This window comes from Oncorhynchus clarkii, chromosome 3 (genome assembly GCF_045791955.1).
Source record: "Oncorhynchus clarkii lewisi isolate Uvic-CL-2024 chromosome 3, UVic_Ocla_1.0, whole genome shotgun sequence".
NCBI lineage: Eukaryota > Metazoa > Chordata > Actinopteri > Salmoniformes > Salmonidae > Oncorhynchus > Oncorhynchus clarkii.
In genome coordinates, this window is record NC_092149.1 from 31,047,079 (window position 1) to 31,176,925 (window position 129,847).

Genomic DNA, 129,847 nt, shown 5'->3' on the forward strand with positions numbered 1-129,847 from the left:
GCACAATCAAAGCAGCATATGGAGAGTGTTTATGGAGCCATGTCTCTGAGAGGCAGAGAAAGTCAAGGTTGGAGTCTGTGAGTAGATGTTGAATTTGATCACTTTTTGGAATGACACTACGAATGTTCAAGTGCCCCCCTAATAGTCCCTTGGGCTTAGCTCGTGGGTCCCAGATGACTCGAGAGTGATTGACACATTGAAAAAAGTTAAATTTTCTGTGTTTTCTGACGGCTGGGTTTAGGCCGTTTTGTTTAGTTTTGATTAGGGGCAGTTCGGTAGCGCAATTAACAATCCCTCCCGCCTGCACTGGATGCGGGGAACTAATTAAAATAGCTTGCGTACCAGAAACAGAGTCAGAGATCGCATATAACGACTCTGGTATGTTTGAAGAGTCAAAATCTATCCTGGAGCCGGGTGAGTCGAGAGAAACCATAGTACCATAGCACTCACCCACCTCCACAGCAGCGACGACCAGTGGACGAGGCCATCCACCGCTCTCCACTCCGGTGCGTATCACTGGCTCGGTGATATTGGGCCCAGGATTGAGTTGTACATCCCCGGAGAGCAGGAGGGTAGTGAACAGGTAGTTTAACAGTTTCCGATAAATGTTGGACTTGTGTTTGTTACGCCTAAGCGGTTCAGTAGAATAAGGAGCGAGGTAGACTTGGCCATTATTCAGAACATTATAGTATGCTGTGTACTGTCCGCTCCCGTGGAACGGTGAACCAATGTGTTTGGTGTTGATATTCTCTGGTAGTAGACTGATTGTGTCATCCCAGCAAGGACGCACTGAGATTATCAGTAGAGCAGCTACATAACTGACAATCATGGCAGAGTACTGGAGATAAAAAACATAATTGCGCTTTAACTCTTTGCATGAGTTACTTAGCTGGGATCGGCGTACACCTGATGGTTTAGATAAAATTACAGCATTCGAATGAGAAGCGGCACCTGCCGCACCACCCTGTCTTCCGTCCGCCATTTTTTCCTCTTCCTCTCAAATGGTCATTTACCATGACCCTTTGCAGCTGGCTGTTGTGTAACATATATGTCTGCCTTTCACTTTCAGCTCATATTACGATCTCAATCTTTGAGTTCATATTGCCTTCTGATAAGAAATGACACCAATACCCATTGGTTAATAGGGTATTCAATTATGAAGTGGAAGCAGATTGTACGGGACTGAAATGACTTTTGATCCTGGGAGGGCTATCGTTCAATATGAATGTAGATTCTAGATGAATAAACAACAGAATCCCTTGGGTGTCATTAACTGATGGTGACATCTAGTGGTTAAAACAGCTGTGTGGTGTGTGACATGCTTGTCCCTTTGGACATGGTTATGATACCACATATTGTCTGTCATAAAATGCCCATTCAACCTATAATGAAGTGTTTTGTCACATTTCAGGGTTGATGAGGGTGTTTAAATTCAATTCTGTTCCTTATTAGTCCAATTGACACAACACGATACACATAAATTCAGTGAAAAACAATGGGTTTATTTAACTATGATTATCCATGTATTTGAATGCATATAATCTGATATTGTATCAACATTTAAAATTGTAAATATAGTGTATACAAATATCTTCAAATCCAGTTATATACACTGCATTTGCAAAACATTAGGAACACCTGCTCTTTCCATGACATAGACTGAACAAGTGAATCCAGGTGAAAGCTATGATTCCTTATTGATGCCACCTGTTAAATCCACTTCAATCAGTGTTGATGAAGGTGAGGAGAAAGGTTAAAGAATGATTTTTAAGCCTTGAGACAACTGAGACATGGACTGTGTATGTGAGCCAGTCAGAAGACAAAAGACTTCAGAGCCTTTGAACAGGGTATGGTAGTAGGTGCCAGGCGCACCGGTTTGAGTGTGTCAAGAACTGCAACGCTCTGGATTTTTCACCACAGTTTCCCGTGTGTATCAAGAATTGTCCGCCACCCAAAGGACATCCAGCCAACTTGACACAACTGTGAGAAGCACTGGCGTCAAAATGGGCCAGCATCCCTGTGGAAAGCTTTCAACACCTTGTACGGCCATTTCCCGGCCAATTGAGGCTGTTCTGAGGGTAAAAAAAGGGGCTGCAATTCAATATTAGGAAGGTGTTCCTAATGTGTTGTACACTCAGTGTATATTCATACATGTGCAAGAGTATATTTCTCTAAATAATCTTCGGCATACATATATTACAATATTACCCAATGTCCTCCATGTACAGTTAATACATATGGACTATTTCATCCAATAACTTCCTATGGAGAAGTTGTGTATCTCACTTTCCTATACCCTGAGCTACAGTATGTCATTAGAACGGCAACAAAATCCCGACCTGAAACTTTGTTTGGAACTATAGTGCAACATGAGATCGATCACGCTATTTGGAAAAGTAACGTCTCGTACGTTACTTACCGACAAAGCTGTGTTATATCATTGCTTCATACATTTTGACAAATTGCTAATGAATGGGATTGCACATATATATTAACTGTCGTATACGCATGTCAGAATCCTTTACAAAACCGTTACATATATTCTTCGCCGTCACATTCACAGACGTGATTGTACAAAGCTAAAATCGGAGGGGAACTTCGGAAGAAACGTCAAATATAAGACCAACGGGTGGCAGGCATGTACACTCACATTTACATTTATATTCAGATTGTCTTTAAGGAAAAACAGTTATTGACAAAGAAAATATGCCACTTCAAGTCTCCAGCAGGGTGGGCTTCCATTCAATATCTATGAGGTGTCCAAGAAAATGTGAAATGTCGGGAACATATCCATTCAAGTCCAATTGAAAACGTTCAAAAGGATGGTACATAGAAAACGGATTAGGTTACACATCACATGACACCGTTTTCTTATCAAATGGGTTTCATCTATTCAAGCGGATACAACAGCAAACATGTGATTGAAGATACAAAGCTGTACCTGAATATGTATACAGCAAAACATCCACAAAAATCTTGCTATTGTCCCAAAAGGAGGGTTTGTCCATTCCAAAACCCTCTACTGTATATGGCAATGATGTTGGTAATTCACCCCCAGTTAGGATGACTTTACACTTTGAGTTTCGATGGCGTTTTGATATGAAATCCAGTCAATTGAATCCACTGGGAAACTCTGCTGTTTTTTCCCCACTCTCATTGCATCTGAACAATTTCCACCCCCACAAAAATATATATATATATATTGAACTAAATATAGGGCACAACATTGAATCCATGACATAACATATCATACATTATGTAATAACAATATTAATCAATTACCAGGTGCTTCGCTATTTCAACAAACAGAAGACAAATAGGCAGAGATGGGAGTCAAAAAAGAGCAAACACACACACAGTACACAAAGTCCTCCCGGAGATCCTAGATACATCTGCACAACAGAACGAGAAAACAAACAGAGGGAAGGAGGAAAGAAGAGGAATGAAAAAGGGAGATCCGTCCATTTTTTGTCTCCACAAGTAGACTGAGGGTTACTCTGGGATGTGCTTGTCTCTTATTCAATAACTCATATTACTAGTCACAAGTGCTTCAGGTCCCCACAGTGAGATAGACTGTGAGAAAGACTGGTGTTACCCCGGGTGACTCGCCTCACAGCAGCCTGTAGTGAATGGAAAAGCCCTCTGTCGTCGTGTGCCTCCACTCACTCTGTCAATATCAGTAGCTTGTGCTCTTTTTCCATAACAAGTGAAAGTCACCGTGCCTCCATGTGTGTTCGTTCCTCCGTGTGCTCTGGGCTCTTCTAGCACCCCACCCCCTTCACTTGTAGAGCAGGGGGATCTGGCTGTTGTGACAGTGGTTGTGACTTATCTTGCTGTCCGCCTGGTACAGGTTGGAGGAGTTGGAGAAGGAGGGGGGTAAGGAGGAGTGATTGTCCGACGCAGGGTTGGGGTAACCGGGTGGGGGCAGGAGAGACTTGGGGTCTGGCTGGGAAGAGGGCGGGGACGAGTTGCTGTGGTTCTGGTTGGTGCCGGATGAGGGCCGTCGTCGGTTGCGCAGGGCCTGTCTCTCAACCAGCTGGTTGCGGAGCTCCGATACCCTCTGCTCTTTCTGAGAGCACGGAAGAGGAAGAGGTCTTATTAATACTGGACACTCATGGGTAAAGAGGAATCCTTCATTACGCATTAATTGAGCATGAATTAGACATGTATTCATCAAGTATTAATCAAACCAAATGCATATCTTAGTAAAATATAATAAAAATGAATGATTGGAAAGATTGATTGGTTGTTTGCTAGGTCAAATAATTCAGACGTATTAGATGTATTTTAATAAATACATTTTGATTATATTTTGATATCTAAGGTATCACAAAGTGATTGTGTATTATAGTACCACCTGTATGATAAAGATTGGCTGAATGATTGATTACTAGTTCCAATAATTCAGATGTATATTATACGTATTAGACATATTTCAATCTAGATGTATTGTGATTCTATGTTGACAGCTAAGGTGCATCATAAAGTGTGTACTGTACCTCCTGTATGATCTTCTGAAGTTCACGGTTCTCTCTCTCCAGCTGGCGAGACTTCTCCTCATCGTTGTTGTTGGTGGACGAGCCGGTCTTCAGCGTGTCCTGCTGCTCTGACTGCCACTCACCACGTGTAATCAGCCTGCGCATCTAGAATAGAATAGAGTTTTACTCTACACAGCCAGAGAGACAGAGACGAACCATATACTATATGTGAATTTGGAAATGTTAACATTGAAGAAAGTATTGAAACTTTGTTTCGAGTGCTGATGCAAGTGTACATTAAACACGGCTGCTAAATGACTCAGTCCTAGGCTACGTCCCAAATGGCACCCTATTCCCTATACAGTGCACTATTTTCGAGCAGAGCCCTGGTCCAAAGTAACGTACTATAAAGGGAATAGGGTGCCGTTTGGGACACAACCCTGTTCTATACAGTATACTGTACCTTGGGCACAAAGAGCACCACCAGGGTGATGTAGACAGAGAACACTATGGCCAACGCGGCAAAGGCAAAGGAAGCGTCCTGCTGTGATGTGAGGATCATAGTGACGGGAGCCGTGATCATGCACAACACCTGCAGAGACGGGGGGATTGAGAGAGAGAGAGAGAGAGAGAGAGAGAGAGATTGAGAGAGAGAGAGAGAGAGAGAGAGAGAGAGAGAGAGAGAGAGATTGAGAGAAACAAAGAGGTAAATATTAAGAGAGGTGAGAGAGGAAAATAAGATCTAAAAAAGCAGTCGGCAGCTGCTTATCATTCCAACGAGATTCCTCATATGAAAACATCATTATAAAGTCATAGTGGTCATACTGGCACATCATCACAATATCAAGCCTTCCAAAAGCTCTCTGCTTCCCAACAAGGAGGCCTTTGCAGATACAATAAAATGACATTTTAAAGGATTCGCCCTCATATGGGGTACCATTGTTGTAGAGAATTGTATAATTTATCTATGTGTATTACACCACGAAATATACACAATTAAATAAAATGGTGAAATCAACATCTAAGCTTTCCATTTGTCCGGACCTGCAGCTGTGTTTAACGATTTCATCAAGCTATATGAATGATTGATCAATTAAATGTTCTTTCCTCTGCTTTGCAAATTTATTTTTGACTGTATGTACTTCATAATTGCATAACCGCCCCACAGCAAATGCGCAGTCAAAAGAAGTAAAACTGTGGGTGGTTTTCAGTCATAAGTGTTTCGGTTCCTCATTAAGCTGTTTTGAGATGGGAATCTGGGCAAGTTCTGGCAATTATGTAATTCCTTGTTCAGAGAGTACTATAATGTTTGCACATTGTTGAGCCGAAATAGAAACCCAGCCTAAAGCTAAAGTTATTTTAAAAAATGTTGCCTGTGTAAGAGCAGTGGTCTGTTCCAGCAAAAGTCTACATTACCAGACATTTAATGGATTTGCTCACCTGTGTGAGGGTTACCGAATGGCTATGGCTACTTGTTTGCAAAACTTACATGGTGGAACGGTACTGTATGTTATCGCTGCTATATCAGTTAAAGTGAAGCTTAAATACCTCTACTGGTGATGATCCTTCACCGATTCAAATCAAATTCAAATTATTGTTTAAGTATAGCACTAACATTTTGCTTTAGCGCCAAAAATATGTCTTCCAAAAATACATTTATGAGCACATGCTTACCACCAGAAATAACAAGCCTTAGCCGTATGTTATCACTATGCACTAATAAATCATTGAATCTCATGTCCACACTGAGACAATGCCTAGCCCCTGCTACCTTTCTACCAGTAGTTAATTGTTGCTTTGAGTTCCTTTGCTCGATGGACTGCCTAAAATGCAGAGCGGAAACCAGAGCACTCCCCCTGTGATGGTTGAGACTCACAGCCACGTTGTAAATAGCCATCCCCACGGCTCGGTGGTCATTGATCTTCTCCGTGGAAACAGACTTGGTCTCGTAGGCCAGAAATATCCCCAGCAACAGCAGCAGTCCCTTGTAGCCATACACTACACCTGGTGGAGAGAGAGAGAGACAAAGTAGGAGAGAGAGAGAGAATGAGAGAGAGAGACAGAATGAGAGAGAGAGAGAGAGAGAGAGAGAGAGAGAGAGAGAGAGAGATGGAAAGCGAAGACGATGGAGTGATGTTAGGCAGTTGACTAAAGGTAATGCATATTCCCCTTTATTTCTTCTGTCCAAGTGTCCATTGTTCTTTCATTACGTCGCTCAGTGGGGTGACAATATATTTGCATAGCACAGAGAGGGAATGCTATGGGGCAATGGCACAGTTTGTGACTCATATTAATTGAATTTGACAGTATTATGCATTCAGAAGAGCTGCCACTGTCCGGACGAGAGGCAGTATGGCAATAGTGAGAGAAAGACAAATGAAAGGAGAAGATAAAAAGCATATGAGGGAAAGATAAAGGCAGGGAATGACTGACTTGAGTGAGTGAGAGGAGGGGAGAGGAGAGGAGTGAGAGGAATGAGAGGAGGGGAGGAAAAAGTGGGATCAGACAAAAAAAGAGAGAAAGCTAATGTGGAGGGCTGAGATACGAGGAGTGTTTAATTTACAATGAATGGACTGGGGATTGAGGGAGTGAGAGAGTGGAAAAAAAGAGGGAACAAGGGAGTGAGAGAGAGAAGTACAGATAAGAGAGAAGGAGTAAGGAATAGAGGAGGGATACCGAGCCATGTGTTCATCTTCTCTGAAGTGCAGTGCTCCAGGAGGGGCTGAATCAGGACATCCAAGTCTCCTTTAGGGGCCTCCCTAGTGAACTTCTACTCAGAGAGAGAGGGTGGGGGAAGAAGTGTGTGAGAGTGAGAGAGAGAGAGAGAGAGAGAGAGAGAGAGAGAGAGAGAAACAAAGAAACAAAGAAAGAGGGAGAGAGAGACAGGGAGAGTGACAGAGAGAGAGGAAGTAAGAGAGGAAGTGAGAGGGAAAGTGAGAGAGAACAGGAGACAGAGTGAACGACATTCCGTGTGATATCCGCAATTCATTCACTTTAAAACTGACAAGTAGAAAGTAAATGAACAATAAGATGGCTGACATCAAAGCAATAATATTTTGTTGAACACTAGACATGTGACAGTGCTAACATACGAAAGCTAATACCACATAGAGTACAGTGCCTTCAGAAAGTATTCACACCCCTTGACTTCTTACACATTTTGTTACAGCCTGACGAAGGTCGTGTGGCCGGTACGTAAAAGCCAATTAAAGAACAGCGATACTATCAAGAGCGGTGTGCGGGTTTCTTATTTTTTAGCTCAGATGTGCGAGTGCCTTTCGAATAAGTAATTTTGTTGTGTTACAGCCAGAATGTTAAAATGGATTACATTTAGATTTTTGGTCACTGGCCTACACACAATACCCCATAATGTCAAAGTGAAATTATGTTTTTAGAAATGTTTACAAAATAATAACAAATGAAAGGCTGGAATGTCTTGAGTCAATAAATATTCAAAGCCCTTTTTATGGCAAGTCTAAATAAGTTCAGTAGTAAAGTTGCATGGACTCACTGTGTGCAATAATAGTGTTTAACATGATTTCTGAATGACTACCTCATCCCTGTACCTCACATATACAATTATCTGTAAGGTCCCTCAGTCGAGCAGTGAATTTCAAACACAGATTCAACCACAAAGACCAGGGAGGTTTTCCAATGCCTCGCAAAGAAGCCTTTTCGTAAACGGGTCAAAATGAAAAAAAGCAGACATTGAATATCCCTTTTGAGCATGGTGAAGTTATTAACTTACAGTTTGGATGGTGTATCAATACACCGAGTTGCCAGAGAGGAAGGAAACCGCTCAGGGATTTCACCATAAGACCAATGATGACTTTAAACCAGTTACAGTTTAATGGCTGGGATAGGAGAAAACTGAGGATGGATCAACAATGTTATTACACCACAATTTTCATTTAACTAGGCAAGTCAGTTAAGAACAAATACTTATTTACAATGACGGCCTAGGAACAGTGGGTTAACTGCCTTGTTCAGGGGCAGAACGACAGATTTTTACCTTGTCAGCTCGGGGACTTGATTCGACAACCTTTCGGTCACTGGCCCAACGCTCTAACCACTAGGCTACCTTCCACCCCAATACTAACCAGATTGATGGAGTGAAAATAAGGAAGCCTGTGCAGAATAAATAATATTCCAACATATACATCCTGTTTGCAACAAGACACTTAAAGTAATACTGAAAAAAATGTGGCAAAGCAATTATATTTTTTTGTCCTGAATACAAAGTGTTATGTTTAGAGCAAATTCAATACAACACATTACTGAATACCACTCTCCATATTTTCAAGCATAATGGTGTCTGAATCATGTTATGGGTATGCTTGTAATTATTAAGGACTGGGGAGTTTTTCATAATAAAAAAAAAATGGAGCTTAGCACAGGCAAAATCCTAGAGGAAAATCTGTTTCAGTCTTTTTGTCCACCAGACACTGGGAGATGAATTCATCTTTCAGCAGGAGAATAATCCAAAACACAAGGCCAACTCTATACTGGAGTTGCTTACCAAGAAGACAGTGAATGTTCCTGAGTGGCCAAGTTAAATCTGCTTGAAAATCTATGGCAAGACCTGAAAATAGATGTCTAGCAATGATCAACAACCAATTTGATCAATGATCAAATTTTCAATTTGAGTTGAAGAATTTTGAAAAGAACAATGTAGCACAATCCAGGTGTGGAAAGCTCTTAGAGACGTACTCACAAAGACTCACAGTTGTAAACGCTGCCAAAGGTGCTTCTACCAAGTACTGACTCAGGAGTGTGAATACTTATGTAAATGTGATATTTCTGTATAAAATGTTCAAAACATTTGCAGAAAAATCTAAAAACATGTTTTCATTTTTGTCATTTTGGGGTATTGACAAAAAAAACTCTATTTTGAATCCCGTCTGTAACACAACAACATTAGGAAAAAGGTCCAGGGGTGTGACCGATATGACAGTGTCATTGTACCTCTACTGTGATGTGTAATGGATCCACAATCTGCCAAATCATGAGTGACAGGACGTCTATGGCTAGTAGCACTCCAACTGTTGCATAGAGTTTCCATGGCTCCAGGTGCTGCAGGGATAAAGGAGAACCAATCACAATCCAAGGACCATGGGTAATGCAGTGAGTCCACAAGCATCCAGTAGATAAAATGCCAACAGAGTACAGTATTGTATACGTGTATCAGGCACAGCATACATCAGTTATCAGAGCTCCCTTTAAAAAGAGATTCATATGTCAATGGGCTCCCCTGGTTAAATAAATGAAGCACACATAAATTAACTGGCATTTAGACGATAACGTTGAAATATTCTAAGTGTAAATTGAGGAGTTACTAGGCAGTGGATGCAAAATGCACAACAGTGGTTTTTGAATGAGTAACATATCAAGAAGCAATGGGGTCCAACAATGATGTATGCAAAATAATCAACATGCTTCTTCATTTTCCATCACTTCATTCTGACTGGCTTCTAGCCCTGCAACCGTTCACCCCAGACATAACCAAACCGTATGGCATAGACCTTGTCACCTCTTCTCTTCAAGTGCATGAAATTATTTGACTGCCTTCACTAGTCTTGCCATATTCTGACTTGGAAACTTTTTAAAAGTACTTTCCCAGAGCTCTTTAGCAAATTGCCCTTGCATGGCCATTAAAGGGAGTTGAAAGTCAACCTGATTCGTCTTGCATTGGCTCAACTAATAAAGCCCTCGAAGGTTGGATTTCCACATAGAACTTTAATACTCATACATATTCATAAATGCTCCATAAATGGCTTCATCTCTCATTCTTCTGATTAGGACTTAGAAGAATTCCCACAACACATCACACACACACAGTGTTTTCCCAGCTTCAGGACACACTATCTTAGAGAGGACACACACACAGTGTTTTCCCAGCTTCAGGACACACTATCTTAGAGAGGACACACACACAGTGTTTTCCCAGCTACATGACACACTGTCTTAGAGAGGACACACACACAGTGTTTTCCCAGCTACAGGACACACTGTCTTAGAGAGGACACACACACAGTGTTTTCCCAGCTACAGGACACACTGTCTTAGAGAGGACACACACACAGTGTTTTCCCAGCTTCAGGACACACTGTCTTAGAGAGGACGCACACACAGTGTTTTCCCAGCTACAGGACACACTGTCTTAGAGAGGACACACACACAGTGTTTTCCCAGCTACAGGACACACTGTCTTAGAGAGGACACACACACAGTGTTTTCCCAGCTACAGGACACACTGTCTTAGAGAGGACACACACACAGTGTTTTCCCAGCTACAGGACACACTGTCTTAGAGAGGACTGACACACAGTGTTTTCCCAGCTTCAGGACACACTGTCTTAGAGAGGACACACACACAGTGTTTTCCCAGCTTCAGGACACACTGTCTTAGAGAGGACACACACACAGTGTTTTCCCAGCTTCAGGACACACTGTCTTAGAGAGGACACACACACAGTGTTTTCCCAGCTACAGGACACACTATCTTAGAGAGGACACACACACACAGTGTTTTCCCAGCTACAGGACACACTGTCTTAGAGAGGACACACACACAGTGTTTTCCCAGCTTCAGGACACACTATCTTAGAGAGGACACACACACAGTGTTTTCCCAGCTTCAGGACACACTGTCTTAGAGAGGACACACACACAGTGTTTTCCCAGCTACAGGACACACTGTCTTAGAGAGGACACACACAGTGTTTTCCCAGCTACAGGACACACTGTCTTAGAGAGGACACACACACAGTGTTTTCCCAGCTTCAGGACACACTATCTTAGAGAGGACACACACACACAGTGTTTTCCCAGCTACACGACACACTGTCTTAGAGAGGACACACACACAGTGTTTTCCCAGCTACAGGACACACTATCTTAGAGAGGACACACACACACAGTGTTTTCCCAGCTACAGGACACACTATCTTAGAGAGGACACACACACAGTGTTTTCCCAGCTACAGGACACACTATCTTAGAGAGGACACACACACAGTGTTTTCACAGCTTCAGGACACACTGTCTTAGAGAGGACACACACACAGTGTTTTTCCAGCTTCAGGACACACTATCTTAGAGAGGACACACACACAGTGTTTTCCCAGCTACAGGACACACTGTCTTAGAGAGGACACACACACAGTGTTTTCCCAGCTACAGGACACACTGTCTTAGAGAGGACACACACACAGTGTTTTCCCAGCTACAGGACACACTGTCTTAGAGAGGACACACACACAGTGTTTTCCCAGCTACAGGACACACTGTCTTAGAGAGGACACACACACAGTGTTTTCCCAGCTTCAGGACACACTGTCTTAGAGAGGACACACACACAGTGTTTTCCCAGCTACAGGACACACTGTCTTAGAGAGGACACACACACACAGTTTTTTCCCAGCTACAGGACACACTATCTTAGAGAGGACACACACACAGTGTTTTCCCAGCTACAGGACACACTGTCTTAGAGAGGACACACACACAGTGTTTTCCCAGCTACAGGACACACTGTCTTAGAGAGGACACACACACAGTGTTTTCCCAGCTACAGGACACACTGTCTTAGAGAGGACACACACACAGTGTTTTCCCAGCTACAGGACACACTATCTTAGAGAGGACACACACACAGTGTTTTCCCAGCTACAGGACACACTGTCTTAGAGAGGACACACACACAGTGTTTTCCCAGCTACAGGACACACTGTCTTAGAGAGGACACACACACACAGTGTTTTCCCAGCTACAGGACACACTATCTTAGAGAGGACACACACACAGTGTTTTCCCAGCTACAGGACACACTGTCTTAGAGAGGACACACAAACAGTGTTTTCCCAGCTACAGGACACACTGTCTTAGAGAGGACACACACACAGTGTTTTCCCAGCTACAGGACACACTATCTTAGAGAGGACACACACACAGTGTTTTCCCAGCTACAGGACACACTATCTTAGAGAGGACACACACACAGTGTTTTCCCAGCTACATGACACACTATCTTAGAGAGGACACACACACAGTGTTTTCCCAGCTTCAGGACACACTGTCTTAGAGAGGACACACACGTGCATACGTAATCAAGTTGATAGTGGGCACATCACGGGTATGAGTGTGTGTGTAGGTATCTTTCTGTATGCGTGTGAGTGAGTGAGTGAGTGAGTGAGTGTGTGCGTACGTATGTCTGTGTGACTCCCGTCTCTGTCTCTATTCTACTCTACTGTACTGTACTCTACTGTACTCTACTGTATTCTATTCTACTCTACTGTACTCTAATGCACTCTACTGTATTCTGTTCTACTCTACTGTACTCTACTGCACTCTTCTGTATTCTATTCTACTCTACTCTACTGTACTCTACTGTATTCTATTCTACTCTATTCTACTCTACTCTACTGTACTCTACTGTACTCTACAGCACTCTACTGTATTCTATTATACTCTACTGTACTCTACTGTACTCTACTGCACTCTATTGTATTCTATTCTACTCTACTGTACTATAATGTACTCTACTGTATTCTATTCTACTCTACTGTACTCTACTGCACTCTACTGTATTCTATTCTACTCTACTGTACTCTACTGTATTCTATTCTACTCTATTCTACTCTACTCTACTGTACTCTACTGTACTCTACTGTATTCTATTCTGCTCTACTGTACTTTACTTTACTCTATTCTATTGTACTCTACTGCAGTATATCCCAGAGTAGAGAATATACAGAGATACTTTAACATGCAGAGCAAAGCACATCTCCCAGAGGCTTATGTAACCTTACTCTAAAGTTGAAGGGTATTGTTTATCTGCCAGCACCACACATTCAGTACTGTAGACTCTGGAGCTTCCCTGTTCCCTCCTCTGGCCCTCTTAAAAGGCTTACCTTCCTCTTCTCCTTCTTCTCCTCCTTCTTTGTGAAGAGATTGTGTACCCACCAAATCTTGGTGAACATGCTGCCATAGGCCAGACTGAAGCCCAGGCCGAGCAGCCACAGACGGAACTAGACAGAGAGGGAAAGAGAGAAATTTTGATGATTCAATATTTTTTACTTTTGTTGGCAACACAAATGCTATTTTTATTATGCCAATAAAGCAAAATTGTATTGATAATGAGAGGATAGAGAGAGAGAGAGAGAGAGAGAGAGAGAGGGAGAGAGAGAGCTAAGGAATATGAGAAATAGAGAGAGGCAGAGAGAGAAATAATTTCTCCTGACAAGCCATTACAGCACATCCATCAACTGTAGCACTAGAAGATGGCGACAACAACCCATTCCCACGGCTTTAGCTGGGTTACCTGACAGACCACAGGGAACTGGGACCTGTGGATGTGGTGTCCGTCGATCCCCAGGGGAAACACAGCAGCCAGGGCCATCATACAACCCACTGCCGTCATGTTGTTCAGGTAGGGCTGGGAGTTCTGGATGTACCTGGCACAACACACACAAAGAGGGTATGAAGAAAGACCAGAGAATATAGACAAAAACCCACACGTGCACTGTTTCACATGCACTGTTTCACGTGCACTGTCCGCAACACTTTACAGCATCAAGATAATGTCCTAGACATGACATCGTCTGTCACTGAATGTAAAGTGATGAGGCATTTTGTATGGATTGGAGACAGTTACGACAAGTGTTATGACATATGTCCACATAAACGTGAATGTGACTTGCCCACAGCCATCTGGAGACCTACAAGCAGGACCCACCAGGAGGACAATCATACTCGACCCAGCGGGATTGCCATTGAAGTTGTTGATGAATTGCTTGCTGTAGCCAGTGTTTGTTTTTTTTAAATATATTTTTGAATTGAACTTTTATTTAACTATGCAAGTCAGTTAAGAAAAAATTCTTATCTACAATGACGGTGTTGCTTAAATGTGCAAGATGAAGTTCTAATCTCACCGCACGTTGCTGTTGTAGATGTTGAAGGTCAGACAGACGATGCCCAGCAGGATGCCCAGACCAGCGAAGACAGACACGGCAGCAAACAGCTTCTGAGAGAGGTACCTAAACTCCTCAATGACTATTGTCGAGTCAGCCGGGGGCCCGGCACCTGAACAGAGAGAGAGACAGAGAGAGAGAGACAGACAGATAGAAATAAAGAGAGAGAGAGACAGAGAGAGAGAGAGAGAGAGAGGGAGAGAGACAGAGAGAGAAATAAAGATAGAGACAGAGAGAGAGAGAGACAGAGAGAGAAATAAAGAGAGACAGAGAGAGAGAGAGAGACAGAGAGAGAGAGAGAGAGAGAGAGAGAAATAAAGAGAGAGAGAGAGCGAGAGAGAGACAGAGAGAGGGAGAGAGACAGAGAGAAATAAAGAGAGAGAGAGAGCGAGAGAGAGACAGAGAGAGGGAGAGAGACAGAGAGAAATAAAGGGAGAGAGAGCAAGAGAGAGAGAGAGAGAGGAAAGAGAGAGAGAAATAAAGAGAGAGAGAGAGAGAGAGAGAGAGAAACAGAGAGAGAAATAAAGAGAGAGACAGAGAGAGAGAGAGAGTGAGAGAGAAATAAAGAGAGAGAGAGAGCGAGAGAGAGACAGAGAGAGGGAGAGAGACAGAGAGAAATAAAGAGAGAGAGAGAGCGAGAGAGAGACAGAGAGAGGGAGAGAGACAGAGAGAAATAAAGGGAGAGAGAGCAAGAGAGAGAGAGAGAGGGAAATAAAGAGAGAGAGAGAGCGAGAGAGAGACAGAGAGAGAGGGAAAGAGAGAGAGAGAGAGAAATAAAGAGAGAGAGAGAGCGAGAGAGAGACAGAGAGAGAGGGAAAGAGAGAGAGAGAGAAATAAAGAGAGAGAGAGAGAGAGAGAGAGAGAGAGCGAGAGAGAGCGAGAGAGAGAGAGAGAGAGAGAGAGAGAGAGAGAGAGGCAGGACAGAGGTTAGTCCATCCATGCCTTAAAGAGACAGAGTGTTCTAAGGGCAGATTATGCCTGTCTACAGTGCTGTACTTGATGTCACTCAGAACAGAACTGGGCAAAAGGACAATTATGTTTTGAATTAAGATCAAAATCCGAATTTGAAAATCAGGGAGGGCACTAGGCTCAGTAACCTCTACAGATACCTCTACAAATGAAATTGGCACAATCAATTTACACAGTAACCAGTATACATTATTGTGTTGCGCTCACTGATTTAATTCAATGACCAACAAGGTACAGAAATTGAGAATAAAGGAGGATAGATGTGGAAATCAGGATGTGTTCACCCTAATTATCTCAAAACATGTGCATAACTAAAAAGTAACCAAAAAAATTGCCATTGGTTCTTTGAAGGTTGGAGATGGTTGAAAGTGCAGCTGACTGATTTGATCTGTCTCCGATTTCTCCCCTGTCTGTCTAATCCAGCCCTGACTGCAGATCCTGACAGCTGCTCGGGGTGTGGGTGTCACTGTGTCCTTACGTAAGGGTGATGACAGTGACATAGACTTGTGTCAGTGTGTGGGGACGTGTCCATGTCAGGAAGAGGGTGACACAGTGTCGAGCCCCAGGGGGTGTCACAATACCAGGGCACACACATTTGTTTTGGCGGTTTCAGCGATATCACACCACTGACTTGCCTGAAGTGACATCTGAGACATGCTATCTGAGAACAGAGTGACGACTGTTTGAAGACTGTTTGAAGATGTGTGTTTTTCTGTGCATTGAAGAGCGAACGAGCATTGTCCTGTCAGCTGAAGTGTTTGCACTGTTTAAACCTTCCTCCGTCCTTGATCAAGGAATCGGGACAGGGTGTTGCCATGGAGACCAAGCTCTGTAATGGTTGCCACGGCGATTAGGAAGACAGTTGAGCTAAAGTGGTTGTTAGGGGCGACAGTGAAGAGAGCGAGAAAGTGAGGGAGGAATTCGACAAGGGGTAAACAGAATGGAGAACAGGAGAGTTCAGACAACAATCACCTCCACAGCAGACACAACTTGCCTCTGCCACTGTTTATTTAAAAAAACATATATATTTGACCTTTATTTAACCAGGCAAGTCAGTTAAGAACAGGTTCTTATTTTCAATGACGGCCTAGGAACAGTGGGTTAACTGCCTTGTTCAGGAGCAGAAAAACAGATTTTTAACTTGTCAGCTCGGGGATTTCCTTGTCAGCTCTGGGATTTTATCTTCAAACCTTTCGGTTACTAGTCCAACGCTCTAACGTCACAACAAACTAAACTCACTTTTGTTACCTGCAGAACAAACTAAACTCACCTTCGTTACCTATAGAACAAACTAAACTCACCTCTGTTAACTCTAGAACAAACTAAACTCACCTTCGTTACCTATAGAACAAGCTAAACTCACCTTCATTAACCTCTAGAGCAAACTAAACTCACCTTCATTACCTCTAGAACAAACTACACTCACCTCCATTACCTCTAGAACAAACTAAACACCTCTGTTAACTCTATAACAAACTAAACTCACCTTCGTTACCTCTAGAACAAAATAAACTCACCTTCATTACCTATAGAACTAACTAAATTCACCTTCTTTACCTCTAGAACAAACTAAACTCACCTCTGTTAAATCTAGAACAAACTAAACTCACCTCTGTTAACTCTAGAACAAACTAAACTCACCTTCATTACCTCTAGAACAAACTAAACTCACCTCTGTTAACTCTAGAACAAACTAAACTAACCTTCATTAACCTCTAGAACAAACTAAACTCACCTTCATTACCTCTAGAACAAACTAAACTCACCTCTGTTAACTCTAGAACAAACTAAACTCACCTCTGTTAACTCTAGAACAAACTAAACTCACCTCCATTACCTCTAGAACAAACTAAACTCACATTCGTTACCTCTAGAACAAACTAAACTCACATTCATCACCTCTAGAACAAACTAAACTCACCTTCATTACCTGTAGAACAAACTAAACTCACCTCTGTTAACTCTAGAACAAACTAAACTCACCTCTGTTAACTCTAGAACAAACTACTCACCTCTGTTAACTCTAGAACAAACTAAACTCACCTCCATTACCTCTAGAACAAACTAAACTCACCTCTGTTAACTCTAGAACAAATTAAACTCACCTTCGTTACCTATACAACAAACTAAACTCACCTCTGTTAACTCTAGAACAAACTAAACTCACCTCCATTACCTCTAGAACAAACTAAACTTACATTCGTTACCTCTAGAACAAACTAAACTCACCTCTGTTAACTCTAGAACAAACTAAACTCAAATCCGTCATGTCTATAGCAAAAAACTATACTCTGTCACCTCTATAACAAACTAACCTCGTACCTCTCCCACTGGTTACAGATGTCAGTTCAATGTGTAGTTTTTATTTACGTTTGATTGAGTCGTCAACTAACGTGAATTCAACATGGATTTAATCACCATTGGATTTAGGTTAAAAGTTGGGTGAAAAAACGTTGATGACTTTTTGATTCAAGGTCATTTTTGATGTTGTTGTTGAAATTACGTGGAAAATGACATGGCAACCAGTTTTGCCCATTGGGCTGTGACTCTCCAGCAAACTAGACACACCTCTGTTACTATACAAAAAAGGTGCTATTTCAAAACTAAAAGGGTTCTTCGGCTGTTCACAGAGGGTTCTACATGGAACCCAAAATGGTTGAAACCAAAAAGGGTTTTTACATGGAACCTAAATGGGTTCTACTATAAGGACAGCTGAAGAACCCTTTGGCACCCTTTTTCTAAGAGTGTGCAGGGCAACTAAACTTAACACTGTCACCTCTAAACCTCTATCACTGTCACCTCTAAACTTAACACTGTCACCTCTAAACCTCTATCACTGTCACCTCTAAACTTAACACTGTCACCTCTAAACTTAACACTGTCACCTCTAAACCTCTGACTGTCACCTCTAAACTTAACACTGTCACCTCTAAACCTCTATCACTGTCACCTCTAAACTTAACACTGTCACCTCTAAACCTCTATCACTGTCACCTCTAAACTTAACACTGTCACCTCTAAACCTCTATCACTGTCACCTCTAAACTTAACACTGTCACCTCTAAACCTCTATCACTGTCACCTCTAAACTTAACACTGTCACCTCTAAACTTAACACTGTCACCTCTAAACCTCTATGACTGTCACCTCTAAACTTAACACTGTCACCTCTAAACCTCTATCACTGTCACCTCTAAACTTAACACTGTCACCTCTAAACCTCTATCACTGTCACCTCTAAACTTAACACTGTCACCTCTAGCAAAATAACATTTGTCACTCTCCAGAAAACTAGACTCCACTCCATCACCTCTATAACAAACTAACCTCTATCACTCTCCAGAAAACTAGACTCCACTCCATCACCTCTATAACAAACTAACCTCTATCACTCCGGAAAACTAGACTCCATCACCTCTATAACAAACTAACCTCTATCACTCTCCAGAAAACTAGACTCCACTCCATCACCTCTATAACAAACTAACCTCTATCACTCTCCAGAAAACTAGACTCCACTCCATCACCTCTATAACAAACTAACCTCTATCACTCTCCAGAAAACTAGACTCCACTCCATCACCTCTATAACAAACTAACCTCTATCACTCTCCAGAAAACTAGACTCCACTCCATCACCTCTATAACAAACAAACCTCTATCACTCTCCAGAAAACTAGACTCCACTCCATCACCTCTATAACAAACAAACCTCTATCACTCTCCAGAAAACTAGACTCCACTCCATCATCTCTATAACAAACTAACCTCTATCACTCTCCAGAAAACTAGACTCCACTCCATCACCTCTATAACAAACTAACCTCTATCACTCTCCAGAAAACTAGACTCCACTCCATCACCTCTATAACAAACAAACCTCTATCACTCTCCAGAAAACTAGACTCCACTCCATCACCTCTATAACAAACTAACCTCTATCACTCTCCAGAAAACTAGACTCCATCACCTCTGGAACAAACCATCCTCACCTCTGTAAACCTACATCACACCAAGCTCACTCCTGTCACACTACAGAACAGTAAGACCACCAAACTCAGCCCTACAGAGTATCATCTCTGATTGGACCCATTGGCCCTGCTCCCCTCGGAGGCTAAGCTAAGCCTTGGCAACAAATCGTTTCATTAAAAGTCTACAATGGTGCCCTCTCTCTGGCCTCCCAGCATGCACGATTGACTAGCGGTGCAGTAATTCTAAGCCCAGGCACAAGTGTGTCACCTCTCAAGGGAGGGCTGGGCCAGTAAACAACTGAACTACAACATTTGTCTTGGTGTGGCTGAAGCAAATCAACAGTAATAGAATTTCTCTGCAGACTGTGTTGGATGCTTAACTTTCCCAAAGTGAAGAAGTGTGGGTGGGGTCAGGCTTTCCTGACTGCCATTGTCTGGCCACTGAGCTGTGGGTGTAAACTAATTCTGGGTGAAGGAGGATGAGGGCCCAAATGATTGCTTTTAAAGCCAGAAGTGGTGATTTGTCTAACATGGAAATGAAGGATGGAGGCAGCGCGGGTTTAGAGAAAGAGAAGGCGTAACAGTAGGTCTAATGTGAGGGGAACGAGATAGATAGTTACATAGATGACTCACCGTGAGACAGTCACACACACACCCACCCACCTACACACAGAGAGAGACATACACAGGAAGCCTGACAAAGAAAATGTAATCAACTCTGCCGCACCTATCCACACATCGTTGCCGAACCAGGAGAGATTCTTCTGAGAGCTGTCGTAGTATCCAATCTTCTTGTAACTGCCTCCTACACAGCGAGAGGGAGAGAGGGTCCAATTAATATCTTCTCAAATCATCTTCGTTTCCTGCCTACATAATATCCTTGGGTTATGATGGGTTCAAACGACAACAAACAATAGAACACTTTGAAAATGAACGACAGGTCAAAACATCATTATGAAAAGAAGGCTATGGAAGTGCGGGGCAGAACATTTCAAATCCACAAATAGAGAGAAAGAGAAAAGAGGGAAATTGGAACGAAGAGAGAGAGACGATACAGAGAGAGCGACCGATACAGACCTACAACAGGGAAAGAAAGACAGAGGGAGAGAACGAGTACGTGGCATCCTGAACCATGAATGCTAATTGGAATAGAATAATTCACAAATTCAAGTCAAGGCTTTCAATGTATCAACCAAATTAGCCGACCCCGTCACTAGCACTGTAGCACGCAAAATTCTACCCAGTGCAGGGCAACCACATTTGGATTATCATTTTTTTGTATCCATTAGGTGTCCAAAAAGAACAGAGGTACAAAATAATCCGCCACCTTGGCTTTGATCCAATTAGACGGAAGACTTGACTCAACACATTTATAAACCAGCACATCCTGCACATGCAATTGTAGGACAATGAAACAAACTGCACAGCAATCGCCCCTAAAAATGCTTTGCTCTCAAATAAACACGAGTGAGAACGAGGGGGGAAGAAAGAAAAGCGTCAGCAGACAGCCTTGATCTTGACGAATGACTGGACTGACTGACAATCAGTCGCACAGCAATAAAAAAATGCCTGTGGTTTTTTGTTGTCGTTGTTTTTTTTACTACTGTAGAATGTCCAGAACAAGGAAAGGCTGAAATGTGCTTGGAATGGTGATAGATGACTTTACCTTGCAGTTGCTCAATAAGGGTCATCGCCATCCTGGAACCCTGGGCATCAAACACCACATGACCCTGAAGGAGAATTTTTTTTTTTTAAAGTGCTACATCAAGTCAGAAATCTGCTGTCGTCCATGTAGACTTATTGAATGAGGCAATGCATAGATTACACATGTGTAATTTACTGTGCAGTGTTCTTCAATCCTGTCCTGGGACAAATAGGGTATGCAGGCTTTTGATCCAACCCAACACACCATATTCAACTAACCAAGGGCTTGATGATAAGTACAGTAGTTAAATCAGGTGTGTTAACCCTCCAACCAGGGTTGGACTACCTGGACTTGTATAATAAGAAACACTCATTTGCGTTTTCCATTGCAAAAGGTTTTCAAACATTTTGTGCCCTAATGAACATGGCCCTAGTATATTCTACTGGAGGACCCATCCTCCTGTACTCACAGACACGCCTTCAAATGAGCTGGTGTTGAGGGCGCGGTAGATCTCTGCTGTGATGTCATGGTTGTTATAGTTGAAGTCTTCCAGCCTGCGACCTTTGGCCTTCAGAGGGGCCACAGTCTTGTTGAGGGCCAGGGCCAGGGCCCAGACAGCGTCGTAGGCCAGAGGGGCCTCCTGGAAGCCCCCCGTCTCTTCCGGGTTCTTACCCCCCAGCCGGTTCATCAACGCCCCCAGGAACTCCTGAGAGGTCTGATTGGACCAGACATAGGGAAGGGGAGGAGTTGATAAATGAGGGTCACCATTCGTGTGGCTTTCAATCTGAACTATTGCCCATCAAACTCATTAGTATGACATTTATATAATTAAAATCACTATGTTAGTTGCATTAGGGTCAACTTAGATTTAGGCAATACTGGAACCTCAAGCACTGTGTAATGTTTACGTATTACTAGCCTTTGATCTCAAAAAGTAGTGTACTTAGCTCGGAGCCAAGACAGCTTTTACGCCAGCTTTTTGTGGCTAACCAATCACAGAGTTCCATTGTCACCTAAGTTAAATATTTATTAGGGATAGCCCTGGGTCAGGGACATTTATTTCATATACATTTCTAAATATGTGTCTCTGCCCTGGGCTAAGAACAAGCGGTGTGGAAAAGCCTAAAGGGCCCCTAGAGTGTACTATTGCAGACGCATATCAAGCCTCCGCTCTGCAGGTAGAGGAAGGTATATGAAACTAATCAACAGCTAAGCTGGCAGCATGTGAAATTGAAGGGACGACATGACCAGATGGAGAACACATGTTGCTCACCAGGTTGGAATGCGGATCATAATCAATAACATTACATGGACTTGGGGGACCTGATCCTGGATCAGTATGAGATCCGGCCCAGATGTTCTCACCAGGTTAGAGGCTCCGCGGACGGTCTCGGGGTTGAGCATGACGATCTCCGTGGTAACGTGGCCCTCCACCGCCTCTGTCATGTTCTCGATGGTGCAGTTGATGGACGGGTCTTTGATCTTGAACCAGTTATCAGCATACCAGCCAATCAGAAACCAGACATATTTCTTCCCATACAGTTTCTCCTTAAATACCTGGAGGATAGTGGGAGAGAGTTGGAGGAAGAGAGAGAGAGGGGGGAGAGAAAGTGAAAGAGAGATAAAATAGGGAAAAAGAGAAGGGCAGAGAGAGAGAGAGAAACATTTGGAAAATAGACAGAAAAGAAGAAGATGAAACACTTAATTGTCTGTTAAATAATTCTTAATTACACAGAAATATTCTTTGCTTCTCAAGGCTACATCATCACCACAGTACAAATGAGAATTCATTAAATCAAAATTGTAATTTGTTCAGATAGAGGTTCAAGATACAATAGAGGTCAATAGCTATAAATAGCTCGATGATTTAATAGCCCGATGATTTAATGATTTAAAACACTCACCTCGCAAAATACTTTCCTGGCTTCCGTCTCATAGAAGAGCCCCACAATTATTCTGGCATCTTGACGCTATTCAATGACAGCAAGCGCAATGATTTAAGCCGTCGTAATGAAAATACATTCACATAGCTCAATAATAATGATACAAGCCTTTACACTTTGACTATTCCAATTCTATGGTACAACTCTGCTAGCTAGCTATCGCGGCACTTCACAGGCTGGCAGTTGGCTGTGCTAATTAGCCACCTGCATTCATTTCCTGTATTAAATCACCTCACTTCACTAACAGGCGCAACTGTGAGCAGGGGAGAGCAACAGCAGCCCCCCATTGAATATTTAATCAAAGCACCTTGAGGTTCTTGACAGCGACAGCCGGGTCGGTGAGGAAGCTCTGTCTCACACTGATCTCAATCCCAGCCTCCTTCACCCTCTGCTCCAGATCATCCAGAGTCTATATGAGAGAAGAAGAGAAGGGGTAGATAGAAACAGAGAAGGAAGAGAGAACAGAGAAGGAAAGACGAAAGAGAGAAGGGATGGGGAAGATAGAAAGAGAGAAGTGAGGGGTAGAGATTGAAAGAAAGATGGAAGGGGTGAGAAAAGGAGAGAGGAAAGGCACAAGAAATGTGAGTGTAAAATAGGAAAGAGATAATAAAGGACAGTGGGAGAGAAAGAGAAAGATCATTTGAGAGAGAGAGAGAGGTGGGAAAAGAGAGAAAAAGAGAGGCAGAAAGAAGGGGAGAAGATGAAGAGGAAAAGACGTAGGGAAAGAGAGAGGAAAGAGGAGAGATAGAGAAAAGTAAAGATCAAGGAAGAGGGAGATCATTAACTTCTGTTAGAGGATAGAACCCAAGAGTCACATTATCCACCCGGTTGCTCAGAGAGATGTATCGCCTGATCAATATTTCTCACCACCAATATTCCAACAAATTACTTCAGAAATCCACGATCAATCATGGGATTGAATACTTAAAAGACTATCATACCACATATAAGTCACACGTACGCACACACCCACTCCCACACACTCATTTGCTCATTAAGATGTAGGAGAGTCACTGAAGAGGGGGCTGTGTAAGAAAGATCTCTAAGAAAGGGAGACAGAGAGAGATACAGAGACAGAGCGATAGAAAGAGAGCGAGAGAGAGCCATAGAGAGAAGAGATAGACGGAGAGAGTGTACTGACCGAAGTGAAGACCTCTGTGGTCTGCTGGATGGTAGCGATCTTTGTCCACTTCCACTTCTGGAAGAGGCGTACCCTGGTGGGGTTGTGGAGGGTGGCCGAGGGGTGGGTGCGGAAGAAGGTGGGGAAACGGTTCCTGTTGGACAAGGCTGGAGAGCTGGAGCCATAGGACAACTGAGAAAGAGCGCGAGGGAGATAAACATGTATTTTCTTAAATTCTACAACTATCAAAACACTACACAGCTAGGCAATAAACAGTATGAATGCATTCCGTACCAATGCAACTTATTGCACTGATTTCAGTTGAATTAAGAGGCGAAGGGGGTCTCATGTTCTACATCTATCATGACTTTGGTTTCGGTGTCCAGAGCATCGGCACCCTGACATCAGGGAATGAGAGAAGAAGAAAGTAGAGACCCGATGATAAACATCAAACATTATGTACAATATCGAGTCCCAGCGTTAACAAATCTCCTGCTGTATTTAGACGCAGTGGAGCCATCAATACATGGACAGCAGACAATACAGCTAGTGACATGTAGAGTAGAATAGAGTTTGCCAGCTCACAATTGGGTGCAGTCAGGGGGATGATGGTATCAGCCTGTGGAAAACAGCTCCAACATCAGGGGTGACACACACACACGGGAGAATGAAATAGAAGGAAATGGAGCAAAGCAGCGGGGCACAGAGAGGCTCATAAAACACCACTTTGCAGGAAGCAGAAGAGAAGTACTACCATGTGCTTTTTGTTCACGACCTGAAACAAACACTAGCCTCAAAATGAGTTGGTTCAGGGTCGTGTTCATTATGCCCCAAATGGACTAAAACAGGGAGGGATTAACTGGATTTGTCCAATAAGAAAGACACATTTATGTTTTCCGTTGCTAAATGTTTTAAAACGTTTCACAGGATGTGCCGGTATGAACTTTCTTGTATTGGGTCAATAGGATTGGCTTTAAATGTAGACTGAGTTGCTACGCTAGGCTTTGGGAGATGCGAATACAGCCTACAATTGGAGCACCAAGAAGTTCCTTGATTCTGGTCTGTTTGATCCTTGGCTCTCTGATAGGCTTGTTTGACATGCAGAGAGTTACTCCTCCTAAGGGCTGAGCAGGGACAGAAATAAGTGTGTGGAGATTGGTGGTGGTGTTCACACACTCACTAAAGAGCCTGAACCCTTTGTGTGTGTGTGGGGGGGGGGGGGGGGGGGGGGGGGTCGACAGCTAGAGTGGGAACAAGGAGGCTGAGAGGAAAAGAACAGAGGAAATCAAGCAGACAGGCCCAAGGCACTAGTTGCTGGCAAGTGGAGGGAGTAAAGAGGAGATTGGAAAGGCTAAACGAGATAGAGTGTTTAATGAAGGAGAGAGATTGATAGATAGGGAGATTTAATTTGTTCTCAATTAATTAGTTGGCTAAAAAGGTTGACTAAAGTTTAAGGTTGATTATGAGATTACGAGAGAGAGAAAGCGAGAGAGATAGAGAGAGGGAGAGAGGCAGAGAGAGAGAGAGAGGGGGAGAGAGGCAGAGAGAGAGAGGGAGAGAGGCAGAGAGAGAGAGAGACATATAGAGCATGGGACACACACACACAATAGCTACCCACCACTATGAGGTTCCACATGCGAGCAGCCTCTGCTACCAGTGTGGATACGGAGCTGCAGCCGGGCATCAGGACAGTCTTGATGGGCTCTGTGTAGAGCAGATCATAGAGCAACTTGGTGGACTCACCCGGGTCACACTGAGAGAGAGAGAGAGAGAGAGAGAGAGAGAGAGAGAGAGAGAGAGAGAGAGAGAGAGAGAGAGAAGAGAGAGAGAGAGAGAGAGAGAGAGAGAGAGAGGGAGAAAATGGAGGGAGGAGGAGATGGTAGGAGATGGAGGGAAATAAAAGGGGAGATATATGTGAGGAGAGAGGGGGAGATGGAGAGAGGGAGGGAGGAAAAAGAGGAGGAAGATTAGGAGAGAAATAGGGGGAGGAGAAGAAGAGGGGAGGGGTGAGAGATGTGGGAGAGTAAGTGAGGGGGTGGGTAGAGAACAGGGGTAGAGAGAGAGGGAGAGAAGGGAGGGGAGAAGAAAGAAGAATATCAGAAACAGAAAGAGAAGAACAGAACAGTGATCGATATTCACCCTTATTGAGCGTCAGTATAAAAGTGGGAAAAGATGGCCACAGAGAGAGTTAAATCGACCACGCTGTCCAAAAAGAGATGGGAAGAAAATTTAAATGCGCAAGGAGAGAGGGAGATATCACAAACAAAGCACATTCAAAAGCTCAAATGAATGTAAAATAAGCTTGAGGTGGACAAATGATCCACCACAGGCCTGTCAACAAGGTTTTGAATAAGCCATCCCCATTCCAGTCCTCAGTAGGGCCAGATCTAAATCAGCCTGACACGTTTAATGGTGATTTACTGTTGAGGGGGAGAGCGAGGAGACAGAACTCCCATGCATTGCAGTTGAGTGTCACAAGCAATCCGGTTGTGGAAAACTGTGACTTAACAACGGACATTATGGGCCCTGATTTGTGTGTTGGTTTGTCTGTTCCCGAGATGGAAATAGCGCACTCAAGATGCAAATGTGTTGGATGCAAAAATTGCAAATGTCGAGTTCACATGTTAACATGTTCACATGTTAACACCACCTTTTCACATGTGAGGAGAATAACATGTTTTCATGTTATTGTAGTTCGTTTCATGTTATTTCAGGTTTCATGTTATTGTAGTTTGTTGTTTGACATGTGAAAAACATTCCAATGTGAAATTCACATTTGCTGTTTCACAGGTAAGAAAACCACGTGTGAAAAACATGTAAAAATCAAATTAGCATTTTCATATTTGAAAATATTTTAACACGTGACCTTGCAATTCCACATCTAAAGAGACAATCTAATTTGCAGTTTCACATGTAAGAATACTCCACATTTACTCCAATGTTTGTAAACAAAGTAAATGTAAACAAATACTGTATAGCCTAAAAACATAGTTAAAACAATCATTTTGATATAATGGATGGTCAGTACTTGCATCCATAGCATGGTCTATGGATATAAGAGTGGTTGCATTTCTCCAGCTCCATCCCTCAGCTGTTTCCAAAAACAGTGGCAAGGAAAACACATTGTTAATGTTTCAATTAAGGATTGCCACTTTAAACACTTTTAATTGAGTAACAGTATTGTTATATGGTGCAATCCTCTAGTGCAAGGGGTAGGCAACCCTGTTCCTGGAGTGCTGCAGGTGCTGCAGGATTTTGTCCCAACTAGGCACCACACATAACCAACTGAGCTAATTGATCAGCTCAGTGATTGCCTACGTTCAACACACCTCCTCTTCCAGGTTGGTTAAATGAAAAACATGAAGCGCCTGCGGCCCTCCAGGACTGTGGTTTCCTAAACGATGCAACCCTATATTAGCGTCGGAGTTAGCATTACTGCGATACTACTCCAGCATCCAATCTATCCACCCATGAGACTTTGATGAGAAACCAATCTCACAGAAAGAGTAGGAGAAGAAGCCACATATGCTGATCTGCTTTATTCTCTTGAATTGCATTTCACATTGAATAATATAAAAAAAGTGTGAAAATATAAGAGGACCAGTGGGATCTTCTGTCTTATCTCAAGTCACTGTGAATTTCTAAATCTCCTCCGAGTAATTAAATCTGGAGTACCACGTGAGTCATGGCGTTAAATGGTGCATACATGATTTTGATACACACGTGTGTGCGGGCATGCGTGTGGACCATGTGGACATATTAATCATTTTGGTCCCTGATTGAGTCCTATTATGTTCCAGCCGCCAATTAAAGGGGGAAGTGCGAGATTTTTTAAATTTTATTTAAGACTTACTTTACCAGGTAAGTTGACTGAGAACACACTCTCATTTACAGCAACAACCTAGGGGGATAGTTACAGGAGAGAGGAGGGGGGATGAACGAGCCAACAAGAAGCTGGGGATGATTAGGTGGCTATAATGGTGTGAGGGACAGATTGGGTATTTAGCCAGGACACCGAGGTTAACACCCCTACTCTTACGATAAGTGCCATGGGATCTATAGTGACCACAGAGAGTCAGGACACCCGTTTAACGTCCCATCCGAAAGACGGCGCCCCTACACAGAGAGCACCTGAACGCCATTTCTCTACCTCTGTCTCCCTCCACCACAGTAAATAATTGATCAAAGTCATCAATCTCTGCTTTGATATAACCATGGCAACGGACTAGAGAGGGTGAGTGGTGTGTCTGTGTATAGATCTCAATGTGCTGTAAATAGTCTAATGTTCTCTCCCTATACTACCACACAAGAAAACAAGCAGCGATCTACCCATGTAGATAGATAAAGAGATATGCTGCATTACAAATAAACGGTGTAAGTGTTCATCTACAGTAAAGTCTTCTTAATATTTCAGTATTCAGTGTCTAATTATGTCATGGTATATTTGACGAGTCATCTTTTCCCAAGGCAAACAGATCGCACTTTAAAAGCTTCACTTGAACTATTGTGACCTTTAAATGAACACATTCTATTGTTGAACATCATTATACATTCAAGCCAAGACCACTGTGTGAGCATTTCTTCATATTTGATATCCCAACCCCAGCTATTATAAAGCAATTAAGAAGACAAGCAATTGGATGATGTTGATTCTTATTTCTAAATCTCATGCTCAAAACAGAGTGTGAGTTATGATTGCCTGTGTTCTATTTGGTGCTTGACCAAAAAAAATATGCTGATTGGATAACAACTTACAGTAAAAAAAAGTATCCGTATTTAATTCCATCTCCTATAATTTCACTCTTAATGCCATAAACTGTTCATGAATATTTCAGCCAGGTGTGAAGCGTTCACAATCCACTGATCGTCAAAGTGATCATCAAACCCAACTGTGATTAGCAATAACTGTACACTAGCACGCACTTGCAGGCTACTTTCAAGAAAATGTCACTGTCTGACGTGTGACATTGATTTTGTTCTAGTCCTGTATTGGTCTGTCACAAAGGTGTAAATCTATTGGTTTGTCAAAACAAAAAGAGAACCATAAATCAACCAATGGGTGAGATTAATCCCATAAATTCCAGAATTCTAGATTTTAGAATATATTGTATTCTATGGCCAGTACCATTGATTCACAGAGCTGTTTCAAGTTCAATAATATGTATAGTCAGTATATTTGATATGTCCACAGCCTAACTGTATGTTCTGTATATGATTTTCAAACCCTGAATCTCAACACGCACACATCTACCATATCTATTCATCCAAATTCTTATCTAATTGAAAGGAGAAAAATAAGAAGCCTGTTTGTTTCAATGGTAACTGTGTTGCCATGCCAACTTTCCTCTCCTCTCCGCTCTTCCCTCTTCTTTACAATGGGATTCCATTGCAGAGCCTTTTACACCAATCGGAACAAAGTGAGCACCGCTCCCTAACCAGTCACAGCACAGTTAACTGTTTCATGCCTGTGTGCTGTATGCCTGGGTGTAGTGGAGGCATCTGTCCTGTAGTATGATTGATATGGAAACCCAGTGGGAAGGATGGCTTTGTGTTAAAGCTAATGACGAAGTGGGAGGCAAAAACTGGGCCAGAAACAGTGGGAGACATATAGACGCGTAGTGAGTGAAGAGTGCTGACATTTGAAAATGCCTATATGATGAATGATTGATGGGAAACAAGCAGGGGGTGTTTTGTTCATTTAATAACATAAATATTTGGCTCTATCATTTCCAGGTTAGTAACTGGTGCTTCGTGGTCAGCTAGTAGTCAAATGGGACAGTGACGGTCAGCTAGTGGTCAAATGGGAGAGTGACGGTCAGTGACAGTCAGCTAGTGGTCAAATGGGACAGTGACATCTTATATGTGACATCTTATGACGAGGAGACCTCTGCAGTGGTATTCTGTCCACTGAAGAAATGTCCCCTGTGCTTTGACACATAGACATTGGTCTTGACATATAGACATTGGTATTGACACATAGACATTGGTCTTGACACATAGACATTGGTCTTGACACATAGACATTGGTCTTGACACATAGACATTGGTCTTGACACATAGACATTGGTCTTGACACAAAGACATTGGTCTTGACACATAGACATTGGTCTTGACACATAGACATTGGTCTTGACACATAGACATTGGTCTTGACACATAGACATTGGTCTTGACACAAAGACATTGGTCTTGACACATAGACATTGGTCTTGACACAAAGACATTGGTCTTGACACATAGACATTGGTCTTGACACATAGACATTGGTCTTGACATATAGACATTGGTCTTGACACATAGACATTGGTCTTGACACATAGACATTGGTCTTGACATATAGACATTGGTCTTGACACATAGACATTGGTCTTGACACAAAGACATTGGTCTTGACACATAGACATTGGTCTTGACACATAGACCTTGGTCTTGACATATAGACATTGGTCTTGACACATAGACAAGACATTGGTCTTGACACATATACATTGGTCTTGACACATAGACATTGGTCTTGACACATAGACATTGGTCTTGACACATAGACAAGACATTGGTCTTGACACATAGACATTGGTCTTGACACATAGACATTGGTCTTGACACATAGACATTGGTCTTGACACATAGACAAGACATTGGTCTTGACACATAGACATTGGTCTTGACACATAGACATTGGTCTTGACACATAGACATTGGTCTTGACACATAGACAAGACATTGGTCTTGACACATAGACATTGGTCTTGACACATAGACATTGGTCTTGACACATAGACAAGACATTGGTCTTGACACATAGACATTGGTCTTGACACATAGACATTGGTCTTGACACATAGACATTGGTCTTGACACATAGACAAGACATTGGTCTTGACACATAGACATTGGTCTTGACACATAGACATTGGTCTTGACACATAGACATTGGTCTTGACACATAGACATTGGTCTTGACATACAGACATTGGTATTTTTAATTTTTAAGACACATAACCTCCTATCAGCCAACTGATGCTTTGTGGTTGTCCAGTTTCATCGTGAAAGTTCACTTTTTCCTATACCTGCACTGACGCTGAATTGCAGCAAGCCAATATCAGTGTCTGACTTGGCATTAGTTTAGTTTATCGTCCACCACCACTGAAATCGGGGAGGGGACTGTGGATCGGTCTCTGTCCATTCGTACATTAGCCACATGGGATATCTCAGACAGCACTATGCCGATTTTGACGACATTTTGGTCAAGGATGCATCTTGCCATAGAGATCCAGCAATTACAAAATGACACTGATTGGCCTAAAGCTGGAGCTATGGTAATTAACTGAAATGTGTTAGTTGGGAGTGATATCTCAATTGGCCCAAGGGGGGCGCTACATTGTTTGTGGGGGATGACATGTTTACCATTGCCTTGTTTTTAAAAAAAATTATTGGCAACTGTGCAACAATTCTAAAAGGGGTAATATAATATGGCTTTTGGTACATAACTCCCTTGACAATATTAAATAAGTATGCTGCTGAGTTGTGACATTACTGCACCCACCTGCTACAAGGGCAATGCATTCAAAGGAGAAAGCCTATGCCTGTTGGAAATCAATAATCATGTTGGCAAGTTTTAACAATGTATAGACATGTAAAGAAGAAAGGCTGTAACTGAAATAGAAATTAAGTGTTCATGTATTTCATATATCATATATCAATTACATTTCAACTGGTCTAGAGCCGTGTATAAAACCAAGAGAACGTTTTATTATCTTCTGCTTATGTGACTTCCACTTTTTAAACACAACAATGGATCTATTTGATCCAACATCTACTCACCATACTGTCATAGTATATCAACTCCAGTTCGTAATCCGGCAGAATATCCGTCCGGTTGTTCACCAGATCCAAAGCCATCTGCGCAGAGGGGAGACATGCTTGGCCGCCCGGCCAACCGCCGCTCATGGGGAAGAGAGCTCCGATGTAGAGTTTCTTCTTGCCTAAGGATGGGCACGGCCAGGAGAGGAAAAGTAAGGTGAGCGATGCTCGAAGTGCAATATGGCCGGACGCGACACTCGATAATTGCCGCAGACTTTTTCCAATTGCCGCCATGGTCAGGTAAATTGAATTGGAGCAATATCCGAATGTTGCAGTGGAGTTGTGTTCGTATTAGAATAATAGGAGATTGTGTTGTAATTAAAGTTTACAGAGCCTTGAGGTGAATTTGCAATGAATCGCAATAGCATTTCATTGAAGAACTTTGTGCTCTCCAAAAAGTGGATTAACTTGGTCTCCTCGCTAACAGACAGTTTAAGATTGTTAGGCAACAATAAGAAATTGCCTAGCTCGCCTGCTCTTTATATTATTTCAGTTGACTAATCGTTTGGACTGATAATTTGTCAGTGCAGAGGCGGATGATATACAACGCAAATAGTTAATGTTTTTATCGACGTTGAATGTTGGGTTTATAAATAGGGTATAACTTGTTTGGAAACCACGTTTGCCTCTTTTTGTCGTTCAGCAGGCAGAGTTCAATAATTCAATAATAAGTTGAATGGTTTTATTCAAGTGCTGTAAAAGCTAATGAGGCAGGATAGTTTCCCCTTCCGTGGCGATGGAGAATATTAGACAGACATTAAAATAATTCTAGTTCGTTATTTCTAATGATTCATAATCGCCATGATTTTGCACCGAAAGGTATGCGTGCGCGACCAGTCAAGACGGCAGAAAACGAGCTCCGGGTTGCGAATAACGTTTGAATTGTTCTTATTCTCTGGTTAATAAAAGCAAATCGCACTATGCGTAATTTCAGGATTTTAAAATAATCTGTCCGTGCAACGACACGTATTTCCAATTGTAGAGGATTAAACGGAATGAGACGCGAAAGGTACATCATCCACTGCAGCAGAGGCTATGAGTGTGCGTGTGTGTGTGCATGCGTGTATGAGCGAGGACAACACTGATGATATTTGCTAGTCGGTGAATGTGTAGAGACTTCGAGAGAGCAAGTGGGAGAGGGGGGGGGGGGGGGTGAGGGGGCACTATAAACTGCAGTGCCTATTTACCAACTTTTGAAATGTGTGTGTGTGTGTGTGTGTGTGTGCGCGCGCCTATTTACCAACTTTTGAATTGTGTGTGTGTGTGTGTGTGTGTGTGTGTGTGTGTGTGTGTGTGTGTGTGTGTGTGTGTGTGTGTGTGTGTGTGTAACACCTAGATTCTACAATCAAAGAATTTTGCAGCACCTAGTTTCTACAATCAAATAGTATTGGCAACCTCTCGGTATCTGTCACTCTCTAATTTATCTTTTGCGAGAGCAATAGATTATTCAAATCAATATATAATGACTATGTTAACTTTACCTGGGAAAATAGAGGGTAAACTGATAGAAATCAAATATTGGAATATCAAATCAACATAGACTTTAGATGGACAGTGAGCCAAATCGATTCTCAACCACAACAATGCCTCACATGCTTCTCAGCTCTGTCTCAATAACCAATGAAAGGACATTCATTCACACACCCACAAGCCAATAGAAAGAAAGACAATTAAATGCCTCAAGGGCTATTTTGAGAAATCAGCAAAAGCAGTGGACCAGTCATTGCATCAATCTCCCGGCTCTCCTTTTCCCTTCATCTAAGCTGACCTGGAGTCAGTCTGTGTGATGTATAGCCAAGGGCTGCTACTGTACAGGCTACAGCATACCTGCTGTTTGAACCGTCTGTCCACTTTAAAGCCTCCTCTCATTGCCCTTTAATCGGCCAATGCAGCACTGACCGCGTCCCAAATGCCTCCCTATTCCCTATGAAATAGAGCTCTGGTCAAAGGTAGTGTACTATAAATAATAGGGTGCAATTTGGGACGCAGAACACCGTTTCACTGTCAGCTCTGAGACAGGGCTCTCATACCCCCAGTAGGCCAATATCCATAACAGAATTAGAACCATCTATAATAGAATGATAGAATTAGTCAGTAATGCTCCCCTCCCATGACTCCACCTCTTCCACGGCTAAAATGTAACACCTGACTCATTGGCAACAGCTACTGGCACTCTGGGGACAAGAGAGTAAAGCCAATGCTATACATGCATTCCACCTTTGCTGAACAATTAGGCTGGCTTTAGGTTCTCTATGTAATATCACTGTAGAAATACTCGTATTGTGCACATTGGGATAGATTGTGTGATGGAGAAATAGCCACCTTCCTTACTCCACCTCAATACGATTACAGTGGAGTGGACTTACTACTGAATTGCATCTGAATACAGTAATAGTCAATAGCAGACCCAAAGCTACTAACTGTTATTCAGTATACTTGGCACAGGTGGCAATTCAACTCACAGCCCTTGTGTTGCCAGTCAGCACCATGCATGTTCCAACCTCTAACCCGCTGAGCCATCTGTAGCCCACAATGACGTAGTACTCCTCTCTCTCTCTCTCTCTCTCTCTCTCTCTCTCTCTCTCTCTCTCTCTCTCTCCCTCTCCCTCTCCCTCTCCCCCTCCCTCCCTCCCCTCTCTCCTGTCTGAACTTTGCAGCATGCCATGTATTATTCACACCTGATATTTAAATGTGATTCCATTACGCGGCCTTCTATATGCCAGCAAACACTGAACAGCACATAATGGGGTCGACATTTGACATGACAAGAGCACTGTGCAAAAAAAAAAACAGTTTGAATAAACGGTATGGCAAATAATACAATGCTAGTTCCAAATACTGCAACTCTCAATTGGATTGCGTGCATGGTAGAGTTTACTTAAAGGGGCAATCTGCAATTCAAACAAAAACAAAATCAAAGTGGTCACCTCGCCACTGGTTTTGGTAAATATGAGGGATGGGGCTGGAGAAATGTAACCACTTTCAAATTCATAGACAGAGCTATGAATGCAGGGACTGACTATCTATGATAGTACGATCATAGTTTTATGTTTTTAAGCTATACAGTGTTTGTTTACAGTTGTATTGTTTATAAATATTGGAGTAAAACAAGATTATACTGTATTTTGGGTTCTGATGTGGTATGACCTTTATAAGTGATATTCTTCAATAATCAATATAATACACGTACTGTATAAATCCAAAAGTGGATGTAGCAACTACAGATTGCCCCTTTAACTCTGGTTAAATAATCTCCTCCTTATAAGGCACATCGTTGAAGCAAAGCTTCAAATTAAATCACGCTGCAGATTGTAATTTTACGGTGCAGATTTTTTTTGTACAGATCTATGCTCGTATGTGTGACTAAAATGTCGCCCACAGCCTTAGAAGCAAAACACTGTCGCAACACCTCTCCCAGAGCTATCTATTATATCAGCTGTATCAGGGGTGGAATCCAGTGTTGTACAGGCATCCCTATTCTGGTTAACCTATAAGAACACAGGGCTTAAGATCACAGAAGAGAGATTTTTCTGACTTCCTCTGACTGCCGCTAACACCCACACCCACACACACACACCCACCCACCCACACACACACACACACACACACACACACACACACACACACACACACACACACACACACCTCCACACACACACACACACCCCCACAAACACACACACACACACCTCCACACACACCCACCTCCCCACAAAGACACAGACAGGCCTGGGTGTTAACCTTTACCCAGCTAAGAAGACAGTAAGTGGGTGTTGATACCACACTGAGTGAAAAGTAGAATGAAGAGAGAGAGAGAGAATGAGAGAGAGAGTGAATGAGAGAGAAAAGGATTTTGGAAGAAAATGTGCTTTCTATGCACTGATAGGACAGGTTGGCGCAGGAGAAGACTAAGTTGAAATGAGTGCGTCATGTTGTTGTTAATGGTTGATAATAATCATAAAAATATTATTAGTGAAAATGTGAGTTTTACCCCGGTATCTTACGACAGGCATATAACAGGTAGCCTCTTTAAGGAAGCAATAATCTTTAACAAAACCGACAAACAAATAATCATCTTGTCAATGCCACAAGGACAACAATTTAACTATGGCATACTGTGTGTCATTTCTACTCCTAGTGGTTAGAGTGTTGGGCCAGTAACCGGAAGGTTGCTGGATCAAATCCCTGAGCTGACAAGATAAAAATCTGTCTTTCTGCCTCTTGAGCAAGGCAGTTAACCCAATGTTCCCCGGGCGCCGAAGACATGGATGTCGATTAAGGCAGCCCCCCGCACCTCTTTGATTCAGAGGGGTTGGGTTAAATGTGGAAGACACATTTCAGTTGAAAAAATGACTAGGTATCCCCCTTTCCCTAAATCTAATCAGTTTAAATCCTTCACCAGTATAATTACTGGTCAGCATAAGGCACCCTGCTCAGAAATGATGTACTACTGCCCTCTTGTGCTTAACAGAAGCATTACAACTTTTTGCAACATTTGTTTCACTGAGCTTTGACATTGATAGATAACCCAACCAAAACCAATCTCTCTTACCTTTGTAGTTTCTGTCATCTATGGCAAGCAAATAGAAAAGGCAAAATGACATTTGTTAATAGTAAAAATGATTTGGTGACTGGTAGTGTATGTAAATGCAACACTAACACTGTGTGATGTTTGTGAATTGTTTCATTCTTCATGGATTGATGCACTATACGTGTTACTCACTACACATGTACAGTACTCCATGCTCCTTGAATTAACATCAGTATGTGGGCTACTTTTACTGTGTTGTCTGTATACCCTGTGGAAGTGACGGCCACTTCCACTTTTCTTTTCTTTTTTTCTTTTTATTTCACCTTTATTTAACCAGGTAGGCCAGTTGAGAACACCTTTATTTAACCAGGTAGGCCAGTTGAGAACACCTTTATTTAACCAGGTAGGCCAGTTGAGAACACCGTTATTTAACCAGGTAGGCCAGTTGAGAACAAGCTCTCATTTACAACTGTAACCTGGCCAAGATAAAGCAAAGCAGTGCGACAAAAAACAACAACACAGAGTTACACATGGGATAAACAAAGTACAGTCAATAACACAATATACAAATCTATATACAGTGTGTGCAAATGGAGTAAGGAGGTAAGGCAATAAAAAGGCCAATAGTAGCGAAGTAATTCCAATTTAGAAAATGAACACTGGAGTGATAGATGTGCAAGTAGAAGTACTGGTGTGCAAAAGAGCAAAAATAAGTAAATTAAAACAATATGGGGATGAGGTAGGCAGTTGGATGAGCAATTTACGGATGGGCAATTTACAGATGGGCTGTGTACAGCTGCAGCGATCGGTAAGCTGCTTTGACAGCTGACACTTAAAATTAGTGAGGGAGATATGTCTCCAACTTCAGTGATTTTTTAAATTCGTTCCAGTCATTGGCAGACAAGAACTGGAAGGAAAGGCAGGATGACCAGTGAACTATACCTGCTGGAGCACGTGCTACGGGTGGGTGTTGTTATGGTGACCAGTGAGCTGAGATAAGGCTTGGCTTCACCTAGCAAATACTTATAGATGACCTGGAGCCAGTGGGTCGACGAATGTAGAGAAGGCCAGCCGACGAGAGCATACAGGTCGCAGTGGTGGGTGGTATATGGAGCTTTGGTGACAAAACGGATGGCATGGTGATAGACAGCATCTAGTTTGCTGAGTAGAGTATTGGAAGCTATTTTGTAAATGACATCACCAAAGTCGAGGATCGGTAGGATAGTCCGTTTTACAAGGGTATGTTTGGCAGCGTGAGGGAAGGAGGCTTTGTTGCGAAATAGGAAATGTTGCGAAATAGGCCGATTCTAGATTTAATTTTGGATTGGAGATGCTTAATATGAGTCTGGAAGGAGAGTTTACAGTCTAACCAGACACCTATGTATTTTTAGTTGTCCACATATTCTAAGTCAGAACTGTCCAGAGTAGTGATGCTAGTCGGGCAGGCGGGTGCGGGCAGAGATCGGTTGAAGAGCATGCATTTAGTTTAACTAGCGTTTAAGAGCAGTTGGAGGCCACAGAAGGAGTGTTGTATGGCTTTGACGCTCGTTTAGAGGTTTGTTAACACATTTGTCCAAAGAAGGGCCAGATGTATACAGAATGGTGTCGTCTGCGTAGAGGTGGATCAAGGAATCACCCGCAGCACGAGCAACATCGTTGATATATACAGAGAAACGAGACGGCCTGAGAATTGAACACTGTGGTAGCCCCATAGAGACTGCCAGAGGTCCGGACAACAGGCCCGCCGATTTGACACACTGAACTCTATCTGAGAAGTAGTTGGTGAACCAGGCCAGGCAATAATTTGAGAAACCAAGTCTGCCGATAAGAATACAGTGATTGACAGAGTCGAAAGCCTTGGCCAGGTCTAATGAAGACGGCTGCACAGTCCTGTCTTTTATCGATGGCGGTTATGATATCATTTAGTACCTTGAGCGTGGCTGAGGTGCACCCGTGACCAGCTCGGAAACCGGATTGCACAGCGGAGAAGGTACGGTGGGATTAGAAATGGTCGGTAATCTTACTATTAATTTGGCTTTCGAAGACTTTAGAAAAGCAGGGCAGGATGGATATAGGTCTGTAACAGTTAGAGTGTCTAGAGTGTCACCCCCTTTGAAGAGGGGGATGACTGCGGCAGCTTTCTAATCTTTAGGGATCTCAGTCGACACGAAAGAGAGGTTGAACAGACTAGTCATAGGGGTTGCAACAATGGCGGCGGATAATTTTAGAAAGAGAGGGGTCAGATTCTATAGCCGAGCTGATTTGTACGGCTCCACGTTTTGCAGCTCATGTCCCAAAATCTCTTGAATGGGCTTCAAGATTATATCATAAAATTCAGGAAAACGCTGTCATTTAATATATTTACACTACCAGTCAAAAGTTTTGGCACAACGACTCATTCCATTTTCTACAATGTAGAATAATAGTGAAGACATCAAAACTATGAAATAACACATATGGAATCATGTTGTAACCAAAAAAAGTGTTAAACAAATCAAAATATATTTTATATTTGAGATTCTTCAAAGGAGCCACCCTTTGCCTTGATGACAGCTTTGCACACTCTTGGCGATAAGAACCAGTTAGTTACAGGCCGTCTAATGTTTTATATCTCAGATTACAGTTTTTTTTGCCAGCCAGTACTTTTTGAAAATGAAAACAATATATAAAATAAATGGAGACCTGCAAGCTTTCGAAATAGAGAAATATACAGTTGATTGGTGGGAGATGTAGTTCATGTGTGTAGTTCAAATGAGATGGTTGTAAATTCTCGGCTTCGTGCTTCTTATTCGGCGTCAAATACGTTGAAGTAAATTCATACCAAAATACATATACATTTGAACAAAACATTCTTAGCCTACAGAACGAGAACACAGATGTACAATTGATGTCACTTTCATTGGGTATTACACAATCATTCACAATTATTCATAAAATATGGCTTGTGTCCACCAGGTGGCAGTACTATAACTCCCTCTTTAAGACAAGTACACAGAACAGGGGGATGAATGTCAATTGGATTTCTTGGATTTCTCGCATCCTCCCTTCTTGTCTCCTTCTCAGAATGAGGAGAGGAACCGAGGTGAGGAACCTCTGATCTTCTCCGCCGTTGTGTTTTGAGAAGGAGGCAAGGAGAGAGGATGCGAGGAGTCAAGGAAATACAATTGACATTCATCCAAAGAAGCTGAATACTTATAATTTCTACCTATACACACCTATGATTTTCACACAAAACAAAGCATATACACCATTGTAGAATACATGCATGGACACACAACTATAATGACAATATATCAATGTACACTGAGTGTACAAAACACTAGGAGCACCTGCTGTTTCCGTGACATAGACTGACCAGGTGAATCCAGGTGAAAGCTATGATCCCTTATTGATGTCACTTGTTAAATCCACTTCAATCAGTGTAGGTAAAGGGGAGTCAGGTTAAATAAGGATTTTTAAGCCTTGAGACAATTGAGACATGGATTGTGTGTGTGCCATTCAATGGGTGAATGAGCAAGACAAAATATTTAAGTGCCTTTGAACGGGGTATGGTAGTAGGTGCCAGGCGCACCAGTTTAAGTGTGTCAAGAACTTCAACGCTGCTGGGTTTTTCACTCTCAACAGTTTGTATCAACATTGGTCCACCACCCAAAGGACACCCAGCCAACTTGACATAACTGTGGAAAGCATTGGAGCCAAAATGGCCCAGCATCCCTATGGAACACTTTCAACACCTTGTAGAGTCCATGTCACGGCAAAATGAGGCTGTTCTGGGAGAAAAAAGGGTGCAACTCAATATTAGGAAGATGTTCCTAATGTTTTGTACACTCAGCGTATATTGGTTTGTCTATGTATGTTTCCATGGAGTATGTGTGTTGTTTCTCCATTTCAAAGCTAAACCAAAGCATTTAATATCAACACTAATATCACAAATGAATAACAGGAAAAGATTGGGATTCCATTCCGCACTTACAGAGGCAGACAGGTTTGGGTGAGTCCCATTTGCCCAGCTTGGTGCAGTGTGTGATGTTCCTGCCCTCCAGCATGAAGCCAGCATGGCAGCTGTAGTGCAGCATGGTGCCCTCCACCGGTGGCCCAGGGGGCTTCAGCGCCACCCTCCCATTCTCCAGGGACGTCCACACACGAGGGCACAGCAGCACTGGGAGAGAGATGGGCAGAGTAGTGGGAGGAAGGTTAGTGGGAATGACAGCAGTCATATTTACAAGACATGTACTAACTGCCAGTGTGTCTCTTCTCTCTTGCCAACTCCTTATGGAGCATATATGGCATGACAATTCTATAAGGAGTTGGCAAGAGAGCGTAAAACAGATTGGCACCCAGGCTACTACGGTACCAGCGTTCATTTTGGCAGCTTTTTTCTATTTAGTTTTAGTCTTCAAAAATATTTCAGTCACATTTTGGTAATTTCCTTCTTCGTTAGTTTTAGTTATTATCAGTTGACAAAATAAATTGGACAATTTTTGTTTCGTTTTAGTCACATTCATTTTAGTCTGTGCATTTTTTTCCAATTAAATAATTAATACACCACATAGCCAAAAGTATGTGGACACCTGCTCGTCGAACATCTCATTACAAAATCATGGGCATTAATGTGGAGTTGGTACCCCCTTTGACCATTATTGGTACCCCCTTTGACCATTATTCCTCCTGCACCAAACTTTAAAGTTGGCACTATGCATACGGGCAGGTAGTGTTCTCCTGGCATCCGCCAAACCCAGATTAGTCAGTCGGACTGCCAGATGGTAAAGTGTGATTCATCACTCCAGAGAATGCGTTTCCAATGCTCCAAAGTCCAATGGCGGTGAGTTTTACACCACTCCAGCCGACACTTGGCATTGCGCATGGTGATCTCAGGCTTGTGTGCGGCTGCTCGGCACTTACAGCTGACCAGGGCATCTCTAGCAGGGCAGAAATATGACAAACTGAATTGTTGGAAGGTTGGCATCCTATGACTGTGCCATGTTGGAATGTTGCTGAGATCTTCAGCAAGGCCATTCTACCGGCAATGTTTGTCTATGGAGATTGCATGGCTGTGTGCTCAATTTTATTCAAATGTCAGCAACAGGTGTGGCTGAAATAGCCGAATCCACTCATTTGAAGGGGTGTCCACATACTTTTGTATATATCATGTATTTACCTCTTACTTCCATCATGTGCACATTCAGCTAGACTTGTCCAACTAGGCCTACTATCCCTGAATATAGCTGACACATTGCTATTGTCGCCGATTGTAACCAATGTCAGCCATGATTTACCATATACAGTGGGGCAAAAAAAGTATTTAGTCAGCCACCAATTGTGCAAGTTCTCCAACTTAAAAAGGTGAGAGAGGCCTGTAATTTTCATCATAGGTACACTTCAACTATGACAGACAAAATGAGAAAACAAATCCAGAAAAATCACATTGTAGGATTTTTTATGAATTTATTTGCAAATTATGGTGGAAAATAAGTATTTGGTCAATAACAAAAGTTTATCTCAATACTTTGTTATATACCCTTTGTTGGCAATGACAGAGGTCAAACGTTTTCTGTAAGCCTTCACAAGGTTTTCACACACTGTTGCTGGTATTTTGTCCCATTCCTCCATGCAGATCTCCTCTAGAGCAGAGATGTTTTGGGACTGTTGCTGGGCAACACGGACTTTCAACTCCCTCCAAAGATTTTCTATGAGGTTGAGATCTGGAGACTGGCTAGGCCACTCCAGGACCTTGAAATGCTTCTTACGAAGCCACTCCTTCATTGCCCGGGTGGTGTGTTTGAGATCATTGTCATGCTGAAAGACCCAGCCACGTTTCATCTTCAATGCCCTTGCTGATGGAAGGAGGTTTTAACTCAAAATCTCACGATACATGGCCCCATTCATTCTTTCCTTTACACGGATCAGTCGTCCTGGTCCATTTGCAGAAAAACAGCCCCAAAGCATGATGTTTCCACCCCCATGCTTCACAGTAGGTATGGTGTTCTTTGGATGCAACTCAGCATTCTTTGTCCTCCAAACACGACGAGTTGAGTTTTTACCAAAAAGTTATATTTTGGTTTCATCTGACCATATGACATTCTCCCAATCTTCTTCTGGATCATCCAAATGCTCTCTAGCAAACTTCAGATGGGCCTGGACATGTACTGGCTTAAGCAGGGGGACACGTCTGGCACTGCAGGATTTGAGTCCCTGGCGGCGTAGTGTGTTCCTGATGGTAGGCTTTGTTACTTTGGTCCCAGCTCTCTGCAGGTCATTCACTAGGTCCACCTGTGTGGTTCTGGGATTTTTGCTCACCGTTCTTGTGATCATTTTGACCCCACGGGGTGAGGTCTTGCGTGGTGCCCCAGATCGAGGGAGATTATCAGTGGTCTTGTATGTCTTCCATTTCCTAATAATTGCTCCCACAGTTGATTTCTTCAAACCAAGCTGCTTACCTATTGCAGATTCAGTCTTCCCAGCCTGGTGCAGGTCTACAATTTTGTTTCTGGTGTCCTTTGACAGCTCTTTGGTCTTGGCCATAGTGGAGTTTGGAGTGTGACTGTTTGAGGTTGTGGACAGGTGTCTTTTATACTGATAACAATTTCAAACAGGTGCCATTAATACAGGTAACGAGTAGAGGACAGAGGAGCCTCTTAAAGAAGAAGTTACAGGTCTGTGAGAGCCAGAAATCTTGCTTGTTTGTAGGTGACCAAATACTTATTTTCCACCATAATTTGCAAATAAATTAATTAAAAATCCTACAATATGATTTTCTGGATTTTTTTCTTCTCATTTTGTCTGTCATAGTTGAAGTGTACCTATGATTAAAATTATAGGCCTCTCTCATCTTTTTAAGTGGGAGAACTTGCACAATTGGTGGCTGACTAAATACTTTTTTGCCCCACTGTAAGCTACGAAGCCTTGGCTAGAGGTTAAACAATTTAGCTATACAGCTCTTTTCTCCCAATCATAACCATTGGATGGGGTAAATAACAGTGATTCCTTTAAAAGGGGGAGAATCTGAGCTTTCCAACAATGCCAGAATTATTACTGTACTCCTAACCTTGTCTCCAGGCTCCAATTGCTGACGCATAGAGCCTGGTAACAGTGGGGACCGTTTGGGATTTGCTGAGTGACATGATAATCAATTCAAATTCTGAGCAAATCACACGACTATGAGGAGTGGCTCCAAATCGAGGCAGAAAAGTTTTGTTATGGTGCATCACATATTGCCGTTCATGCCAATAGCTAGCCAACGTAACTCTGCTAGCTGTCCTGTAACACGATGTCACTGAATGCTGTTTATACACTTCAGATATAGCAGACTCTGGAATATCCATATTGCATGAGCTAATCGAGTTATCTTTGTTGCCCCCGGATGCAGCACACTTAGAGGGAGGTTCTAAGGGTTGCGCTAGATGGTGATGGGCTGAGAGATCAGCCAATTAAAACCAGTGGTTGTTTCGTCCGCTCCTGCCATAGGCTTCCTGTCAAGTCCCGTTCTGAGGCGTTCGGAAACCAGATGGTTCGACAGAAAGAAAGCCAGGCGGTCGGCTAATACTCCTAATACTCAGCAAATAGCATTAATATTTCCAATCTGAAACACACTGCGCTCACATTTGCTGACAATGAGAGGATCAACACAGATGAAGAAGGCGACATGGGAAAATAGAGCTCCCAATCTGATGTGATCAAAGCAAAAAATAGTCTACATTGAAATAAGAGAGATTAAACATGATTGTTTCTAGTAAAGGTTAGTTACAATTGAAGTGTCCTGGCCTGCTGGCTATGCATCAGTTTTAAAAAAAATGATGGGTGACTGAAGTGACATGTGTGGGAGAGCTGGGCAGATCAGCTCAATCAGACCATGCAACTGAAAGACGTTAATTCTGCCATAGAGAGGATTGCATTACATATTCTGCAAAGGCATGCATATTTATGATTGGAAAAAACAGATGAACAGGAGCTTCATGTCAATTTGAATGTCCATTTGTCTCATGTGGAATTCTCATATCGTTACATTTTCATCAACTGAAATGAAAACTAATTTGTTACCATTTTCAGTTTTTTTTTTTTATGTCTTCTCGTTATCGTCATTCGTTTTCATCAGGTTAAAATAGGTTGTTGACAAATATTTTGTCATAGTTATTGTTGATGAAATGAGCACTAAGTTACAGAGCAGAGTGGCGCACAATAATCAATGATACATCAAAGATATCCTTAAGTGGTAGCAGTCATATAGTCCAGTCAATCCAGGGATTCCCTCTGACAGGCATTGAAGAGGGAATTTACCCTTAGATTTACCCTTAGACTGACACTGAAGTCAAGCGGGTAGGCTGTAAATAAAGTAGAGAGTACTTACAACATCTGCTGTGCAGTGTGATGTCGGTCCATGTGCCGTTGGGAAGGCACTTCCTGACCTTAGGGCCCACTATGACCCTGTTCCCCCTGCAGATGTACTCTATCTCATAGTCCACTGGTAGGATCTGCACATTGCGAATCTACACACATAAATAGATGACATAGATTGATGTTTAGCTATGTCTTTAAATATGTACATCACCTGACTAATGAGTAATTTTTCCTACAGGCTTCAATGCGTTGCTATGATTAGGACAACAACAACAGTAGACACTAAATATGGCCATGCTAGAGAGAACCAAAGGGGCGATTATGTCAGAATTGACAAGAAAATATATGAGCTATTTCTACTTTATCTAGGGTTGGATATGATTAAGGTAGAACTGATAGTACTGTGATAATAGTGATAGTACTGTGGTAGGAGTGATAGCACTGTGATGGTAGTGATAGTACTGTGATAAAAGTGGTAGTACACTCTTAGAAAAAAGGGTTCCAAACAGGTTCCTCGGTTGTCCCCACAGAAGAGCCCTTTTTGGTTCCAGGTATAACTCTTTTGGGTTCCTTGTCGAAACCCCTGTGGAAATAGTTTTACCTGGCACCAAAAAGGGTTCTTCAAAGGGTTCTCCTATAGGGACAGCCGAAGAACCCTTGTAGGTTCTAGATAGCACCTTTTTTTCTAAGAGTGTACTGTGATGGTATTGAGAGTACTGTACCTGTTCTTGTGTCAGGCCTCTGTAGCGGATGCCTCCATCTCTGGGAGGACGGATGATGGCACAGCCTAAACAGGAGACAAGAGAAAGACATGATGAGTGGAAGAATAATAGTAGCAGTAACAGTAGTCTACATTACAGTCATGAGATATATTACATTTCAATTATAATCATCACTTCATCTAATGCCTTCCTCCATTCATTCAACAACATTGTGAGGATGCTCCATTTAGGTCATTTTGCAATCTCCACGGTTTTTCTAACTGCTAACACACTTACACAAACACAAGTTGCACGCACATGTACACACACAAACACAAAAATTACCTCCAGTTGTTGAATTATGCATGGCCACAACAAGAGATGGCAGAGCATACAGAATTATAAGAAACAATAGCTGTGCCATTTCTGAATCTGGAGAGAGAGAGAGAGAGAGAGAGAGAGAGAGAGAGAGAGACTAAAGGATTAAGTAAGAAGATAATGAAATTAAGCGACAGAGAGGGAAGGTAGTTTTAAACAGCCTTTACACAGTAGTACAGTCATTATATTGTAACAAAAACCTCAAGTTCATTGGAGGAACCAACATTCATAATGGGACAGTCTTAACACACACACTACAGGTTAAACATTTTAGAACACCTACTCATTCAGGGGTTTTTCTTTATTTGTACTATTTTCTGCATTGTAGAAAGACATCACAACTATGAAATAACACATATGGAAGGAATCATGTAGTAACCCAAAAAGTGTTGAACAAATCCAAATATATTTTATGTTTGAGATTCTTCAAATAGCCACCCTTTGCCTTCACGTCGGCTGATGTAAAAAGGGCTTTATAAATACATTTGATTGACGACAGCTTTGCACACTCTCAACCAGCTTCACCTGGAATGCTTTTCCAACAGTCTTGAAGGAGTTCCCACATATGCTTGTTGGCTGCTTTTCCTTCATTCTGCTGTCCGACTCATCCCAAACCATCTCAATTTGGTTGATGTCAGGGGATTGTGGTGGCCAGGTCATCTGATGCAGCACTCCATCACTCTCCTTCTCTGTAAAATAGGCCTTACACAGCCTTGAGGTGTGTTGGGTCATTGTCCTGTTGAAAAACAAATGATAGTCCCACTAAACCCAAACCAGATGGGATGGCGTATCGCTGCAGAATGCTGTGGTAGCTATGCTGGTTAAGTGTGCCTTGAATTCTAAATCAATCACAGACAGTGTTATCAGCAAAGCACCCCCACACCATTACACCACCACCTCCATGCTTCACGGTGGGAACCACACATGCGGAGATCATCCGTTCACCCACACCGTGTCTCACAAAGACATGGTGATTGGAACCAAAAATCTACAATTTGGACTCCAGACCAAAGGACAAATTTCCACCAGTCTAATGTCCATTGCTCGTATTTCTTGGCCCAAGCAAGTCTCTTCTTATTATTGGTGTCCTTAAGTAGTGGTTTCTTTGCAGCAATTCAACCATGAAGGCCTGATTCACACAGTCTCCTCTGAACAGTTGATGTTGAGATGTGTCCAGTCATGATGGACTGTTGTTTCTCTTTGCTTATTTGAGCTGTTCTTGCCATAATATCGACTTTGTCTTTTATCAAATAGGGCTATCTTCTGTATACCTGCCCCCCCCCCCCCGCATTCCAGGTGACTCCCTCGTGAAGCTGGTTGAGAGAATGCCAAGAGTGTGCAAATCTGTCATCAAGGAAAATGGTGGCTACTTTGAAGAATCTCAAATATAAAATATATTTTGATTTGTTGAACACTTTTTTGGTTACTACATGATTAAATATGTGTTTTTTTCATAGTTTTGATGTCTTCACTATTACTCTACAATGTAGAAAATAGTTTTTTTTAAATGAATGAGTAGGTGTTCTAAAACTTTTGACCGGTAGTGTAATTCATAACAATTGACAAGGACAACCCAGATGATCATCTAAACTAGTGACCAAACAAAAACATACACCAACCTTCATATGTACACTATTCATCTAGTAACAAAAACCTCACCTACAGCAGTTTAGTGAGTAGTACTCCTACCACTAAAGACCACTGTGTTAGTTGTTACTAATATGTACTCACTCCATACGCTATAATGAGACAGTATGAGAGCAGAACTCACTCTGCCATAACCCTTTACATAATGGAGTGGGGTAGGTCAAGACCGCTCACTCATTCCAACAGTGTGCTTTCAGTGCTAACACAGCCGACACACCAGCCATACGAGTGTATACTAAAGTATAAATACACCTAAATATAGCCACTCGTTTGAAGTGCTGAATAATGAATGCAACTTCATCATGTTGTCACACACAGAGAGAGAGAGAGAGAGAGAAAGAGGGAGAGATAGAGAGAGGAACAAAGCTCCACAGTGAGACAGATGGTGGGAAGGAAGGGAAGGGTAGTGGAGGAAGACAGACAGACACTGTTGGATACTTCATTAGCATTATGGTGAATTTATAGAGCACTAACAAGAGCATGCAGGAGGAGACAGACACGGAGAGAAAGAGAAAGAGAGAAAAGGTGGGAAATGCAATGAAAAGTATGTGTGAGACAGAGACAGAGAGAGAGCGAGCGAGAGAGGGACAACACAGTGGGAGACACTCCTCACATACTGAGATACATAAAAGCAAACTGTGTGAGCGTGGTATGGATCAGACAGCTTAAAATATATCAAGCTAGCCAGCTTCATAAATATTATGGTAATGTCAGTGGCCTATATTAAATCAACAAGCTGTGCTGTAGCTTTAGGTGCAGAAAAATTAATTGCAGCACCATGGACAGCGGATGTATCTGAACAAAAGATTCCAACTGGGACGAGCATAGAGAAACAGATATTTCAGGACCATGGACAGCAACCACGGCATCACAGATACGTATCTAAGCCAGAGACCAAAACGGCGACACACAACATTTCATCCAAGAGATGTAGTTTATTTATTAAGCAAGCCACATCTGATATGCTATTAGAAAAATGCTAAAGCAATTGAAAAATAGCCATATGTTTACAATGGTGTGCAGGTGGATTTAAACATCGAGACACGTTCACTGGACTGATATCGCCTACAAACGCTTTAATGAGGGTCGCTCTTAGGGTGCTACCAACAGTAGGCTACTGGTAATTGCTGGTCCGTGTTGACACGGCCGGGAATCCTTGACGGCCTATCGAAGAAGGCCAGCCCTATATCCGTTTGCAGAATTCAGATTTGAGAAGTTCGGATTTCATGTCAATTCTAGCATGCCATTCATTCCCATAGCCTAAAAACATTCACTGAAAATGTGCAAAATATGTCTAAAGATAAACTCACGTCATTAATAGGTAGGACTGTGTGTTATATTATGCTACGATAAAAAAAATGTAAAGTCGTTCCTGCTTGGCGAAACCTGTCATTTACGAGAATACAATTTACATAGGCTAGAGTAGACCTGTCATCTGAATACAAATATAATACAGTCAAATCTATGCAAGCTTGATTCCTTAGAATTATGCACGATTGTTTAGGTTGCATACTGAGTAAGAGATTATAGCATGTAATCATGTGTACTTACAAATACTTTCAACGCGCTCAATCAAGATGACCGTATGTCCGTCGGTTGCGACTCGTTTGGGAACACCCAAATGTCGAATTATTTGGTCAAATGTGCTTCTTTGCAACGTATTGTATGGCTATGTTTTTATGGCTACAAATGTGCAATCCGGTCCCCATGCATAGGCTATACATTGAATGTCAAAAGCAACCGTATTAATCAGTCTATTGCCATCTACTTCAATTTCGTATGGTGAAAAGTCAGAAACGAATAATGTACATATAAATACACGCACTATATACAATCGCTTCCCCATGTACGACGAAACACCGAATCCTTACACTCCCTCCCTTTTTTCTCTCTCAATACAATCTCCAGCGAATTCACGACGTCATGATGGAGAGACGTACGTAGGTAAGCCTACCGTGCGTAAAAGTACATTTCTCACGCACACTTATCCAAGATGCATGTTGAGGTATTGGCCCACGCCAGAAAATCGTGATCATGGCAAATCTAAGAGCTTTAATTTTATGATAAGCGTTATGGAGTTATCCTAATCGGTAAGTATTTATAGGCAATAAGCAACATGGAAGATTCCCAAAATATGCAATTTGAGCCAGTATTAAGCCTTTGTATAAAGCCTTCAGATCCTATGTCAATAAAGCAGGAATAAGTCGTTTTTACAACATTGACCTCTATTTTCAGCTTTAGTAAAACCAGAGATGTTCTTATAACACAAGCTTTGGTACCCATCTCCCTCACCCTCCTCTCCTGACATCTATTCTGAGAGCACCCGACTCCTTCATATTTATATCCTGATGAATAATTGAAGCAGGGGGATAAAAGATAACTCATCTCTTTTCCTGTCTCCTCCCAACTCTCGCTTTTTCTGCAAAACCCACATTTTTCTCCTCTTCTAAATCTGAAATTTAGTATCACAACCTCATCCCTAGATAGTGTTGAAGTACAGTATGAAGTAGAAGACATATTGCAAAATACAATATATTGGGTCTAAAAATAGCAACAACATAAATCAAGATTCCTCTTATTTTATTGTTTAACTGTTTGATATTGCATACATGTAAATAACAACAGTGAACTGTACTATATAGCTGGGTGACACTACTGCACCACTTTATGAATAAATAAAGAGGAAGACAAATGGACAATGATTGAAGTGTTGAAAGCACAGAAATACAATTACTAGTCATTCTATTTCTATGGTTGAGAGAAATAGGGGAAGAGATGGATATATTGGAAGTATGTAAAGAGCAGGACAGACGGAGGTCAAATCAGGAATACAGCAGATAACCAGCATTAAATAAGATCCCTTTAAAATAAGATCCCTTTAAAATAACTATTCAAGGACATTCAAATACATTTGTACATTTCATTAGTTTCTCTATAATGTTGTAATTATACACAAACTTACATTTAATCTATTGAATACATTTCTTGTACCCTCCACTTTGCCAAAGCAGTACACAGACAACATATTCAAATTAATCAAATAAAAAATAGAACAAGTCTAGACAAAACAGTGTTAGGATGACTCATAGATTATTCAAATTAATCATATTGTCAAAAACATGTCCTTCATGGGAGTATTTCTCAACTGTTGACCACAGTTTAATACTGTATACACAAATTTGAACAGTATGCTGTTGCAGCCAGTGCTATGCTGTCTTTGTTTGCGTCGTACTGTGTCAAAGGCAAGGCACATTTCAGTTTACGACCCAGGTGGCTCTAAATAAACAATATATTGGGAAATATATTGGGAAATTATTTTATTTAAAAAATACTAAACAATAGGATCTTATGTCAGTGTGATCATTTATGAACAATTTACTCCATTTTTTTAGTTAGCCCTGAATACTAGTATACATATAACAAAAGTCCAAATAAATAGTCTGGAGTGCTTTCTGTCATCAAACAAGTTGTCAGAATGGAGTTTGTAACCCTCTTTAGTGTGTTTTGGGGTCCTTTTGATTCGAACCCTGAAACCAGGTTTCCAGAATATGAAAAAAAACATTTTAAAAAATTATTATAATAATATATTAAAAAAAGAATTCTTCTAGCACTTTTTGCAATACACGTTTGAATTTATGTACTAAAATAAACAATATTTACAGTGTGAAACAAAAATGTAGATTCGACGTGCATATGAATTCACACATACTTTTTTGTTCCACAAGAACATTGTTTTTAACTTACACCAGAAATTCAGTTACGTCATTTAGATTGAATAGGGACCCCGTTTGTCACGTTTATTGTAGTCTCTTACTTGGATTGTTCCTTCATGCACTAGGACATACCTGTCTAAGGTTTCCTTATTGCCAGAATAAGGGAAGTAAAGCAGCTAATCTCAGAGGCATGTACGGTTTAGGAGTTTCAGTAGTGTTGTAATACGATGCAAAACCTGTCAGGCTCCTTATAATGTCAGGTCTTACTTGTCAGCGTACCTGTTCTTCATTACTACGTAGTTTCATACACCCGTTTAAATGTGTTACTTTAGATAGAGCAGATCTGATTTTCCTCTTTGCCAGGATAATGAGCTAGCTAGACCGGACACTTATTTTCTTTTCAATTGATAAACTATAAGCGAGAAGGACAGGTCTCACAAGCTGAAGCTCCTGTGATGTTGCTTCAGGAACTGCTGTTGGCGCTGCATTTGTCCTTCCCTTCTTTCTCTTTCCCTCCCTCCCCCGCTCTCCTCCCTCTCAATCTCTCCATCCTCCCCAGGCAGACTGCCCACATCGCTAAATTCCCCGAGGTGTTCAATGGAATCGCATTTCTCCAGGTCGGAAGCGATGGTCTGCAGACTGAAGACGGAGAGGGAATCTGACCCTGCTCTCTCTCCATGTGTCTCGGGCCTCTCTCGCCCGTTCTCCCTGTATTTCTCCACCAGCCCAATTTTCTTATCCACCACTCCGCTTCTGTCCACCCTGTCAGTCTCTATTGCCCCTCCTCCACATGCCCCGCCCTCGGCACCACACACCACACTGTCCGACTCCGCCCCAATAGGGGGACTCCGCCCACCACAGGCCATGGTTTGTCCATCTTCCATATGGTCCCGTCCCCTCTGAGCGTGAATGGCCTCGCTGATTTGCTCCAGTTTGTGCAGGGCAACAGAGTAGCGGTTTTTCACTTTGGTCACATGCTCCTCCAGCTGCATCACTTTGGTTTTGTGCTCCTGAAGTCACAGAAAACCCAATATGATGGAGATAAAGGACAGAGCAACATACAACATTAATTCCTCCTTGGTTTGAGGCCAAAAAGGGAACAATAACCAACAGGAGCGATCATGGATGGACATGACAACTCTGTATCAACCATTTCCATGCTTTTCTTACAATAACAGCTTGAAATTACACACATATATATATATATATATATATATATATATATATATATATGTTGCAATTAATAGCAGGTGGCACCTTGATTGGGGAGGATGGGCTCGTGGTAGTGGCTGGATTGGAATAAGTGGAACGGTATCAAATACACCAAACACATGGTTTCCATGTGTTTGATGGCATTCCATTTCCCCCATTCCAGATATTATTATGAGCCGTACTCCCCTCAGCAGCCTCCACTGTTATATATCAAATACAGTGCATTCAGAAAGTATTCGAACCCCTTGACTTTTTCCACATTTTATATCATTACAGCCTTATTCTAAAACGGATAAAATAGTTCAACAATCAACACACTATACCCCATAATGACAAAGCAAAAACAGGTTTAGACATTTCTGCAAATGTATTACCAATAAAAAAACGTAAATATAACATTTACATAAGTATTCAGACCCTTTACTCAGTACTAAGTTGAAGCACCTTTGGCAGCATTTACAGCCTCGGGTCTTTTTGGGTATGACGCTACAAGCTTGGCACACCTGTATTTGAGAAGTTTCTCCCATTATTCTCTACAGATCCTCTCAAGCTCTGTCAGGTTGGATGGGGAGCGTCACTGCACAGCTATTTTCAGGTCACTACAGAGATGCTCAATCGGGTTCAAGTCCGGGCTCTGGCTGGGCCACTCAAGGACATTCAGAGACTTGTACCGAAGCCACTCCTGCGCTTAAGGTCATTGTCCTGTTGGAAGGTGAACCTTCACCCCAGTCTGAGGTCCTGAGCACTCTGGAGCAGGTTTTCATCAAGGATCTCTGTACTTTGCTACGTACATCTTTCTCTCGATCCTAACTAGTCTCCCAGTCCCTGCACCTGAAAAACATCCCCACAGCATGCTGCTGCAGCATGCTTCACTGTAGGGATGGTGCCAGGTTTCCTCCAGATGTAACACTTGGCATTCACGCCAAAGAGTTCAATCTTGGTTTCATCAGACCAGAAAATCTTGTTTCTCATGGAATTAGAGTCCTTTAGGTGGCTTTTGGCAAACTCCAAGCGGGCTGTCATGTGCCTTTTACTGAGGAGTGGCTTCCGTCTGGCCACTCTACCATAAAGGCCTAATTGGTGGAGTGCTGCAGAGATGGTTGTCCTGGATGTTTCTCCCATCTCTACAGAGGTACTCTGGAGCTCTGTCAGAGTGACCATCATGTTCTTGGTATCTTCCCTGACCAAGGCCCTTCTCCCTAGATTGCTCAATTTGGCCGGGCAGCCAGTTCGAGGAAGAGTCTTGGTGGTTCCAAACTACTTCCATTTAAGATTGATGGAGGCCACTGTGTTCTGCGGACCTTCAATGCTGCAGACCTTTTTTGGTACTCTTCCCCAGATCTGTACCTCGACACAATTCTGTCTCGGAGCTCTACTGACAATTCCTTTGACCTCATGGCTTGGTTTTTGCTCAGACATGCACTGTCAACTGTTGGACCTTATATAGACAAGTGTGTGCCTATCTTTGTTTTTTGAAATGTACAAAACTGTCTAAAAACCTGTTGTCATTATGGGATATTGTGTGTATAATTAATGAATTTAATAAATGTTATAATAAGGCTGTAACAACATGTGGGAAAAGTCAAGGGGTCTGAATACTTTCCCGAATGCACTGTAAATTATATATCTATGTACCTCAAGTATGTAGTTGAACTGGGCCTTGAGCTCGAAGTAAGGCTTGGACTTAATGATGGCCCTCTTGAGAGATTTCTGCAGGGTCTGGACTCGAGCCTCTGCCGTCTGACAAGAGTGGGTGACACGCATGTGCTCCCGTTCGCTGCGTAGGCGCTCCTCCTCTGCCTCGTTCACCTTGAGAACACAACAACACAAAATGTTAAGATGGGAAAACACCCCAATCAGTATCCTAACCCCCAACCAACCTAACAAAACAAACTTCCTAACTAATATAAACTAATCCAATTAAAAACAGCGTTTAGGCATAGGAGAAAACAGCTACCGGGGGGGGGCATTCCTCCATGCAGATCTCCTCTAGAGCAGTGATGTTTTGGGGCTGTTGCTGGGCAACACAGACTTTCAACTCCCTCCAAAGATTTTCTATGGGGTTGAGATCTGGATACTGGCTAGGCCACTCCAGGACCTTGAAATGCTTCTTACAAAGCCACTCCTTCGTTGCCCAGGCGGTGTGTTTGGGATCATTGTCATGCTGAAAGACCCAGGCAAGTTTCATCTTCAATGCCCTTGCTGATGGAAGGAGGTTTTCACTCAAAATCTTACGATACATGACCCCTTTCTCATTTTGTCTGTCATAGTTGAAGTGTACCTATGATGAAAATTACAGGCCTCTCATCTTTTTAAGTGGGAGAACTTGCACAATTGGTGGCTGACTAAATACTTTTTTGCCCCACTGTAAACTAGAATACTGCTTACACTGGTAGCTGGGGTTTCCCCATGTTGCCTTGGAAGTAGCATAGTTGACCAATATCCTGCCAAACTAATTTTAAACCAGTTTTAGTCATGGGGGAACATACAGTTGAAGTCGGAAGTTTACATATACCTTAGCCAAATACATTTAAACTCAGTTTCACAATTCCTGACATTTAATCCAAGTAAAAAATTCCCTGTCTTAGGTCAGTTAGGATCACCACTTTATTTTAAGAATGTGAAATGTCAGAATAATAGTAGAGAGAATTATTTATTTCAGCTTTTAATTCTTTCATCACATTCCCAGTGGGTCAGAACTTTACATACACTCGATTAGTATTTGGTAGCATTGCCTTTAAATTGTTTCACTTGGGTCAAACGTTTTGAGTCGCCTTTCAACAAGCTTCCCACAATAAATTGGGTGAATTTCAAGCCCATTCCTCCTGACAGAGCTGGTGTAACTGAGTAAGGTTTGTAGGCCTCCTTGCTCGAACAAGCTTTTTCAGTTCTGCCCACAAATGTTCTGTAGGATTGAGGTTCAGGGCTTTGTGATGGTCACTCCAATACCTTGACTTTGTTGTCCTTAAGCCATTTTGCCACAACTTTGGAAGTATGCTTGGGGTCATTGTCCATTTGGAAGACCCATTTGCGACCAAGCTTCCTGACTGATGTCTTGAAATGTTGCTTCAATATATCCACAAAGTTTTATTCCTCATGAAGCCATCTATTTTGTGAAGCACCCCCACAACATGATGCTGCCACCCCTGTGTTTCACGGTTGGGATGGTGTTGTTCGGCTTGCAAGCCTCCCCCTTTTCCTCCAAACATAACGATGGTCATTATGGCCAAACAGTTCTATTTTTGTTTCATCAGACCAGAGGACATTTCTCCAAAAAGTACAATCTTTGTCCCCATGTGCAGTTTCAAACTGTAGTCGTTTTTTTTATGGTGGTTTTGGAGCAGTGGCTTCTTCCTTGCTGAGCGGCCTTTCAGGTTATGTTGATATAGGACTCGTTTTACTGTCGATATTGATACTTTTGTACCCGTTTCCTCCAGCATCTTCACAAGGTCATTTGCTGATGTTTTGGGTTGATTTGCACTTTTCGCACCAAAGTACGTTCATCTCTAGGAGACAGAACGCGTCTCTTTCCTCAGCGCCATGACGGCTGCGTGCTCCCATGGTGTTTGTAGTTGCGGACTATTGTTTGTACAGATGAACGTGGTACCTTCAGGCATTTGGAAATTGCTCCCAAGGATGAACCAGGCTTGTGAAGGTCTACCATTTTTTTCTGATTTCTTGGCTGATTTCTTTTGATTTTCCCATGATGTCAAGCAAAGAGGCACTGAGTTTGAAGGTAGGCCTGGAAATACATACATCCACAGGTACACCTCCAATTGACTCAAATTATGTCAATTAGCCTATCAAAACTGTCTAAAGCAATTACATCATTTTCTGGAATTTTCCAAGCTGTTTAAAGGAAAGTCAACTTAGTGTATGTAAACATCTGACCCACTGGAATTGTGATAGTTAATTATAAGTGAAATAATCTGTCTGTAAACAATTGTTGGAAAAATGACTTGTGTCATGCACAAAGTAGATGTCCTAACCGACTTGCCAAAACTATAGTTGGTTAGCAAGAAATTTGTGGAGTGGTTGAAAAACGAGTTTTAATGACTCCAACCTAAGTGTATGTAAACTTCCGACTACAACTGTAGCTACTTGGCGGTGGGGTGGGAATTGTAAGGGAAATACTGATTAAATGAATACCAAATGAGCTCGCTCACATACTGATGAACACATTTATAATTTTATATTGATGCAGTTATAGCAGTAGCTGGGGTTTCCCTTGTTACCTTGGAGGTAGCATGGTTGAGCATCTCCTGCCAAGTGGGGTCCAGGGTGTTCCTGCCGTCAGCCATGAGGCCCTGCTCTGCCACGTACACCATCTCCCTGGCAGCCGTGTGCATGGAGACGGCCCGTTCATAGCTCAGCGCTGCCTTCTGGGTCTCCTGCTGAGCCTGTGAGAGGGATAGCCAATCAGATACTGAGAAAACAGGGCATGCAGTTGCACAGCAACCAATCACGTGGGACAAACGATTAAACTGTTGTTGAGATTTGAGAAGTGGGACAAGCAGGTAAATGGCAAATACTGCATCGTGACCCATATTTTGATTCAGTGATAAAGAACTCTTGAAATTTGTTGTTGCAAATGCAACAAAATCCCACACAGTGCATGTACAACAGTACCTCCTTGGCAAGTCGACGAGCCTCATAGTAGGGCCTGGCCTTCTCGATGCAGGTACCAAGCTGGGAGCTGTGGGCGTTCAGTTTTCTGGCTGAGTCTGTGAGGATCTTCCTGTAACCTGATCTGGCATCCTACACATACACAAAAGGAATTCCTTATCAGATTTCATTGTAATGGGCATTTCTGCTCATTCCAGATTAACAATGGGTTTACAGCAAGTTATGGGAATTGAAAATGAACTGACGATTGATTCTTTGGAAAAACCTGATCAGTACGGAAAGGGGTGATGTATGGGGCCAGATTTATCATGGGAGAGGTGATGATATCCACTTACATCCAAGTGCAGTTCTAGTTGGTTGATCTCTACACTGGCCTCGTTGAGGTGTTCCAACTCCTCCTGGAAACAGAAAATATATGGGGAAGCACAGGAGGAAGCAAATACTTTGATTTGTTGGTTTGTAACAACACAATCAGTTAATATTAGCTCTCTTGGAACCACTGTTACATTTGGTGGATAAACCCTGTTGATTTCAACCTGGATTAACATAGATTAATCACATCATAATATCAGAAAGAGTGGCATGTGCACAAACATTGATTTCATCCTCCTGAATTAGCCCTCGTGGACTGAGCAAAACATCACTCCACTGTTGAATTATCATCAGTAGGCTAATAGATCATTCAATACCACAGACTGCAGTGAATCTACTCATGCATGCAACTCATTTTGTAAAGCTTTAGCTATGTAGCATAGACCAGGAAATCCCATTGAGATCAAAATATATTATAAGGGTTCAGTCAATTTTTTCCCACCTGAATTCTGGGATCCAATTCCTCTTCATATGGGCTGTGCAGTTCACCTTCGTTCTTCTCTTTACACTCTTCTCCCTCGAAGGTGTCTTTCTCTTTGAACACCGATTCAGCTTTATCTCCATTAATTTCTTTGTCATTTGGTTCACCACCCTTCACCTCAGCATCCCCACCAGGGGTCTCTTGCCTCCATTCGCCCACTTCGGGGTCTCCTGAGCCGGCTGGGCTCACACGCAAATCTCCTGGCTCCATTCCAGGCCCAGTTAGCAAGCTAACGTTAGCTAACCAAATAACGGTAGCTTTGCTTTTCTTTTTAGCCAACTAGCTGTGTTCTAGCCAGTTACTAACAGCGTTTTGTATGTGTGAGAATTTAATTAGGACCATAGGGAAAAAACTATTTTGACAGACAGCAAAGCCAGACTCTCTCTGGTGATTCAGTGTATCATTCAATCCCGCTAGTTTAGCCACAGGAGGCTAACGTGACGACACTACCAGTACAGTAGCTAACGCTAGCTCTACAGCTAGCTAACATTAGCACATTGCATTAAAACAAAACATTATTTTAAAAGAAATTGACTGCAAATAACGGACATTAAAATTAATTATAGTCAATAAATAATGATTTATTTTCATCACCAGTAGTCTCTCCCCCATCTCTCCCACCTATAGCGTTCCGTCCACCGCTTGCTTGCTAGCTATGTGCTTACCTAGCAAAACAAAAGGTAAATAGAGAACGCTTACCTCGTCTTTTGGTTTGAACTCTTACTGGTTCCGTAGCCATGCCTCGTCTTACTTGCACGTTCCTTCTCGACAATAATAGAAGATAAGAATACGACCACAAAGTAAATGGCTAAGTATAATACAGTTAGGCACAATTTATAGTCCATTATTTACACGTGTTTTGGGGAGCGGGTCAATTGTTTAAATTGTTCAATATTTAGTAGCCTTATGTGAGGTGGAGATCATTAAATAGAAAAATATATACACCGAGTATACCTAACACTCCTAATATTGAGTTGCACCCCCCTCCTTTCCACATTTGTGTCAAGTTGGCTGGATGTCCTTTGGGTGGTGGACCATTCATGATACACACAGGAAACTGTTGAGCATGAAAAACCCAGCAGCTTTGCAGTTCTTGACACAAACTGGTGTACCTGCCACCTACTATCATACCCCATTCAGGCACTGAAATATTTTGTCTTGCCCATTCACCTGCTAAATGGGATTATAGATTTCACCTGGTCACATACACATCAGATGTTATTGCGGGTGTAGCGAAATGGTCAGTCTATGTCATGGAAAAAGCAGGTGTCCTTCACGTGTGTATACTGTATATTAATATGGCAAAGGAACCAAGGCAGAAACAAATGTCATAAACGGCAGTCGATTGGTATAATTTAATTCCTTAAGTACATAACATACAGCATTTGTGATGTGTATCTTGCATTTAAATAAATACACACTTCAGTAGCCGTCTCTTTGGGGAAAAACATTAAGCATTATTATAACCAGGTTAAAAATAGTCAAAACAGTTCTCCAAAAGATTAACTAAATATTGTGAAGCAATACTTTAGGACCAATCACTAGTTGACCACCACCATTATTGAACACACCACAGATAATATATTTTTCATCTGACATAGATTAGTAAAAGATAGTCTCCCAGAAATTGCTTACAAGACTGAGAATAATCACAGTGGATGTTGCATTGAATTTCATGTGCATGATTAGAGTATATAAAAAATAAATCTCTGAAAATAATGACATCGGTACCTACCCTACTATCCCAACTCCACATTGCAAAAATATATTTATTTGAGTATGAAAAATCCTGAGAGTATGGGGAGAAAAATCAATCATCAGAAATGGAAGATAGAGGATAGGCATCTCATAATCTCACTATAGCTTAAAGCCAGGTCCACATCTGTCATTCATTGAACTCACTTATGTTGCCATAGTACTATCTGTAATGTGCAGAGCCCTTTCCTCTTCAGTCCTTTGTGTTTGTCATCAACTCCAGGTTGGGTCATACTTGCTCCATCCTGGAGGGGGTGCCAGGAAGATTCTTCTTCCCCTTGACAGGAAACTGACCACTCCCCGATACCCTGTCCGTGGGACCCCTGACTTTAAGTCCTCCATCACACCCAGGTTTTTGGCCAACACTTTGAAACCATCTTTGCTTGAGTAGTGTAGACAAAATGGACCCGCTCCTTTTAACTGTCCCCGTTGGACCTCTTCATATTTGACCAAAGGCGCACTGTAAACCTGCTTCTCAAAGATCTCCTTGTATTTCTCCTCCTTCAAGTAAGCCAGATCCAGCTTGGTGAAAGGCACAAATTCACTATTCAGTTTAATGTAGCGTAGGTATTTGTCATAAAATTGGCCTAGGCTCACACCTTTCCGTCCAAAGGTTAAAGTTCTGGATATTTCGGGTCGAATACAGGCTCGATCTCTGCGCTGATCTGGCTGACGCATCCAGTCATCCCAGAATGCACCAGGCCACTTCGGCTCCAGCTCTATCCAGAGTTCCTTGATCATCATCCAGCCTAGCCCAGGGAAGAAGTCTGTCCTGTACAGGAGGTCTGCTTTACCAGGGTCGACGTAGCCGTCCCGACCATTGTCATTCCAGGCAGACACACACCACAGAGACGGGTCAGATTTCAGGATTGGGTGAAGGGATCTGAAGTACTCAAAGAAATCTGGTGCCACCTAGTGAGAGAATGGAAAACAATGTTTTTTTAGTTGATCAACTGGCAACTAGAGAGGATGTAAACAATGACGAGCACAAAACAAATGAATTTAACATTTCACTTCAATGCATATTTCAAGTCTGAGTAGAGAAAATGATTACCTCCAAATCATCTTCCACAATAACAACAGAGGAATGTGAAAGAGAGTTGAACACCTGGTTGAGAGCCCAACGATAGTGCCTGGAGATTTTGTAGTAGCCCTGGAACTTCTTGTGTTCTGGTTTCACGGCAATATCTGACAGGTCTGGTTGTTTCAGGTGAGTTAACTGACTGCCATAAGAACCAATCACCTGTGCAGTCTCCGCATGCCCACAGTCCTGGCTGACTATAATTGGGTAGAGTTCAGGTGAGGGGCGGTACTCTATGAGTTTGTCCAGGCAGCGTTTAACAGTAACTCTGTTGCAGGCTATAACCAAGATGGGAATGACCACTTGAGGGGGGCCACCTCTGCTGGCGCCATTCTCATTGGGTTGTTCCCATAGTGACCGATGACCCTGTATCTGAAGCAGGATTTTTCTCTGCATTTCAAGCTCTGCCTCAAAGGCTTCTGCCATGTGGATCACATTCCCAGCCAAATCAGCCCCTCCTCGTCCTCCATCCATCTCCCTCTCCTCTCGACCAGACAGGGGTCGGCCCCACAGATAGAGGACCACGACGGCATTCCAGGCGACAAAGAGAAAAGCACCACAGAGAATAGCAGAACCTCTCTTACGGAGCATGGCCCAAACAACTTACGAGGGAAAGGAAGTTAGGAAGACTGGGTTTGTAAATAAGTTGTGACAAAGGAATGCAGAACACAAGAAGGACATGTGGAGAGGTTAATTGGTTAGTTTAAATATTGTATTAAAAGTAATGAAAACATAAACAGGGTAACATAATTAGGTAAAGCTTGAGTCAAAAAAAGACAAGGAATATGTATAAGGTATGAGGGAAAAATTGAGGGAGAGCTGGATTCATCTTTGACAGGAGGTAGGTGAGCTGGTCAGGGGATGAAAGCGCTGGTCTTCAGTTCATACCTTCCCTGTCAATCTGAAATTATAACATTTATATAGATAAAACACAGGATTCAAAGCTAGTCAATTGACAAAGTCACTGTCACTTACATTAATCGAGTACAAAAGTATGAACTATAAGCCCACTGTAGATAGTTGGAGGGAAAGCCATATTGGAAAGGTGGCATTCATAGGCTAATCGATGTTTCTATCACCTGTAGCTAGCTCTCGCCACGCACCCCCGGAATGCGACAGATTTACTTTATTATCGGAGTAATTCATAAATTGTTTGATAACTATATTGGACCTTGGTAATCTTTCGACCGAATTGCTAGGCAGCAAATTTTAGACAGAACATTTAATTCCCAGAAATTAGCACTTACCTCCAGTTTCATAACGTAGAATTCGGTCTCTGTAGCCATTTCTTCCTTCGTTTCACTAACCTCTTCGATGACAATATGCAGGATCAATAAGCAAGTGAAGATGAAATAATGTATCGTCGTCACACTTTAATTTTGATTGTTTTTATTATCAAACGAACTTAATTTCGACAGTTTCATTTCTGCCATTTGTTTTCTCAAGACACAAGAGTGCAGACTTCCGGATAGCTCATTTTTTACCGGAAGTCCTGCCTTAACCGTCACCTTGAGAATTTACCCAACTGCACCAAATAGGGCTGAGCAAATCCAGTACGATTCATAGTCATTAAACTGTATCACCCTGTGTACTAGTCTTAAACATACCTATCTTAGATGCATGTCTTTTGGAGAGCGTTTTTTTGTCATGTTCTTAATGTTCTTCTATTTTCCAATAAATATTAATATTCCAGATATGTTCATATTTCATGAATGTCTTACATGGTAAAAATAATAATAAATAAGAGATGTTCATGTTTACAAATGCAAAAATACTGCATTCAGCACAAGGGCTGTAGGCCTTTATTGATCATAGGCCTACTTACCATTGCATTTCCAGTAACTAATGGAAACCAGAAGCAATCAATGGGCAAACATTTCAGGAGAATCACATTTTGCGTAGGCTATTATCTTCCAGACCACAAAGTATGTCATTGTTCTTGGTTATTCATCAAAAAGGCCAAATTTGGCTTCAGCCCAATAAAGATAAATATCATGTTACTATACAATCACAGTTGACACCTGTCGAGAATCAACAGAAGAAAGTTGACCCTGGGCCTATATCTCATTCTAGTAAGGTAATCTGGCATCATTATGTAACAGGATAGGCTCATATAGCCAATCACACACCCATGTGTGTGCACCTTTACTCGTGTGATACTAGATTCCTAACTCCTTTGTGTTCATGACAATACATGGAACATTTTGTGTTTCACAAGGGGTGAAATTATACACTGAGTGTACAAAACATTAGAAGCACCTTCTCTTTCCATGACATGGACCAGGGATGGGCAACTGGCGCATGCAGCCCGTGGCGCCCCTTTTGTAGGCCCGCTGAACTCAGTCGGGGTCTTAACTTACTGTTGAGTTAGAATACACACGGTGCAATTTCGAAATTTGGTTGTGCATCAGCGGTCACTCAATTAGCCCATGTCAGCCATTTTATTTAGATTAGTAAATTAGTCTAGCGGCCAGCTATCTTAAACTTGTAACAAGAATGGTCAAATGTTTTGTGGTCCCTACCCCCTCAAAGTTGTCCATCTCTGACATAGACTGACCAGGTGAATCCAGGTGAAAGCTTTGATCCCTTATTGATGTCACCTGTTAAATCCACTTCGATCAGTTTCGATGAGGGGAGGAGACAGATTAAAGAAGGATTTTAAGCTTTGAGACAATTAAGACATGGATTGTGTATGTGTGCCATTCAGAGGGTGAATGGGCAAGACAAAATATTTAAGTGCCTTTGAACAGGGTATGGTGGTGCCAGGCACACCAGTTTGAGTGTGTCAAGAACTCTAAAACTGCTGAGTTTTTCATGCTCAGCAGTTTTCCAAGAATGGTCCACCACCCAAAGGACAACCAGCCAACTTGACACAACTGTGGGAAGCATTGGAGTCAACATGGACCAGCATCACTGTGGAATGCTTTCGACACCTTGTAGTCTTTGCAACTCAATATTAAGAAGGTGTTCTTAGTATTTTGTACACTCAGTGTACATGCAATGCAACCTGCAGATCAATAAAAGTCTACAAACAATTTAGAGTGTCAGGTGAAATCAAAAGGGCGTTAGATTGATTTGATGGAGTTTATAGCATGATTATTCCCTGAACAATATTTTAAAAATCTGTCAGATTTGTTGTTTATTTCTAACAATCCTCAGAGCTAACAGTGATATTTGGCTTTCATACAACAAAGCGATTGTCAAAACAACTGTGTGACTTATCAACTGATAATAAAACATGTCATCGTGCAGCATGTCTCAAAGTCAGGTGCTTACTGTTGTAGTGTCTTTACTATCATTAACTGAAGACTGATAGTTTTTATCAAAGATTCTCTGTAATTAGTTACTGCGCGATCAACTGATTAATCACGTAACTAATTAACTAGGAAGTCGGGGCACCAAGGAAAAATATTCAGATTACAAAGTTATCATTTCCTAAAATAACTTTTCAGATATTTTATCTGATCAATTAGTCTTCGAATTAATGAATTATTTACTTTACCTCAAGTTAGTCTCATTCCAAACGTCGCAAATTGTTGGTTATCTGCACGAACCCAGTCTTTACTATGAGTTATCCATACATCAATTGTCTTAAATCATTTATTTATTACTAACTAAGTAATTCACTGAAATGCATAAACAAACAAACAAGGTAAATGTAATGATAGGAAAATGTGCCCTAGTGGACTAAACCGGTTTGCGGCTTGTTAGACAAAAAGGGGAAGTGGGGGTCGACTAAGAAGTCACTACAGCGTTAATAATTCTAACAATTGAAATGCTAATCCTTTACACATGAACGCTCACTCATTTGGGAACAATTGCAATCAATATATATATTTACGCTCAGTGTGTCGTCTTGATCGCTGGTGGTCTGCAACCTTTAGCCATCTCGTAATTGAGGTAAGCTCGGTCTGCTGATCGAAAACCCGAGTGGGGTTTTATTCGGAAGGGCCGAAGAGGGCTGTCCCAGGATGCCTGACCCTAACTGGGATCAGGGGCGGTCCTCTGATTTAGTTCAAATCAAAAGGGAATTGTATTTTTCTTCATTAAACAGTCCACAATCATATTACACAATTATACAAACAGTATCATCCTCACTCATTCATCTTTTTCAACAATTAGATGTAAACCTCATATCTGAGGCTATTATATAAACAGCGTTATGGTAATGTGGCCACACCGTCTCCCATGAGCTTCCCCAAGTTGTGACAAACGGACCAGTTTGTAGCTGGATTCTTCACCGATCTATACTTTCTCCGGAACATGAAATTTGTTTGTACCTCAAGTTCTGTGAGGTGGAAGGATTTCCTTTGTTCTCCATGAAAAACTACTCTCTATAACTGTGTGTCCATGAGGTCTTCTCAGGAATTTACGACATCTGACCACAGCAGCCTAGTTGTAGGAGGCAAGGGAGAGGCAGGGAGAGGGGGATGGGCTTGCTATACCCAAAGAGGCCAACGTCATGACACTGTTCAACGCCTTTCTGGAAGTCAGTTCCCCATACAAAGTGCTTTGGACATTCCACCCTGAGGCCTGGGAGAGTCGCCTATGCATATTTTGTGTGTGTGTGTGTGTGTATGGGTGTGTACTGGTGTTCAGGCCCTTAGTTGTGCCTGCCCTCTGAGGTCCTTTCTTCAGGGGACTGGGAGGTGTCAATCAAAGGCTGTTCATCAAAGGGACTTCCTCTTTGTCCATTCAATGACTCACCCTGCAAAACGGAACACAAATAGGCTACATTGTGAAGCATATTGTTTTGGACATATTTGTCATTACATTGGGGTATGGTTTTCATTGGGTATAGCACACAAATGTTCAGGGGTTCAGGCACAGTAGACCATGGCAAAGGCTTAATTATGAAATCTCAATTTTCTTCACTCACCTGTTGAACACTACTTCTGACAGAGGTGCTTTTTCCTCTGATCAGGTGTGTGGTCTGTCCCTCCATGGCAGCTTCACCTACATCATTTGGCCTGGACCCGCAGAACACTCCCAGTTTGATATGCATGATTTCAGACACAAACAGGGTGAAAAATAAGCACCTGTTCTTCAGAGTAGACCAACCATTTAGGATAAAAGCAGCGATCATATTTTCCTCTATTTCCTTATTGTGCCAAGTTATGGACACATTCAAAACGGCAGGGGAGGTTTCTATGATTTTGTCCCCCCCAAAAGGTTCTTATAGTTCCTATGAGTAATGCCATTTTTCATTTTGGGCATTTGGCATATTCAAGGAGCTCGGGGCCCCTGGCGAGCAAATTATTGGCTCTGTAATCTTTGCTTGACAGGTATAATTTCCTGACTCATAATCTCTCGTTTTGCTGTTCGACTCAGGTTTATATTCCACAGACACTCCATTTCCAAACTCAAGTCGATGTCCTTGAAAAAATGACTTCCATACTGAGGGAGTTCGTTTTGGCAGCACGGAGTCGCATACCGCTCCGCAAGTCAGTCCGAGGCTGTATCCCGAGGTAGCAGGCCGCTTCTTCTTTGCTTGATTCCTGGCTAGGATATTCCCACAACACCGTAGAATAGCAAACAAAGCAGAAGCAGAAGGGGTAGAAGCCATCGTTCTCGATATTCTAGTGGTGACTGTCCGCAATGTTAATTATATTGTCACACATCTACCATAAATTTATGCAAGCACGGTAATTCAAGAGGAAAACATATCCATGTTTGATGACATACCGTTAGCTATTCAACCCGAACACTCGAACAGTTAGGCCAATATCCAGTTTGCGGCAGGGTCTTTCTGGACCGGGGTCTGGTTCACCCAAGCAGAAGCTCCGCCCGGGCCGGGGTCGTGAGTAGACTTTGTCAACGAGGGTGGATCAATGCATAGGCTACAAACTTTTTTGAGAGGAATGGCGAACAAGGTTTGGTCCCCGCACAAAGTTTAAATAGATTGAATAAAACTGGTTTAAATGGATTAAAATAGAATAGCCTATGGACAATTGATATAAAGTCACAATTTACAACACCTGGAATTTCTCTCTGGCTTACACACTTTCAAATATTTGAAAATACATTAATAATGGCTGTTGTGATAGATTTCTGGAGAGATATAAACAGCTTATCTGAAATTGTTTGCCCTATTGCATGTCCCTCTATAAACACACACACACACACACACACACACACACACACACACACACACACACACACACACACACACACACACACACACACACACACACACACACACAGAGAGAGAGAGAAAGAGAGACAACAATGCTATGTAATTACAATGTACCTGCCTATTGTATGTGCATAGAATTACTTGCTTTAGCATCACTAAATAGGCCTATAAAGTGGGAACAAATAATGAATGTGTTAACCATAAGAATTGCTTACCATAATGAATTTACCATAAGAACATCAAATTAAATACAGGGCGTTCTGTTTAACAGTGGTTGAAATAGACATATGTCTATGTCAACACCTGCTTGTAGAAAAGACAAAGACAAACTCGCATAGCCAGATTAGGTCAACTGGTGCCCCGAGCATCAGCAAAGTGTTTTGTTGTTTACAAAATGAGTCTTGTTTCTGCACTCACCACAATATTAACTGTTAGGTAACCGTTCAAACTTTATATTTTAATGATTAAGAGCATATTCCTTAAACAATTAATAAAACGCTTGCATGTTATACAACACATACACTTAGTCATGCTGTCAAATGGCACTGCCTCCTTTCCATTATGAAATATTTGCATACAAGGTGCCTTGTAAGAGGTTTTTCTGTCACACTGACAACCATAGAATGGAAAACATAGCTACTGCAACTAAAACTAGTCATGAGTGACACTGTTTCACTGATACATACACTAAGTATACCAAACATTAGGAACATCTTCCTAATATTGAGTTGCACCCCGGTGCGCCTGGCACCTACTACCATACCCAGTTCAAAGGCACTTAAATCCTTTGTCTTGCCCATTCACCCTCTGAATGGCACACATACACAATCCATGTCTCAAGGCTTCAAAACCCTTTAACCCGTCTCCTCCCGTTATCGAAACTGATTGAAGTGGATTTAACAAGTGACATCAATAAGGGATCATAGATTTCACTTGAATTCACCTGGTATATGTAATTGCAAGAGCAGGTGTTGTTAATGTTTTGTATAGTGTAGCTTTCAGTAAAATGTTAAAACAGTACACACACACACACACACACACACACACACACACACACACACACACACACACACACACACACACACACACACACACACACACACACACACACACACACACACACACACACACACACACACACACACACACACACACACACACACACACACACACACACACACTGAACCTGTCAGGAAATAGTATAAAAACGAAAATAAAATTATTCTCTAATGGGACTAAAAGAGGAAGGTGCAACCAAGGTACCGATAGGCAAAGATCTTATCAGAAATCAAATCAGCACATTTGGTTTTACTGTAAGGCAACGTGTATGTACGTGCAACGTGCATGTAACATGGCACTGGGTCTATTGGAAATGTCATTCATTTCAGTGTGGTAGGATACCTCTGCTATGACAAGAGAGACCTATTCCGTTGTATCATTCTTATTTGAACTCTATATGTATATTCATATTTTGTACGTAAATATACATTAGTTAGACATCAATGAATGTAAAACAAAATCTTGAGCTGAGCATTTTTACTTTGCAATGTAAAGAATAAGATAATGCTCAGTGTAATCAAATAATCTCTTACTTGTAATAATTCTCCATGGCAGACTTCAGTGCAATTACATAGTACACAACCTTATAATGAATTACGTTTCCCCAGGCAACATTAATTGTCCTCTCTGACTTCACCGCAATAGCTGTCCCGTTCACATTTGGGTAAATGTTCCATGTTCATGATCTTTATACTGCAGGAAGGAAGACAACATGGTGGATAAAAAATAACTCTTGCGACACTTTTCCCATTAGTACTTCTTGTGCATCAGTCCTTCATAAACAACATGGTCCTTGTTATGTATTGACCCCAGTTGAGTGTTCTCTAGTGCTTTCAGGGTCACCTTTCTTTTCAGTTAATTCACATTTTCTTCATAACTGAGTATTAGTAAAGAAAATGAAATGGCAGATATTAGGATCCCTGACAATATTAGTCCTCTGAAAATATCTGAGTGATTCTCTCCTCTGGTATTACTTCCCTTCATCCCACCACCATCCCGTCTTTTCCTCAGGGTATTTGACCATCTGGTTATGGTTGGCTGGAATTCCCCTGGTTGGGTTTGCTGCCGTTGTGGAGAACCACATTGGGCATGACCATGAAGGCCAGGATGCCCATCAGCATCAGCACCACGGTGATGGTGACGATGGATGCCATCACGGTGTAGTAGCACTGGTCCGAGCGGAACATCCTGCGCAGGCGACCTCTGACCCTGCTAGGGGGGCGACCCACGTCCACAACAGTGGCGAGGCCCTGATCTATGGTGCCCAGCTGGAGGTTGCTGGAGGCCTGCTGGTCCTGCTTCTTGAGAGTGGGCAGGGTGAGGCTGGACATGGCCAGGCTGGTAGTACCAGGAGGGGGCTTCTTGAGGACCAGCTTGCCCTTGCTGCGCTTGAAGCGCACGGACAGCGCCCTCTGCATCTCTGGAGGGAGTTTGCGGAAGATGTCCTGGTTGTTGCCCAGCTGGGGCAGGTTGCGGCCATGGGGCAGGTTGGTGAGCTCTCGACACACAGGGCAGGAAAGAGACTTGAGCTCTAAGGAGGTGACGTTGATCCGGGCCAGGCACTCCAGACAGAACGTGTGCCCGCAGGAGAGCAGCTTGGGGGTTTTAAAGACGTTGTCGTATTCGCAGAAGCAAACCACGCACTCAGTGTCCTCCATGTCGTTTTCCTGGGGGTCAGACTCCTTCCGGTTGCTGTCATCTCCAGCCCTGTCTTGCCTCCTGTTCTCCTCACTTCTACCACGCTCCCTCCTCAACCCTTTGTCTCTCTTTCTCTCCCTCCTTCTCCCAGATCCCTCTCCTCTCTCGGAGTCAGTGCTCATGGACCTACGCACCTTGGTGGATTTCTCCTTTTTCTCCTTCTTGATGCTGTCAGGTTTGGGTTTGACGTTGGGCGGCTGTTCGACCCCGTAGCCTCCATCGGCACCCTGTCTTTCCCTGTCGTCACTCATGGTGGATAGAGGCAGGTGGAGGTGCTGTGGTAGACGTAGCTGTGATGGCTGGAATCAGATGGAGAGTGACGTGAGGTTCTGGTTTCTCACGTCTCTCCAGAGGAGCTGTGGAGGAATGCGATTGTCGGTGAGACAAGGCGATTGGTTTGTCACAGAGAGCTAATAGTTCAGGCAACATAAAGAGCATAGGGAGTGCATTTCTAGCAATGACAACAAAAAGTACATTGTCTATCTCGAATAGGTAAAGACAGGGAAATATACAGTTGAAAGCAGAAGTTTACATACACTTAGGTTGGACTAATTAAAACTCGTTTTTCAACCACTCCACAAATTTCTTAACAAACTATAGTTTTGGCAAGTCGGTTAGGACATCTACTTTGTGCATGACACAAGTCATTTTTCCAACAATTGTTTACAGAAGGATTATTTAACTTATATCACAATTCCAGTGGGTCAGAAGTTTACATACGCTAAGTTGACTGTGCCTTTAATCAGCTTGGGGAAAATTCCAGAAAATTATGTCATGGCTATTGAAGCTTCTGATAGGCTAATTGACATCATTTGAGTCAATTGGAGGTGTACCTGTGGATGTATTTCAAGGCCTACCTTCAAACTCAGTGCTTCTTTGCTTGACATCATGGGAAAATCAAAAGAAATCAGCCAAGACCTCAGAAAAAAAATGGTAGACCTCCACAAGTCTGGTTCATCCTTTTGAGCAATTTCCAAACGGCTGAAGGTACCACGTTCATCTGTACAAACAACAGTACGCAAGTATAAACACCATGGGACCACGCAGCCATCATACCGCTCAGGAAGGAGACGCGTTCTGTCTCCTAGAGATTAATGTAATTTGGTGCGAAAAGGGCAAATCAATTCCAGAACAACAGCAAAGGACCTTGTGAAGATGCTGGAGGAAACGAGTACAAAAGTATCTATATCCACAGTAAAACTAGTCTTTTATCGACATAACCTGAAAGGCTGCTCAGCAAGGAAGAAGCCACTGCTCCAAAACCGCCATAAAAAAAAGCCACACTATGGTTTGCAACTGCACATGGGGACAAAGATTGTACTTTTTGGAGAAATGTCCTCTGGTCTGATGAAACAAAAATAGAACTGTTTGGCCATAATGACCATGTTTGGATGAAAAAGGGGGAGGCTTGCAAGCCGAAGAACACCATCCCAACCGTAAAGCACAGGAGTGGCAGCATCATGCTGTGGGGGTGCTTTGCTGCAGGAGAGACTAGTGCACTTAACAAAATCAATGGCATCATGAGGAAGGACAATTATGTGGATATATTGTAGCAACATCTCAAGATATCAGTCAGGAAGTTAAAGCTTGGTCGCAAATGGGTCTTCCAAATGGATAACGATCCAAAGCATACTTCCAAAGTTGTGGCAAAATGGCTTAAGGACAACAAAGTCAAGGTATTGGAGTGGCCATCACAAAGCCCTGACCTCAATCCCATAGAACATTTGTGGGCAGACCTGAAAAAGTGTGTGTGAGCAAGGAGGCCTAGAAACCTGACACAGTTACACCAGCTCTGTCAGGAGGAATGGGCCAAAATTCACCCAACTTATTGTGGGAAGCTTGTGGAAGGCTACCTGAAACGATTGACCCAAGTTAAACAATTTAAAGGCAATGCTACCAAATACAAATTGAGTGTATGTAAACTTCTGACCCACTGGGAATGCGATGAAAGAAATAAAAGCTGAAATAAATCATTCTCTCTTCTATTATTCTGACATTTCACATTCTTAAAATAAAGTGGTGGTCCTAACTGACCTAAGACAGGGACTTTTTTACTAGGATTCAATGTCAGGAATTGTGAAAAACTGAGTTTAAATGTATTTGGCTAAGGTGTATGTAAACCTCCGACTTCGACTGTAGTTTAGTCTATGAATATACCATAACTCATTATTTGCCATATAATCTATTGACTAGAATTCCATTTACACAAGCCAATGCTATTTTTGAGATGTCATGCTAGGTTTCATGCCCCCAGTTCGCGTGTGAATATGGATGAGCCATCGACAAACAAGACATGAGCTTATTGACCAGGAACACGCTCAAAACAGTCTTGGTGTTCTGAACTGTGGAGCTGAAAATGCTGAGCTACTGAAATGTTAAATTCACATACTGTAACACTATCTAGTAGAGTAAGTCACTATGGTATTTTGTATCAGTAACTCAACAAAAGTTGCATTAGTTGTAAAGGTCATCAACATTGCAAACTATGTGCAAATTTCAATGATTCAATATAGCGCCTATATTTGAGAGTATTGCACATTCAGTTCTCACAATGACAAGTTCATCATGATGGTGAACACTTACCTGTGGCGGTAGCTGACATGTACCAGTCTGTCAGAGATGGTCCTTCAGAGAGTACTTTCCCAGTGGAGAATATCCCATTCAATGAGTCCCTTGCATCTCCATTGAGACACACCGAGACACTAACATTCTAAGTGGACTTTACCCCTCCAGTTTCCCCCTCTGTTCTTTTCTCTCCTTTCCCTTCTCTCTCTGTCAATCTGTGTATGGTATTTCCTCTTTATATTCCTCCTTCATCCCTCCCTTTTACATCTGCGGTGTCTCGCTCCCTCTCGTCTGACCAGTTGTACCAGTTTAATGCCTTAAGTTTGTGTGCGTCTGTGAAATGTGAGGTTAAACTGTTATCGCGGGTGTTTTTGTATCTCTGTGTGTATTTGTACATCGTTCCTGGAACCTGTAGAACTGTAATGTGGGTAGTCTGGGTACCGCTGTCAGAGTGTTTTCCATGTCTGCGTGTGTAAACATTTGAAGCTTTCATGACATGTCAATCTTCACATAAACTGTATTCAAATGTCCTTAATGCTCAATTATTTCTAATGGCCACTACAGATGTTTATCATCTACCTTTAAATCCCACATTCCAAATGAACGTTTGACATTCTACAGACTAGAATGTGGAATGTGTTCGTTTCCTTGTCTGCTGTTGGACAGGGAAGTGATCGGCTGCATGGAAAACTCCACAAGGCTCTTGAAGCAGTGCACCGACCTGTCCAATGCACTGCAACTCATGTCATGATGCTTACGTGTCATACCTACAGTGTTTCCTGGCATTAGACTAAAGCTTCACATGCAGGTTTACCATAATTACAAGGTAAACAGGATTCACCCAAAAGCACTCAAGGCTATCTGCAATGGTTCAGCAACCCCATTATGCACTTTATATGAAAACATTGAGGTCCATTGAACCTCACCCAGAACGAAAAATGTGTAAATAATTTCATTCACTAAGCCCTTTTAGGTAAACTGATGTTTAAAGGGTTGAGAAATCAGCCATAGAAGTGCATGTAATCCTGATTTCTCATTTCATTTTGCAAACCTCACAGAAAAATACAAAACAACCTAACTACAGCAGGAGAATCTTCTGCGGTTTCTATGACATTACGTTCAAAGGTCCAATGCACGTCAGCCAGAATGTTACCCTTCTAAATAGTTTCATTCCGTTGAAAACATTCTCGAAGCCACTACAGTCAAACTAATGTGCACATAATCCTAAAATCCCATCACGCTTCAGTTGTCTGAAATGGGCTAATCCCAGAAAATCTTAACCCAAAAAACATACTTCAACTAACAAACTGTGATCCCAGGATTTACATGGTACTGGTAGAAAAACATTATCCTGTGCCATTCAAACAGGCAAAGCAGCAACCTAAATATAGCCCTGATACTCTGGACTTCCTCATACAAGTAAATCAAAGACCGGAAGAAGTAGCTAATTCTATGTATGGCCTATCATAGGGTTAATGAATAATGGGGACAGGCATTGACAAATGTTCATGTTAGCAACTATGTAAACGGTCAGACACTCCCATGTTAACACAAACAAACACTTAGCGCCTAAGCTAGTCACAGGACAAAGCAAGTGCCTGTAAAAAGTTTATTCCAATAGAAAAAGAAAGAGGAGACAGCGGAACCACACTGAAGTCAAACATACAGCATTGTTTTCTTTCAGTCTGGTAGGTGGAATTAGGACAAGAAAAGACATTTACAACCCCAACAACACCCAGACATTGGGCAACAAAAGTTAACTATTTAAGGAAAGTAAATAGGCAAACTCTCTGGTAGTCATCGGCCATTACGTACAAAGCAGTAGCCCTGTCATTTGGAGTAGTCATTTGTTTTGATCTGTCTTGCTGCTGTTTCTGCATCAGTGAGTAGGGTGAAGTTACACTGATATTGGGTCAGTTTTACATTTCAGCCCTAATGGTTAGGACATGGGGAGGGTAGGCGGATCCTAGATCTGTACTTGGGGGAAACTTCACCTCGGACCCTGCATCATACCAGACACAGGAAACTCGGACAGTCCAAGTGCATAACATTTCCTTATCATCAAGCTCCTCTAGCTCCGATAGGAGGTTTGTGATAAATAAGCCCATAACCATACGAGTTTTTATCCCGTTTCTTTTATTTTTGGCTCAAGAGCCCCAAAGTTCTTACATTTTTTATATCACAGTTCCTTATGGCAGCCCTGCTTGGCTGTCTATCTCTGAGGGGAGAAAGTCTGTCTTTTCTAGTTCCTGTCCTTAGCCCAGCTCTTCCTTGGCCTTGCCCTGTTTGCGAGGCATCTTCTTACTGCTGCTGTCCTCCAGCTCCTTGTTCTTGTAGTAGTGGGGAGCCACCTCCAGCAGCCAGCTGCTGTCTATCTCAATCACCTTGAGGCAGAGAAAGAGGTTCAAATTAAAGGGGGAAAATATATTTACATGAATTCAAAGTAATGTAAGAATAACAGCACCTTCCGTCCTCTTAAAATCGTATTCATCCTGTCCCATGCAGCTTAAATCTCAACATACAGTATGTACAGTGCATTTGGAAAGTATTCAGACCCCTTGACTTTTTCCACATTAGGTTACGTTGCAGCCTTATTCTAAAATTGATTAAATAAATACAAATTTCCTCTCTCAATCTACACCCAATATCCCATAATGATAAAGCAAAACCAAGTTTAGAAATGTTTGCTAATATACACTACCAGTCAAAAGTTTGGACACACCTACTCGTTCCAGGGTTTTTCTTTACTTTTACTATTTTCTACATTGTAGAATAATAGTGAAGACATAAAACTATGAAATAACACACATGGAATCATGTAGTAACCAAAAAAAGTGTTAAATTAAATATATTTAAGATTTGATATTCTTCAAATAGCCACCCTTTCTTTGCCTTGATGACAGCTTTGCTCACTCTTGGCATTCTTTCAACCAGCTTCACGAGGTAGTCACCTGGAATGCATTTCAATTAACAGGTGTGCCTTGTTCCTTCGACCTCACGGCTTGGGTTTTGCTCTGACATGCACTGTCAACTGTAGGACCTTATACAGACAGGTGTGTGTCTTTTCAAATCATGTCCAATCAATTGAATTTACCACAGGTGGACTCCAATCAAGTTGAAGAAACATCTCAAGGATGATCAATGGAAACAGGATGCATCCGATCTCAATTTCGAGTCTCATAGCAAAAGGTCTGAATACTTACGCAAATAAGATATTTCTGTTGTTAATTTTTTATATATATGCAAAAATTCCTAAAAACCTGTTTTTGTTATGTCATTATGGGTTATTGTGTGTAGATTTCTGAGAATTTGTATTTATTTAATCAATTTTAGAATAAGGCTGTAATGTAACAAAATGTGGAAAAAGTCAAGGAGTCTGAATACTTTCCGAAGGTACTGTATATAATACTGTATACAAAGACAATGCTACCTGGAGCCACATGATATTACAACAAGACAGCAACAACTCTCCCCTAAAGTTTTACTTTGCCCTTCACGGTGGTGGATTGCTTCCAGATCTGCCTCACACGGAGAAACATACACACAAACATGACCACAAGTCTACTAGTACTGATGCCAGACCTGTCTCATGAACTCCTTGGTGGTGAAGACCAGCTCGTGGTAGATGAGCCAACGGGGCTGCTCCTCGAACAGGGAGCTGTTGGGGTGGACGTAGACTGTCTGCTGGTGCTTCACCGTCTTGTAGCCCCCCTTGCTAAGCCGCGCCGTGTGGTAGAAATACCCCGCCGTCACTGCCTGAGAGAGGGAGAGAACATTTTTATTTAACCTTTATTTGACATGGTTGTCCAGGTCAAAATACATATTTTTAAATGAAGTGAGAGAGAAAGACAAAAGAGAGGATGTATGAGTGACTGTATGTGTGCACGCTGTGAGAGAGTAAGAGTGATCATGTTACTGAGATGGTGAAAATTGACCGCAGAATTCCCAAACAGATATAGTATTTGACAAAAACAGAGTCCTTTCAAACCTTGATTTCATACGATCACATATGCTTCTCTATTTATGTGTGGGAATACTTGGGAAGAGATGTCCTAAATTAAAATCACTTTGAGCTGATTGTGGATTTTTTCAAACTTGGGGGCCAAATAAAAACACCCAGGGACTGCCTTTTGGGGAGTCCTTGTGTAGCAGTTTTACTAGAGAATGGACTGTGATGATGATGAAGTTGGGAATTGGGAAAGCACGGAGCGTCCATTCAGATGAATATTAAGTGAACTCAACCTGCCTCTCCGACGGAGTGGCCGGCTTAACACCCGGCATGATTTAAGAACTGTTTTCATGAGCAGACAAAAACTAATCCCATCGCCTATAAAAGGGGTCCCTTCAGTTCCTCAGACCTGGTGTGAAGTATCTCCAGTGAATAGTGACGATAGAGCAGTGCTTTCTAAATCTGCAGTCAGTGGTTTAAGCACACAGATGTAGTGTGAAGCATATTCACACTTTGGCTACACATGTAACAAAGAGTTTGGTGTCAGGTAAGGGTTCGCACAGCAAATTAGAAGTGGAACAAAGTGGTCTATGCCAGTGTTTCCCAGCTCCGGTCCTCCTGTACCCCCAACAGCACACTTTTAGTTGTAGCCCCAGATAAAAACACCTGATTCAACATGGAGGGCTTGGCGTTTAGATGACAAGTTGAATCAGGTGTGCTGTTTGGGGGTACCCGAGGACTGGGGTTGGGAAACACTGGTCTACACTCTAGGAGGGTGTTTAAAAAAATATATACATGGTTAACTAGAAGAAACGGTTGTATTGTGTGTTAACGGTCAAGCTGTTTTAAGGTATGTTCATGGTTAAGCGGTTTTAAGGTGTGTTCATGGTCATGAGGTTTAGGGTGCGTTCACAGTCACACTGACCTTGCGGATGGGCACAATGTCTCCGCCTGAGCTGCACACCTCCACCTCGATCCTGTCCATCAGGCCCTCCAGCTGCTCCCTGACATCCCGCGCCCGCTTCATGGAGCGGAACTGGATGAAGTTCTCATAGCACCACTGGGTGGAGTAGCCACTCTCCAGCCACTGAGGGACAAATGAAGCAGTCAATATCACAGACTGAAAACAAAACATAGAACAGCATTTCCCAAACTCTGTCCTAGGGATCCCAAGAGGTGCACGTTTTGTTTTTTGCCCTAACGCTACACAGCTGGTTCAATTGGTGAAAGCTTGATGATTACTTGAATCAGCTGTGTAGTGCTTGGGCAAATACCTTGGGGTCCTGGGGACTGAGTTTGGGAAACCCTCACATAGAACTTTGACCAGGGATTCAAAAAATAAATAAATAGAATAAGTTAAATATAGAAAATCTGTCCCAAAATATTCCCACGAAAAAATGTCAATGCAATCAAGAAATGAAATTATTATTATTTTCAAATACAACCTATTTTTGGGCTTAGGTGTGTTCAATTTGCAGTGTACAAATAATTATAATTATGTTCCGGCACCCAGACCATCCGCTCCGACAAAAATCAGCCCGCTGCTGAACACAGCTGCTCTCCCCTGCATTATGGATTTACCATGGCTAAATGGTTTGCAACAGAAAAACCAAAATGAAGTTCAGATAGATCCTCCGTGTTTGTCTCTTTTTATTTTATTTTTTACAGTTGGTGCCAAATGAATATGACCCAGAACTGCTACCCTGATACCTTATATGAGACAAGTGGAAACAAAGTGGGGTAGTATCACATCTTTATCTTAACTATCAAACCCAATCCTCCTGACCTGTGTGTAGACGTTGAGCAGCACCATATGGTCTCCCCCGGGGACCACAAAGTTCTGCCTGGCGTTGTCGGCGTGAACCACCTTGTCTTTGGGTCGGTAGAAGATGGAGTTGTTCACAGACAGCATGGCCGCGATGGTCAACACCTCCTCAGAACACTTATACCTGGAGAGACAGAGGAAGATGGGAAAGTTTAGTGAAATACATTAAGGGGTTTCATGTCCTGTTGAATAATTGTCAATAAAGCACTTTTGTAATAAGAATACAATTAACTATTGAGTGGGGGTGTTGAGAGAAAAAAAGAGAGAAAGGGGAATGATGAGCAAGGTAACAGAATAATACAACTACATTAATTCCAGGCCAGTGCCAGGATTGCCATAGAGACTCACTGTTCTGAGGCCAGGATCATCTTGCTCAGCATAGGGTCCACCGGCAGCTCAGCCATCCTGCGGCCCAACTGGAACACAACACTCATTACATGACCTTTCACATCAAATAGTCACCTTTCTAAGGTATTAGAAGCCAATATGTTCATTCACCTGCCTAATGGTGATGGAATCGATGTGCCCTATTATATATCCTCCCTGCATTCCCAGAGGTCATTTGCACTTTTTTAGGTTTTATTTATACTCAAAGAATAAAAAGGGAAAGACAAAACAGTACAGATAAAAATAAAACAAGCAACCACACCAATAAAAAAAACAATACACAAATATAAGTACAAAAAGTTTTTTCAATCAGTTAAACAAAGCACACTAATTTTAACTGTACATGTCAGAAACGCAAACTCAGTCTCAACCTTTAAGTCTTTACTGAAGACTCATCTCTTCAGTGGGTCATATGATTGAGTGTAGTCTGGCCCAGGAGTGGGAAGGTGAACGGAAAGGCTCTGGAGCAACGAACCGCCCTTGCTGTCTCTGCCTGGCCGGTTCCCCTCTTTCCACTGGGATTCTCTGCCTCTAGCCCTATTACAGGGGCTGAGTCACTGGCTTACTGGGGCTCTCTCATGCCGTCCCTGGAGGGGGTGCGTCACCTGAGTGGGTTGATTCACTGATGTGGTCATCCTGTCTGGGTTGCCGCCCCCCCCTCCCCTCCCTTGGGTTGTGCCGTGGCGGAGGTCTTTGTGGGCTATTCTCAGCCTTGTCTCAGGATGGTAAGTTGGTGGTTGAAGATACCCCTCTAGTGGTGTGGGGTCTGTGCTTTGGCAAAGTGGGTGGGGTTATATCCTTCCTGTTTGGCCCTGTCCGGGGGTGTCCTCGGATGGGGCCACAGTGTCTCCTGACCCCTCCTGTCTCAGCCTCCAGTATTTATGCTGCAGTAGTTTATGTGTCGGGGGGCTAGGGTCAGTTTGTTATATCTGGAGTACTTCTCCTGTCCTATTCGGTGTCCTGTGTGAATCTAAGTGTGCGTTCTCTAATTCTCTCCTTCTCTCTTTCTCTCTCTCGGTGGACCTGAGCCCTAGGACCATGCCCCAGGACTACCTGACATGATGACTCCTTGCTGTCCCCAGTCCACCTGGCCGTGCTGCTGCTCCAGTTTCAACTGTTCTGCCTTATTATTATTCGACCATGCTGGTCATTTATGAACATTTGAACATCTTGGCCATGTTCTGTTATAATCTCCACCCGGCACAGCCAGAAGAGGACTGGCCACCCCACATATGCTCTCTCTAATTCTCTCTTTCTTTCTCTCTCTCAGAGGACCTGAGCCCTAGGACCATGCCCCAGGACTACCTGACATGATGACTCCTTGCTGTCCCCAGTTCACCTGACCGTGCTGCTGCTCCAGTTTCAACTGTTCTGCCTTATTATCATTCGACCATGCTGGTAATTTATGAACATTTGAACATCTTGGCCATGTTCTGTTGTAATCTCCACCCGGCACAGCCAGAAGAGGACTGGCCACCCCACATAGCCTGGTTCCTCTCTAGGTTTCTTCCTAGGTTTTGGCCTTTCTAGGGAGTTTTTCCTAGCCACCGTGCTTCTACACCTGCATTGCTTGCTGTTTGGGGTTTTAGGCTGGGTTTCTGTACAGCACTTTGAGATATCAGCTGATGTACGAAGGGCTATATAAATAAATGTTATTTGATTTGATACTCAGTATACAAGAAAAAACATGTTTGATTATGTGTGCGTGCATTTGTGTGTCTATATGTGTGTGAAAGAGAGAGAGAGTTAGGCTACATGGAGGTAGTTTGGGTCATCGGGCTGACCCCTAATATATACTTGAAGTTATTGGCAATATGAAGATAGGAATTCCAGAGTACGAACCCTCTGTATCTGCTAGAGAATTGACTATGTGAGGTGCGGCAGTGGGAAGGGTAAAGGTGTCTTGTGTATGCATGGATTTGGGAATTAACCATTGAAGGGTTTAGGTGGATTGTCTGGGAGGCATGTGTATTTGTAGATGAAGGTGCATCATTTGAGTATATTAATGTTGTAGATAGACAATATATTGAGTTTCTTAAACGGAGGGACAGCTGGAGCCAAGTAGTTAGAGGAGGTGGCTAGTCTTGTACGTTTATTTTGTGTGGTGAGTCATTTGTGTAGGTAGAAAGCATATGTACCGGCCCAGACAATATTGCAGTAAATAATATATGGGTAAATTAAGCTGTAGTATAGTGTCAGGAAGCAAGCCTGATGACTCAAACCACTAATCTTTCTGATGATACCAAAGGACTTCAACACTTTGCTGCAGACCAACTGAATATGATATTTACAGGACAACTTTTCATCAACTAGAACACCGAGGAATGTAGATTAAACCTGGTTAATTTAATTCCCAACAATTGAGATTCTGGCTCTTTTAAAAATATATCTGATTCTTACCAGTAAATACAACAAAGTTGGATTTTTTTATTACATTAAAAAGATAATTTGTTTATATGGAAATTCAGAAAACTGAGTTGGCTTCGTTGATTAGTGAATCGAAATTCTCGTGTGATAAATCCAAGTTGGTATCCTCAGCAAAAAGAATGGGAAGTATGGTAGAAGACACAGCAGCAAGGTCATTGATATAGATAAGTAATAACAAAGGATTATTTTTAATTAATCTGTGGATTAGTTTTTACAAAAAACATATTGGTGGTCATATAGAATAGTGTTGGTTTAAATGTTTCAACATTCTTTCATACAACAGTTTCTCTAGGATTTTAGAAAAACACAGTAGTACAGATACTGTGCAATAATTTGTAAAAGATCTTGGATCCCCAGATATATAGAGGGGGATAACTTTGGCAATTTTCAAATCTTTAGGAACAACACCAGTTTGCATTGATTTGGTGAAGATGTACGTTAGAGGCTCAATAATGGAGGAAGACAATGATTTCACCAAAAAGGCACCTCATCATGACTTGCTGCTAATTTCTTTAAGTTACCAATCACCTCTATTACATCAGGTGGATAAAACTAAAGCAGAGAAGGAAAATGTCCCTTAATGTAACCCAAGGGATTTCCATCAATATTTTTGATTTTCGTTGACAGAGAGGAACCAACATTCGCAAAAAAGTTATTCGATTCACGAGATAACATCAGGATCACTACAGGTCTTATTTCCAACAATAAATTGAGATGGGATAGCCGTAAGAAGCCTTTTTCTTATTCAACTGATTTAACAAGGGAAGAGGGAACGGTGCCAATGCGATTGAAAAGTATTGGAATGGTGCCGTGGTTTTGATAGACAGTCGGGCGTAAGTTACCTTGGTGAGCTCTCCGAGGTGGTTGAGTGCACCCAGTGCGTACAGCTGCTCCAGAGCTAGCACCAGGGTCTCGTGAGGGGGCGGGTCCATGAAATCAAAGTGGATGAGGTCATTAATTCCTGTCGGGGGAAAAAATATACGCCACTCCAATGTAAAACAAATCGACACGTGGGTTTGAGATGCTCATACTGAGGCCCTTTGCTCCACTAAGTCAAGTAAGTCAAACTCATAATAGTGAACTACAGACTATACTTCAGTGGATTACTTCAAGAGGACCTCTGTGCATTTTAAAACGTGTTCTCTCATTTAGCACTGTGACATGACTTATAAAGCGTTTGTTCCGTACCCAAGCTCTTGAGCAGCAGCACCACGTTGCCCAGGTTAGTTCGCTGGATCTCGGGCACGGTGGACTCCTCCATCTCGTGTTTAAACGCCCACGCAGTGTAGAGACGGAAACACTTCCCAGCCGCCACTCTGCCTGCACGACCTGCTCGCTGATTGGCTGAGGCCTGTGGTGGATCAAAATACAGATGGAATCAGCAAACGGTCAGAATGTTGTCCAGAGAACTAAATCTACAACCCCAATAAGAGCCACATGAATTACACTTTCTCTGACAATGACAACAAAATGGCTTATTTGAAAACCAAAGCTAGCGTGTTACCCGTGAGCAAGGCGTGACAATCAGAGACTCCATCCCAGTGCGGGCGTTATAGCTCTTCTGCTTGCAGAAGCCTGGATCTATGACGTATATGATCCCATCGATGGTTAGAGAGGTCTCCGCAATGTTAGTGGCCACCACCACCTAAGGACACACAGAGAGAGGACACTTTGTACATCAGATAATGTGTTTGTACACAACTCCACAAGAGAATGAGAAACATGGAGGCAGGAATCTGAAGAATGATGTCTTAAGTGGTCAAATCAAAACAAATGTTATTTGTCACATGCGCCGAATACAACAGGTGTAGTAGACCTTACTGTGAAATGCTTACTTACAAGCCCTTAATCAACAATGCCTTAAAAAAAAGTTTTTTTTAAAGTGTTAAGTAAAAAATTGATCAGTAGAAAATAGAAAATAAAAACAAACAAATTAAACAACAGCAGTAAAATAACAAGCAAGGCTATATACAGGGTTGCCGGTACAGAGTCAATGTGCAGGGGCAACGGTTAGTCGAGGAAATATGTACATGTAGGTAGAGTTAAAGTGACTATGCATAGATTATAAACAGAGTAGCAGCAGCATAAATGAGGGGTCTGGATAGCCCTTTAATTAGCTGAACAGGAGTCTTATGGCTTGGGGGGGTAGAAGCTGTTAAGAAGCCATTTGGAACTCAACTTGTCACTCCGGTACCGCTTGCCGTGCGGTAGCAGAGAGAACAGTCTATGACTAGGGTGGCTTGAGTCTTTGACAATTTTTAGGGCCTTCCTTTGACACCGCCTGGTATAGAGGTCCTGGATGGCAGGAAGCTTGGTCCCAGTGATGTACTGGGCCATACGCACTGCCCTCTGTGGTGCTTTGCGGTCAAAGGCCGAGCGGTTGCCATACCAGGCAGTGATCCAACCAGTCAGGATGCTCTCGATGGTGCAACTGTAGAACCTTTTGAGGATCTGAGGACCCTTGCCAAATCTTTTCAGTCTCCTGAGAGGAAATAGGCTTTGTCTTACCCTCTTCACAACTGTCTTAGTGTGCTTGGACCATGATAGTTTGTTGGTGATGTGGACACCAGCTCTCAACCTGCTCCACTACAGCCCCGTCGATGAGAATGGGAGCGTGCTTGGTCCTCCTTTTCCTGTAGTCCACAATCATCTCCTTTGTCTTGATCACGTTGAGGGAGAGGTTGTTGTCCTTGCACCACACGGCCAGGTCTCTGTCTCATCGTTGTTGCTGATCAGGCCTTCCACTGTTGTCATCGGTAAACTTGATGGTGGTGTTGGAGTCTTACCTGGCCATGCAGTCATGAGTGAACAGGGAGTACAGGGGGGACTGAGCATGCACCCGAGGGGGCCCCATGTTGAGGATCAGCGTGCCGGATGTGTTGTTCCCTACCCTCACCACCTGGGAAACGGCCCTTCAGGAAGTCCAGGATCCAGTTGCAGAGGGAGGTGTTTAGTCCCAGGGTCCATAGCTTAGTGATGAGCTTTGTGGGCACTATGGTGTTGATCTCTGAGCTGTAACCAATGAATAGCATTTTCACATAGGTGTTCCTTTTGTCCAGGTGGGAAAGGGCAGTGTGGAGTGCAAAAGAGATTGCATCATCTGTGGATCTGTTGGCAGTATGCAAATTGGAGTGGGTCTAGGGATTCTGGGATAATGGTGTTTATGTGAGCCATGACAAGCCTTTTAAAGCACTTCATGGCTACAGACGTGAGTGCTACGGGTCAATAGTCATTTAGGCAGGTTACCTTAGTGTTCTTGGGCACAGGGACTACAGTGGTCTGCTTAAAACATGTTGGTATCACAGACTCGGTCAGGGCCAGGTTGAAAATGTCAGTCAAGACACTTGCCAGCAGGTCAGCTCATGCATGGAGTACACATCCTGGTAATCCGTCTGGCCCTATGGCCTTGTGAATGTTGAACTGTTTAAAGGTATTACTCACATCAGCTACAGTGAGCGTGATCACACAGTCATCCGGAACAGCTCTTGCTCTCATGCATGTTTCAGTGTTACTTGCCTTGAAGCGAGCATAGAAGTAACTTAGCTCATCTGCTAGGTGTGTGTCACTGGGCAGCTCTTGGCTGTGCTTCCCTTTGTAGTCTGTAATAGTTTGCAAGTGTATTACAATCTTAGTTCTGTATTGACACTGCCTGTTTGATGGTTCGTCGGAGGGCATAGCTGGATTTCTTATAAGCTGTACCCTTTTGCTCAGTGCGGATGTTGCCTGTAATCCAGGGATTCTGGTTGGGGTATGTACAGTGTGGAGAACAAGTATTTGATACACTGCCGATTTTGCAGATTTTCCTACTTACAAAGCTTGTAGAGGTCTGTAATTTTTTTAATCATAGGTACACTTCAACTGTGAGAGACAGAATCTAAAACAAAAATCCCATTGTATGATTTTTAAGTAATTAATTTGCATTTTATTGAATGACATAAGTATTTGATCACCAACCAACCAGTAAGAATTCCGGCTGTCACAGGGCCTGTTAGTTTTTCTTTAAGAAGCCCTCCTGTTCTCCACTCATTACCTGTATTAACTGCACCTGTTTGAACTCGTTACCTGTATAAAAGACACCTGTCCACACACTCAATCAAACAGACTCCAACCTCTCCACAATGGACAAGACCAGAGAGCTGCTACATATTCGTCGCCAGACCCACTGGCTCCAGGTCATCTACAAGTCCATGCCAGGTAAAGCTCCGCCTTATCTCAGTTCACTGGTTACGATGGCAACACCCATCCGTAGCACGCGCTCCAGCAGGTGTATCTCACTGATCATCCCTAAAGCCAACACCTCATTTGGCCGCCTTTCGTTCCAGTTCTCTGCTGCCTGTGACTGGAACGAATTGCAAAAATCGCTGAAGTTGGAGACTTTTATCTCCCTCACCAACTTCAAACATCTGCTATCTGAGCAGCTAACCGATCGCTGCAGCTGTACATAGTCTATTGGTAAATAGCCCACCCATTTTCACCTACCTCATCCCCATACTGTTTTTATTTATTTATTTTTCTGCTCTTTTGCACACCAATATCTCTACCTGTACATAACCATCTGATCATTTATCAATCCAGTGTTAATCTGCATAATTGTAATTATTTGCCTACCTTCTCATGCCTTTTGCACACAATGTATATATAGACTCCCCTTTTTTCTACTGTGTTATTGACTTGTTAATTGTTTACTCCATGTGTAACTCTGTGTTGTCTGTTCACACTGCTATGCCTTATCTTGGCCAGGTCGCAGTTGCAAATGAGAACTTGTTCTCAACTAGCCTACCTGGTTAAATAAAGGTGAAATAAAATAAAAAATAAATAAAATACAACTGTTGGTGCAATTATTAGAAAATGGAAGAAGTTCAAGATGACAGTCAATCATCCTCGGTCTGGGGCTCCATGCAAGATCTCACCTCGTGGGGCATCAATGGTTATGAGGAAGGTGAGGGATCAGCCCCGAACTACACTGTAGGACCTGGTCAAGGTCCCCCTGCTCATGCCAGCGCATGTCCAGGCCCGTCTGAAGTTCGCCAATGACCATCTGGATGAGCCAGAGGAGGAATGGGAGAAGGTCATGTGTTCTGATGAGACAAAAATAGAGCTTTTTGGTCTAAACTCCACTCGCCGTGTTTGGAGGAAGAAGAAGGATGAGTACAACCCCAAGAACACCATCCCAACCGTGAAGCATGGAGGTGGAAACATCATTCTTTGGGGATGCTTTTTTGCAAAGGGGACAGGACGAATGCACCTTATTGAGGGAAGGACGGATGGGGCCATGTATCGCGAGATCTTGGCCAACAACCTCCTTCCCTCAGTAAGAGCATGGGTCGTGGCTGGGTCTTTCAGCATGACAACGACCCGAAACATACAGCCAGGGCAACTAAGGAGTGGCTCCGTAAGAAGCATCTCATGGTCCTGGAGTGGCCTAGCCAGTCTCCAGACCTGAACCCAATAGAAAATCTTTGGAGGGAGCTGAAAGTCCGTATTGCCCAGCAACAGCCCCAAAACTTGAAGGATCTGGAGAAGGTCCGTATGGAGGAGTGGGCCAAAATCCCTGTTGCAGTGTGTGCAAACCTGGTCAAGAACTACAGGAAACATATGATCTCTGTAATTGCAAACAAAGGTTTCTGTACCAAATATTAAGTCCTGCTTTTCTGCTGCATCAAATACTTATGTCATGCAATAAAATGCAAATTAATTACTTAAAAATCATACAATGTGATTTTCTGGATTTTTGTTTTAGATTCCGTCTCTCACAGTTGAAGTGTACCTATGATAAAAATGACAGACCTCTACATGCTTTGTAAGTAGGAAAACCTCCAAAATCGGCAGTGTATCAAATACTTGTTCTCCACACTGTATGTACGGTCACCGTGGGGACGACATCGTCGATGCACTTATTGATGAAGCCAGTGACTGATGTGGTGTACCCCTCAATGCCATCGGAAGAATCCCGGAACATATTCCAGTCTGTGCTAGCAAAACAGTCCTGTAGCTTAGCATCTGCTTCATCTGACCACTTTCTTATTGACCGAGTCACTGGTGCTTCCTGCTTTAGTTTTTGCTTGTAAGCAGGAATCAGGAGGATAGAATTATGGTCAGATTTGCCAAATGGAGGGTGAGGGAGAGCTTTGTACAAGTCTCTGTGTGTGGAGTAAAGGTGGTCTAGAGTATGTTTCCCTTCTGATTGTACATTTAACATGCTGATAGAAATGAGGTAAAACTGATTTGAGTTTCCCTGCATTCAAGTCCCCAGGCCACTAGGAGCGCCGCCTCTGGATGTGCGTTTTCCTGTTTGCTTATGGCCGTATACAGCTCATTGGTCTGCGGTGGTATATAGACAGCTATGAAAACTATAGATGTAAACTCTCTTGGTAAATAGTGTGTTCTACAGCTTATGAGACTCTACCTCAGGCGAGCAAAACCTCGAGACTTCCTTAGATTTCATGCACCAGCTGTTGTTTACAAATATACATAGGCCACCGCCCCTTGTCTTACCACCGCTGTTCTATTCTGCCGAAAAAGCTTAAAACCCGCCAACTGTATGTTAATCATGTCATCGTTCAGCCACAACTCGGTGAAACAAGATATTACAGTTTTTAACTTCATTGGGCTAGGGGGCAGCATTTCCACTTTTGGATGAAAAGCGTGCCCAGAGTAAACTGCCTCCTACTCAGTCCCAGATGCTAATATATGCATATTATTAGTTGTATTGGATAGAAAACACTCAAGTTTCTAAAACTGTTTGAATGATGTCTGAGTATAACATAACTCATAAGGCAGGCAAAAACCTGAGAAAAAATCCAAAAAGGAAGTGGGAAATCTGAGGTTTGTAGTTTTTCAACTCAGCCCCTATTGAAGATACAGTGGGATATTGGTTATGTTGCACTTTCCAAGGCTTCCTCTAGATGTCAACCGTCTTTAGAACGTTGTTTGATGCTTCTACTATGAAGTGGGGCTGAATGAGAGGGGAATGAGTCAGAGGTCTGCCAGCAGCCACAAGCTCAGTCACATGAGGTAGCTCCTGTTCCATTGCTTTTCTACAGACAATGGAATTCTCCGGTTGGAACATTATTGACCATTTATGATAAATAAACATCCTAAAGATTGATTCTATACATTGTTTGATATGTTTCTACGACCAGTGACATAACTTTTTGGAATTTTCATCCGACCTTTCCGCTAGAAGTTGCACGCGCGTTTCGATTTGTTTACCTCCAAAAGGAGGTATATGGACATAAATGATTAACTTTATCGAACAAATCAAAAAATGTTTGTGGAACTGGGATTCCTGGGAGTGCATTCTGATGAAGATCAAAGGTAAGTGAATATTTATAATGCTATTTCTGACTAATGTTGATTGCGCAACATGGTGGATATTTATTTTGGCTGGTTTGGGATCTGAGCTCCGTACTCAGATTATTTCATGGTATGCTTTTTCCGTAAAGTTTTTTTTAAATCTGACACAGCGGTTGCATTAAGGAGAAGTTTATCTAAAGTTCCATGCATAACACTTGTATTTTCATCAACATTTATAATGAGTATTTCTGTAAATTGATGTGGCTCTCTGCAAAATCACAGCATGTTTTGGAACCACTGAACATAACACGCCAATGTAAAATGAGATGTTTGGATATAAATATGCACTTTATCGAACAAAACATACATGTATTGTGTAACATGAAGTCCTATGAGTGTCATCTGATGAAGATCATCAAAGGTTAGTGATGAATTTTATCTCTATTTGTGCTTTTTGTGACTCCTCTCTTTGGCTGGAAAAATGGCTGGGTTTTTCTGTGACTTGGTGGTGACCTAACAATCGTTTGTGGAGCTTTCGCTGTAAAGCATTTTTGAAAATCAGACACTTTGGCTGGATTAACGAACATTTTATTTTTAAAATGGTGCCTAATACTTGCATGTTTGAGAAATTTGATTTATGAGATTTATGTTGATATTTATTTGGCGCCCTGCAATTTCATTGGCTGTTGGCGAGGGGTTCCGCTTGCGCAACGACAGGTTAATGTCTCGTTGGTAGGATATAAGTGCTCGTAGTTCATCTATTTTATTAATCGATTGATTGTACGTTGTCTAATAGAACCGATGGTAAAGGCGACGGACGGACCATCGTCCAAGATATCTCCGTCTTTTCGCTCCTGCGAATGACGGGGATGAGGTTCTTGTCGGGTGTCTGTAGTAAATCCTTCCTGTCCGACTCGTTGAAGAAGAAGAATTCCTCCAGTACGGGGTGAGTAATCACTGCCCTGATATCGAGAAGCTCTTTTCGGTCATAAGACATGGTGGCAGAAACATTATGTACAAAATAAGTTACAAATAATGTGAAAAAACATACACAATAGCACAATTGGTTACAGGATCATAAACAGCAGCAAACTCCTTCAGCGCCATTAGCGTAAAATGCGCCAAATGAATAGAATCTGCTACATTGACATAAGTGCAGCATGAAATGTACAATAACCTAGGTTGGGTTGGATTTCCATTTGGGTAAAGAAAATTATGCATACATATTTTTGTTACATTATTTGATCACAGAGGACAAAACCTATTTCCAAAGTGGTCCTTGAGCACCCCCTAGTGGCCCAAGTATAAACAGAAGAGGTCCTCTCACCTTGCGTGAGCCAGGGGGTGTGGGGCTGAAGATCTTGGCCTGCATGTCTGAAGGTAGGTTGGCGTAGATGGGAAGCACCAGGAGCTCCGATATCTTAGAACCCAGACGCCTGCATCTCTCCTGCAGCAGCTCACAGCAAGTCTCAATCTCCTCCTGTGGAAATAGAGAGAGACGGGAGAGCGGTAAGGACAGACACCTTGGCAGAAATCTGTGTGTCATTTATTTATTTGACCTGGTAAGTTGACTGAGAACACATTCTCATTTACAGCAACGACCTGGGGAATAGTTACAGGGGAGGAGAGATGAATGAGCCAATTGGAAGCTGGGGATGATTAGGTGGTATGAAGGCTACATTTTGTCAGGACACCGGGGTTAACACCCCAACTCTTCGATAAGTGCCAGGGGATCTTTTAGAGGCCACAGAGTCAGGACAACCGTTTAACGTCCCATCCGAAAGACGGTACCCTGCACATTAAAGAGCCACATACAGAATGAATAGACTTAAGATGGTTGCTGATGTAGTGTGATTTACCAGATGTAGTGTGTTTTACCAAATGTAGTGTGATTCACCAGATGTAGTGGGATTCACCAGATGTAGTGTGTTTTACCAAATGTAGTGTGATTCACCAGATGTAGTTTGATTCACCAGATGTAGTGTGATTCACCAGATGTAGTGTGATTCACCAGATGTAGTGTGATTCACCAGATGTAGTGTGATTCACCAGATGTAGTGTGATTCACCAGATGTAGTGTGATTCACCAGATGTAGTGTGATTCACCAGATGTAGTGTGATTCACCAGATGTAGTGTGATTCACCAGATGTAGTGTGATTCACCAGATGTAGTGTGATTCACCAGATGTAGTGTGATTCACCAGATGTAATGTGATTTGTAGTAGGCCTAGCTAATGTGTAGTGACTGATGTAGGATCTGATGTTGAGTGAGAGCAGATGCAGTAGCCGAGGTAGATGATGTAGTAGCTGATGTAATGTGAATGTCAGCGTTGAGGTGAGGGGTCAAGGTGCGAGTGTGCCAGACCTGTCCAGTGAGGAAGACCAGACAGTCTCCGGGGGGCTGTGTGACGTGGATCTGTAGCACCGACACAACACAGGCCTCCAGGTAGTCTGCCTCAGGAGCCTGAGAGAGAGAGAGAGAGAGAGAGAGCGGAATAGTAAACAATACCAGAGAGCAAAGAGTACAACAATAGAACAGATCATTGACATCCATCTTTGACTTACATTAGTATCATCCAGCACTTCTCACGGGTGAAAAAGGTATTTACAGTCATTCAAAGTTATGCCTATGGCTGCATTCCATTTCTTCCGCCTTCTCTCAAAGAGCGCACTTGTTCACTTCCTGTCGCACATTTAAAAGGCTCTATATTGGTTTAAACATTGCCCGGAGGGAGTTTTCATGTTAAATCCATGCGCAAGTGCACACTTCAGGAGAACGGTGGAGAATGGGGATGCAATCTTTTGTCCTGAGGCCATTTTACTATACAGATGGTCAGCAGAGGTACCTTAGTGTAGAAGATGTCCACAGGGAACCTCCTGCCGGGGATTCTGAATACCGGCGCGTCGTCAAAGAAGCAGGAGAAGCGCTCTGTGTCCAAGGTGGCACTGGCCACCAGCACCTTCAGGTCCGGACGGAACCGGGCAATGTCCTTGATCAGACCAAACAGGATGTCTGTGTGCAGCGTCCGCTCGTGGGCCTCATCAATGATGACCACACTGAGAGAGAGGAAGGGATCATTGATAATTTATTGTTATTCTGTCATACTGACTAAAACAATATGGCAGGGAATGATTTAATTTATTATTTTTCTAAAACACAATATACCACTTTTAAACATAAACCTCCACATATGGAAAACATATCTAAAGATAAGGACAGACGGAGGATATAGTGGTACCTGTAGCTGGCCAGATCAGGCTCTGTCAGGAACTCCCTGAGCAACATTCCGTCAGTCATGTATTTGAGTACTGTCCTCTCTGACGTACAGTCCTCAAAACGGATACTGTAGCCTACCTGATAAAGGGTTGGTTGGACAAATACGGTGAGTTTATGTTTTCTACCATATACAGTAGGAATTATTTATGCTTCATCGGAGTGACAGAGAGCGGTTGTGCCATTTTCACCTCGTTGCCCAGCTTGACGCCCACTTCTTGTGCCACCCTGGCTGCTACAGACATGGCTGCCACTCTACGGGGCTGGGTACACCCAATCTTCATGCCTCCATCATTGTAGCCCTAGGAGATGTAAACCCAGACAACAGGTCAACAAAGGTAACATACACAGAAAAGCATCATGCCACAAATGGATCAGGGTGGAAGACTACAATTTGTTTAAAAAAATGTTAGTGAAAATAGTGACAAAACACTGAAGATTCAAGACGACTTTGTCAAACGTACACAAAATGTCCAATGGAAATGCGTCCTCTGCTTTTCTCTAACCTCTTTGATATGTGTCCATAATAATGTTTATGGACATGGCCCCTTGAAAAATGTGTACCCACCGACTCCATGAGGAACTGGGGGATCTGGGTGGTCTTGCCGGAGCCCGTCTCTCCCTCGATGACCAGGATCTGGTGCTGCTGGATGGCCAGGAGCAGGTCCTCTCTGTAGGGGAACACGGGCAGGCTGCGTCTCACCTCCTGGATGGACTGCTTCTGGACCTCCGCCTGGGACAGGGCTGCCTGCTCCTGCTCCTGGAGACACACAGCATACAGAGATGAAGACAACGTTACAATTGCACTGTATTGTTCATTGTCACATGGAGATGTGTCCTTGGCACAGTTAGAAATGCTCCAGAAGCTCAGGTGTGTATTCGTTGATCGCTATTGAATATGTATGGAATGTAAAATATTTTCTGAATTTGAATTATGACAAGATTTTGTTAGACTAATATCCATAACTATAGCTTTATTTATTCCTTGCAATCTATCACAGATAAACTCTTTAACGTTTAACAACTCACCTTCTCGTCCTGGGTTCCCTTCATGATGACGGCACTGCTGACAAAGTTGATCATCTCGTCCTCCTCCAGGATCAGCTGGTACTTCTCTCTTTCTGCCTTCAACCCTTTCTCCCTCTCCTTCTTGGCCCCGAAGATGAGCGAGGCGGTCTTTAACCTCTCCTCCTCCCAGCGTCCCTGCTCTCCTCCACCCTCCATGGGCATCTCCAACTCCAGCTCCATGTCCCTCTGAGGAATATCCTGGAGAGATGGAGAGAGAGAGGGCGAAGATAGAGGGAGGGACAGAGGAAGAGGGAAATAGAGTGAGCGAGATGTATATAATCAAGCCCCGGATCCTAGTGTTTTACACCATTTCAACAAGAGTACTGGCAGGACGATTACCAGCCAACTATCTCCTCCTTACTTTACTCCTCTTTTCCTCCGGCATGTAGTATCTGTTCTTCCTCTCCTCTTTCTCCTTGGCGCCGGCTTTCTTGTAGTCCTTGGCCAGGTCTCGGAGGTTGCGCTTGTACTCCAGCTCCTTCCGCTCCCTCTCAGTCAGCGCGTCCGTGGAGAACAGGTACTCCTCGTCGGCGATCTCCGCCTCCAGGTCCTCCAGCTTCTCAGCCTCTCTCTTTGACAGGTAGTTCCTGCGAGACTCCTTCCGCAGCTCTGGAAGCTATAGAAAAGAGGAGAAGATAGGTGACCATAGACATATAATGAGTCTGAGGGGCTCTCCCTGTTCTAGTAATTCTATTTCTACTGTGTTTTTTTTCATACTTAGACGATAGTCTATTATATGATAAGTTACTGGGAATTTGAATAATGTGCTCACGATTTTCTTGTGATCCTCCTCTGCCATCTTTAGTCTTTTCTGAGCCTCCTCGTAGCCCTGGTGAAAAGGTCATGGAAAAACATTTAGCCAAAAATCAACACACCTACAAGTACACTAGTAGGTCAAATGGACTGGGTTGGGTTCCATCATTGATAGTCAATCCCACCTTCTTGTCCGTTCTCTCCATGATGTTCCTCGTCTTGTCTTTGTCCTTCAGTTTCATTCGTTCGGCAAAGGCATCCCTCTCTTCCAGATCCAGTACGCGTTCTCTCTCTTCCTTCTCCCACTCCTCCTCCTCCTCTTCATCCTTCTTACTGGACTTCTGGTCGCCATGGCCCAGCTTACTACTGAACAATAGAAAGGGCCTTTTAGAAACTCAAATCACACAATCTAAGTGGAGGGTTGTTCAAGCAGGCATTGAAGTCACAGAGGAGTAGCAGCTGAAAAATGGAGACTACACAGCATGAAAACAATCAAAATATTCTAGGGTAACTGGCTTCATTGTTGTAATGTATTTTTGGTTGCAAATCAGTTAATGAGACCATAGACTCCTGAAGCTGCATCCTGTCTCCCTGAAGTCCATACAAGTCAAATACAGCTGTCAACATTTAGCTAAAAAGCAACAAAAGAGAGGAAAGCAGGTAGAACGTGTCACAAGCAAGCAACATGAAACTCCATTCCAGGTTGATTACCTTTTAGGGGTCTCCTCTTCACTAGATGATTGACTCTCCTCCCTTTTCCTGAGGTGCTTCCTCTTATCGCCTCGGTCTTTACTTTTCTTCTTCTCCTTCTCCCTCTCTCTCACTGCCTCTCCGTCACTCTCGCTGTCTGACAGTAGGGTGTAAGTCCGATTCTTCCTCTCAATCTCCATGACGTGTCGCTCTATCGCTCTGGCTGGCTTTTCAACCACTTGCTTACGAGGAATCTGAAACACATAGATGAGTCATTTCTAGATGCTCATAATAACCACAGTGAAAATAAGAAACAAGCACGCCGTTAAAACACAAAGAAAGCAAATCATTTGACCTTTTCATACAGTTCCTGTGCAAAGGCGATCACTCTCTGATTAATGTCGATGGTGCCCGTCGACTTGAGGTGGGCGACAAAGTCTTGAGAGCTCGATGATTTACGCGCGGAGCCGATCATGAACTGGGCGACATATCTGTCACTAAGGCCAAGGATGTCATGCAGACTGTCACTCACCCATTGTTCTAGGTTTGCCATTTTTGCCTAATTGGGATACAAAATCAGTTAGCTACGGTATACAGTAAATGTAGACAGAGAGTTGTATAGTACTAGGTATCACAGGAGGCTGCTGAGGGGAAAACAGCTCATAATAATTGCTTATCCCGCTCCAGTCATTACCACGATCCAGTTCTCCTCAATTAAGGTTCCACCAACCTCCTGTGCTAGGTATATAAAATGGCATATGAATAGGAAACTTCTGTAGCAATGGTGATGATGTAGCAGGGAATGGCTGGGACAGCAAGATTCATATGCTACACAAGGGTATATTGAAGCAATAAGGCAGGAGGGGGTGTGGTATATGACTACGGGCTGTTCTTAGGCACGAAGCAACGTGAAGTGGCTGGATACAGCCCTTACCCATGGTATATTGGCCATATACCACAAACCCCCAAGGGGCCTTAAAGGTATTATAAACTGGTTACCAAATGTAATTAGATCAGTAAAAATATTTTTGACAATATATTAGACAATATACCACGGGTATGAGAAAACATGTATTTTAACTACTCTAATTACGTTGGTAACCAGTTTATAGCAATAAGGCACCACGGTGGCGCGTTGCGTCGTGCAGGAGAACAGCCTCATGTGGAGTTGCCTTGCTGCTTAGTTATAAAACGGAATAGTTCCGCTGCATGATCTTAAGTAGGAACTATCGAAAAGGAAGCCCTCCAGCTTTTCTTTACCTCCTTTATTTGCTATTTGAAGATCTGAAGAGAACTATTCATTACATTGATAGGTAGCTAGCTAGCCACCTTACCTTGTTTTGAAACCTTCACGCAATGAACATTGGGTGATCTATGAAAACAGCACAACATGCAGCAGCTAGCAAGCTTAGCAAAAAGCGAGCTCAGTTTAGGTTAATTTGCTTCACGACTGGCTAATACGTGGACGTTTAACTAACGAGCGAAGTTAAAATGACCTCTCTCAATACTAACAACAATGATGTTGGTTTCAATTACACTTGTTAAGCTAAACTTATCCACAACTTCCTGCTAGCTGCCCACTCCATCCATGGTGCGACAACCGGAAGTGGAATCACGTATTTGAATAAGTCTCTGGTTGCATTCTGCCCCCTGGTGGCTGGTGTACAGAACAACTCAATCAGAACAAGTGTGTACTGCGCATTTTGTTTGTCCAAATGATGGCACATCTGTTACTGACATCGGTCGTCGTTAATACCATACGTTTATGAGGCATTTTGCATTACACTCAATGGTTAAATACTTTTTGTGAGTGGAATTTATCCACAGACTTGAAAAAGTAAACCTCCCTTAAAGTGCGTGTAGTGACCATTGAATCATAGTGAATTAAATTGATGGCACAAAACACTCAATGTCGAGCGAGGTTAGACGTTGAATTAAGATGATAAAAGAGGAAGAAGGAGTGTCTTCTTCCGCGAACACCACAACAGATGTGTAATAATAAAAGTAGGTAAACATAGTAAACTGGAACCTAAATGTCCATTTATGCAAGGGTGATGCAACCAATTGTTCTATCCTGCACGCTGAAGGAATCAAACTGTATTCATCGGTGGTTTAATTGAAAATGAGAACGTCGTTGGACATCATTGTCAATGGACTTCTGCTGCTCTTATGTGGCGTTAACTTGGCCGGCACACTTGGGTACAAGCCTGTCATCATTGTTCACGGCCTCTTTGACGGTCCTAAACAATTCCTTATGATGAGTCGTTTGATACAAGAGGTACGTTTGTAGAGGCTTGGCCTCTACAACACACATTTAACCATAATTATATACTTATTAAAACAGAAAATAAAACAATTATGTTTATTTTATTTTTTTATTTATCCGTTATTTTACCAGGTAAGTTGACTGAGAACACGTTCTCATTTGCAGCAACGACCTGGGGATAGTTACAGGGGAGAGGGGGATGAATGAGTCAATTGTAAACTGGGGATTATTAGGTGACGGTGATGGTTTGAGGGCCAGATTGGGAATTTAGCCAGGACACCGGGGTTAACACCCCTACTCTTACGATAAGTACCATGGGATCTTTAATGACCTCAACGAAATTGAGACTGATTAGATCATTGAGGCGTACAGTACCAGTCAAAAGTTTGGACATTCAAGGGTTTTTCTTTATTTCTTACTATTTTCTACATTGTAGAATAATAGTGGAGACAACATATTTGGAATCATGTAATAACCAAAAAAAAGTGTTAAATAAATCTAAATATATTTTATATTTGAGATTCTTCAAAACTGGGTGGTTTTAGCAGTGTATGCTGATTGGCTGAAAGCCGTGGTATATCAGACTGTATACCACGGGTATGAAAAAAAAACATATTTTTACTGCCCTAATTATGTTTGGGAACCAGTTTATAATAAAAGTAAGGCACCTCGGGTGTTTGTGGTATATTGCCAATAGACCACGGCTAAGGGCTGTATCCAGGCACTCCGCGTTATGTCATGCATAAGAACAGCCCTTAGCCGTGGTACAGTTGTGAGAACAAGTATTTGATACACTGCCGATTTTGCAGGTTTTTCAGCCTGTAATATTGGCCCATCATATCATTATACTGAGGCCCAAGAGGGTGTGGTATATAGCCAATATACAGTGGGGAGAACAAGTATTTGATAATCTGCAAAATCGGCAGTGTTTCCTACTTACAAAGCATGTAGAGGTCTGTAATTTTTATCATAGGTACACTTCAACTGTGAGAGACGGAATCTAAATAAAAAATCCAGAAAATCACATTGTATGATTTTTAAGTAAATCATTTGCATTTTATTGCATGACGTAAGTATTTGATACATCAGAAAAGCAGAACTTAATATTTGGTACAGAAACCTTTGTTTGCAATTACAGAGATCATATGTTTCCTGTAGTTCTTGACTAGGTTTGCACACACTGCAGCAGGGATTTTGGCCCACTCCTCCATACAGACCTTCTCCAGATCCTTCAGGTTTCGGGGCTGTCGCTGGGCAATACGGACTTTCAGCTCCCTCCAAAGATTTTCTATTTGGGTTCAGGTCTGGAGACTGGCTAGGCCACTCTAGGACCTTGAGATGCTTCTTACGGAGGCACTCCTTAGTTGCCCTGGCTGTGTGTTTCGGGTCGTTGTCATGCTGGAAGACCCAGCCACGACCCATCTTCAATGCTCTTACTGAGGGAAGGAGGTTGTTGGCCAAGATCTTGCGATACATGGCCCCATCCATCCTCCCCTCAATAAGGTGCAGTCGTCCTGTCCCCTTTGCAAAAAAGCATCTCCAAAGAATGATGGTTCCACCTCCATGCTTCACGGTTGGGATGGTATTCTTGGGGTTGTACTCATCCTTCTTCTTCCTCTAAATACGGCGAGTGGAGTTTAGACCAAAAAGCTCTCTCAAAGCTCACATGACCTTCTCCCATTCCTCCTCTGGATCATCCAGATGGTCATTGGCAAACTTCAGACGGGCCTGGACATGCGTTGGCTTGAGCCATGACGGCGTAGTGTGTTACTAATGGTTTTCTTTGAGACTGTGGTCCCAGCTCTCTTCAGGTCATTGACCAGGTCCTGCCATGTAGTTCTGGGCTGATCCCTCACCTTCCTCATGATCATCATGCCCCACGAGGTGAGATCTTGCATGGAGCCCCAGACCGAGGGTGATTGACTGTCATCTTGAACTTCTTCCATTTTCTAATAATTACGCCAACAGTTGTTGCCTTCTCACCAAGCTGCTTGCCTATTGTCATGTAGCCCATCCCAGCCTTGTGTAGGTCTACAGTTGTATCCCTGATGTCCTTACACAGCTCTCCTCTGGTCTTGGCCATTGTGGAGAGGTTGGAGTCTGTTTGATTGAGTGTGTGGTGGTCAGGTGTCTTTTATACAGGTAACGAGTTCAAACAAGTGCAGTTAATACAGGTAATGAGTGGAGAACAGGAGGGCTTCTTAAAGAAATACTAACAGGTCTGTGAGAGACGGACTTCTTACTGGTTGGTAGGTGATCAAATACTTACGTCATGCAATAAAATGCAAATGATTTACTTAAAAATCATACAATGTGATTTTCTGGATTTTTGATTTAGATTCCGTCTCTCACAGTTGAAGTGTACCTATGATAAAAATTACAGACCTCTACATGCTTTGTAAGTAGGAAACACTGCTGATTTTGCAGGTTATCAAATACTTGTTCTCCCCACTGTATATATTGGCCATATACCACACCCTCTTGGGCCTCAGTATAATGATATGATGGGCCAATATTACAGACTGAAAATATTGTGTTTGCTCTTGGTATTGGGGAAATTATGACTGGATGACTTGAACATCTGTTTTTTTCTCTCTGGAGAATGTTTAACAGGACAATGGCCACAGGTTTTTAGAGGAATAGAATGTTATGTATGATATACATTTCTATCACAGGTGCACTAAAACAGGATCTGATCAAATTCTCACTTCATGTGAAACTGTTTCCATGGATACTTAGGTGCGGAAAAAAGAAAGTGAGAGTACTTTATACAGTGTGTGAGCGATAAAATGTTTTTTGGGGCCACCAAAATGTTTTACACCTAGTAACTCATAAATAATAAGTAGAAATATCAAAACTTGTATCCACAAATAAAAGCACTAAGAAGGCAAAAAAAGCATCCACTTCAGTTTCACGTGAAGTGAGAATTTTAGAAGATCCTGTTTTAGTGCACCTATGATACAAATGTATGTCGTACATAACAACGCAATGTGGAGTGCCTGGATACAGCCCTTACCCGTGGTTTATTGGCAACATACCACAAACCCCTGAGGTGTCTTATTGCTATTATAAACTGGTTACCAATGTAATTGGAACAGTAAACAAGTAAATGTGCATCATACCTGTGGTATATTTAAGCAATAATGCCCGGGAGGTGGTGTGTTGTATATGGCCAATATAGCACGGCTAAGGGGTGTTCTTATGCACGACGTGGAGTACCTGGATACAGCCCTTAGAGCAGCCCTTAGCCGTGGTGTATTGGAAATATACCACAAACACCCGTAGTGCCTTATTGTTATAATAAACTGGTTACCAACATAATTAGAGCAGTAAAAATACATGTTTTTTCACTCCCGTGGCATACGGTCTGATATACCACAGTGTTCAGCCAATCAGCATTCAGGGCTCAAACCACCCAGTTTATAATGTATGTTATAATATGATAGGATTGTTTTTTTTAACAGTTTCACTAATTCATTCTAATTAACTTAATCATTATGACACACCCCTCACTATTGTCATTGGTTGCCTACATAACCTGGTTCAAGTAATCATGACATTATCCTGAAGAAAGCACAGTGATGCAGAAGTGTTGGTAAATACCCAATAAATTACTGGGAGTTTATTTATGGAGTGTGCGACTCTCTTTATTTTTAATATAATATGATAGGATAACATGTTTCAGGTACATCGTTTTTTTCTTGTAACTTGCAATATAAGCTGATGTATTCTTTTGACAGGCCCATCCAGGTACCAACGTGTCAGTGATAGATCTGTATGATAACATGGCCAGCCTGAAACCACTGTGGGTGCAGGTGCAGGGCTTCAAAAAGTTGCTCTATCCAATCATGCAGGAAGCAGAGAATGGCATCCATCTTATCTGCTTCTCACAAGGTCTCTCTATCTCAGTTATTTAGCATTTTTGGAACAAGACGTAGAGATATAGTGCTTTCCGCTTAATGCTGTCTTCCTCTGCTTCTCTTAGGTGGTCTGATATGTCGAGGACTTCTTTCTACACTTCCTGACCATAATGTCCAGTCCTTCATCTCCCTGTCATCACCACAGGCTGGCCAGTATGGAGGTCAGTGATGGTCACTTTCTTCTCCTAAGTCATTTTTTTTTAATCAGGCCTAGGTATAGCTCTTTCTAACACAATGTAGTTTTGAGTTTGTCATACAACAAAGTAAAACAAATTATATTCATGTCTCACATTTCAAATAAAAAGAGAACATTTGCAAGCCGTGTGTAAATTTGAAACACATACTGTATGTTCCACACACCACACACATTTTACTAGCCTTTTCGTTGTGCTTCTCCCGCAGACACAGACATTCTGAAAATGGTTTTTCCTCACTATCTAAAGGCCCGTGTTTTTCACGTGTGTTACTCTTCAGTAGGACAGAAATTGTCCATCTGCAACTTCTGGAATGGTAAGAGAGAATTGAGTAGTTAAAGGGGAACTTCGGTGCCGAACAAATAGAGAACAAGAACATTAGTTTGTAGATGTGAATCTGAGTACAGTAAAGAGGCTGCTTTGTGCTTGCACCAAAATGTTTTGTCCTACCAGACCCACACCAAAGAGAACGCTTCCTGAAGAGCAGCAATTATCTGGCCCTGCTGAATGGAGAGAGACCACACAGGGAAATTACAGGTACTGAAATTCATTCCTACTGCAGATATTTCAGTATCCAAAACTGAAAATCTAGATTAGATTAGATTAGTTACCATTGACTGATAAGGGCCTGACAAAATCTCCAGCAAAGTTCCTTACTTCTCCTTTCACATTGTCTTGTCTGCATAATGGACAAAACTATACATTTTGTAGCAACATATTATGTTTGGCTTAAATTTCTTTCTCAATATATATTTGATAAAACTGCAGATTTAGTCTGGCCCTACTAGTAGTTTTAATTCTATAAAATGTGGAGAGACATAGTTATTCTCCATCTCAGAACAAATAAATGTATCTCTCTCTAATCATCAGAGTGGAGGAAGAACTTCCTGCGTATCAACAAGCTGGTGTTGATTGGCGGACCAGATGATGGCGTGATTACACCATGGGAGTCCAGGTATCCATGGTCACCATCACCACCATTATTTTATACTAAATTAATTGCCCTGTTGTATATCCTGCATTCTTACACACACATTGGTTGCATCTCTGAGACGTGGGCTCAACACTAGTGACTCTATACCTATTGGACTAACCATGTCTGTTCTCTCCAATCAGTCACTTTGGATTTTATGATATTAACGAAACCATTGTTGAGATGAAGAACCAGGAAGTAAGTTACTTTAATGGTACCATCTACCATCATTGATAATGTTCATGTCCTAATGTGATGGATAACTATGTGCTTCTCTGTCTCTCTCATTTGAATAGTGGTACGGTAGGGATTCGTTTGGGCTGAAGACACTGCATGCTCGTGGAGACCTGGCTGTGTTTGTGCTCTCAGGAGTGAAGCACAGCTATTGGCATTCGAATGAGACGGTGTTCAGAGACTGCATAGAGGAGTGGCTGACATGAACATGCTCACGTTCACACATACACACTAAATATAATGTTCACAGAAAAGGTTCTGCAAATTGTCTTTGATTGACATGTCATAGTTGTATGTAGTGCCTATTTTATATTTTTATACATTATTGTTTGTCTGTGATTATGAAACAGCGAAATCAAGTGTTTTTTGTGCAGTAATAGGAAATGAATTTAACTAAATTTCACATGGTGTGTTCTTGCCCAATGCTTCCACTCTTCTCTTGGTGAATCAGACTTGTTTCTCTCTTTGAATAAATATGTGTGATAGTGTATAATCTTTATATTTGACTGAATCTTCAAAATGATTACAGAACATTGGACTACCATGTGGGTACACAATCGCCCAAGCACGCGCATTTCCTAGTTACATAAGGATGGGATATGGGGGGGGATTCTGGGAATGATTGCCATCAGAATCAAATGTAATCTATAATGCTGCATAAACTTGAATTCCATTCCATTGTCGCTATTAGTTGAGGGAGGAGCTCTGACACTGTACATTACCAATGAAGAGTGTGCCTATGAAAATAATCAAATAGACTGCTGACATACGGCCATTCACTTCTCAAAACGGGTGTAATCATTAGTCCAAACAGAGATTTTCTATTGGACAAATTAAGGTAGGTCCCTCTCCGTTTCGTTTACGAAACGTTTCGCAACAGAATCATCGTAATGAATACACCCCAGGTATAACCAATGACGTCAGCAAGGTAGCGCACACTCACAGCTCCTTTCCGGTGTAGGCTACTGCAGTGCGCTCGAGTTCCTGGTTGACATTGTAAGACACTTTTAAAACATATTGTATTTATTTTTAACCATGTGGTCATTGGTAAAGTCATGAATGGTTTTACAACGTTTAGATGGGACCCGGTTAACTTCACCGAGGATGCCACCGGGTGTCAAGTTTGCGTTTAATACTTCCCAACTTTATCGGGTTTAGAGCGCGAAACCAGATTTAACTTCTAGAGACAGATAAGCCGTACTCATCAACACGCTTTACGCATGCAGATGGTCTAAAAGTGGAGATACAGAAAACAAATCTGTGATTTTGGCAAACTCTAAAGGACGAAATTATTTTGGTAAAGTCATACTGCTTGATTCAAACTGTGAACACGTAGCCTACAATGTTCTGTAATCATTTTCGTGCTTACGGACTCCGCGTTGTCGTAATGAAACTTATTTACACACCTATGTTGCTTAAAATAGGACTGCATAGACAGGTAATTGGTCTTGGCTATACGTTGTGTACCACGGGCAACAGAAATCAACGTAGCTTACACCAGCAACCGTCAACTTTCGATATTGTATAGGAATAAACAACAGCAGCCTACAGTTCGTAGTGATCGGTACAAGCGAGCAGTGAGACGAATGGCGGAGAGCGTGGACGTTTGATACTTGTTTTTCGCTTTGACAGTATGCGAAATGTACTGTCAGCGTGGCTCAAGGTCGACGTGTAGGCGGCTGTGGTTTTCTACTGTGTGCTAAAAGAGCCAACGCATTGAGCAAAACATCCACACTATAATATTAAAGCGGCAAACTAGTGAGAGCAGAAAACTTTTATAAGTGGGCCAAAAGTGAAGCCAGCTTTTGAAAACCCAGTTCTGACTTGGAAAAACTACTTTGAATGTCACTGCCATTAAGTGCAATTATACAGAATGTAATTCTAAGATTAGATATCCAACCATTCTCTACACCATGATCAAAAAGTTTAGAATACATTTAGTTAAGACTGCAGCCAAGAATCTTTTCTGCTTTATTCCAACAGAATATTGAAGATCATTCTGTGGACATCAGGGGATTTTCTAGCCCTTCTGTCTACTATGTCCTCCAGAGGCAAAGGTGAGGGGTGTCTGGTGTGTGGGGGTGACCTGCACGGTAACCAACGGCGATGGCTCTTTGGGCGTCAGAACAAGAAAGATGGTCAGCCTCAGACCCCATCAGACTCACCGGGTAGAGGAAGTCTCTCCAGGTCTTCTCAAAGCAGCCCCTGGGGTGAGGTGTGTGTGTGTGTGTGCACTTCTGTGCGTGTATGCGCGCGCGTATGTCAGTTCTAATGTTTTCTTTTCCCACTTTGAAGGTAGCACCATGTCCCTTGGCTCCACAACGTCTCTCTCCTCACTGTCCTCACCCGCTAAAGCAATGGACCTACTCTCTGTGCTGACACACATACTAGGCCAGCCCGTACCACAGGGCAGTGGGCGGGGGGAGTTCTTGTGTGGCAAATGCGTTTCAGTTCTAGAGCGGGTTTTCAAGTTTGACTCTGTCATTTCCAGAGTGAGGGTCTTATCCTCTGAGAGGATTCAGAAGTTGACCCAGGAGAGGGACAAGGTCAGGCAGTGGGTACGTAGCGCTTACCGCCAGCGACACCCTCAGGATTTCAGGATGAGGAGCAGCACTAGTGAGGAGGATGGTGAGGGAATGGGAGACAGAGAGGGTTACAACGAAATGTTGAAGGAGAACATGGCCTTGTCAGAGTATGAGTGCTGGTCTGAGAAATGGGACGCATGTCCATACTTCAGGAGAACGGGGAAAAGATGCACAAAGGGGAAAAATTGTGAAGGATGTGATTCTCTGAGGGTGTCCGATTCCGCCTATGAGTCAGTTTGTGGGGTTCCCCGCCGCCTACCCTTCCAACCCTTTCCCCCCTTGGCCCTATCGAGGAACAAGTCGCAGAGCATGCCTCTTCATTGGTCAAGAGTGCCGTCGCTAAGCTCTAGCCCAGCGTCATTGGCTGGATCCACTCTCTCCTTACGAGCGTCCTCTCGCACTGAGTCCATCCAATCACTGGATTCACTGGATTGCCGTGATCCATTTGATTTTCCAGGTGATTTGTCACTCCTGGTCCTCAGAGAGTTGAAAGGTATTGAAGGAAAGCCTGTCAATTCACCTTCGGGGAGTAAGATTCCCGTTTTGGGAAAGAGGGAAGGGCGATATTCAGGAGAGGTAGGTGAGACATCCCCCCCTGAGGTAACAAGGGTGCTGAATTTTGGAGAGCGGGAGAATGGAGGAGAGGAAGTTGCTGGAGAGTCCAATGACGTTTTGACTGAATTGAGGGACGAGTTTATTCCACTACACAGAGAGGTGAGATTTCTCTTATATTCTATCAAAATCCAGCATACCAAATAACGACAAAGTTATTATGAGTTGGACCAGGATTGTTTCCTGACGACAACACTTTAGCCTATAAATGAGCCATTCCCTGGTCAGGAAAATATCTCTGCCCTAAATTAGGATTTTCTGACAGGTTGCCTTGCCTGTGGTCTGTGGATCACTCCGTCGATCACGGAGTATAAATATTTACTTAGTGGTCTGTAATATGTCATCTAGGATCTATCATGTCTGTAGCCAGTACAAAGGTCCAACTCTGAATATTTTCTTACTTATAAATACAGGAATAGGACTTCAACAGAATTAAAAGTGACAATTTATGTCTTTCACAAAATGCAGTTTTCTTATTTTTATTTCAGAGCAATACAGGTCGAGTGCACCTTGCAGTCAGACAGTTGAGAGGACAGCTTGATCAAGCTATGGCACGCATCAAGACCCTCGAAACTGAGCTTAAACACGGGACCAAAACCAAACCAGATACCAATGTCAGTGGACCAAAGGATTGGATTAAGGTAAGCACTGAGTAATTTATTGATTTTTCACTCTACTTGATTCCCCCATGTTTAGATATTTTCAGCTGCATTCCCAGACACAAATGAAGCCCAGTCATGGACTAAAAAACATGATCAATGGAGATTCTCCAGGACTAGGCAGTCTCTGGGGAACCGGTCCGTAGTATTTATAGTAACTCAATTGAGAAAGACAGTTTAAATTGGTGAGTGGAATGGAAATGTCATGATAATTTGGTTGCGTACACACAACTAAGGTTGACACTCCCTGTCATGGTAACTGGGTGCTGACATTTTATACACGATAAACAGGTATAGGCCTAGTCAGCCGGTGCACAGCCATATAATGGCCTGAACATAGTTTCCCTAACATGCTTCTTCTGCATGTACTTGCGTGCGCACACACACGTCTTCAGAATCACTTGGATAGCAATGTCTTTAAGCCCGGCTTGTATTGACTAAGCACAAATAAAGCATTATGCAAGGAATGATGGGTGTGTTACAGTTTGTTTGGTCTCTGGACCAGGGAGTGTCCTCTTTCCTTAATGCAGGTGCGTTCATATAACCACACACAACCACACATCTCCCTGGAATCTTCCCCAACTAGAGGAGCAGCTTAGGGTGGCTTTTCATAAAGAGATCATTAACATGCTACTCAGCTGCTTAGTGGCGTCTGTTAACCTTATCTCCTTACAGTAGACTCAAGTTATTCAACCCGGCACCTACCTATGGTTCTAGCAGGTCTGGGCCTCACCCCCAGCTGTTAAGGCATCTTACCCAAACTTGATTCTCATTTCATGAGATTCACGTCTGAGATTTAGGTCTGGCTTGAGTTCCAGGTTTTGGGATATTTTAGGAAGCCCTATTAGCAAGTTCAGTCTGGGAATGGGAGCTGTAAATCCACGAAGAGCTTTGACGATTAAGAGCACCACAGCCAGCTCTACACAAGGAAATATTTTAATTTGCCTGGAATCTGGCATTAGCTCCACCCAATCCTAGAAAAGTTCAAATAAGTAAATCATTGGGATTAAGTATTTGTATGCACTGTGTGAGGTCTTACAGTAAATCAAGCTTTTATGGTGGGGAACTTTCACACTTGGCACTTGCAGGGCAGATTATAGGCTTATAATGTGTGTTCTAAATCTATCGCAAGAATACAAACTGATTGCCTGCATTCTTTGAAAGCATCAGCTGTAACATAGTGGCATATATCACCCACAAGACACTGGCTTCAAATTGGAGAGGTCTGCTGCTTCAGCCTGGTCCCAGATCTGTTTGTGCTGTCTTGGAAACGCCTGTGGTCATTGTCATCAATTTGAAAGACAACACAAACGGATCTAGGACCAGGCTAGTCTGCTATAATATCGCTGCAACAATGCCAGCCCCCTGTTGACTTAACAACCTTCATCTAAGTGCTGTGTATGTTGTGATTATGGCTTTTTCAGTTGCCGCAGAAGGACGGTGGAAACTTGCTTCTGCAGAGTTTGGGGCATTCGCTGCACAGCAGAGACCGAGTTATCCAGGTGAGTGATTCATAGTGATTCTATGAGGGGAGACAATGCAGTCATGCTGAAAACACAGGGATCCACTTCACTCAGGAATGAGACACTGGCTGAGCTAGTGGAATGTTGCCATCACAACATGGACACCCCACGCTCTTAAACTCCAAGATTTAACTTAAGATATAATGGTATTAGCAATTTTCAGCACTAAAGTTTATATGGGTGAGCAAACTTCCTTAGCTTAACATAGCCAAATAGATAAATCAAATCGGTTTAATATAGAGTACCAGTCAGAAGTTTGGACACACCTACTCATTCCAGGGTTATTCTTTATTTGTACTATTTTCTACATTGTAGAATAATAGTGAAGACATCACAACTATGAAATAAGACACATGGAATCATCTAGTAACCAAAAAGTGTCAACAAATTCAAATATATGGTATATTTTAGATTCTTCAAAGTTGCCACCCTTTTCCTTGACAGGTTTGCACACTCTTGGCATTTTCTCAACCAGCTTCATGAGGTAGTCACCTGGAATGCATTTCAATTAACAGGCAAGCCTTGTTAAAAGTTAATTTGTGGGATTTCTTTCCTTCTTAATGTACTTTATCCAATCAGTTGTGTTGTGACAAGGTAGGGGTGGTATACAGAAGATAGCCCTATTTGGTAAAAGACCAAGTCCATATTATGGCATGAACAGCTCAAATAAGCAAAGAGAAACGACAGTCCATCATTACTTTAAGATATGAAGGTCAGTCAATCTGGAAAATGTCAAGAACTTTGAAAGTTTCTTCAAGTGCAGTCGCAAAATCCATCAAGCGCTATGATGAAACCGCCACAGGAAAGGAATTCCCAGAGTTACCTCTGCTGCTGAGGATAAGTTCATTAGAGTTGTCAGCCTCAGAAATCGGCAATTAACTGCACCTCAGATTGCAGCCCAAATAAATGCTTCACAGAGTTCAAGTAACAGACACCTCTCAACATCAACTGTTCAGAGGAGACTGCATGAATCAGGCCTTCGTGGTCGAATTGCTGCAAAGAAACTACTACTAAAGGACACCAATAATAAGAAGAGACTTGCTTGGGCCAAGAAACACGAGCAATGGATATTTGACCAGTGGAAATCTGTCCTTTGGTCTGATGAGTCCAAATTTGAGATTTTTAGTACTAACCGCCATGTCTTTGTGAGACGCGGAGTAGGTGAAATGATGATCTCCGCATGTGTGGTTCCCACCGTGAAGCATGGAGGTGGGGGTGTTTTGCTAATGACACTGTCTGTGATTTATTTAGAATTCAAGGCACACTTAACCAGCATGGCTACCACATCATTCTGCAGCAATACGCCATTCCATCTTGTTTGCGCTTTGTGGGACCATCATCTGTTTTTCAACAGGACAATGATCCAACACACCTCCAGGCTGTGTAAGGGCTATTTGACCAAGAAGGAGAGTGATGGAGTCCTGCATCAGATGACCTGTCCTCCACAATCACCCAACCTCAACCCAATTCAGATGGTAAGGGATGAGTTGGACCGCGGAGTGAAGGAAAAGCAGCCAATTGCTCAGCATTTGTACGGAACTCCTTCAAGACTTTTGGAAAATAATTGTAGTTGACTACCTCATGAAGCTGGTTGAGAGGATGACAGATTTGCACACTCTTGGCATTAAGGCAAAACGTGGCTACTTTGAAGAACCTAACCACTTAGTTATTACATGATTCCATATGTGTTATTTCATAGTTTTGATGTCTTCCCTATTATTCTACAATGTAGAAAATGGTAAAAATATATTAAAACCCTTGTAAGTAGGTGCCCAAACTTTTGACTGGTACTGACATATATATATTTTAATGTTTTTATTGTCACAATTATTTGGGTGTGTACACAGTTTAGCTAATGTTTTAGCGGGTGCAGTGAAATACTTATATTACTAGCTCCTAACAATGCAGTAAAATGTCAAACGGTTACACAAATAACAAATCCAAGTATCAACCCAAATAGCACTGTAACAGCAATCCAACCGTGAGTGGTTGGGGCAAACCCTGTTTTCTTAAACTATCATTGTCTCAATATTTATCATTGCGACATTTGTTTAAATGCAGTTTTTGTATTCTGGTGTAATTGATATCATTAAATATATTTGTCCATATACCACATCAAGTCCTTTTCTGAAGCCATCTCTGGGACAAGCCGTGTGTTATTCCATGATCAGACATTAATTTCCTGTCTCCCTCAGGACTGCATGTGTCTGATCAGGAAGATGTGTGTTGAGGTGGGGACAGATGCGGCTGACAGACTGACACAAGCACTCACTGACAATCTGAAACAAACTCTCTCCGACAATAAGGTGAGGACTCAGATTGATCCCATTTGATTATGATTTGAATAAGCTAATGGTTTAAAATAATAAATAAACTTGTGTAGACTGTCAAAGCATGGACAATTAATATGTGTGAATATTTCCTTTTTTAATATGACATTACGTAAGTGATAATGCCAGAGAAGCCGGTGTTTGGAGGATATATTGGTATGGGTGTTGTTGGGCCCGAGACGACATCTCTGGCAAACTGTGCCAATATATCCTCCAAACACTAGCTTCTCTGGCATTATCACTTTTAATACAATGGGTTACCAACATATTAAAATAATGATTGACATATTTTCATTAAATGTTATTTTGATTAATTTCATCCTTCCACAAGATATAGTCCCGACACACATCTAGGGTTGCTAGAGATGCGACCCAGTCGTTCACTCTGCTTGTTCTGTATCTATGGACGCGACCCAGTCATTCGTTGTAAATGTTCCATTGCCATACTGGCTGGCAACGTTCTTATCCCTTGCTTGCTTGCTTGCTTGCTAGCCAACTACGGCTAACTTACAGTCAAGTGCAGCCAGAATAACAGCAAAATAGCTGCATTTGTTTAAGTTGTTTTCTAGTGACATTTATTTGGATACATCCATAACAATGAGCTAATTAGGTGTGATTTCCCTTGGCATAGAAAATGTGGTCACTTGTCAGGACACTATTGTTCAGGGGAGCTAGCCAACTAGACAGCTACCGTAACAAAATTACTTCAAACTGAAGCTGGAAAGACTGCAAATTTGCGTTTCGTTTTAACTTTTTCAATTGAATTTTTTTATATATATCCATAAAAATGACTCCAGCTGATTTCATGATTTCAACTGGCAGAGAAATGGTGCCTGCCTGTCTGTCTCGTCCGAAATCCCGACACGTTCATTACTATGGGACAGCTGGATATCGTATTTCAATTTTGAAACAATTTTGCAAATGTCGCAAGACAGACTGCAAGGTTTATACAAATCTCCGCTGTTGAAAACAAATTGTTAGTCTAAAATAAATCTGAGAAATAAATCTAGATTCATTTTATAGTGGAAATCAAGTTTATAAGTTGCCTGACTGGGTTGATGAGACAGTGGATTACACAGTCAGATGGAACAGAGTGTATAGGCATTTTAACATCATACATTTAGTTGGTGGCAATTTGTGGAATAGACACCGGCTGGTATGCGGTCTTAAGCAATCAGTATTCAGGATTAGACCCACCCGTTGTATAATATGGGATATAGAGCATTTCTGTACAAGGTTATTTCCGCTGATGTCTTATGTTCTACCTCATCTTTAGCAAGCCCTTGAGGCTCTGCGCTCAGAGATGAGTGAGAAGGAGAAGAGGATGGAGAGCGAGCTGGAGGCACTGCAGAAGGCTGGGAGAGACCGGGAGAAAGACCTCTCCACACTCAACACTGTACTCCAATGTAACCAGTACATCATCAATGTGAGTCTGAAGTTGAACACACACACACATGTGATTGCTGTGCTACCAGTGTATGACAGTTTCTGTAGAACAAGTACACACACACTCAGATGTATTCACTCACTTTCATTAACAAAGGCAACATTGTGCTGAATACACTATAGTCACTCAGTCAAAGGTGTTACTAGTAATTTCTCACATAAGGGCTTTGTATTTTCTTCTTCTAACCCCCAGGAACTGAGAGTGGAGCTGGTTGAGAAGGAGCGAGTGCAGCGGGAGGTGCAGAAGGAGAAGGAAGTGTGGAGACAGCGGGACCTGGCCCTCAAAGCAGTCCTACAGGAGAAAGAGTCACTTCTCCTCTGCCTGAAGGAGGCGCTAGAGAGCTCTCAGAAAGACATGCAGGTGAGGGGATCACATCAACATACAGTATCTCTATACGTTGAATTAAATTAGGTCCAACAAGAAGGATATCCTGCTTTCACTGGAACAGGCCCAGATCCACACCTTTTGCGTGAAGAAAAGACACCGGAAAAGGGGATGCAGATCAGGGATCCTTCTGAGAATCCGGAGGCGAGCGAGTAAACTCCCAATGCCTTCCATTCTTCTTGTACAATCATTGGAAAATAAAATTGATGACCTACTGTTAAGATTATCCTACCAACGGGACATCAAAAACTGTAACATCTTATGTTTCACCGAGACGTGGCTGAATGAAGATGCAGACAATATAGAGCTAGCAGGATTTTCCATGCAACGGCAGAACAGAGGTGCTACCTCTGGTAAGATGAGGGGTGGGGAGGTGTGTCTTTTTGTCAATAACAGCTGGTGCGTGATGTCTAATATTAAAGAAGTCTTGAGGTATTGCTCACCTGAGGTTGAGTACCATATGACAAGCTGCAGACCACATTATCGATGAAGAGAGTTCTCATCTGTATTATTCATTGCCGTCTATTTACCACCACAAAACGAAGCTGTCACTAAGACTTCTCTCAACCAACTCTATAAGGCTATAAACAAAGAAGAAAATGCTCACCCAGAAGCGGCGCTCCTAGTGGCCGGGGACTTTAATTCAGGCAAACTTAAATCAGTTTTACAAAATTTTTACCAGCGTGTCATGTGCAACCAGGGGAGAAAAAAATCCTAGACCACCTTTACTCCACACACAGAGATGCATGCAAAGCTCTCCCCACCCTACATTTGGCAAATCTGACCATAATTCTGATTATGGCTTACAAGCAAAAACTAAAGCAGGAAGTACTAGTCGCTTAATACGGAAGTGGTCAGATGACGCGGATGTTACACTACAGGACTGTTTTGCTAGCACAGACTGGAATATGTTCCAGGATTCGTCTAATGGCATTGAGGAGAACACCACCTCAGTCATCAGCTTCATCAATAAGTGCATCGATGACGTTGTCCCCACAGTGACTGCACATAAATATCCCAACCAGAAGCCATGGATTACAGTCAACATCTGCATCGAGCTAAAGGCTAGAGCTGCCGCTTTCAAGGAGTGGGAGACCAATCCGGACGCTTATAAGAAATCCCACTATGCCCTCAGACGAACCATCAAACAAGCAGGGCGTCAATACAGGATTAAGATTGAATCTTACTACACCAGCTCTGACGCTCGTCGGATGTGGCAAGGCTCTAAAACTATTACGGACTAGAAAGGGAAACCCAGACCCGAGCCGCCCAGTGACGCGAGCCAACCAGACGAGCTAAATGCCTTTTATGCTCACTTCGAGGCAAGCAACACTGAAGCATGCACTAGAGCACCAGCTGTTCTGGATAACTGTGTGATAACGCTCTCGGTAGCCGATGTGAACAAAACCTTTAAACAGGTTAACAACATTCACGAAGCTATGGGCCATGGGCCATGAAGTGCTTTTAAAGGCTGGTCATGGCTCACATCAACAGCATCCTCCCGGACACCCTAGACTAGAGGTCGACCGATTATGATATTTCAACGCCGATACCGTTTATTGGAGGACCAAAAAAAGCAGATTAATCGGCCTATTTATTTATTTGGAATAATGACAATTACAACAATACTGGATGAACACTTATTTTAACTTAATATAATACATCAATAAAATCAATTTAGACTCAAATAAATTATGAAACATGTTCAATTTGGTTTAAATAATGCAAAAACAACATGTTGGAGAAGTAAAAGTGCAATATGTACCATGTAAAAAAAAAAAGCTAACGTTTGAGTTCCTTGCTCAGAACATGAGAACATATCAAAGTTGGTGGTTCCTTTTAACATGAGACTTCAATATTCCAAGGTAAGAGGTTTTAGGTTGTAGTTAATATAGTATTTATAGGACTATTTCTCTCTATACCATTTGTATTTCATATACCTTTGACTATTGGATGTTCTTATAGGCACTATAGTATTGCCAGTGTAACAGTAATGCTTCCGTCCCTCTCCTTGCCCCTACCTGGGCTCGAACCAGGAACACATCGTCAACAGCCACACTCGAAGCAGCGTTACCCATCGCTCCACAAAAGCCGCAGCCCTTGCAGAGCAAGGGGAATAACTACTCCAAGTCTCAGAGCGAGTGACGTTTGAAACGCTATCGCACCCCGCTAACTAGCTAGCCATTTCACATTGGTTACACCAGCCATTAGGCTGATAGGCATGAAGTCATAAACAGCGCTGTGCCTGTGAAGAGCTGATGGCAAAACGCACGAAAGTGCTGTTTGAATGAATGCTTACGAGCCTCCTGCTGCCTACCATTGCTCAGTCAGACTGCTCTATCAAATCATAGACTTAATTATAACATAACACAGAAATACGAGCCTTTGGTCATTAATATGGTCGAATCCGGAAACTATAATTTCAAAAACAAAACGTTTATTATTTCAGTGAAATACGGAACCATTCTGTATTTTATCTAATGGGTGGCATCCCTAAGTCTAAATATTCTTGTTACATTGCACAACCTTCAATGTTGTCATAATTGTGAAATTCTGGCAAATTAGTTCGCAACGAGCCAGGCTGACCAAACGGTTGCATATTCCCTGACTCTGCGTGCAATGAACGCAAGAGAAGTGACATAATTTCACCTAGTTAATATTGCCTGCTAACCTGGATTTCTTTTAGCTAAATATGCAGGTTTAAAAATATATACTTTGTGTATTGATTTTAGGAAAGGCATTGGTGTTTATGGTTAGGTACAGTCGTCCAACCATTGTGCTTTTTTCGCAAATGTGCTTTTGTTAAATCATCCCCCAGCGTTGCATTGATTATATGCAACGCAGGACACCATAGATAAACTAGTAATATCATCAACCATGTGTAGTTAACTAGTGATTATGATTGATTTTTATAAGGTAAGTTTAATGCTAGCTAGCAACTTACCTTGGCTTACTGCATTCGCGTAACAGGCAGTCTCCTCGTGGAGTGCAACGAGAGGCAGGTGGTTATAGCGTTGGACTAGGTAACTGTAAGGTTGCAAGATTGGATCCCCCGAGCTGACAAGATGAAAATCTGTCGTTCTGCCCCTGAACAAGGAAGTTAACCCACCGTTCCTAGGTCGTCATTGAAAATAAGAATGTGTTCTTAACTGACTTGCCTAGTTAAATAAAGGTAAAAAAAATAATTTTTTTAATGGGCAAAAGCGGCGCCCAAAAACACTGATTTCCGAATGTTATGAAAACTTGAAATCGGCCCTAATTAATCGGCCATTCCGATTAATCGGTCGACCTCTACCCTAGACCCACTCCAATTCGCATACCGCCCCAACAGATCCACAGATGACGCAATCTCAATCGCACTCCACACTGCCCTTTCTCACCTAGACAAAAGGAACACATACAGTGCCTTGCGAAAGTATTCGGCCCCCTTGAACTTTGCGACCTTTTGCCACATTTCAGGCTTCAAACCTAAAGATATAAAACTGTATTTTTTTGTGAAGAATCAACAACAAGTGGGACACAATCATGAAGTGGAACGACTTATTGGATATTTCAAACTTTTTTAACAAATCAAAAACTGAAAAATTGGGCGTGCAAAATTATTCAGCCCCCTTAAGTTAATACTTTGTAGCGCCACCTTTTGCTGCGATTACAGCTGTAAGTCGCTTGGGGTATGTCTCTATCAGTTTTGCACATCGAGAGACTGAATTTTTTTCCCATTCCTCCTTGCAAAACAGCTCAAGCTCAGTGGCAGTTTTCAGTTCTTTCCACAGATTCTCGATTGGATTCAGGTCTGGACTTTGACTTGGCCATTCTAACACCTGGATATGTTTATTTTTGAACCATTCCATTGTAGATTTTGCAATAATGTTTTGGATCATTGTCTTGTTGGAAGACAAATCTCCGTCCCAGTCTCAGGTCTTTTGCAGACTCCATCAGGTTTTCTTCCAGAATGGTCCTGTATTTGGCTCCATCCATCTTCCCATCAATTTTAACCATCTTCCCTGTCCCTGCTGAAGAAAAGCAGGCCCAAACCATGATGCTGCCACCACCATGTTTGACAGTGGGGATGGTGTGTTCAGGGTGATGAGCTGTGTTGCTTTTACGCCAAACATAACGTTTTGCATTGTTGCCAAAAAGTTCAATTTTGGTTTCATCTGACCAGAGCACCTTCTTCCACATGTTTGGTGTGTCTCCCAGGTGGCTTGTGGCAAACTTTAAACGACACTTTTTATGGATATCTTTAAGAAATGGCTTTCTTCTTGCCACTCTTCCATAAAGGCCAGATTTGTGCAATATACGACTGATTGTTGTCCTATGGACAGAGTCTCCCACCTCAGCTGTAGATCTCTGCAGTTCATCCAGAGTGATCATGGGCCTCTTGGCTGCATCTCTGATCAGTCTTCTCCTTGTATGAGCTAAAAGTTTAGAGGGACGGCCAGGTCTTGGTAGATTTGCAGTGGTCTGATACTCCTTCCATTTCAATATTATCGCTTGCACAGTGCTCCTTGGGATGTTTAAAGCTTGGGAAATCTTTTTGTATCCAAATCCGGCTTTAAACTTCTTCACAACAGTATCTCGGACCTGCCTGGTGTGTTCCTTGTTCTTCATGATGCTCTCTGCGCTTTTGACGGACCTCTGAGACTATCACAGTGCAGGTGCATTTATACGGAGACTTGATTACACACAGGTGGATTGTATTTATCATCATTAGTCATTTAGGTCAACATTGGATCATTCAGAGATCCTCACTGAACTTCTGGAGAGAGCACTGAAAGTAAAGGGGCTGAATAATTTTGCACGCCCAATTTTTCAGTTTTTGATTTGTTAAAAAAGATATCCAATAAATGTCGTTCCACTTCATGATTGTTCCACTTCATGATTGTGTCCCACTTGTTGTTGATTCTTCACCAAAAAATACAGTTTTATATCTTTATGTTTGAAACCTGAAATGTGGCAAAGGGTCGCAAAGTTCAAGGGGGCCGAATACTTTCGCAAGGCACTGTATGTGAGAATGCTTATCATTGACTACAGCTCAGCATTCAATATCATAGTGCCCATGAAGCTCATCACTAAACTAAGGACTCTGGGACTAAACACCTCCCTCTGCAACTGGATCCTGGACTTCCTGACAGACCGTCCCCAGGTGGTAAGAGTAGGCAACAACATGTCTGCCACACTGATCCTTAACACTGGGGCCCTTCAGGGGTGTGTACTTAGTCCCCTCCTGTACACAACTCCAACACCATTAAGTTTTAGACCTGATCACCGACAACGATGAGACGGCCTATAGGGAGGAGGTTTGAGAACTGGCAGTCTGGTGCCAGAACAACAACCTCTCCCTCAATGTGAGCAAGACAAAGGAGCTGATCTTTGACTACAGGAAAAGGCGGGCCGAACAGGTCCCCATTAACATTGTAGTGGAGCAGGTCGAGAGTGACAAGTTCCTTGGTGTCCTCATCACCAATGATCTATCAGTACCCCCTGCACACTGACTCGGTACTGGTGCCCCCTGTATATATCCTTGTTATTCTTATTGTTTCTTTTTATTTTAGCCCACTTGGTAAATATTTTTTTGTTCTTGAACTGCACTGTTGGTTAAGGGCTTGTAAGTAAGCATTTCACGATAAAGTCTACACTTTTTGTATTTGGTGCACGTGTTGTAGGATTTAGATCAGGACTCCTACTCTGAGAGCCTTTGTGAATACAGACCCAGATGTCTTGAAATATAGTGTTTTGAGTAATTTGAATAACTCTTCGTTTGACCATTCCTGATCTAAATATAATTGATTCCAGGTATATCTCTTTTTAGTGTGACCACAATTGTTTGTGTCAGGTGCTGCATTCACCAGTGCTGCATGCACTGACCTCTGTTATTCAAGTTAAAGGTGCTACATGTCGATTGTCTCACCGATGTGGGAGCTAGGCGAATTGCAACAACACTTAGGCTGAATATAAACAACTTCCCCACTCCCACGCATACCAGTTCCCAGCAATACGATGGAGAGATTAGCGCTATCCGACATCAAAGGATCCCGGATAGCATGGACCATGGTGGCGACTATTTTACTTTCAGTTTCGTCCACCAACTTCAAACAGTCGTAGATATTTCACTGCGATGTAGATGGTACAATGATACTAATGATAATGAACTATTCAGTGCATGTTTTCGCACATAAACTGAAGTAGTTCGAAGAGTGTAGAATTTTAGCAACCAGGAAATGACAGATCGATTTCTACGTTGGCTGCCTTGTGCTTGAGGAGGAGATGACCACGCCTATTAGCGGTGGAAGAGGGTTCTAGAGCTGGGCGATATGGACAAAAAGTCACAATGTGACGAATAACTATTTTGCTTGATAACAATAAATAGATTACAACGCAATGTTCGTTCTAAGCTGCGCGTGTGTGCAGCCACACACCTCCAACGGGACTGACGCGCAGAATAAATACCAATGCCGCACAGACGCACTTAACGGAGTTCGCCCCATTAGTTTGTACTTTTTAGATAGTTTTTTTCTGTGATCGAATCAACATTATATCAATCCATTTTCAATGCAACAAAACAAATCTAACTTTGCAAGATTGAGTCTCTGATTTTGCCCAAAGGAATAGAATTATATATGCGGGTGTCGCCCATCAGCGGTCTTGAGCTTTTCAGTTCAGATCAGACCACAGAGCGCATATGCACATTTGTTGATATTCTTTGCTAGTTAAGTTATTAGCCCAGTTATAGATAAGTATAGGTCAGCAATGGGGAGTTACTGCTTCCAACAAGAACATAAAACATGTTGGCCACATTTCAAGCTGTCTTGGTAAAAAGCGTATGTCTAAAGGGGCATTGTTGTATTTTGAGACGGGCTTGAATATGCAAATAAGCTAATAGACAGAGGGGTAGCCCACATTGTCTAATTCTCTATATGGTAATAATAATACATTTTATTTTGTAAAGTGGTTTCTTGCATCATACAACACATTAAAATGCAATATACAGTCACCTATTTGCCCAATGTTGTCACAGGCCCGGTAAAAAGTTATGAATTAATGTCAAGCCCTTCATAATGTAAAAAGGTTTTAAAAGTCTCATGCTATGTAGGCCTGAACAGCAAATATAGGCCACTGTAGGCTATATCATAGAAATCAAAAGCTATTTCCATGTGAAAATGTTATGGGATTCGCACCGTTTTGTTGGTGTGCCTACGTTATGCTCAAATAGCCACAATAGCCTATTGGCTACTGTCTAAAACTGTAAGGGGACAGTCTGTGTTCACTGTAAACGTGCACTAGAAGTTGCACAAAATTCTCACAAGGTTCAAGTTTCCTCTAACAAGACCAAACATTTGCTCAGTGCCCCCAACAAATTGCGGGAACATTGCTACAACAATAAAACATTGTTTTAATGTACAGTTACTTTGCATTAGCGCCAGGGCTCTAGACGCAGTTTTACAGTGCTATGTAAGTCAACTGAGATGGTAGCCAACTGAGATGAACTGATGGTAGATGATTCACAGTCTCCTCTGAACAGTTGATGTTGATGTCTGATACTTTAAACTCTGAAACATTTATTTGGCTACAATTTCTGTGGCTGATAACTGTAATGAATTTGTCCTCTGCAGCAGAGAACTCTGGGTCTTCCTTTCCTGTGGCGGTTCTCACAAGAGCCTGTTTCATCATAGCGCTTGGTTTTTGCAACTGCACTTGAAGAAACTTTCAATGTTCTTGAAATGTTCCACATTGACTGACCTTCATTCTTGAAGTAATGATGGACTGTCGTTTCTCTTTGCTTTTTTGAGCAGTTCTTGCCATAATATGGACTTGGTCTTTTACCAAATAGGGTTATCTTCTGTATACCACCCCTACCTTGTCACAACACAACTGATTGTCTCAAACGCATTAAGAAGGAAAGAAATTCCAGAAATGTACTTTTAACAAGGCGCACCTGTTAATTGAAATACATTCCAGATGACTACCTCATGGAGCTGGTTGAGAGAATGCCAAGAGTGTGCAAGCCTGTCATCAAGGCAAAGGGTGGCTACTTTAAAGGATCTAAAATATGCAATATATTTTAATTTTAACCAACTTTTTTGGGTACTACATGATTCTATATGTGTTATTTCATAGTTTTGTTTTCTTCACTATTATTCAACAATGTAGAAAATTGTAAAAATAAATAAACCCTTGAATGAGTAGGTGTCTCAACTTTTGACTGGTACTGTGTGTGTATGTGTTTTATATACAGTGCCTTGCGAAAGTTTTCGGCCCCCTTGAACTTTGCGACCTTTTGCCACATTTCAGGCTTCAAACATAAAGATATAAAACTGTATTTTTTGGTGAAGAATCAACAACAAGTGGGACACAATCATGAAGTGGAACGACATTTATTGGATATTTCAAACTTTTTTTAACAAATCAAAAACTGAAAAATTGGGCGTGCAAAATTATTCAGCCCCTTTACTTTCAGTGCTCTCTCCAGAAGTTCAGTGAGGATCTCTGAATGATCCAATGTTGACCTAAATGACTAATGATGATAAATACAATCCACCTGTGTGTAATCAAGTCTCCGTATAAATGCACCTGCACTGTGATAGTCTCAGAGGTCCGTCAAAAGCGCAGAGAGCATCATGAAGAACAAGGAACACACCAGGCAGGTCCGAGATACTGTTGTGAAGAAGTTTAAAGCCGGATTTGGATACAAAAAGATTTCCCAAGCTTTAAACATCCCAAGGAGCACTGTGCAAGCGATAATATTGAAATGGAAGGAGTATCAGACCACTGCAAATCTACCAAGACCTGGCCGTCCCTCTAAACTTTCAGCTCATACAAGGAGAAGACTGATCAGAGATGCAGCCAAGAGGCCCATGATCACTCTGGATGAACTGCAGAGATCTACAGCTGAGGTGGGAGACTCTGTCCATAGGACAACAATCAGTCGTATATTGCACAATTCTGGCCTTTATGGAAGAGTGGCAAGAAGAAAGCCATTTCTTAAAGATATCCATAAAAAGTGTCGTTTAAAGTTTGCCACAAGCCACCTGGGAGACACACCAAACATGTGGAAGAAGGTGCTCTGGTCAGATGAAACCAAAATTGAACTTTTTGGCAACAATGCAAAACGTTATGTTTGGCGTAAAAGCAACACAGCTCATCACCCTGAACACACCATCCCCACTGTCAAACATGGTGGTGGCAGCATCATGGTTTGGGCCTGCTTTTCTTCAGCAGGGACAGGGAAGATGGTTCAAATTGATGGGAAGATGGATGGAGCCAAATACAGGACCATTCTGGAAGAACCTGATGGAGTCTGCAAAAGACCTGAGACTGGGACGGAGATTTGTCTTCCAACAAGACAATGATCCAAAACATAAAGCAAAATCTACAATGGAATGGTTCAAAAATAAACATATCCAGGTGTTAGAATGGCCAAGTCAAAGTCCAGACCTGAATCCAATCGAGAATCTGTGGAAAGAACTGAAAACTGCCACTGAGCTCGAGCTGTTTTGCAAGGAGGAATGGGAAAAAAATTCAGTCTCTCGATGTGCAAAACTGATAGAGACATACCCCAAGCGACTTACAGCTGTAATCGCAGCAAAAGGTGGCGCTACAAAGTATTAACTTAAGGGGGCTGAATAATTTTGCACGCCCAATTTTTCAGTTTTTGATTTGTTAAAAAAGTTTGAAATATCCAATAAGTCGTTCCACTTCATGATTGTGTCCCACTTGTTGTTGATTCTTCACAAAAAAATACAGTTTTATATCTTTAGGTTTGAAGCCTGAAATGTGGCAAAAGGTTGCAAAGTTCAAGGGGGCCGAATACTTTCGCAAGGCACTGTATATGAGAGGGGTTTTCTTTTGCCAGCATATTGCCCTGTAGGCTATATTATTCACTGAGGAAGTGGGGACTCAAAACACTTGGCTAGATGGCTATATACCAACAATATCAGAGTTAGCAATGTTGGCTAATTGATGGGCCTCGGCTACTTTATGTTTACTGAACAAAAATATAAATGCAACTATTTCAAAGATTTTTATAAATTAAATAGGCCCTAATCTATTGATTTCACATGACTGGGAATACAGATATGCATCTGTTGGTCACAGATACCTTAAAAAAAAGGTAAGGGTGTGGATCAGAAATCAGTCAGTATATGGTATGACCACCTCATGCAGCACAACAAATCTCCTTCGCATATAGTAGATCAGGCTGTTGATTGTGGCCTGTGGAATGTTGTCCCACTCCTCTTCAATGGCTGTGCGAAGTTGCTGGATATTGGCGGGAACTGGAACACGCTGTTGTACATGTCGATCCGGAGCATCCCAAATGTGCTCAATGGGTGATATGTCTGGTGAGTACACAGGCCATTGAAGAGCTGGCACATGTGCAACTTCCAGGAATTGTGTACAGATCTTTGCTACATGAGCCCGGACAGTATCATTCTGAAACATGAAGTGATGGTGGCGGCTGAATGGCACGACAATGGGCCTCAGGATCTCATCAAGGTATCTCTGTGCATTCAATTTGCCATCGATAAAATGCAATTGTGTTCATTGTCCATCGCTTATGCCTGCCAGGTGGTGTGCAGTTGTGAGGCCAGTTGGACGTACTGCCAAATTCCCTAAAACGATGTTGGAGGCGGCTTATGGTAGAGAAATGAACATTCAATTCTCTGGCAACGGCTCTAGTGCAGTCAGCATGCCAATTGGACACTCCCTGAACTTGAGACCTCTGTGGCATTATTTTGTGCACATTTCAGTGTGGCCTTTTATTGTCTGTGTAATGATCATGCTTTCTAATAGGCTTCTTGATATGCTACACCTGACAGAAATTCTCACTAACAGGGATATAAACACATTTGTGCACAACATTTGAGAGAAATAAGCTATTTGTGCATATGGGATCTTATTTCAGCTTATGCAACATGGGACCAACACTTTACTCCAAATTTCAAAGTTGCTCCAAATGTGAAATGCCTGTATTGTTCCATTTCTCCTTGCACAATGTGGGGAGAGGGAGTGAGAGTGGCTCACTCACATAGCAGCCGACCACGAAACAGGGACAGGCAGATACTTTTAAAGCAGGAATCAACATAATGCATAGGCTATTACTGTTAACCAAATAATAGTTTTAGAACAATCTACAGGAATGTTGTATAGCAAAATCATAGAATATTACCGACGTACACAAAATGCTTCGGTAGGGGTAATGCAATGTCTGTTGTCCCAGCTCTAGTTTTTTCCCCCATATTGATTACAGAAACTGATCTGGCTTTTGTTGTCAAGTAGAAAGTCTGCATTTTAGAATGCGATTTTGTATTGGCCAAAAATATATATTTTTCACCCACTATTACTGGAGCTACTTTATGGACTTTTTCTGAAATTACAATGCAAAAATTCTACATGTTGCTCTTCAGGTAGACTTTCCTCCTCATTATTTGTTATCCTTTCCCCCAGGCACTGTCGGACTCTGTGATTAGCCAAGGGGTGTCAGGAGGTGGGGCAGTGGGGGCTCTGGCCTCTCAGCTGGAGGAGAAGGAGAGCCTGGTGATAGCCTGGCTTCAGGACAGAGAGGAGCACAGCGCCACCATGTGCCGGGAGGTCTCCAAACTCACCACCGCCCTTCAGGACTATCAGGGCATAGTGCAGGTGAGTGCAAACGAGGATGGTAGTGGATGCTTTCCCCAATCCCTGTCTTTCGTATCAGTGAAGAAGAAGCCATTTAAGACTAGTAAGATGCTCCCTCTATATACTGAGATGTGTTGTGTCTTCCATTGTCTTTTACACAATTCAGGTCATCTTCAGTGAGGTACCTAAAATACCAAGCCTATAATATAGTTTGGTCATTTGAACCCATACCTTTCCCCTCTTCCCATCTTTCCCCCTTCTCAAGGAGCAACAGCAGAATCATAGTCAGACGGTGTCGTCGCTGTCAAAGCAACTCAGCGACACACTCAACGACCTGAGGGAGAGCGGGAAGGAGAACAAGGAGGCACAGCGAGCCTGGCGGAGCGAAAAGGAGGACAAAGAGCGGGAGGAGAGGAAATTGAGGGAGAGCCTGGAGAAGAGAGACAAACTCATTGAGGTATGTCCGTACTTGAGTGAGATATGTCCATACTTGACCTTAGAAAAGCACTAAAGAGTGGACCAAATTAACACGGAATATTTTGATTTGTTAACCTGTTTTATTTAGCAAGTTCTCCTGGATTCCGAGGAACGGGATCATCTACTCAAAGAACTTCAACAGAACCTGCTGAACAAATTTGAACCCGTGATTGCTGTCAAACACACATTATGAAAAATACAAAGATAGTGAGAGAGCAAAACATGTGGAACCATGAAGGTACAATGCACATTTTGTATAGATGAGTTGCATGAACCAGCACTTTCTTGCACCACAGGTAGTTTACTACTAACTACAATTATATGTAGGCCTATTGAAAAGGTTGTGTTTTGCACATTTGCAGTAGTTGATCTTCCCTTGGCAGGCAAGCCTTGGTTTTTGTGTTAAAACAATTTATGTCCTTTACAAAACTGGATATTTGTCAATAATGATAATGTTATTGCTCCATTTTGGCATCATTCTTATTTGTGTATTCATATTCACTGATTTAATTGATGAAGTATGCTAGTAATTCATGTCTGACATGGACCAAAGTATATGTTGAATTTGCTTAAATGGTACTCTGTCAATTAAATACATCAATACAGATGGTTCAATCAAATCTTTTCATTGACTGAGAGTACTATTTATGCAAATTCAAAATACACTTTGGTCCATGTCAGACATTGACTAACTACTAGCATGCTACATAGGGAAATGTGTCATGAGATTTGTTAATGTGTCCTTCAGGGCATAGTGTAGTGCAACCTAATTGATACATGCTATTAGAAGGGGGATTATTATTGTGTTGAATTTGGACCGCTTGAAGTTGCAGTTTCCCAAAAGCTTTATTTATTGGTCTCATACTGTAAGTTCTGTATTATTTTTTTTCTGAATGTGCCATTTTGGTTATTTTATTCATTCTGCCATTTTCTTTACACATTAGCTTACATCATACTGCTTGGTATTTTGATTGTCATGAAGGGGTTCATATTTTTGACCCCAAAATATTTATTTAGACTTTTTGGGGGGTTTAATTTTACTACAGAATGGTTTGACTTGTTTTTGAGTTGCTGTGTGTTTTGTTGCCAACCTGTTTTGCTACCTGACAAATTTACGGTTTTTACTTTTTAATTACCGTTTATATTTTTGTTTTTTCCTACTCAACTTTTTCACTCCGGCCGCTTTATCTGGACACGATTCGTCAGGACCTCCAACAGCCGAAGCTAAGTAGTAACATTAACATGATGCCTTCTAATTGTAGTCGCTGTACTCGCCTTACGGCGAGGATAGCTGTGCTACAAGCCCAGCTTCAGACGCAATCGCTAGGCAAGGGTAATTTCAGTGTAGGAAAGGCTGAAACAGCGTCTGTGCCACCAGTAAGTATAGATAGTAGTATAAATCCCCTGGCACAGTCCCCGCAGCCGGACAACTTTCTCACGGTTTCTGGAAGGAAATGCTGTAGGAACGCTCAACCGGTGTCGCTCATTCAGCCGACAGAAACTTTCAACCGGTTTTCCCCATTAAGCAGCGGGTCGGAGTCAGAGGCCGAGTCTTCTCTGGTCTCTACTCCTCCCGTTACGGGGTCTGAGACGCCGAAGCTTCCCACCATTAGCTCTGACAAATTGAAAACTCTAGTCATTGGCGACTCCATTACCCGCAGTATTAGACTTGAGAATCATCCAGCGATCATACACTGTTTACCGGGGGGCAGGGCTACCGACGTTAAGGCTAATCTGAAGATGGTGCTGGCTAAAGCTAAAACTGGCGAGTGTAGAGAGTATAGAGATATTGTTATCCACGTCGGCACCAACGATGTTAGGATGAAACAGTCAGAGATCACCAAGCGCAACATAGCTTCTGCGTGTAAATCAGCTAGAAAGATGTGTCGGCATCGAGTAATTGTCTCTGGCCCCCTCCCAGTTAGGGGGAGTGATGAGCTCTACAGCAGAGTCTCACAACTCAATCGCTGGTTGAAAACTGTTTTCTGCCCCTCCCAAAAGATAGAATTTGTAGATAATTGGCCCTCTTTCTGGGACTCACCCACAAACAGGACCAAGCCTGACCTGCTGAGGAGTGACGGACTCCATCCTAGCTGGAGGGGTGCTCTCATTTTATCTACCAACATAGACAGGGCTCTAACTCCTCTAGCTCCACAATGAAATAGGGTGCAGGCCAGGCAGCAGGCTGTTAGCCAGCCTGCCAGCATAGTGGAGTCTGCCACTAGCACAGTCAGTGTAGTCAGCTCAGCTATCACCATTGAGACCGTGTCTGTGCCTCGACCTAGGTTGGGCAAAACTAAACATGGCGGTGTTCGCCTTAGCAATCTCACTAGGATAAAGACCACCTCCATTCCTGTCATTATTGAAAGAGATCATGATACCTCACATCTCAAAATAGGGCTACTTAATGTTAGATCCCTTACTTCAAAGGCAATTATAGTCAATGAACTAATCACTGATCATAATCTTGATGTGATTGGCCTGACTGAAACATGGCTTAAGCCTGATGAATTTACTGTGTTAAATGAGGCCTCACCTCCTGGCTACACTAGTGACCATATCCCCCGTGCATCCCGCAAAGGCGGAGGTGTTGCTAACATTTACGATAGCAAATTTCAATTTACAAAAAAAAAAATGACGTTTTCGTCTTTTGAGCTTCTAGTCATGAAATCTATGCAGCCTACTCAATCACTTTTTATAGCTACTGTTTACAGGCCTCCTGGGCCATATACAGCGTTCCTCACTGAGTTCCCTGAATTCCTATCGGACCTTGTAGTCATAGCGGATAATATTCTAATCTTTGGTGACTTTAATATTCACATGGAAAAGTCCACAGACCCACTCCAAAAGGCTTTCGGAGCCATCATCGACTCAGTGGGTTTTGTCCAACATGTCTCTGGACCCACTCACTGTCACAGTCATACGCTGGACCTAGTTTTGTCCCATGGAATAAATGTTGTGGATCTTAATGTTTTTCCTCATAATCCTGGACTATCGGACCACCATTTTATTACGTTTGCAATTGCAACAAATAATCTGCTCAGACCCCAACCAAGGATCATCAAAAGTCGTGCTATAAATTCACAGACAACACAAAGATTCCTTGATGTCCTTCCAGACTCCTTCTGCCTACCCAAGGACGCCAGAGGACAAAAATCAGTTAACCACCTAACTGAGGAACTCAACTTAACCTTGCGCAATACCCTAGATGCAGTTGCACCCCTAAAAACTAAAAACATTTCTCATAAGAAACTAGCTCCCTGGTACACAGAAAATACCCGAGCTCTGAAGCAAGCTTCCAGAAAATTGGAACGGAAATGGCGCCACACCAAACTGGAAGTCTTCCGACTAGCTTGGAAAGACAGTACTGTGCAGTACCGAAGAGCCCTTACTGCTGCTCGATCATCCTATTTTTCTAACTTAATTGAGGAAAATAAGAACAATCCAAAATTCCTTTTTGATACTGTCGCAAAGCTAACTAAAAAGCAGCATTCCCCAAGAGAGGATGACTTTCACTTTAGCAGTGATAAATTCATGAACTTCTTTGAGGAAAAGATTATGATTATTAGAAAGCAAATTACGGACTCTTCCTTAAATCTGCGTATTCCTTCAAAGCTCAGTTGTCCTGAGTCTGCACAACTCTGCCAGGACCTAGGATCAAGAGAGACACTCAAGTGTTTTAGTACTATATCTCTTGACACAATGATGAAAATAATCATGGCCTCTAAACCTTCAAGCTGCATACTGGACCCTATTCCAACTAAACTACTGAAAGAGCTGCTTCCTGTGCTTGGCCCTCCTATGTTGAACATAATAAACGGCTCTCTATCCACCGGATGTGTACCAAACTCACTAAAAGTGGCAGTAATAAAGCCTCTCTTGAAAAAGCCAAACCTTGACCCAGAAAATATAAAAAACTATCGGCCTATATCGAATCTTCCATTCCTCTCAAAAATTTTAGAAAAGGCTGTTGCGCAACAACTCACTGCCTTCCTGAAGACAAACAATGTATACGAAATGCTTCAGTCTGGTTTTAGACCCCATCATAGCACTGAGACGGCACTTGTGAAGGTGGTAAATGACATTTTAATGGCATCGGACCGAGGCTCTGCATCTGTCCTCGTGCTCCTAGACCTTAGTGCTGCTTTTGATACCATCGATCACCACATTCTTTTGGAGAGATTGGAAACCCAAATTGGTCTACACGGACAAGTTCTGGCCTGGTTTAGATCTTATCTGTCGGAAAGATATCAGTTTGTCTCTGTGAATGGTCTGTCCTCTGACAAATCAACTGTAAATTTCGGTGTTCCTCAAGGTTCCGTTTTAGGACCACTATTGTTTTCACTATATATTTTACCTCTTGGGGATGTTATTCGAAAACATAATGTTAACTTTCACTGCTATGCGGATGACACACAGCTGTACATTTCAATTAAACATGGTGAAGCCCCAAAATTGCCCTTGCTAGAAGAATGTGTTTCAGACATAAGGAAGTGGATGGCTGCAAACTTTCTACTTTTAAACTCGGACAAAACAGAGATGCTTGTTCTAGGTCCCAAGAAACAAAGAGATCTTCTGTTGAATCTGACAATTAATCTTAATGGTTGTACAGTCGTCTCAAATAAAACTGTGAAGGACCTCGGCGTTACTCTGGACCCTGATCTCTCTTTTGAAGAACATATCAAGACCATTTCAAGGACAGCTTTTTTCCATCTACGTAACATTGCAAAAATCAGGAACTTTCTGTCCAAAAATGATGCAGAAAAATTAATCCATGCTTTTGTCACTTCCAGGTTAGACTACTGCAATGCTCTACTTTCCGGCTACCCGGATAAAGCACTAAATAAACTTCAGTTAGTGCTAAATACGGCTGCTAGAATCCTGACTAGAACCAAAAAATTTGATCATATTACTCCAGTGCTAGCCTCTCTACACTGGCTTCCTGTCAAAGCAAGGGCTGATTTCAAGGTTTTACTGCTAACCTACAAAGCATTACATGGGCTTGCTCCTATCTATCTCTCTGATTTGGTCCTGCCGTACATACCTACACGTACGCTACGGTCACAAGACGCAGGCCTCCTAATTGTCCCTAGAATTTTTAAGCAAACAGCTGGAGGCAGGGCTTTCTCCTATAGAGCTCCATTTTTATGGAACGGTCTGCCTACCCATGTCAGAGACGCAAACTCGGTCTCAACCTTTAAGTCTCTACTGAAGACTCATCTCTTCAGTGGGTCATATGATTGAGTGTAGTCTGGCCCAGGAGTGGGAGGGTGAACGGAAAGGCTCTGGAGCAACGAACCACCCTTGCTGTCTCTGCCTGGCCGGTTCCCCTCTTTCCACTGGGATTCTCTGCCTCTAACCCTATTACAGGGGCTGAGTCACTGGCTTTACTGGGGCTCTCTCATGCCGTCCCTGGAGGGGGTGCGTCACCTGAGTGGGTTGAGTCACTGATGTGGTCATCCTGTCTGGGTTGGCGCCCCCCCCCCCCCCCCCCCCCCCTTAAGTTGTGCCGTGGCGGAGGTCTTTGTGGGCTATACTCAGCCTTGTCTCAGGATGGTATGTTGGTGGTTGAAGATATCCCTCTAGTGGTGTGGGGGCTGTGCTTTGGCAAAGTGGGTGGGGTTATATCCTTCCTGTTTGGCCCTGTCCGGGGGTGTCCTCGGAGTGGGCCACAGTGTCTCCTGACCCCTCCTGTCTCAGCCTCCAGTATTTATGCTGCAGTAGTTTATGTGTCGGGGGGCTAGGGTCAGTTTGTTATATCTGGAGTACTTCTCCTGTCCTATTCGGTGTCCTGTGTGAATCTAAGTGTGCGTTCTCTAATTCTCTCCTTCTCTCTTTCTCTCTCTCGGAGGACCTGAGCCCTAGGACCATGCCCCAGGACTACCTGACATGATGACTCCTTGCTGTCCCCAGTCCACCTGGCTGTGCTGCTGCTCCAGTTTCAACTGTTCTGCCTTATTATTATTCGACCATGCTGATCATTTATGAACATTTGAACATCTTGGCCATGTTCTGTTATAATCTCCACCCGGCACTGCCAGAAGAGGACTGGCCATCCCACATATGCTCTCTCTAATTCTCTCTTTCTTTCTCTCTCTCGGAGGACCTGAGCCCTAGGACCATGCCCCAGGAATACCTGACATGATGACTCCTTGCTGTCCCCAGTCCACCTGACTGTGCTGCTGCTCCAGTTTCAACTATTCTGCCTTATTATTATTCGACCATGCTGGTCATTTATGAACATTTGAACATCTTGACCATGTTTTGTTATAATCTCCACCCGGCACAGCCAGAAGAGGACTGGCCACCCCACATAGCCTGGTTCCTCTCTAGGTTTCTTCCTAGGTTTTGGCCTTTCTAGGGAGTTTTTCCTAGCCACCGTGCTTCTTCACCTGCATTGCTTGCTGTTTGGGGTTTTAGGCTGGGTTTCTGTACAGCACTTTGAGATATCAGCTGATGTACGAAGGGCTATATAAAATAAATTTGATTGATTGAAAAATAAATTTGATTTGATACATTTATTTTTGGAAAAGGTTTCTAATTTTATGTCTGTCTTGTTTTTATGTTCTGTCTTTTTTCCTTTTGTATTCGACCTTTTGGGGTTTTGCTGCCATGTTTTCATTTTAAGTCTTTGTGAGATTGAGAAATAAACCTAACTTTTTGATCAAAATGATTGAATGTAGTCTGTTTTCATTGCATGTATTTTGCT

At 42.4% G+C, this 129,847-nt stretch overlaps 7 protein-coding genes across 10 annotated transcripts; 2 read left to right on the plus strand and 5 right to left on the minus strand.

Annotated features, from left to right (window-relative positions):
- Positions 1–1,481: 1,481 nt before the first annotated feature.
- On the minus strand, positions 1,482–49,439 carry LOC139393062 (gamma-aminobutyric acid type B receptor subunit 1-like). Its single transcript, XM_071141404.1, has 24 exons — positions 49,103–49,439; positions 45,872–45,958; positions 45,548–45,612; positions 44,836–44,974; positions 40,465–40,650; positions 36,513–36,530; positions 31,922–32,082; positions 25,716–25,850; positions 24,119–24,289; positions 23,285–23,386; positions 22,939–23,004; positions 22,400–22,591; positions 21,504–21,749; positions 21,056–21,119; positions 20,117–20,194; positions 14,411–14,561; positions 13,801–13,933; positions 13,391–13,507; positions 9,444–9,551; positions 7,155–7,248; positions 6,355–6,482; positions 4,942–5,070; positions 4,500–4,643; positions 1,482–4,069 (listed from the first exon to the last, which is right to left on the minus strand). The coding sequence occupies exons 2-24, from the start codon at positions 45,948–45,950 to the stop codon at positions 3,779–3,781; spliced, it is 2,997 nt and encodes a 998-aa protein (XP_070997505.1). The 5' UTR covers positions 45,951–45,958; positions 49,103–49,439; the 3' UTR covers positions 1,482–3,778.
- A 675-nt stretch (positions 49,440–50,114) lies between these two features.
- On the minus strand, positions 50,115–58,637 carry LOC139405905 (SH3 domain-binding protein 5-like). Its single transcript, XM_071148350.1, has 6 exons — positions 57,917–58,637; positions 57,438–57,500; positions 57,106–57,234; positions 56,712–56,876; positions 54,112–54,285; positions 50,115–52,274 (listed from the first exon to the last, which is right to left on the minus strand). Exons 1-6 carry the CDS (start codon positions 58,163–58,165, stop codon positions 51,699–51,701), a joined length of 1,356 nt encoding a protein of 451 aa, XP_071004451.1. The 5' UTR covers positions 58,166–58,637; the 3' UTR covers positions 50,115–51,698.
- Positions 58,638–59,296: 659 nt separating this feature from the next.
- LOC139393071 (alpha-1,3-mannosyl-glycoprotein 2-beta-N-acetylglucosaminyltransferase-like) lies at positions 59,297–62,282 on the minus strand. The gene is made up of 3 exons (XM_071141417.1): positions 62,039–62,282; positions 60,765–61,692; positions 59,297–60,622 (listed from the first exon to the last, which is right to left on the minus strand). The coding sequence occupies exons 2-3, from the start codon at positions 61,380–61,382 to the stop codon at positions 59,924–59,926; spliced, it is 1,317 nt and encodes a 438-aa protein (XP_070997518.1). The 5' UTR covers positions 61,383–61,692; positions 62,039–62,282; the 3' UTR covers positions 59,297–59,923.
- Positions 62,283–67,387: 5,105 nt separating this feature from the next.
- Positions 67,388–72,561, minus strand: LOC139405906 (E3 ubiquitin-protein ligase RNF183-like). Its single transcript, XM_071148351.1, has 2 exons — positions 72,268–72,561; positions 67,388–70,040 (listed from the first exon to the last, which is right to left on the minus strand). The coding sequence occupies exon 2, from the start codon at positions 69,933–69,935 to the stop codon at positions 69,015–69,017; it is 921 nt and encodes a 306-aa protein (XP_071004452.1). The 5' UTR covers positions 69,936–70,040; positions 72,268–72,561; the 3' UTR covers positions 67,388–69,014.
- Positions 72,562–73,844: 1,283 nt separating this feature from the next.
- Positions 73,845–95,544, minus strand: LOC139393079 (DEAH (Asp-Glu-Ala-His) box polypeptide 16). 2 transcript variants are annotated; one of them, XM_071141425.1, is made up of 21 exons: positions 95,253–95,544; positions 94,274–94,477; positions 93,940–94,172; positions 93,414–93,594; positions 93,248–93,304; positions 92,837–93,091; positions 92,437–92,673; positions 91,976–92,167; positions 91,599–91,709; positions 91,373–91,488; positions 90,980–91,190; positions 90,499–90,597; positions 89,461–89,613; positions 82,342–82,482; positions 82,026–82,188; positions 81,680–81,798; positions 78,372–78,439; positions 77,985–78,147; positions 77,124–77,285; positions 75,832–76,005; positions 73,845–74,633 (listed from the first exon to the last, which is right to left on the minus strand). In XM_071141425.1, the coding sequence occupies exons 2-21, from the start codon at positions 94,469–94,471 to the stop codon at positions 74,505–74,507; spliced, it is 3,162 nt and encodes a 1,053-aa protein (XP_070997526.1). In that variant the 5' UTR covers positions 94,472–94,477; positions 95,253–95,544; the 3' UTR covers positions 73,845–74,504. The 2 variants fall into 2 exon arrangements, with proteins under 2 accessions (XP_070997526.1, XP_070997534.1); XM_071141433.1 differs by having other exon boundaries at positions 93,414–93,591; positions 95,253–95,526.
- An 83-nt stretch (positions 95,545–95,627) lies between these two features.
- Positions 95,628–102,004, plus strand: LOC139405907 (lysosomal thioesterase PPT2-A-like). Its single transcript, XM_071148352.1, has 8 exons — positions 95,628–96,196; positions 99,925–100,078; positions 100,170–100,265; positions 100,507–100,614; positions 100,752–100,835; positions 101,169–101,253; positions 101,415–101,469; positions 101,568–102,004. Exons 1-8 carry the CDS (start codon positions 96,041–96,043, stop codon positions 101,709–101,711), a joined length of 882 nt encoding a protein of 293 aa, XP_071004453.1. The 5' UTR covers positions 95,628–96,040; the 3' UTR covers positions 101,712–102,004.
- A 469-nt stretch (positions 102,005–102,473) lies between these two features.
- Positions 102,474–124,188, plus strand: LOC139393093 (coiled-coil domain-containing protein 18-like). 3 transcript variants are annotated; one of them, XM_071141444.1, is made up of 11 exons: positions 102,474–102,501; positions 103,489–103,715; positions 103,801–104,804; positions 105,191–105,343; positions 106,786–106,863; positions 109,080–109,190; positions 110,491–110,640; positions 110,854–111,021; positions 122,491–122,682; positions 122,927–123,118; positions 123,227–124,188. In XM_071141444.1, the coding sequence occupies exons 2-11, from the start codon at positions 103,544–103,546 to the stop codon at positions 123,329–123,331; spliced, it is 2,325 nt and encodes a 774-aa protein (XP_070997545.1). In that variant the 5' UTR covers positions 102,474–102,501; positions 103,489–103,543; the 3' UTR covers positions 123,332–124,188. The 3 variants fall into 3 exon arrangements, with proteins under 3 accessions (XP_070997545.1, XP_070997553.1, XP_070997561.1); XM_071141452.1 differs by having other exon boundaries at positions 106,795–106,863; XM_071141460.1 differs by lacking the exon at positions 102,474–102,501 and having other exon boundaries at positions 103,608–103,720.
- The last annotated feature ends 5,659 nt before the right edge of the window (positions 124,189–129,847 follow it).

Coding starts and splice junctions, on each gene's coding strand:
- LOC139393071 (XM_071141417.1), bottom strand. CDS start 61,382: ATGCTCCGTAAGAGAGGTTCTGCTATTCTCTGTGGTGCTTTTCTCTTT. Junction 60,623..60,764: donor TTGTGGAAGATGATTTGGAG/GTAATCATTTTC, acceptor TTCTCTCACTAG/GTGGCACCAGATTTCTTTGA.
- LOC139405906 (XM_071148351.1), bottom strand. CDS start 69,935: ATGAGTGACGACAGGGAAAGACAGGGTGCCGATGGAGGCTACGGGGTC.
- LOC139405905 (XM_071148350.1), bottom strand. CDS start 58,165: ATGGAGCCAGGAGATTTGCGTGTGAGCCCAGCCGGCTCAGGAGACCCC. Junction 56,877..57,105: donor CTCGTCGACTTGCCAAGGAG/GTACTGTTGTAC, acceptor TCCCTCTCACAG/GCTCAGCAGGAGACCCAGAA. Junction 52,275..54,111: donor AGTTCAACTACATACTTGAG/GTACATAGATAT, acceptor CTGTGACTTCAG/GAGCACAAAACCAAAGTGAT.
- LOC139393079 (XM_071141425.1), bottom strand. CDS start 94,471: ATGGCAAACCTAGAACAATGGGTGAGTGACAGTCTGCATGACATCCTT. Junction 93,595..93,939: donor GAAGAGGAGACCCCTAAAAG/GTAATCAACCTG, acceptor TCTATTGTTCAG/TAGTAAGCTGGGCCATGGCG. Junction 91,489..91,598: donor GCGTCAAGCTGGGCAACGAG/GTGAAAATGGCA, acceptor ACCCTTTATCAG/GTAGGCTACAGTATCCGTTT.
- LOC139393093 (XM_071141444.1), top strand. CDS start 103,544: ATGTCCTCCAGAGGCAAAGGTGAGGGGTGTCTGGTGTGTGGGGGTGAC. Junction 109,191..110,490: donor AAACTCTCTCCGACAATAAG/GTGAGGACTCAG, acceptor CCTCATCTTTAG/CAAGCCCTTGAGGCTCTGCG. Junction 122,683..122,926: donor ACTATCAGGGCATAGTGCAG/GTGAGTGCAAAC, acceptor CCCCTTCTCAAG/GAGCAACAGCAGAATCATAG.
- LOC139405907 (XM_071148352.1), top strand. CDS start 96,041: ATGAGAACGTCGTTGGACATCATTGTCAATGGACTTCTGCTGCTCTTA. Junction 100,615..100,751: donor CATCTGCAACTTCTGGAATG/GTAAGAGAGAAT, acceptor TTGTCCTACCAG/ACCCACACCAAAGAGAACGC. Junction 100,836..101,168: donor ACCACACAGGGAAATTACAG/GTACTGAAATTC, acceptor TCTAATCATCAG/AGTGGAGGAAGAACTTCCTG.
- LOC139393062 (XM_071141404.1), bottom strand. CDS start 45,950: ATGGCACAGCTATTGTTTCTTATAATTCTGTATGCTCTGCCATCTCTT. Junction 40,651..44,835: donor CACACTGCACAGCAGATGTT/GTAAGTACTCTC, acceptor TCTCTCTCCCAG/TGCTGCTGTGCCCTCGTGTG. Junction 13,508..13,800: donor AGTTCCCTGTGGTCTGTCAG/GTAACCCAGCTA, acceptor CTCTCTGTCTAG/TTCCGTCTGTGGCTGCTCGG.